We start from the raw sequence: 143,626 nt of genomic DNA, 5'->3' as shown, positions 1-143,626 counted from the left end.
TCAGCACTCGGGAGGCAGAGGCAGGTGGATCTCTGTGAGTTTGAGGCCAGCCCAGTCTATAGAGTGAGATCCAGGACAGCTAAGGGTACACAGAGAAACCCTGTCTTGAAACCAGCCCCTCCTCTGAGGAAAAAAAAAAGAAATTAAGGGGACTAGAGAGAGATGGATCAGCAGTACTTGCTGCTCTTACACAGGACCTGAGTTTGATTGCCAGCACCTACATGATGGCTAACAATATCTATGACTCCAGTTTCAGAGAATCTAATGTCCTCTTTGGTCCATAGGGGCATCAAGCCTGCACATAGTGCACAGACTTATCATGCAGACAAAATACCCACACACATAATTTTTTTTAAAGAGCCTGGTGTAATGGTACACACCTTTAATCCCAGTACTCAGGAAGTAGAGGCTGGTGGATCTCTGTGAGTTCCAAGCCAGCCTGGTCTATATAGTGAGTTTCAGGCCAGAGAAGACTACATAATGAGACCCTGTTACAAAAACAAAACAAAACCAATAAATAAATACATACATAAATAAATACATAAATACATAAAGAAAGAAAGAAAGAAAGAAAGGAAGGAGAAAAAGAAAAGAAAGAAACTAAGACAAAAACAGGGTCTGGCAAGATAGCACAGTGGGTAAGGCTGCCTTCAAGCCTGGTGACCTGAGTTTGATCCCAGGCATTCACATGGTAGGAGGAGAGAAATGACCCCTGTATATTATCCTCTGACCTATAAATGCACACCATGGCTCATGTGCCTCCCCCACAAAATAAATATGAAGTAAATTAGGAAGAAAAAAGTAGACTTAAGAGATAGTTCAGCAATTAAGAGCTCAGACTGCTCTTGCGGAGAGCTCAAGTTGGTCCAGAACATGTCAGGTACCTCACATCTGCAGGTCCAGCTCCAGGCCATCTGACACTCTCTTCTGGCCTTTGCATTGATGTGCATAAGACCCCACACAGATAGATACTCATACAAGGTAGTTAAAAAGTAGAATAAATCTAGGAAGGAAGGAAACAAGCAAGCAAGCAATTTCTAGAGAGAATGTACTGTAATGTCCTTCCTCAGAGACCACAGTTTTTATGTTGACTGGGGGTCGCTCAGCCTTGAGTCTAGTTACGGGTCTATAGGCAAAAATGGGTGGACATTGAGGGACACCAGCTTTGTCTTGCTTTCATCTCCTTCACGGAAGGTGGCTGCCAGTTCTAGCCAATGCAGAATTAATTCCCTCAGGCAAGGACAGAAACAGCAACACTGAAGGGTGGGGTTGGGATGCAACCTCTGTAAGGATGAAGAGACCATTTCCTCAGGAAAAATAAAGCCACCAGAATCTGAGAGTTTAGTGTCCTCAGCTTCCTTGGGGTCCTCCCACACATCTCCACTCTTTTCTAACCAATGCCCTTACTTTAACCGATCCTGGTTGGGGCTTAAATTTGTGCTGTCAATCAGCCAACCTTTCAGTCAGGGCTTGGGTATAGTTTTCTGCAACTTGAGTGCTGTGGCTGCTGTAGAGAAGTTTCTCTGCCCAGGCACACTTAGAAACTTTTAGATTGTTTACGCACACCTGGAGCTGGGTAAATTCATCACTCAGTTCATTCTTTTCCTTTCTTACTCTATCCAGAGATGCTGGATAAAGTAGCAGCCAGCATCCTTCTATTCTTTGCTGTCCTGTATATGTTCAAAAGATGTATATATACAGTCACCAAACTCCTTGCTTCTCACAAGAAGTGAATCAGAAGTATCGAGCGCTTTTATGCATCCTTCTTTAAGTAACTCACAGCTTGGATTTCCAGTGCTTTCTATGGTGTCTTCAGTAACTGTAGGTTTTGTCAATTTAGAGAGCTAGCTCAAGAAGCCGTCGACCCCATTAGAGAAATTCATCCTCACAATTTTATTTCTCTACAACCATTTTCTGGTACTGTGAAGTATATTCTTTAGAGGAACATAGCCAATAGAAGGAATATATATTAGAGTATTTGGGGGGAGTTTTTTGTTTTGTTTGTATGTTTCCCCCCTTGAGACAGGGTTTCTCTGTGTAGCCCTGGCTATCATGGAACATGTAGACCAGGCTGGCCTTGAACTCAGAGATCCATCTGCCTCTGCTTCCTGAGGGCTGGGATTAAGGGTGTGTGCCACCATGGCATGACAGGAGAGGATCTGTTAGATTGGCCTACAGGACACAGACTGGGTGGCCCAACAATGGCTGTCTTCACCATGGAGAGGCTAAGAATCTGGCAACTGCTTCGTCAAAAAGGTTGAAGTGCCTTAGCAGTCCCAGTATGGCGCTAAAAGCCTGTGTGATTCCTCGAGAGCCAATGGTCTTCAGTCTACGTTGAAAGCCTGAAGAAACTGGATTCTGATTCAAAGAGTATACTGCGCTGGTTCGGTCGGCGGAAGAGTCACGAGTGGAAGAGTCACGAGCTCTGGTTACCAGAGTTAGAATAGGCTTTATTAGAGAGAAGAGGGGATAGGACAGGAGAAGCCAGGCCTGGCAGAGAGGAAACAGAAAGAGAGGGGCGTAGAGAGGCCGAGAGAGGCGCAGCAGAGATAGAGAGAGTGCGTGGGGGTGCACGTCGGGCTTTTAGGCTGGGATGCAGTCGCCTGCTGACGATGTAATAAGGCGACAGATGAGACCCCAGCTGCGAATATACAGAATCCTTACACTGATACCAGCAAAGGAATGCAACAGCACTAGCAGAATCAACAGGGCAGATGAACTTGCCAGAGAGAGAGCTGGGACAAGCAGGTGTAGCTTGAGTTTTTCGCTTGCCACAGTCAGGACAATCTTGTCACCTGCCAGTCCCACAGCCGCTCAGACCAACAAGTAAACACAGAGACTTATATTGCTTTCAACTTATGGCTGTGGCAGGCTTTGCTAACTTTCTTATAGCTTAATTAATCATTTCATACATCTATACTTGCCATGTGGCTGTGCTTACAGCGTCTTCACATGCTGCTGGTCATGTGCGGCTGCAGCGTCTCTGTCATGCGGCGGCTGCAGTGTCTCTGTCATTGCGGCGGCTGCAGCGTTCTTCTGCTTTCTGTTTTTATTTCTCTCTCTGTAGTCCGCTATCTTCCTGCTACCACAGCCGATCAGGTTTTATTTATTACAATCAGAACAACTTGACATACAGACCATCCCCAGCACAGCCAAGTGCAGACCATCTCAAACACTGCACTCAGCCATGGTCCTAATCATCCTCTATGCGACTGCTGGTAACACAAAAACCAAGAAGCTCCACAGAATACAGAAATCCACAGCAAGCAGGCAAAATGAAAAGCGCATTTTTCTAGACTTCCTTTTATCTGGACACACCAAAGGCACTGCCTGCATTTAGAGTAGGTCTTCCCACTTCATATAGCCTGATTAAGAAAACTCCTCACGTGGGTGGTGATGTCGGCACAGCCTTGATCCCCAGCACTGGAGAGGCAGAGGCAGGTGGATCCCTGTGAGTTCAAGGACAGCCAGGGCTGGCTACACAGAGAAACCCTGTCTCAGAAAAAAAAAAAAAAAAAGTAAAAGAAGAACAAAAACCCTTCACTGGTGTCCCCAAGTGTTGTATTTTAGAAACAGTGCAGTGGCAGGTTTGAGCCAAGGCTGCCCCATGGCGGGTGAGGGAGATGTGCCATGCAGAGAGAGAAAGCAGAGGCACATGCAGCCTCATGACGGGAGAGAGAAAAGGAAAGAAAAAGGAGGAGGAAAGAGAAGGGGGAGGAGCTTTATCTTAAGGAGGGCTTGAGGTAAGATGAGTCAGGATGCTGGGTGGTCCCCAAAGGGCAGGCCAGAATGGTAACACCAGGGGCCTGCCTTTTAGTTGATTCTAGACCCAGTCGTGTTTACAACCAAGATTTGCCCTCACAGACATAAATCAGATGAATTATGTCAATTGAAATAGCAAATATAGGGTGACTGAATTCTATTAATACAAGACAATGACTTGCTGACTAAAGCAGAAAGCTATAATCAGAAACTGTTATGTATACAGTGAAGTGGTCAGTCAGGTCCACTTTTGTTATATCAATGCATTAAAATATTTGAAGAAAATCATTTGAAATCCCAAGAGAAATCATAATAATTTTAAATATTTAATTTGTAGATCAACCTGCCAAGGAAGATAAGAAATAATACTAGATAGGACCCAAATAATGTAATTAATAAAATAAGTTATTAGAGACAAATTAAAATGTGTCCTGGGGCTGGAGAGATGGCCCAGTAGTTAAGAGCACTGGCTGTTCTTCCAGAGGACCCGGGTTCAATTCCCAGCACCCACATGGCAGCTCACAACTGTCTGTGATTCCAGTTCCAGGAGATCTGATACCTTCACCCCAATGCACATAAAATAAAGTTAAAACAAAAGAAAAAAACTTAAAATGTGTCCTACAGCCACAAAATTAATCAATGCTTTCAATATCAAAGAAACAAGCACTAGGAATATGTTATTTATCATACTAGCCCCACATACACACAAAAAAGTACAAACTCTTAGTGTATTTGAAAAGGCACAGCATATCCAGGACATAGTCTTGGACCATTATGTAATAAAGATATAGATTTAAAAATAAAAAATTAATTAAAAAAATTTGCTGGGGACATAGCCTAGTTGGTTGAGTAACTTGCCTACCATGCTTACAAACCTGGGTCCAGTTCCCAGTACTAAATGAAACCATATGTAACAGTGCATGCTTATAGTGCCCAGAATTTGGGAGTTGGAAGAAAGAAGATCAAGTTCAAGGTCATCTTTGGCTGTATGGCGAGTTGGAATCCAGCCTTGGCTTTGTAAGGCCCCGTCTTAAAAACAGGAGGGGAAAAAAAGAATTAAATGTAAGATGACTTTGAAACCATTTATCTAAATAACGTTTAAGACAAAGCAGAAAAGTCAAAGCCACAGCTATTTAGAAAACAAAAATGGTGAGCCAGGCATGGCTGCAGCCACTCAGAAACTCATGAGAGTAAGGCAGGAGGGTCTACACAGCGGGTCTACACAGCGGGCCTACACAGAGGGTCTACACAGCGGGTCATCTACACAGTGGGTCTACACAGTGGGTCTACACAGTGGATCTACACAGAGGGTCTACACAGTGGGTCTACACAGTGGGCGGCATAGTGAAGTCAAGGCCACCTTTCCATGTGCAGCAAGACCTGATTGTGAAGAAAAGGAGAAAGGAAGACTGAAAAAGAGGAAGAGAAGAAAATAGCAAAATTTTATCTAAAAATTTATGCAGAAGGCTAACCTTAATTTAGGACAATTCATAACTCAAGTACCCAATTAAAAGACACAGACTAGAAAGATTGGCAGGTTGGATAAGAAAATATAATCCCTCCTATTTGTATTTTTTTGTTTTGTTTTGTTTTGTTGTCATGGATGCTTCCCATCCATGACATTAACGGACTAAATCTCTGAACTATAAGCCAACCCTAATTAAATGTTTTTCTTTTGTTTTGAGACGGGGTCTCACTATGTAGCCTTGACTAGCCTGGAGTTTGCTACATAGATCAAGCTGGCCTCAAACTCAGAGATATGCCTGCCTCTATCCTTCCTGGAATGGGATTAAAAGTGTGTGTGACCAAGTCCAGCAAGATCCCTCTTTCTGCTGCCTCTAAGAACACAAAGATAGAAACTACCATAGCATGAAAATATTCCAAGCAAGAAGAGCCAGGGAACAAGGCATCGCCTTTCTAATATGACAGAATAGTTTTCAAACTATAGCTAATCAGAAGAGATAAAGAAGTTATGGTGGTTTGAATAAAAATGGGCCCATAGGGAGTGGCACTATTAGGAGATATGGCCTTCTTGGAGTAGGCGTGTCGCTAGGGGGTGGGCTTTGAGGTCTCAAAATCTCAAGTCAATTTTCTTCCTGCTGCCTGCCCATCTAGATGTAGAACTCTCAGTTCCTTCTCCAGCACCATGTCTGCCTGCATGCTGCCTTGCTTCCCATCCATGACAATAATGGACTAAATCTCAGAACTATAAGCCAGCCCTAATTAAATGTTTTCCTTTTTAAGAGTTGTTTGTGGTCATGGTGTTTCTTCACAGCAATAGAAACCCTAACTAAGACAGAAGATCACTTCATACTGATTAAGAGAACAATTCAACGAGAGTCTATTACAATTCTATCATACATATCAAACACGACATTACCTAGTTTTGTGGTATAAATACTATGTTGTATAAAGACTAACCCAAGCCGGGCGGTCGGTGGCGCATGCCTTTAATCCCAGCACTCGGGAGGCAGAGCCAGGTGGATCTCTGTGAGTTCGAGGCCAGCCTGGACTACCAAGTGAGTCCCAGGAAAGGCACAAAGCTACACAGAGAAACCCTGTCTCGAAAAACCAAAAAAAAAAAAAAAAAAAAAAAGACTAACCCAATACAGCAATAGTGAATAACTTCAATATGCCACTGTGGTTGTTTAGAAGAGAATGACCTCCTCCCCTATAAACTCACATGTTTGAATGCTTGGTCCCCAGTTGGTGGAGCTGTTTGGGAAGGATTAGGAGGCGTGGCCTTGTTGGAGGAGGTGTGTCCCTGAGGGTGGGCTTTGAAGTTTAAAGCCCACCAGGCCCAGTCTTCCCTGCCTCTCTTTCTGCCTGCTGCTTGTAGATCAGGAAATAAAGCTCTCAGTTACTGCTCCAGTGTCGTGCCTATCTGCTTTCCACCATGATGATCATGGGCCAACAAACAGAGACGAGGTGGTGGTATGGGCCATAGGGTAAAGGTACTTGCTACCGAGCCTGACCACCTGAACTTAATCCCAGAATCACACAGTGGAAGAAGAGAACTGACTCCTACAAATTGCACTATGGCATGTGTGCCCATGTGCGCACATGCGCACACACATACACACACACACTCACTCTAAATAAATAATAAAAATAAAATAATAAACGCTGAAGTTAAATAATTAAATGACATTGTGTATCAAATGGGTTTAACAGTCATAAATAAAACATTCCACCCAAATATAACAGGATACACATTCTTCTCAGTAATCCATGGGACTTATTTTAAAATAAATTACATATTAGGGCAAAAGCAAGTCTCAACAAATATAGGAAAAATTTTAATAGCTTACTATAGTCTATGTAACCACAAGAAAATAAGACTAGAAATCAATAGCAAGAGAAACTTCAGAAAATAAACTCAAGAAGACTAAACAACACACTATTGAATGATAAATGGGCCATTGAAGAAGTCAAAAAAGAAACCAAAAAGTCCTCGGAATTTAATAAAAATTTAAACATGTCATACCAAAATCTGTGGGAAACAGAGCAGGCAGTCCTAAGGGGAAAGTTCATGATTCTATGTTTACAATATAAAATTAGAGTGATCTTAAGTAAACAATGATGAACCTTAAGACCTTGGGAAAGTAAACAAGTGCAAATCAAACCCAGAAGTAGTAGATAGGAAGAAATAATTAAGATCAAGGGAGAAAAAAAAAGAATCAAGGTTTTTTCTTTTCAGATAAACAAGATTGAGAAACCCTTAACCAAATTAACTAAGAGAGAGATGAATAAGACCAAAATTTAAATAAAAAGGGAGACATTATAACAGATACCTGTGAAATTGAGAAAAATATAAGGATGTGTATGTGTGTATGTATATATATATATATTTCATGAAATTAAAAATTTAAAAGAAATGGATGAATTTCTAGATGCATATGATCTACCAAAGTTAAACTAAGATGAGACAAGCTACTTAATTGGAACTATAACAAGCAATAAGATTGAAAAAGAGAAAAAGTCCCAACTAAAATAATAGTGTGCCCAGATGGAGACACTGTAGAATTCTACCAAGCCTTTAAAGAAACACTAAAATCAATGTTTCCCAAATCATTCCATAAAACAGAAAGGAAGGAATGATTCTAATTTATTTTTATAAATTCAACATTATATTGATAGCACACACGCATACACCAATTATATACCAACATATCTGATGAACATTAACATAAAAATTCTCAGTAAAATGCTTGCACACCGAATTTAAGAGCATATCAGAAAGATCATATCACCAAGATCAAGTTGGCTTCACACCAGAAAGGCAGGGATACTTCAACATAGTTATATCAATAAATGTAATTCACCATATAAATATACTCAAGGATAGAAATGACATGATCATCTCAATAACAATAGGTGCAGAAAAGCATTTTGACAAGATTTAGCATCTTTCATGATAAACACATGGAGAGACTAGCATATTAAGAGTTATATACCATAGACTGTCTAGCCAACATCATGTTAACAGGAAAAACTTAAAGCATTCTCACTAAAATAATGCAGTACTTGAAGTCTTAGCTAGAGCAATAATATAAGAGAAGGAAATAAAAGGGATACAAATACGAAAAGAAGTCAAAGTATCCTTATATACAAATAATATGATTCTATACATAAGAGACCACAAGAAAAAAACCCAGAGTCAATGCACACTTTAAGCATAACTCACAAAGGTCAGTAATCTTTCCATATGTCAATGACAAACGTACTGAGAAAAAACAAAAAACAGGAACAATCCCATTCATAATAGTCTCAATAAAATACATTGGGGGAAAGAAATACCTCGGAAAAAGCCTAACCAAGGAAGTGAAAGACTTCTACAATAAAAAACATTAAAACCCTGAAGGAAGAAATTGAAAAAATGCTAAAAGATGAAAAGAACTGCCATGCTCATGGATCAGAAGAAGGGATATTGTGAAAGTTGCCGTCCTACCAATGGTAATCTATAGATTCAATGTATTCCCAACCAAAATTCCAGCCCATTCTTTTTTTTTTTTTTTTTTTTTTTTTTTGATTTTTCGAGACAGGGTTTCTCTGTGTAGCTTTGCGCCTTTCCTGGGACTCACTTGGTAGCCCAGGCTGGCCTCGAACTCACAGAGATCCGCCTGGCTCTGCCTCCCGAGTGCTAGGATTAAAGGCGTGCGCCACCACCGCCCGGCAAAGATAGAGTCTTTCTTTTTTTTTTTTTTTTTTTTTTTCCAGCCCATTCTTAGATACAGAAAAAAAAAATTATAAACAGAGGCAGTTTTTCTGTCCCAGTACCTGGCGGTTATTTCCCAAATTACCACACAGAGGCTTATATTAATTATAAATGTTTGGCTGATGGCTCAGGCTTATTATTAACTAACTCTTTCATTTAAATTAACCCATTCCCATTAATCTATTTATTGCCACATTGTCTGTGGCTTACTGGTCCTCCAGCATTCTGCTTCTTGGGCAGCTTGCTGCATCTGTATTGACCCTGCCCCTCTAACTCTGAGTCCTGGTTTGATTCTTCCACCTAAACCTTATCCTGTCTTGCCATAGACCAAAACAACTTTATTATCAACCAATGAGAGAAATACATATTCACAGCATACAGAAGTACCATCCCATAGCAAACAATCTTAAAAGTTATCTGGATGTGAAAAAGACCCCAGGCATCCAAACCATTCCTGAGTAAAAAGAACAATGCTGGAGGTATTACCAAACCTGATCTCAAGTTATACTAGAGAGCCATAACTACAAAAACAACATGGTAGTAGCACACACACACACACACAAAAGACACGTGGATCAATGGAATAGAGGATAAGTCCACACCATGGTAGCTGCTTGATTTTTAGCAAAAATACCAAAAAGTGATATTAATGACATAAGATAAAAGACAGCTGCTTCAATAAATGGTATTGGGGAAACTGGGTATCACCATGTAGAGAATACAACCAAATCAATCATCTCTAAAAGGAGCTCAACATAAAACTTGGAACTCTGAAAGTGCCAGAGAACAAATTAGAGTACTCTGCAAGAAATAGGCATAGGTAAGGACTTTGTAACTAGGACTCTGGTTGCTCAGGAAATAAAGTCAGTAATTGACAAGTGAGACCTCAGGAAACTAAATATGTTCTGTACTTTTTTTTTTTTTTTAAACTCTTTTTGCTCTTTACTCTTTGGCTCTTTGTTCTTTGCTCCTTGGGGCCCCGCCACACAGCTCCCAAATAAATCACACACATGGAGGCTTATTCTTTCTTTTGAATGTCTTGCCTTAGCTTGGCTTGTTTCTTGCCAGCTTTTCTTAACTTAATTATTCCATCCACCTTTTGCCTCTGGGCTTTTACCTTTCTCTTATTTCTGTGTATCTTACTTTCACTCTTACTCCATGGCTGGCTGTGTGGCTTGGTGGCTGGTGTAGACGAACAGTCTTATTAAATAAGAAACACAGAGCCAATTGCAGAGTTAAAAGCCCAAGAGGTCAAAGCAGTAGCTGAGAGCTGAGCTTACCCTTCGCTGCCGCTGCTGTGCTTCCTCTCAGCAAGAGAGCTACTTCCTGTGTATCTGTTTTTTTTTATAGACTTTCTGTTCTGCCTTCTCATTGGTTGTAAACCAACCACATGACCTCCTCGTCACTGCCCATCTATACAGACCTCCAGGTCTTCTATTGTTGGTATTGAGATTAAAGGGGTGTGTCTCCATGCTGGTGGTATCCTTGAACACACAGAGATCTGCCTGTCATGTGATCGGGATTAAGGGCATGTGCTACCACTGCCAGACTTCTGCTATGGCTTGCTATCAGCTCTGACCCCCAGGCAACTTTATTTATTAACATACAAATAAAATCACATTTCAGTACAAATAAAATATCACCATAGGCTGGTCCTGGGGTCCTCCTCTCCTTGTTCTCTTCTGCTCGTTTCCTCCTTCCATTTATTCTCTCTACCTGCCAGCCCCTCCTATCTCTCTCTCCTGCCCAGCTATTAGCCGTTCAGCTCTTCACTAGACCAATCAGATGTTTTAGATAGGCAAAGTACCACAGCTTCACAGAGTTAAACAAATGTAACATAAAGGAATTAACACATCTTTGCATCATTAAACAAATGTTCCACAGCATAAACAAATGTAACACATCTTAAAATAGTATTCCACAACAGAGTAGAGCAAAGGCAACTGTCAATCAAGTGAAGAGGCAAGCTAAAGAATATAAGAAAATATTTGCCAGCTGCACATCTGACAAAGAATTAATATATAGAATATACAATAAAATAAAAGAACAAAACAAAACATTCAGAAACATCCAACTTCAAAAGAATGGAAGGTGTGCTATGGCTGGGAGAGGTGGCATTTGTCTTTAATCCCAGAGCTCGGGATGCAGAGGCAGGCGGATCTCTGGGAATCTGAGCCCAGCATGGCCCATACAGCAAGTTCCAGTTGGCCAGGGCTACACAGTGAGATCTTATTTGTTGTTGTTGTTTTAAAAAAAGCTAGGTTTTTGAATCTGAACAGAGAGCCCACAAAACAAGAATTGCAAATGATGAATAGACTTTTTTAAAGTGTTCCACATTGTTAGCCAACAGGGAAATTCAAATTAAAACTCTTCTGAGATTCCATCTCATCCTGTCAGAAGGGATGCCAAGAAAACAAATGGGAACAGGCATGGTATAATCCCAGCACCTGGGAGGCAGAGGCTAGCCTAGTCTCCATAGAGTTTCAGGACATTGAGGGCTGCATAAAGAGACCCTTGTGTGGTGGTAATCTAATTGTACTGAATTATTATTTTGATTGTATGTTAATAAATAAAGTTGTCCGGGGGTCAGAGCTATTAGAGCCATAGCAAGAGTGTGGCGGTGGTGGCACACGCCTTTAATCCCATAAGATCTCTGTGTGTTCAGGGATATAGTCAGCATTGGAGACATATGCCTTTAAGACCTAGGGGGCTGTACATTCAGACAGTGACGAGGCAGTCATGTGTTTGGGTTTACAACCAATGAGAAGGCAGAACAACATACTATAAAAAAAAATGAACCTACTGGTCTCTTTTCGCGAAGCTGGGACAGCAGGAGGAAGGGTGAGATTTTAGCTCTGAGCTCTGACCTCTCGGCTTTCTCTTTTACATTGTTTCTGTGTTTCTTATTTAATAAGACGGTTGGATACATCAATACCCTTGTCTAAATAAATAAATTAACCCCGAACGCTGATATGGGTGTGACCCAAGGAAGAACCCTATTCACTGCTGACCTACCCCTGGACATATGCATAAAGGTTAGTTTTTGTTAACTGGACACAAACCTAGATATACCTGGGAAGACGGAGTCTCAGTTGAGAAATTGTCTCCCTCAGATTGGCCTGTGGGCATATCTGTGGAGCATTTTCTTGATTGTAACTTATGTGGGCCCAGGCTGCTGTGGGTGCAGTCATCCTTAGGCTGGTGAGGTGAGTAAGAAAGTTAGTGGAGGAAGCCCGAGCGAAGCAAGTCAGTGTGCAGCAATCCTTCGTGGTCTTTGCCTCAGTTCCTGCCTCGAGCTCTGCCCTGGCATCTCTCAATGATGAACTGCAACCCGTAAGCTGAAGTAAACTCCTTTCTATCCAGATTGTTTTAGTGAGTGTTTGATCACAGCAACAGAGAACCAAACTAGAGGAGACTCTGTAACCCATGACAGAGATACTTTCACATCATGTTTATTGCTGTTCCAATCACAACAGCTAGGAAATGGGATAAGCCTAGATTCCCATTGATTGGATAATGAAGTTTCATGGGCCATTTCCCTATGAGTTGTTGGTCAGAGGGGTGCCTGAGGCTCTTGAAACAATACAAGCTACTGCCGATGCTCATGGTTTCCCACCAGAGCTAGATGATAAGGCCTATTTGCTGAAAATGCCACTTGCTTTAGTTGCAAGACATAGAGAAATGAAGTTGGAACTGAGCTGGAAGCTTCTTCCTCATGGGCTAGTATCCTTAATGCCAAAAGGTGCTGGGAGATAGAAGACATCAGTGTGGTCTTACTCAATGGTAGATACTGCATGCTATGATATTGACCTGGTAAGCAAGATACACCCCCTAGTGCAATAATGATATGACTATTTAGGGGTTAGAGTTTTGTTTGTTTGTTTGTTTGTTTGTATGAATGCTTTACCTGCATGTATGTACCTGCACCACATGCCTGCTTGTTAAGGCAAGAAGAGGGTGTTGAATCACCTGAAAGTAGAGTTATGGATAGTTGGGAGCTGCCATGTAGGTGCTGGAAATCAAACCGGGTCCTCTGCAAGAGCAACAAGCACTCTTAACCACAAGCCGTCTCTCCAACCCTGGTGGTTGGTATTTATTATCAACCTCATACAACCTAAAGGTTGAGAAGAGGTAGTTTCAAAAGGGAATTATATAAGTCAGGTTGGTTTGTAGGTGTGTCTGGGAGTTGTTTTTTGTTTGTTGGTTTTTTGTTTTGTTTTTGTTGTTGTTGTTAATTAAGATGGGAAACCCCATCCTCGGTGGATGGCACGATTTCATGAGCTGGGTTCTGAACTGTGTAAGAGTGAAGAATACTGAGAAGGAACATAAGAAAGCAAGCAGTATAGGCGGGTTCATTTGCTGTGACCAGCTGCTTGAGTTTTACCTTGACCTCTCCTCAGCGATGGACTGTAACCTGGAATTGTAAGCAAATTGTAAACCTCTTCCTCCCTTCAGTTGTCAGAATATTTTATGATTGCAACAGAAATGAAGCTACAAGAGAGGGTAACCGGACACTCTCTGACTGGACTGAAAGCCAGCTTGAGGGGAGGGTATCTTGTTTGTAAACCGGGTCAAAAGCCTATGGCTAATGAGGTCATAGGCCCTAAAGGAAATCTGCTACTGCTGTTTGCTGGATGTTCATAGAGTAAAACTGCATTCTAAGTAGTTATCTTCAGAGCTGGAGAGATGGCTCAGTGGGAAAAGATGGAAGGAAAGAATTGACTCCACAGAGTCGTCCTTTGACCTCCACAGGCACACTGTGGCTTAGGCACACTGTGGCTTAGGCACACTGTGGCTTGGGCACTGTTAGGAAAGAGTTGGGGATTGCAAAGGTTCCAGCTGAAGTGTCTGGACAGGCAACCTTTACTCTTGATCAACAGGGTGGGCCTGGCTGCAAACCTAACTTACATATTTTTAAGAATTCTCACTTCACTGGGCAGTGGTGGTGCACGCCTTTAATCCCAGCACTCAGGAAGCAGATGCAGGTAAATCTCTGAGTTTGAGGCTAGCCTGGTCTACAGAGCAAGTTCCAGGATAGCCAGGGCTACACAGAGAGACCCTGTCTTGTAAAAACCTTCGTTCCCACCACTCACTCAGACACCACCGACACTCCAGCTTTTGGACCATGGCCAACCTTGAAGACACCTTCATTGCCATCAAGCCAGATGGCATACATCAATGCCTGCTGGATGAATTCCTGGTGGCCACGAAGTTCCTTCGAGCTTCTGGAGGATGCCTGAAGCAGCACTGCCTTGACCTGAAAGACCATCCTTTCTTTCTGGGACTGGTGAAATACATGAACTCAGGGCCTATGGTGGCCATGGTCTGGGAGGGGCTCAACGTGGTGCAGTCAGGCCTAGTGATGCTGGAAGAGACCAATCCAGCTGATTCTAAGCTGGGCACCATTTGAGGGGATCTCTGTAGCATTCAAGTTAACAGGAACATCATGGCAGTGATTCAGTAACATGCTCAATTAAGCCCAAAGACTGATTGACTACAAGTCTTGGGCCTCTGACTAGGTCTACTGAGAACAAGTGGATAAACCATGGTCCTTTTCAGCATTGTTGATGGATCCCAGGACCTAACTCTTCATTCCACCGAGTGGACGGATCATCTTTTCTAAAACAATAAAGATTTTGGAACTGGGAGGGGGGAGAGAAAAGGATTTTCAATCAGTTGAAAACAATTAACAAAAAAGAGGAAGAAAATGTATTGGATAGAGAATCAATTAATAATTGGTAGAATTTATTTCATCTATTTTCAAGAAAATATTTACCTCAGAGAGTTAAATAACACGTAGGTAATGAGACCTGGTAGAGGGAAGTCAGGCCATTAGGACTCCTCATTTAAAAAGATATTGAGACCCTGGCCTTTTCCTTTCTCTCTTTTGTGTTCCCAAGCCACCACAAATGAGCAGCTCTGGCTTGCCAAGGGCCCAAAGGCCACAGCATCAACAAGGCCTGAAACCTCAAAAATCATAAGCCAAAGTCAACTGCTCTAAAATAGTAAATTAAGGCACACAAAGAACTATCAAATTCTTCTAAAATAGCATTTTTTTGGACACAGGGTCTCACTATGTAACTCTGGCTGTTCTGGAACTCACTATGAAGACCTGGCTGGCCTTGAACTCACAGAGATCCACTTGCCTCTTGTCTCCTGAGTGCTGGGATTTAAAGGTGTGCCACCACATTCATTCAAGCAGCACTTCTCAGTGAGGGTGCCCAGGTCCTCTGCTGATCTTGTTGGTTTGGGACCAGCGGTGGGACCTGGGGTTCTGCATTCCCAACAAACCGGAGAGGTGGGAGATTGCAGCTTCAGGGCCCTATCCCTAGAAGCAGTGTTCTAGAAAAACGCTGCCCAGCTCTCCTAAAGTGGAAGTGTGTCCTGCTCACAGTGCTTGAGACACAGATAGGAAGTTACATATGCCACCAGTGCCTGTGGCTTTCCTGCCTATTTTAGGACTTGTTAGAAGCTTGACCTAGCCTAAAAACCTTCTTTCATCTCTCGCCGCTGCCGAGAGTAGATTTTAAGAGCCTCCTTTTTTTTTTTAAACATCCCCCTGACTCTTTTTTTATCACGTAGGCTTAGTTTCAGTTTTCATCTTTTCAGCCTTTGTGAAGTTCACTCTTTTGCCTCCCTTGTTCTCCTTAAAACTCTTAACCTGATTTGGAGAATTTTAAGCTCTAGTCTTATCCTGCTTTTTCTCCTCTTCTTGCCACTTATGCCTTCTATGGAAATGATCACTGTTTGATCTAGCTTGTCCTCTTAATTTCACTGACTTGCCACTCTTTCCCACACATTCCTGCCCCTCATCTGTTTTTGTGTTATTTTCTTCCCGAATCTTCGTAGCCCTGGCTGCCCTGGAACTTGGTATGTAGGCTGGGCTGGTCAGCCTCCACATGCCTCTGCCTCCCCAGTGCTGGGGTTAAAGAGGTGCACCACCCAGCAAGGCCCATCCCCAACTCTTCTGATTAGTTTAATTGCACTCATTCGGTGACTTGTGAAGGCAGTTTGGCCTCTGAGAAGAATGTCCTGTCCTAAAAACCTTTAGGAATGGGCAATACACACACAAAAAGATGCTAATGCTATTAATCATATAGGAGTACAAGTCAAAACCACCAACTGCCCTCCATGTCCCTTAGGATGACAGAAAGGGGAAAGAAAAGAAATACATGTGCTGGTGAGGATGGGGATGATGATGTCTGATGACTGACTGGTGGTGGGAACACAGTATGGTGCAGTCGGAGTGGGAAATGTGGTGGCCCCTCAAATACTTCAAAGCCGAGTCTCCTGTATTAGCGACTGAGCAAGGCTGGTATCTTCATTTAAAGCTTATAGTGCAAGCTGAACACACCCAGAGGCATTTCTATCACTTGTATCTTTTACATATGTACTTTATGACGTTGAGCTAAGAGTACCCAAAAGCGTGTCTACTGTCTTTTTTAAATTGTGACCTTAGGGGTAGAGAGATGGCTTAAAACAGTTAAGAGCACTGGCTGCTCTTCCAGAGCACCTGGGTTCAATTCCCAGCATCCACATGGCAGCTCACACCTGTCTGTAACTCCAATTCCAAGGCTTCTGACACCCTCACACGGACATACATGCTGGCGAAACACCAATGAACATAAAATTAAAAATAAAAATTATGTATTGGGCCAGGCCTGGTGGCGCATGCCTTTAATCCCAGCACTTGAGAGTCAGAGGCAGGTGGATTTCTGTGAGTTCAAGGCCAGCCTGCTGGTCTACAGAGGGAGTTCCAAGACAGCCAGGGTTTGTAGGGGGACCCTGTCTAAAAATTTTTTAAAAAGTGACCTTAAAGTGGCCGTACTCTTGAATAGAATAATTAACTAAGCATGCTCAGGAATGGACTCACCGCCTTTGAATATGAACCAATCTCCTGAATAAAATCTGCATTTCCTTTGACCCAGTGGTCTCCTTGCCACTGCAGGCCGCACATCTTTCTCCGTTCTTTATGTCGTGTCTGAGTTGATTTGGGCTTTGTACTCAGCCAGTTGTGAGTTCAGTCATACCCATGATCAAACAAACCCACTTCTGAGTATATATCCACTTCCCTACCCGTATCTGGAGCAGCTGCGTTCACAGCCAACACACGCCCATCAACCGAGGAATGGATGAGCAGCTTGTGAGACACAGGACAGTGGGAGCATAGCCTCGGAAAGACCGCAGCGTGGGCAAGCAGTGAGGACATTGCCGTGTGTGGGATGAACACACCTGTTTGAGGTATTCAGGACAACATGCCCGCTAATTTTATGTCAACTTGACCCAAGGTATGGTCATCAAAGAGGAGGGAGCCACAACTGACAAAATGCCTCCATAAAATGGAGCTCTACAAAAGCCTGTCCGTAGGCATTTTCCTAGTCCATCAGGAGTGGGGGCCGCCTATGGCTGGTGATCCTGGGTTCCATAAGCCACAGGGATCAAGCCAGGAAGCAGCTCCCTCCATGGCCTCTGCATCAGCTCCTGCCTCCAGGTTCCTGCCTTGCCTGAGTTCCTGTCCTGACTTCCCTCAGTGATGGCCTATGATGTAGATGTGTAAGCCAAATAAATCCTTCCCTCCCCAACTTGCTTTTTGGTCATGGTGTTTCAATGTAGCCACGGTAACCCTGATGAAGGCAGACAGCTCCCTTCACAGAGACAGTGAATGAGGTTCCCAGGAGCCAGGGGAGCCGCAGATGGGGAGCATCAGGCAGCAGGGGCAGGTTCAGCTTTTGCAAGCGCACAGGGTTTGAGAGACAGCAGCGTGGTACCACAGCAGGGCTTAACAGCAACACACTACACTTTAGAACAGGTAAAGGGGTCAATTTATGTAGTGTGGACTTTGCTATGTTTAAACATTTTACAATTCTGGAAATCTGTCCTAAAGAGAGTATTTAACTTACTTGATGTTGATTTTTTTCTTTCTTTTCTTTTCTTTCTTTCTTTTTTTTTTTTTTTTTTTTTGAGACAGGGTTTCATTACCTAGCCCTGGCTGGTTGGGGACTCCCTATGTAAGCCAGGCTGGCCTAGAACTCACAGATCTGCCTGCCTCTGCTAGGCTTATACACCTGGCTTCAAAGTTGATTTTTGATTCATTATTTCAATGTCTTCTTCCCCCAATTACTAATCAGCTATTCTAGTATGGGTTATTAATTGTTTCTCTCTTCTGTATTAATTGAAACTTTAATTTTTTTTTATTTGAGAGTACCTTTATAGTAAGTCCTTCAAAACTTTAGTACATAAACTTTGGATTTCATGTGCACTCATTCTTTTTCAAGAGATTTTATTTATTTTTATGTACATGGGTTTTGTTTTGGTTTTGGTTTTTTGAAACAAGGTTTCTCTATATAGCTCTGGCTGTCCTGGAACTCACTTTGTAGACCAGGCTAGTCTCAAATTCACAGAGATCCACCTGCCTCTGCCTCCTGAGTGCTGTTGTTAAAAATGCATGCACCACCACCTCAAGCCCCTTTGAACTTTTATTTTAAATAACTCAGTCTTTGCTCTTCCTGGAGCCTATTGGTGCATTTTCACTTTCTGGAAAAATCACCCCAGTCATATTTATGAGTCTGCCCTTCCCTTACACACGTCTTCCTTCCCTTACGCCTCTGCCCAGAGATCATGAGTCTGTTTGAGGGAGGCAGAGCATCGCAATGTAACGTGTGCATAAAATGTGAGTTACTCAGAGGTTGAGGCAGGGGATTCTTTGAAAGCCAAAATAAGGAACATATGTTTGTTTCTCAGTCATGCTAGGCAAGCACTCTACTACTCGCTACATTCCCAGTCCTGGGATTTTTGAGACAGAGTCTCCCTCTAGCTCTACTGTCTTGAACTCACTAGGAGGAAGGAAGTTAGGTCATCGGGAACAAGCTCTTGAAAGGGATATTGGGATCCTGGCCAATTTCTATTACGTTCTTCTGACTTCCATGTAATGAGCAGCTTTGCCCCAGCATTGTACTGCCGTCCCCACCCACACCCTGTGACATCCTGCCTTGTCGTAGGTCCAGAAACAGCAGGACCAAGTGACGGTGGACTGAAACCTCAGAAACGGTGAACCATAAGGCATTCCTTCCTTATAAACTGGTGACCTCAGTTAGTCTGCTACAGTGACATGAAGTTAACAGGCAGAGGTACATGAGAGCTCAACTCTGTCACAACCTCCTGGGTTTATTTTGTCTTTATGTTTTTGTTAGGGTCTAACACAAGTGATTCCATTTTCTCGTTCTGACACTATGGCCGGCAGCCTGATGATCCTAGTATCTATGTCCTTGAGTCATCCCTTTCTGTTGATTATAAGCTGGACAGGAGCCCACTCGAATAGAACATAGCAGTAGTGAGTGAGGGGTCATTTTCTGAGTTCAGTTATTAGGAGACTGCCCTTCTCAGTTTTTTGTTTGTTTTGTTTTTCAAGAGGAGACGGGATTTCTCTATGTAACATCCTTGGCTACCCTGGAACTCCTTTGTAGACCAAGCTGGCCCCGAACTCACTGAGATCTGCCTGCCTCTGCCTCCCAAACTCTGGGGTTAAAGGTGTGTGTCACCACCCCAGCTCTCTTCACTTTTTTAGTGTTGGTGATGAAACCTACAGAGCCTCACACATGCCAGGCCGGTTTTCTACCACTGAGGCACACCTTAGTTCCCTCTGTTCACTTCTTAGCTGTCTCTCCAAGGGACCCTACTGTCCCAATGCCACACACAATGTGTAGAATCCATGCACGTAGGTCCGTGTGAAAAATGAAAGCCAGTCCAAAGTCATAAGAGCAGGATCGAAAGTGGGTCCTCTTGCCCATCACATGATGGGAAAACTTCTCAACAACTTGCCATCAGTCTCCTGAGAGCCCAGGCAGGCCTGATACCCCCTATTCCTCACTCTCAGAAAGTGGATTAAATGTTTGTTTGCAGTTGCTAAATTTGGGATTACTTCTTACACAGCGTTAGCTAACTGATATACCTAGCAATTCTGATTTTTCCATGGCAAGCATAATGCCTACAAATAATGACAGGCTTGTTTGGCCCTTCTTCCCCAGGCCTCACTCTTCGCTTTCACTAAGTCCTCTTTGTCATCCTGGAATAAACACTCCTGGGTGAGTCTTCTTTTGTACATCACTCTTGAAGGGGGTCTGCAAAAACAGGTCCCTACTATCACAAAGTATGCACTCAAGTTTCCCACAGTGGAGGAGATCACAGGATCAGCACATCTGGAGTGCAATGGCTCCTGGTACCCGGATCATGGTGTTTATCCCGCACCCCCAAAAGCGTAGCTAATGCTTTATCATAATTGTCAAGGCTGTTATGAGTGAAGCAGCGCCGACACTTTCCTTTCACTGCCCTTTCTGGCTTGGTGACAGATCTGCTGGAAGTAACTAGGTTTTGTTTCTTAGTTGTGGCAAGGCAAAAGGTTTCTCTTCCTCTATGCTTATGAAAATTGCTCATGGACACAGGGTTTGGTGAAATGTTTAGTGGCTGGAATTTTTAATTTAGATTCAATGTTAGCATTAAACATGAATCTTTTTTTTTTTTGTTTTCTCGTGAATGACTTTTAGTAGTTGATATTTTTTTAGTATTTATTTGAACTAAGTTTTCAATTGGTTGGTCTGACATACATAGTTCAGAAAGGGAACAAAGAAGAGTGATGAGCCACAGCCTCAAAACAGACATGGCAAAGATGCCACCTGTTTCTCAAATACCCCTGGTTCCGTCCCTCAAACATTTAGTATAACCCCAAGAATCTAATTCAAGGCTGAGAGGCTCAGTGGTACAACACTTTCCCAACACATGTGAGGCCCTGAGTTGGATCCTGAGCACCACTCGGGGAGGTGGGAACAACCTTCCCAAATAACAAGCACATTCTGAGTGAGCAAGAGTGCAGAGAAGCCAGGAAAAACCATGCTGGTTCCAGTGGAAGGTGGGCCCAGCTCTGAGAAGACAGTGACTTCCTGGGTCAGGCATGGAGATGAGGCAGGAGGCTTACCCAACAATGATGGAGACCTTGAGACTCAAAGTCAAGGAAGTACAACTGTATCCCAGAGTCACCTGGTCCTCAGCTAAATGCTTCCTCTTCAGGAATTGCACTGGAAAGAGTTGGAAAGCTGGGGTTGGGGATTTAGCTCAGTGGTAGAGTGCTTGCTTAGCAAGTACAAGGCTCTGGGTTCGGTCCTCAGCTCTGAAGAAAAAAAAAGAAGTTACATTAGGCGGTGGTGGTGCATGCCTTTAATCCCATCACTTGGGAGACAGAGACAGATGGATCTCTGTGAGTTCAAGGCCAGCCTGGGCTACAGAGCAAGTTCCAGGACAGCCACAGCAACACAGAGAAAGCCTGTCTCAAAAAAAAACAAACAATTTTTTTTTTAGAATTATATTTACCTATCGTCGTGTGTGTGTGTGTGTGTGTGTGTGTGTGTGTGTGTGTGTGTGTGTGTGTGTGAGTGTTGGGGATATGCTTGTACAACAGCATGTATGGATGTCAGAGGACAGTTTTCAGGAGCTGGTTCTTTTCTGACAGTCTGAGCTACTGTGAGCATGTGGATATCAGAGGACAACTTGTGGGAATGTGTTTCTTCTTCTAATATATTTTTCCTGGGGATCACAATCAAGTTATCAGGCTTGGCAGAAAGTGTCTTTACTGAGCCATCTCCCCTGCCCAAGCTTGCTGTTTTTACACACTCTATAAGCCACTTTAAAAGACAGTTTAAAAGAGCGCTCATTTCAGCAGCACACATACTAAACCACAAACAGTCCAAAGAAAGCTAGTGTGGCCCCCACACAACCAATGGGACATGGCTCAGTCGGTACAGTGTTTATCATGTAAGCACAAGAACCAGAGTCCAATCCCCAGCACCCCGGGAAAAAGCTGGATGTGCTGACCTTCACCTGGGGTCCCAGCCCTGGGGAGGCAGAGAAAGGAGAGTCTTTGAGGCTCACTTGGTTAGCTAGCCTAATCAGAAACGCCCAAGTCCTAGGCACACCCACACCCACCCACCCGCCTACCCACCCATACACACACACACACACACACACACACACACCACAGCTTGGAGTCAGGAGATGTTAGGCTGATGTGATGCTAGGGCTGGGTGAGGGGAGGAAAAACTGTGAATGTGTCCTTGCATTAAAAATGGAGAGGGTAGCTGGGCGGGGGTGGCGCATGCCTTTAATATCAGCACTCGGGAGGCAAAGCCAGGCAGATCTCTGTGAGTTCGAGGTCAACCTGGTCTACAGAGTGAGTTCCAGGATAGGCTCCAAAGATACACAGAAACCCTGTCTCAAAAAAAACAAAATAAATAAATAAATAAATAAGTAATGGAGAGGGTCATATGTGGTGGTGTTATGGCTTTAATCTTAACATTTGGGGAGCAGAAACAGATGGATCACTGTGACTTCAAGACTAACCTGGTCTCCTGGTCTACATAGCAAACTCCAGGCCAGGCAAGTCTGCATAGTGAGAAACTGTCTTTAAAAGGGAAAAAAAAATCACAGAAGTTTGGGAAATCTAGGGGTTCTCACCAGTGTAACCTTGAAAACGTGACTCCCAGACTCTTTAGACTGTGGGAAAGAAGCTCTGATTCTTAGCTGAGTAATTTTGAATTCCTGTGGGTTGACCTCAGGGATGTGGCCATCAGTGGGGACGGGAATGTCAATGTTTTATTCTCAAGGATTCCTCCTCATTGGGTTAGCATTTGTATTGTATCTGATCTGTGCACTGTGCACAGGGATGGGAGTCATGATGCTCTGTGGGAAGCCAGAAATAATGGAATCCTGCTGAACACAGAGTGCCGAGTGCCTGGTGGTCCCAGGACTCAGGGTGCCTGGGAAGGAAGACTGAAAGTCCTAGGCCGCTCTGGGCTACATCCATCTCAGAGTGAAACAGAACAAAGCAAAAACAAGAAACAGGGAAAAGTAGCTGCCATGGGTACTTCAGCAACAGTTGTGCTGTTTTAGACAACGGAACACTGTGTTGTGCGTCGTGGACTGAGGAGCAGGGAGACGGACCCTCAATCCCAGGCCGTGCTCCCTGGCCACCAACGTCACTGTCACCTGGAAGCTTGGAGGAAGGCAGCATCCCAAACTGAATCAGAATCTGTATTCTAACTGTATATGACTTAGAAACTTCAAACCTATGTCCGAGGACCCAAACCAAAGCTTTCAAATCTGGTCCATGGGCCGAGCCAAAGAAGTACAGAAATGAGCAAGGAGACCTATGTATGGAGCCTTGGGGAATGGCAGAAGGAAGTCCGCCAACCCTCGGGCACAGGGCACTTCATCTCAGGCAGAGGCAATGTCAGGACTTTGGATTTGTTTCAAAAGGAGCAGGAAATCCAGATTTCAATGTGGAATCTTCAGACGTTTAAATCCTGGCAGCCAATGTTAAAGCTTACGTACGTTTCATTTTGGGAATTATAGACAGAGAAACACAATGTTCTAACCTGGGTTGGCTTGGGGACAGGGGAGAGGAGGACAGAAAAAGAAAGAAAGCATGAGCTCTGTCATCTGTGTTAGGACACTTACCTGTGCACAGAATACGTGTGTGTGTGTGTGTGTGTGTGTGTGTGTGTGTGTGTGTGTGTGTGTGGTTTGTTTGTTTGGTTTTCCCCCAGGAAGAAAAGCTGAGAATGACTGTTGCTAGGGAGGACATCCGGGAGGGAGGGTGTACAGTCCTCTTAAAATACAAAACTATTTTATTATTTTATGTGTATGGGTGTTTTGTCTACAATATATGTCTGTGTACCACACGTGTGCCTGGTGAACATGACTGCGTGGGTTCTCTCTGCCTCAGGGACACTGCCCTAAATGAAACAAGCCAGTCACAAGAGGGCAAGCTCTGTACAGTTGCACTTACACAAAGTACATGGTAAAGCACAGGAAGAGAATGTTCCAAGGGCTGGGCTGGACAGAACGGTTTAGTGGGTAGTTTCCATTTTGCAAAAAGAAGGTTTTAGCCATCTGCTACATAACAGTGTGAACACAGGTCATATTATTGTACACTCGAAAATTATACCACAAAAGAAGGGAGGAGAGGGAAAAGGGGAGGAAGAGAGAAGGATGTAGGGAGGGGACCTCAGAATCAGAATGGCTTTCCAAATCACACTATGGGCCAGCCCATTCAAGTCTAGTTGCCTCTGCCGCATTAGGATGTGGGGTGGGCTGGGAGACGGGGGACGGACCTGCCTTGGCAGCTGGAATCAGGTCCTGTGCTTGCTTCTGCTAAGCAGGTGGCCTTCCTTCTGGGCCTTTCTCTACCCACCACAAAGTACTTCAGCTTTCAATCACATGAGTGCTGTGGTTCAGCTTTCTGCAGTAGAAGAGGATGTGTTGGAAAGCCAGTTCAGCATGGACCATGAGTTTTCCCTCCATGCTCTCTCTCCCCACACATATCCTAAGTTCACCTTTTCGGACATTCCCAAAGAAAGAGTAAATTCTGATTGTCTGAGCAACATCCTATGATGCCGCTTTGCTCCACCTCCCTCTGCCTGCTATGATGAACTAGAACCTTGGGAACTGTGAGCAGAAATAAATCTTCATTAAGTAGCATGATAGTGTATGCCTTCAATCCCAGTTTGGGCAGCTGTGAAAGGAGGACCCTTTGGAACCCATGAATTTGAGACTAGCCAAAGCAACGAAGTCTCTGGTAAATGACTAGATGGAAAGAAAAAGAGTTAAAATCTATGCAAGTTTTGAGGGTCTAAGAAAATGTTCTGAGGTGTATAAAGACCTGAGGATGTGAGAGTCTATGTAATTTCTGAAGGTCTAAGAAAGTGATTTAAGATGTAAATGAAAGTCATAAAGGCATAAGTAAATTATTTAAAGTATGTGAACATGGAAAGTATTTCAGATTTATTTCTCCTTTCGATGCTATTGTTACACTAAGATTTCAAAAGTTCAGAATTTTAGCATTGATCAGTGGAGTTCTGATAATCTGGTAGAACACTGACTACTTACTGTTCAGTCACAAGCTCAAGATTTTAGATTTCATTTGGTTGTCTTCTAAGTATAGACTTAAAGGTACTTCTCAATGGGCAAAAGACATTTCTGTCCAATCTATATCTGGCTCTCTGGACAGAGAAAAATGTTTATGCTTTTTAACCCAAATCTATAGCTTTTGCTAGGACTCAAAGGTGTGAGTCTACTCCAGCTGTTTTACAGACACCAATTCCATGCTTTTTCTACAATGTGGATTTCAGTATAGGTTGGTAATGATAATATATCTAAAACTTTTATGTCTTTTTTTAAACTTAAAAAATTCATATATGCGGGCTGGGAGATGGCTCAGTGGTTAAGAGCACCGACTGCTCTTCTGGAGGACCCTGGTTCAATTCCCAGCACCCACATGGCAGCTAACAACTGTCTGTAACTCCAAGATCTGACACCCTCACACAGACATACATGCAGGCAAAACAAATAAATAAAAATAAGTAAATTATTAAAAAAAAAAGAAACAGTAAAACCAAAAAATAAGTGAATGAACATAAAATGAGAAAATTATTTATAGTCGGGCGGTAGTGTTGCACGCCTTTAATCCCAGCGCTTGGGAGGCAGAGGCAGGTGGATCTCTGAGTTCAAGGCCAGCCTGGTCTACTGAGGAAGTTCCAGGACAGCCAGGGATACCCAGAGAAACCCTGCCTTGAAAAACCAATAAATAATAGATAATAAATATATAATAAATAAAGTCTGTTCAGTTAAGTCACTGTGTCTGTGGTTATAAACATATAACCAGGATTATAGGATGCAGTGTTGGAGAGCATCTACCAAACCAGAGCCTATTTATAACCACAGCCAGCAATTCTACCTCAAGGGAGATCCCAGTGGAAAGAAGAATGTATTCACAAACAGAACAAATACACAAATATGCTCAAGAATGTCCACAGCAGGAAGCTAGGAGATGGCTCAAAGGTTAAGAGCACTGACTGCTCTTCCAGAGGTGCTGAGTTCAATTCCCAGCAACCACATGGTGGCTGACAACCATCTATAGTGGGTCCAATAACCTCTTCAGGCATGCATGTGTACATGCAAATGGAGCACTCAAAAAAAAAAATCATGTATGCTTCAGAGAATCAAGGGAGTCATAAGACTTTGATCCATCTTAAAAGGACTGTGGATAAGTAAAGGCTGTTTCCTCACCTGTCTATTCCTGAGGATTCTCTCTCTCTCTCTCTCTCTCTCTCTCTCTCTCTCTCTCTCTCTCTCTCTGTAGCACCCACACTACTACCGTTCACCATGTCCGAGTGAGGGGCTGAGGATTAAAACAGAGACAAGACAGCAGGTCATTAGTCTCAGTAGAATGCCCTTTATTGAAGGAGGGAAGAGGCCTCAAATACAGGCTTACAGCACAGTGGGAGAACTCCGGAGGGCAGAGGTTTGCTACAGGTGTCTTACATTCTTGCATCCTAGCTGTTTTACACCAATATGCAGGATACACAAACAAGGAACCTCCGGTAAGCTATTTAGGAGGAAGGAAACTGGCAGGGAATTAGCATACGGAGGACATCTGATCAAGATCAGCAAGCAAGGCAACAGCTACCCAAGGAACAGGGTCAGGGCCCAACATCTCTTTCTCTCTCTTCTGGTCTTGGGACTCCTCCCTTTCCCCAATTACTAGAACTATGGGCCTGAAAGTTCCAAATGCAGTATTTTCCTTTAAGTTCCTAAGTTTTAACTTCTGTCCCTAGTCAGATGTCCACTTGTCTGATAGATACACCAGCATCAGCTGCTGACTAAATCCTGCTCCAAATGACTGTGAGCCCTGGACTGGCTGAAAGCTGATGTGGACCAGTCCAGCTGATGTGAGTGCTTCCTGTCTCTTCAGCTGGGTCAGCAATTCAGATGCTTCTTATGAATGCCCCATTGCCTGAATTCCCTCCTTGCCTTTGACTAACATTCCAGCCTTCCTGGGCCCTAACAACAATGTCCTAGTTTCAGCAGGAAGTAGTTACAGAAGACAGAATGTCACTACTTGTCCCATCAGGCTGGAATGTTAGATGAAAAAGAAATTCCCTGGTACTGGAGGCAAAATAGCTATTTATAGTGCCTATTGGCATACCAGGAAAGGTACCTGTTAAAACCAAGTAGACTCTGCTGTGGAATAATCCTTTTGTACACTGTAAAGATTTGTCACTTGCGGGCTGGAGAGATGACTCAGAGGTTAAGAGCACTGGCTGTTCTTTCAGAGGTTCTGAGTTCAATTCCCAGCAACCATGTGGTAGCTCACAACCATCTGTAGTGAGATCTGGTGCCCACTTCTGGCATGCAGGAATACATGCAGCCAGAACACAGTACATAAATAATAAGTAAATCTTAAAAAAAAAAAAAGATTTGTCACTTGAATTGGTTTAATAAAAGCTCATGGGCCAGTAGCCAGGCAGGAAGTATAGGTGGGACAGCCAAAGCAGGGGTGCTGGGATGAAGAAGGGCGGAGTCAGAGGAGTCTCCAGCTAGATACAGGGGAAGCAGGATGTGTACAAAATGAGGTAATAAGCCATGAGCCACATGGTAGAACTTAGATAAGAAATATGGGTTAATTTAAGTTGTAAGAGCTAGTTAGTAGTAAGCCTGAGCTATCGACTGAGCATTTATAATTAATATTGAGTCTCTATGTTGACTATTTGGGAACTGGCACTGGGAAAGAAAAGTCTGCCTCCAAGACCCAGATCTATCAACAGAAAGATTCATTAGCTGATATAGATCTATAGTATGATAGGGCACTCAACCTGCTCTATTTAAAACAGAGGTTAGCCAGGCGGTGGTGGTGCACACCTTTAATCCCAGCACTTGGGAGACAGAGCCAGGCAGATCTCTGTGAGTTTGAGGCCAGCCTGGTCTACAAAGCAAGATCCAGGACAGGCACCAAAACTACACAGAGAAACCCTGTCTCCAAAAACAAAAAAAACAAAAAAAAAAACAAAAAAACAAAACAAAACAAAACAAAAAAAACCCAAAAAAACAACAACAACAAACCAAAAACCAAAAAACAGAGGTTATTGTACAGCTTTAAGAGAAAATAGGTCTTTTTATATAAAGCACTCAAGAATCATTAGAAATGATCTGGCTATACTCTGGAAAAAAAATTGTAAAAATGGGGGGCCTGAGATGAGGTAAATAACTGGTCCCCATTCTCATTTCCAAGTTCCTTCTCGAAAGTAACTCTTGTTGGCCATCACAGGACCTTTGGCCCTTCTGATTCTGCTAATTGCTGTTGACTCTCGCATCATTGATGCCTTAACTAAATGGTAATTTCTGTCCGGGTACCATTAAGCTGATAGTTATTAGATACCAATATAAACAGGTACCCATCACAGAGTCAAGGAGTTGACTCAGAATACAACTCAAGGGGGAATGTGAGAGCCAAAGTTACATTTTAAGTTTTAATTACAATACCTTAGAGAAACAAAAAATGTCTCTAATCTGCAAGCCCCTTGCCCAAGCACAGATAGTTCTCAAAGTGCTGGAGGCTATTGTTTATGGGAGATAAGAAGTCACATGTTTTCACCCCCGCCCCAACCAAGTACGTCTGACCCATCTGCACCAGATGTGCTTGCTCACATGTGGGCGGGAGGTTCACAGGCAGGAAATACGTCAGGATATATGCTTGTCCCTGATTGTTTATAGGCTGGAGGTATGTCAGGATGTATGCTTGCCCTGATTGGACCTGATGGGAAATGCAATGAATTATGGGTTTTCCTTCTTAAGCCCTTGCCATACTTGATTCTGGGCCACTTCCAGGAACATGGGTATAGATCTGGCCAGACCCATCCACCTGGCCATTTTCTAAATAAAGCTTGCTTCAAATTTGGCTTTAAACCATGGTAGTGGTCTTAGTCACAATCAGTGGAATTAACACTGTATTTTTTGATCAGCCTTTGTCATGACAAAAACTAAGAATTAACAAAAAAAATTGGTTCTTAATGATCTATGTAATTTAAAAATCTGTATTTAAATGTTTCTAATGTGGATTCATGTGTTGTATTGTTAAATAAGCTGCTAGGCTGAGTTCTTACTTACATTTTTCTGCTTTGATAAATAAAGTAGACCCTGATATGATGGCACATGTCTTTAATCCCAGCACTTGGGAGGCAGAGGCAGGTGGCCTTCTGTGAATTTGAGGCCAGCCTGGTCTAGGTACCAAGTTCTAGAACATCCTGGGCCACATAGTGAGGACTTGTCTCAAAATAAGTAAAAAATGAATAGAGAGCTCAGAGTGTGACTTGGTGATAGAGCACTTGCCTTATTCTCACGGGACCCTGGGCTCAGTCCCCCGTTCAGGAGAGGTGAGCAGAATGGGGAACAAATGAGGCAATTAGCAGCTTGGGGGCGATGTTTGGAAATGTCAGACAGTCTTTGCTGTCTGAGACTCCACAGGCAAACGTAGGCAGACTTTCCTGTCCTGTCAGCCACTCCCCAAAGTAACCACACAGAGACTTAACATTAATTATAAATGCTTGGGCGATAGCATAAGCTCATTTTTAGCTAGCTCTTGCATCTTAAATTAACCCATTTCCATTAATCTAGGTGCTGTCCCGAGGCTCCTTTACCTCATGTATGTTCTTCCAGTCCTGTTCACTCTGCATCTCATGGCATCTGCTCGAGACTCCTGAGATTCCACTCTTCTTCTTCCAGCATCCTCCTAGTCTGCCAGTCCCACCTAGCCTCTCCCTGTCCAGCTATTGGCCAGTCAGCTTCTTTATTAACTCAATCACAGTGACATATATTCACACAGTGTAAAGGAATACTCCACAAGCGAATGCTGGAAAGTCATCAGTGAGGTGGAATCCATAACATTTGGAAGAGGAATCAATCCATCTGGACAGCAGGCTCTCCAGCCGCTCTCAGCATTGTCAAACATGGAGTTCCATCCTCCATATGCTGAATTTGGATTCTGGAATAAACCCATTGTTAAAAAAAAAAAAAAAAAAAAAAAAAAAAAAAAACAGACTTCAGGCAAATGAAGACATTTACAGAGCCCACCTGGATGAACAGTCCAGGCTAAATCCTAGGCAAACTTTTCCACCCAAGACTGTACGTGTGGAGGAGCCACATCTTGCATAGTCAAGATTATTTTATTGAATTCTTACAGTGGCTTGGCATGGTGGTACATGTCTGTAATTCTAGTACTTAGGAGGCAGAGATAGGAGGACCAGCATGATTTACATGACCACGTGGGGGTTCCAGACCAATTAGGGTTACAGAGTCTCAAAGGAAACAACTTTCCTCAAATAAAACAAAAACAAAAGCCTATCATAGGGCCAGCTGTGTTGGCTCATGGCTGAAATTTCAGCACCAGAAGACTGAGGCAAGGGGATCAAGAATTCAAGGCTGAGCCAGGTATGGTGGCACATGCCTTTAATCCCAGCCTCCGGGAGCCAGAGACAGGCCTATCTCTGTGAGTTCAAGGCCAGCCAGCTCTATATAGTAAGTTCCAGGACTTCCAAGGCTACATAGAGACATCCTGTCTCAAAACCCATAAATAAATAAATAAATAAATAAATAAATAAATAAATAAATAAATAAGTAAACAAACAAACAAACACGAATTCAAGGCTGATCTTAGCCCCTTCTTAAACACAATTTTAAAATTTATTTTTTGTTTATATGAATGTATGTTCTTGTGGAAGCCTCCTGGAGTCCAGAAGAGGGTGTTGAATCTTCTGGAAGTGGAGTTATAGATGGTGATGAGCAACTGGACTTTGGTGCTGAGAACTGCACTCTGGCCTTCTGAAAGAGCAGCAAGTGCTCTTAACTGCTGAGCAGTCTCTCCATCCCCCAGCAACCTTCAATATGCTCCTAATGACTGGAAAACAAAAACTAGGACAGGTACCTTTTCTGTTTGTTTTTGAGACATGGTTTAGCCATGTAGTGCAGGCCAGCCTTGAACTTGCAATCCTAAATCTGTCAGATACTGCCCGCCATACTTCTTTGTCCCCCCCCCTTTTTTTTTGGTTTTCCAAGACAAAAACCAGTATAGCTCTGGCTGACCTGGAACTCAAGAGATCCTCCTGTCTCTGCCTACCAAATGCTGGGGTCAAAGGTGTATGTCAACACTGCCTGGCCATTTTTTTCCCCAATAAACTCAATAAAATGAGTTGTGAGCCATGTGTCTTGGTGCAGACCTGTAGTTTCAACACTTGGAAGACTGAGACAGGAGTATCTCAAGTACACGGCTACCCTGGACTACAAAGTGAGTTTCTGAGACAGACTACAGAACAAGACCCTGTCTCACAAAAAGGAATTATGACTGAAGGAACAATGTTCTATGCAATTGTTCACTGTACTTCACCCTCACTGGAGAGATTCTTTAAGGCAGTGGTTCTCAACCTTCCTAATGCTGCGACCCATTAAACCAGTTCCTCGTGTTGTGGTGACCCCCGGAAAAAAAAAAGAATTCAAGGCTAGCTAGACATGGTGGTGTATGCATTTGACCCCAGCACTCAGGAGGCAGAGTTCAATGAAGTCAGCATGGTCTACCTACCAAGTTCAAGGCAATTCTGGGTTTCAGAGCAAGACCCTATCTTTATATATATAATATATTATATTATATAAAAAAACAAAACCATGCTGAACTGTAATCAGACATTTCCTGTTCCACCTGCCAGTTCCCAAGTAACCACTCAGAGGCTGAATATTACTTATAAATGCTCAGCCAATAGCTCAGGCTTATTACTAACTAGCTCTTACATTTTAAGTTAACCCATATTCCTTATTTACACTCTGCCACATGGTGGTACATTTATTAGCATGGCATGTTCATCTCCTGCTCCTTCTGTGACAGGCTGGCAACTCCTGACTCTGCCCTTCTCCTTCCCATTATTCCTAGTTTGGTCACCCCACCTATACTTTCTGCCTGGCTACCATTTAATCAGTGTTTTATTAAACCAGTTTGAGTGACAAATCTTTACAGTGTATGTTGGAGACCAGCCCTGACCTGTCGAAGGGTTCTTGAATGGAGAAGTGAGGAATTGAGAAATAATAGAAAGAGCCAGGCCATGGTGGTGCACACCTTTAATCCCAGCACTCAAGAGGCAGAGGAAAGAAATATAGATGTAGATGAAGAAAAAAACAGAGACAGAGGACAGCTTCAGGAGGGCCCTGGGTCAATACCCAGTCGCCCTGAGTTTATTCATGATGAGTTTTTTATACATCAGCAAGGGGAGGGGCCAAAGACCTCCCCCTTTGAAGGTTGAGGTATAAAGTACCAACAAGTATAGACCCTTCAAAACATCTGGTAACCATCCTAATCATCCTATTTTTCAGCCTTGCTGAGCAAAGCAAGCTCAGACTTTCTAACCTTGAGTAAGGCCTTACTAGGGAGCCTCTATGGGTCCCCACAAGTGTATAAGAGGATTATTCCACAGCACTGAACAAATACAAAACTTCACAGGACTGAGGATGTAGCTCAGCAGTAGAGTACTTGCCTTGTGCAAACAAAAACAGAGGAAAGGCAACAGCAACAAACCCATCCTGTACAAGAACACACGGTTGTCAGATTTAGCAAATGAAAATATGGGAAACTCAGTTCAGTTTTAATTTGGCATAAGGCATATGTATAACTATAATCCAAACAGACATAGCAACCCTAGCTAGGGATGTGTGTTCTATCTTCTTGCTTTCTAATAATATTTGTTTGGCTGTTCTTTGGGCCACATGAAAACAAGACACAATCCTTTTACAGAAGACTTGTATCAGAAAATCTGTGGCATGTACTACTCCTGAGCTAGGAGCAACTGAATATCCATTGACAGCAGATGGGTAAATAAATGGTGGTCTTTGTGTAATGGAACTTTGTACAGCTGTGCTATGCAAAACAAAGAACAGAGACCCCTTGTAACACTGAGGATAAACTCAGGCAGAATGGTAGTAGAAGCAGCCAAACACAGAAGAGCATGGCCACTTGATTCTGCTTAGACCAAGTATAATAAATGGACAAATCCAGTTAGCAGTGACAGACTAGTGACTCCCGGGGAGAAGTGGGTAATGACTGGGAGAGTATTCAGGGTGAATTTTGAGGACTCTGAGTCTTGTATAACTTGATGTGGGTGGTATTTCAGAGATATGTACATGTGTAAAACTCACTTTACGAATGTTATACCTAGGTTTAAAAAAAAATTTAAGATTAAAAAAAAAAACCCTTTTATTTATGTGTATGTGTGTATTCTGACTGTATGCCAAATGAGTTCAGGTTCTCATAGAGGCCAGAAGAGGGTATCATCGAATCCCCTGGACTTATAGGTGGTTGTGCAGTGCCCTATGTGGATGCTGGGAACTGACCTGGGGTCTTCTAGAAGAGCCATCTCTTCAGCTCCTGTGCCTAAGTTTTAAAAGGAGAATTATTTAACTTATTTCAGACCATATTCTGGTGCCAGGTAACAAATCCATTTTTGCATTTTATTACTCTTTACTACCTCTGGGCTGAGTACTAACTTCCATAGTGTGTGATTGTGACCGTGTTCCTGTCGATCATGGTAACAATGATCTGCGGTATTCCTTGTGTTACAGTCTCTGGTGCTGGTGGACTCCCCTAGTGCTCATTTGGGGCCTTTCCTATTTTCTCTCTACACCCTTTTCTCTTCACCTACTGAGTCTTGGGTGAAATCATGCCTCACTGATGACTTCTGTGTGCATGACCCCAGCCCATCCTCCTCGCCATGTCCACACAAATAAGTCTGGAGGTAGAAATCCAGCTGCTTACCTGATGGTTTCTTTGGACAGATGGAGGTCTCCTAGGTTGTCCCCCATCCTCCACTTTCCTATACCTTTTATCTGTCCATGTAAGTCCCAAAGCTACTCTTGCTTCCTTCTTTCTCTCCAGTATTCTAGGAGCTTCAGAGTATTTTCTATCTGCCCTCCCTCTCCCCCCATCACTGCTCTAGGTCCAGGCCCATCTTCCATAGCAAACAAGTGATTTTAACATGTAATATGACCTTCCTTCCTTTCTTTTTTAATTCTATTTATTTATTTATTTATTTATTTATTTAGTTAGTTAGTTAGTTAGTTAGTTAGTTAGTTTTTCAAGTCAGGGTTTCTCTGTGTAGTCCTAGCTATCCTTGAACTCACTTTGTAAATCAGGCTGACCTCAAACTCACAGAGATCTGCCTGCCTCTGCCTCCCAAGTGCTGGGATTAAAGACGTGGGCCACCACGGACTGGATTTTTTTTTTATTTTTTAGATTTATTTTGATTTTATGTGTATGACTGTTTTGCCTACATGTATATATGTACACCACATGTATGCCTGGTACATATGTAGGTAGACCACATGTGCTCTCAGAGGCCAGAAGATGGTATCAGATACCCTGGAGCTGGAGTTACTGGAACCCTGTTCCTTTGGTAGAGTAGGCAGTGCTCTTAACCTAACTGCTGAGCCATCTCTCCAGCCTCCATGTTTAGTTCTCATAGTCTATTTCTTATAACCAGGAGCCAGCCAAACTTGACACCCAGGGCTTTCTCTTTTCGCATACTTAGCAGAAGGAGGGCTCAGTGGTGAACAGAAAGTGCCACGAGCCCAGTGCCTGCCAGGCAGCATAGAACCCAGGAAGAATGGGATCTCGCTCAACGGTGGAGTGCTTAAAGTAGAGACAGTCTCAGGTCCCAGGACTACAAAAGTAAGGAGATCTCTACGTCCTACACACAAGCTTCTCCTGCCTAAGGCACACGTTTTCATAGCTTCACCTGTTCGGGTCCAACCCTCTGTCCCAGGCTCATCCTCAGATGCGACTATGCTACCTTACACAGACGTAGATCTGCTAAGTGGAGTTTCTTCCGAGTTTAGCTGTCACGCTTAGACATTTGTAGTCTCCATGCAGAAGAACGCATGCAATTCCGTGGCGTTAGGAAATCTCTGAGTGTTCAGCCGTCAGATCAACACAGGCCAAGCCCCTCAGATGATCCCTGCTTCTGCTTTATCACTGTCAACCACAGAGTGACACCCACAATTCCATCAGCTTAGTTCTGCTTCTTTCCCAGTTAGTCTAAGGGACTGATAGAATTTCCTTCTATCCTTCCCACAGTGTGTTAAAGGGGCTCTAGGCTGTCCTGAAACTAGCTTTGTAGACCAGGCTGGCCTTGAACTCACAGAGATCCACCTGCCTCTGCCTACTGAGTGCTGAGATTTAAAGGCGTGTGCCACCACTGCCTGGCCTTTGATTTTTTAAAATAATTCATTATGTATATTCAATATACATTAAACTCTATTGCTTACGGATATTACTGTATATTATACACATTCCTCCGATATCTTCTGCCCTCTTCTTTGTCCTTCTTCCCCCTCCCACAAGTCCCCCTTGACACTTTTACAAAGTTTTTGTTTACGCCAGCATCGGAGACATTCCATGTTTGACCTCTAGCCTGTTTCCTTCTGGGCTTCTGTGTGGTTAATTTTACATATCAACTTGACTGGGACAAGAGATGGCCAGATAGAATTAAAGGCCCACCTCTGGGTATGGCCAAGTCTGTGAAGCTGTTTGCAGAAGAGATTAGCATTTGAATCAGTAGACTCAGCAAAGAAACCTGACCTCCATCGAGTGGGCGGGCATCACCAAATCTGTGGAACATACAGGTAGAATGAAAAGTCAGAGGACCAGCAAAGCCAAACTCTGCTCTGCCTTCCGGAGCTGAGATGCTCTCAGACTTCAGACTTCTCAGATCCTCAGTCCCGGACTGAGTTACACCACCAGCTTTTCTGAATCATCACCTTTCATGCCAGTACATCATGAGACATTCTGGTGTCATAATTGAGTGAGGGAATTCGCGTAACAAATTCTCTCTTAGATGTCTGTATCTCTGTCTCTGTCTCTGTCTGTCTGTCTGTCTCTCTCTCTCTCTGAGACAGGGTTTTTCTGTAGCCTTGGCTGTCCTGGAACTTGCTCTGTAGACCAGGATGACCTTGAACTCACAGAGATCCGCCTGCCTCTCTGCTTCCCAAGTGCTGGGATTAAAGGTGTGCACCACCACCGCCCAGCTTCTTTTTAAAAATGTATTCTTCTCTCATACAATGCATTCCAACCCCTCCCTCCCTTTCTTCCATCCCTGCCTCCTCTCCCCCAATCTCTGTGTGTCTTAACGATTCTCTTTCTTTGGAGAACTTGTCCAACTAGGTTTCCAGCTTTCCAGAAGCCATGGAGGCTGACCCCCGGTCCTCCTTTCCCTTCACAGCTCACCTCCAACCTCCAACGCTTTATTCAGTTAACAGCTCAGGTCCTTGTACGCAGGAGTGCCGACTGTGTGGCGGGCTCTGTTTGAAGAATGGGCATACAGAAGTGCATGAATCAAGATACCTGCCCTGGAGACAGACAGGGACTGTGAGGGCAGCGTGGAAAGCCAGGCATCAGTCAGTATGATTTCATTCTAACTGCTGAGAAGTGTAGAGAGAGTCCCCTTACGTCAGCCTGGGGGACTTGGAAAGTTTCCAAGAGAGGTGAAGGGAATGAAAGAGAATGCTCCAGAGAAGTGGAGCCATCAAGATGGCTCAGGGCAGAAGTGTCCTCTGACCTGCACAAGTAACCCTGGGAATGTGTGCCTCCCCATGCAATAACTCTTTTTTTTTTCTTTTTTAAGCAATAATTCGTAAAAATTAAGAAGCAGGGGCTTCAAGTGGACCAGGCAGCTAAAACAAAAAAACAAAAAACCAATTTTACTTCTATTTTATTTTTGTGAAACAAGATATCTCTATGTAGCCCTGTTTGACCCAGAACTCACAATGTGGACTAGGCTGGCCTTGAACCCATAGAGATCCATCCACCTGTCTCTGCCTCCTGAATGCTGGGATTAAAGGTGTGTGCCACCACCTTACTGCTTGACTAGAAAAGGTTTTGAAGACGGGACGGAGATGCACCTCCTTTGTTACCAACACTAGTGTTAGGCAAGGGCCAGAGGAGTCAGGGACCGGGGAAGAAACCTGTCAAACCCAGAGAAGTAGGCGCAGCAGCAGGAAACGCAGCTGCAAAGGCAAATGAGGACGAGCTTCCTGACAGGACGCAGCCTCGGCCCTGCCAAGTGCCTCCAGAAAGTTCCAGTAAAGATCCCCAGATTGTGTAATTTGGAGAACGTGGCTAATTTGCTTGGGCAGTATTAGAGGAGAAGCAGGGACAGAAGCCAGATTGCCAGTGGGTATGAGAGGAAGTGTGCACAAGGTGGCACTTTCTTGAGGCTGGGCCGGGTAAGGAGCTGATTGCAAGCGTGAGAGAGAGCACTGGTTCCATTAGGAAAGGCTGTCAGTGCTGCACTGCAGAGGGTGCCAGAAGGACAGTGGTCTTTGAGAGCTCTCCCTGCTCGGCTGGGTAAAGGGAACTTCAGGAGAAAGTGGGTTGGAGGGCAAGAGTGTGTGCATGGGGGGGGGGGGGGACGCATGTCTCTTATGACCTGCCACCAGAAAGCAAGAAACAACAAAACTCCTTGCCAGGAGTAGGAGTAGGGGAATGCCTAGGTAGAGAACTGGAGGCCCTCTGCAGATAAAAAGGGTCTTTTGTGGAGAACAAATAAAGGAACAAGGACTGCCCAATCTGGGAAGCCATGAACCATGCTTTTCGTGTTCATGTCTTTGTGGCTGACTCTGAACCGCTGTGGGCATCATCACCCAGAAGGAGTGAAGGTTTGAAAAACTAAAGGGCGGTGGACTATGCTTTGAGCTCTCTGACACAGAAGTCCTGTGCCCATTAGTGTGTACTAGTGTGTGGAGAGATTCTTAGAACTAATGTTCTGAGTTAGACTTTGATAGACATTGCCAAGTCATAGTCTAATGACTGAGTCCATTTCCCGTTTCCTCCACCAGTAATGATGCAATTAATCTCTGTCCATCTGCTAGGTGAAAAATTATATTAATGACTAAATTTTTGTTCCTTCTTGGGGGAAGAGAACCACCAGTCCTCAAAGATCAGGGATCCATCATTGTCCCTCCAGGTCAGCTCTTCTCTGCTTGCCCCCAGGCTGGGTTCTTATCTGGATAGATAATTTCCCACCCATCAGATCATCCCTCCCTCCATCTAAGTTCTTATCTTCTTCCCACACATAGCTGGCTTTTTCATGCCGATTTCTCATTCACACTCCTGGTTACTATAGGTACCCTGAGGACACTGTCTTTTGTCTTCTGGCACACACAACTGTGTCCTCCTGGTGGGTAACCACGTGGTGAGATGTGATTTATTTCATGGTGCAGCAATGCAATGTAATATTTTCCGGCCTTAAAACAGAATGAAGGAAAAAGGTTGTGTTTGCACATGCTTGTCATCCCAGCATTTAGTAGACCGAGGCAGGAGGATTGCTGCAAGTTCAAGGTCAGCCTGGGCTCCAGAGTAAGACCTTGTCTCTAAAAGACAAAACCAAAGCAAAAACCCAAACCCCAGACTCTCAACTTTTAAATAAAATTCTGACCTATGCTAAAACAGAGATGATCCTTGAAAATATTGTATTAGGTGAAAAATGTCAGAAAAGGAAAGTCTAGAATTGTCTGATTCCACTTATGGGGTACCTAGAGCGGGCAAATTCATGCAGAAAGAAGAACTGTGATTTACAGGACCCGGGGAGTGAGGGAGAGAGGCACTTGGTGTTGAAAGTGTATAGAATTTCAATTTGCAGCTGAAAATTCTGGAGCTGGGTAGGGTGATGGCTACACAGCATGGGTATACTTGAAGATAGTGAGTATCGTTAAGAATGGCTAAAGGACAGGCGTTCTAATTAGATCAAGCCTACAGTAGCAGAAATGGGTGGATCTCAGAGTTTAAGGCCAGTCTATATAGCAAGTTCCAGGCCAGCCAGGGCTACACAGTGAGACCCTGTTTCAAACAAACAATATCACCTGCCCCCCCCAAAAAAAACCAAAATAAATCATATATGATGAGTCTATTCTATATCCATTATAGATAAAATCTTAAAAGAGAGTGTAGGTCACGTAGCTATCTGGAGCTGAAGGAAGTGGAAGGGAATGAGGCCACAGACCTGCTCTAAAATGAAGCAGTAGTAATGGCTGTATCACTGATTTGTATTTTTAGATGGAGAATATTATGGTGTGTGAATTATACATCAACTTAAAAAAAGAAAGAAAGCATGGGGACAGGCAGGAAGAGGGCTCCAGGTCATACAGAATGCTTACATCACAGTTCCATGGACTACTCTTCAATCCATGACATATAGTTTGTTATGTAGCCTAGGCTGCCTCTAACTCTTCATCCTGCCCCAGGCTTCTGAAATTTGAGATTATAGTTTGTTTTCAGCATTTCACTTTTGTTTGTTTACTGATTGAAATATTGCTGCAATGAATGATGCTGAATTTGGAAACAAACAATAACGACAACAAAATAAAGAAACGAAAAAAAGGAAGGAAGAAAGAAAGAAAGAAAAAAGTCACTCCGTGTGGTGGTCCTCTGCATTTAGAAGGCAGAGGCTGTTAGGTCTTTGTGAATTGGAGGCCATCCTGGTCTACACAGCTAGTTTCAAACCAGTCAAAAAGTCTTATGTAGTAAGACTTTGTCTGAAAAAATAGATAAAAAATAATGAAGAAGACATTTTAGGCAGTTCTCTGAGTTCTGCTGACAGAAAGCCAAGGTCAATGTGTGAGCTCTTGTCTCTTTCAAGCACTTGCTCAGCATCAGGTGAAGGGACCTTTTTCCTATCACTCAAAATTAGAAATATATTGCCTAAATTACCCTGAAGAGACAACTCAAAAGTGAGTTATGGCCTAGACAGAGGCTCAGCAAATGGTGGATCAGCTGTTTGCTTTTGTATGATCCAGGAATGTTTTTTTATAGGTGAACCCCAAACCAAGTAAAAATCTTACCAAAATACTGTACTCTGGGGTTCGGGCTGGATTTCATTGGTACGGCACTTATCCATCATGTACATGGACCTGGGTTCCACACCTTGCCTCCCCAAAGGAAAAGTATATACTTACTCTACTTAATTATTTTTATTGTATTTTGAGTTTCATTAAGTTCCAGGGAAGGCGCAAAGCTGCACAGAGAAACCCTGTCTCGAAAAAACAAAAAACAAAACAAAACAAAGAAGTATGAGAATTGTTTTTTCCCCTTGATGTACAAAATACAAAACATTTTACATTTTGACCCTTTTCAGAAAAAGTTTGTTTTATATAAATCCAGAGAAACTTTAGAAATAATATTGCAAAGTATGTATAAAGATATAAAGATGAACTAGCCACAAGCTACAGCTACTTCTTAAAAATAGTATAATCTCTGTATGAGGGAAATTTCAATCAAAATAATCAGGTCATAAAACATTCTTGATGGATTATGTATATTTGAGTTTAGAGAAGTTAATGAGAAGGTTAGGCACAGTATCTTGTTGGTAATTTCTGTAATAAGGAAAATAAAAGAAACGGAAGTGAAAGGAAACGCTCATGCCATTTTTGAATTAATAATGATGATAAAATGCTTATATGTAACAATGACGTCAAACACCTGCATGTTGCTGGGCTGAGTAAATATTTAGTATGCGTGACCGAATTCAGTCCTCATTAGAGCCATGAAAGGTTAACGCCAGGGTGGCCCTCGACATCAACTCCAGTCAGCCAGCCAGCAGTAAAATGTAGTACTTTTTCCAGGAAAAAAGTATGCGATTAGAAAGTCAAGGGAGACTAGATTCTGTTTCTTTTGCTGGGTCACTATAGACTAAGGGGCCCCAAAGGATTCTCAGAAGGGAGATCAAATGGTCAGCTGTGTTTTGAGATAATAACAGATGGTTTTAGGAGGTTACTTTTTTTTTTTTGTTTTTCAAGGCAAAGTTTCTTTCCGTAGCCCTGGCTGTCCTGTCCTCTCTGTAGACCAGGCTGGCCTTGACCTCAGAGATCTGCCTGCCTCTGCTTCTGCTTCCTGAGTGCTGGGATTAAAGTCGTGGGCCACCACCACCTGGGAGGAGGCAACTCTGAAGTCCAGAGGTTGAGAGTTAAGAATAAGTGAGAGTCTGTACCTTTGCTGTTACAAAGAACTTCCCTGGTTCAAATCGACTGCAGGTTCTGGGTGGTCAGAGTCAAATACAACTTCAGATAGAAAACACATTTGTGAAAGTCTACTAGTAGAGACGGCTCACCGGCATCCCTCTGAGTACAGGGGACTGACTGGTCCAGGACCCCTCTCCCAGGGTACAAAGGCCTCAGACACTCCAACTTTTTATATACAATGTCACACTGTTTTCGTGTAACCTACAGAAACCTCTGAAGACTATTTGTAGTTCCGAATATATGCAAATGCCATGTAAATAACTGTGTACCATGTAGAGGATGATGAAGGGAAAAGTCTACACTTTATTATCCAGATGCGATCAGATCAGGAATCACTCCAATGCTTGGGAAGTTTTGGTCCACAATTGTTCGATTCTGTAGATGTAGACCCTGTGGGTCCAAATCTTTACAGTTTCTGGAGAACATCTGGGAAGTTGTCTGGTGACAGGGCAGAAATGTGTGTCTGGAAGTTCAGAAATGACTGGAAAGTGAGGTAATGGAAGAAGAGGACTGTGAGGAGGAGAGAGCAGGGGGAAAGATTGGGGAGAAAAGGGGGATCTCTGCAGCCCCAAGCCTGAGCAATCCTCCCATTGATACTTGGATAGAAAGACGAGTGAGTGGCTTTATCAGGTAAAAGCGATTCCTGGAGGGGCCAGTCAATGGAATGTTACTGAGCCAGGGAAGAAGAAAAGGACTGTAAACAGGCAAAAGGATTTGGCACTTAGAAGGTCACAGATGACGTCTGAGAAAGCAGGAGAGTGATGGTGCTTAAAAAGCTCGCTGAGTGTTGAGGGTGGGGGAGGAAGAGAGGCTGGAGGACTGGGAGGCTGGAGACACTGGAAGTGAAATGGTGTTTTAGGATAGAGGGAAACAGTGAAATATGAAAAGCAATGAAAATGAAAAAAAGTTAGAGAAAGAAAGCCTAGTAGAAAAGCCTAGATCAGGGGCTCTCGATTCAGAAGGTTGATTCCAGCCCTTCTGTTTTTCAGAAGGTGCCACATTGTTTGCTGAGCAGAACACACAATATTATTATTTTTTAAAAGGTGGATGGAAACTGGCATAGAAGGAGTTGTAAAACAGTACCTTCGGGTTTCTCTGGTACCTGTCACAGAACCATCTCTTAGTTTCTCCATCTCCAGTGAAGATGGAACACTCACTTGGTCTTCCAGGGTTTACTGGATTTTACAATTCAACTTTTGTTTTTTAGTTTTTTTTTTTTTTTGAGTCAGGGGTCTCACTAAGTAGCCCAGGCTGATTTCAAATTCATATTCTTCCTACTTCTACCTGCAAAATGCTGGGATTACAGGTGTGCACCACCAAGCCTCACTGGTTTTATTTTAGAGTGAGAAGATTCAGAGAATTACATATTGATTCTGAAAGATTCGGCTTGTGTGCAGTAGCCTGCTTTATAAAATATGCCAGTCCTTGATGGTTATGGTGTGCCCCTCAAGACTGCCAAACACGAACAATTCAGTAATATATATAGTCTGCTTTTTGTCAGGGGAGGTCAGCCGCGGTCCACCATTCCTTACGGCTCTCAGGAGTTGCTTGGGGATGTAAGGAAATTACTCGGTTAGTAAAACAACCAAGACAGTGTTTCAAGATGGAAGACAGAAGAAAGGGCTAATTATTAGGGGTTTGTTTGTTTTGGTGGAGATAAGGACGTGGTTTCTTCAGTGCCTCACAAGATAGTATCTTAGACCACCGCCCCGCAGCATCACCTGGAAACTTACTGGAGATGCAAATTCTGAAGCCACACTTCAAATCCCCGGTTTCATCACCTCTGGGGGTGGTACCCAGCTAGTGAGTCTTAATGGCCCTCTGCCCGGCCTCGGCGTTATGTGTTTATTGACACATGGCCTCTCGACTCAACAGCCTGAGCGCCCATCCCGGCAGGCATCCCCCGAGGGCGCTTGAGCAACCCAGACTCGCAGGCTGCCCTCAACCCCGGCTCTATCAGAACTGCACGCCCCGGAGAAATCAAGCCTGGTGTGTCTTCTCCTCCCGCGTCAGCACGAGCCAGGAGGCTCTCTTTTTCCCCCGGTGAGTTCCGAAGCCTGACGGCCCAATTGGATACGCCGGGGAATTGCTTTTAAAGCACGTTTACCCACTGGGCCGGGTGCACTGCCACCCGCTCCCTGTCACCCCGCAGCGCCCGCAGGGCTCGGGGGTTCCTGCAGGATTGAAGGGAGGCGCTGGACAAGGGGCCGGGCGAGCGTCGGAGCCTCCCAGGCCAGCCACGGAGCAGGTGTGCGGGGAAGGGTCTGCGGCGGAGCGCCCCCCGGGACGCGCGGGCGGAGCCGGGGGTCGGGCGGGGAGGGGCCGGCGCGCGGGGCGGGCGGCTGCGCCGCTCCCGCCCCCGGCCCGCCCCTCCGCGGCGCCATTTTGCAGGCGGCTGCCGCGGGGACCCGAGGCGGCGGCGGCGGCGGCGGCGGCAAGGCACTGCGGCGCGAGCGGCGCGGATCGGCGAGACGCGAGCCCAGCGAGCCGCAGGCAGGTGAGAGCCGGGCCGCCGCGCTCCACGCCCCGCGCCGGGTCCGCGGCCGCACCTGCCGGCGGGCCCCCCGGCTGCCCGCCCGCCGCGCCCACGAGGCCGGCCCGCGCGGCCCCCCGCGCGCTGTCACCCACCCGCGGCGCGGCCTGCGCCCCCCACGCCGGCTCGCGCGGCCCGGTGGCCCCGGCTGCCGCGTCAGGCCGTGCGTCCCGGGCGCTCACGGCTGCCCCCGCCGGGTGCCCCCTTCCCCCGGGGACGGCCGCCGTGGACTCGGGGTGCTGCGTGGCTTTGCTGTGCGCCCCTCCCCAGGTGGTGCGCCCCGCATCCCCGTGCCCGGGGATTCAGGGTCAGTCCGAAGGGGCGGGCTGGGGGATGGTGGTGCGGTCTCCAGTCTGGCTTCCTTCCCTCTTTGCGGAGGCGACACCGAGTAATTTTAGATGCCGCTGCTCCGACCTTGCGACCTTTCCCGCTGGCCTCCACCCCCCGGCCTCCCGCCCCCGAGGGTCCCCGGCCACCCTGTTGCCGCCACTCTTGACAGAGAAATTGACATTGGAGTGTGATAACTTGAAGGTGAAGAATTGTCGCCATCGTTTGGCTGGAGATGTCCCATTAGATGGGGAGCCTATAGGAGGAACTCGGCCTTCTTTCAGGATGAGGGTCTGGTGGGAAACTCCTGATTGTCAGCGCACAGGGTAGGCGAGGGCCAAGTGCAGGGGGAGGAAAGTTACCTTTGGGGCTTCCTGGGGATGGCGCATTTGCAGCAGCTGTTGTTAGTCTGATTTTTGCAGCGCTAGGAAATGGGACGTGGAAGATGCTATCCTTTCTGACGTTTGGGTCCCCTGACCGAAGGCGGCCAGGGATGTGTGAGGATCTGGGATCTGAGTCCAGAGACAGCCTGGCTTGAGCTGTCATTAACTGGCCATGTGACTTCCCTCAGGCAGTTTCCTCCTTAGTCTAGTAGGCTAGGACCTAGGTGGCTGAAACCTTTCTAGGTTTTGTATTTGAGTGCTCTTGGGCTCAGGCCTCACCTGTTCCGTTTCTCTGCATCTGCCTTTCATCTTAGTACATGACTTTGCTGGCCTGGACCTTTAAGGCGTTTGACTCAGGTGCAGTTTATGAGAGGCCTTTTCCTCTTAAGTTCAGGATTCTGCACTGGGTTATAGTTGACCTTATCAGGGTCATTTTGGAATGTCGAACTCCTCTTTATGCTTAACTCATCCAGAAGTTAATAGCTTTGGGCACTTGAGGCTGTGCACTGTGTTAGTGCGCTCATGATACATCTGGTAGTTAAAAGGAGACACTGAGTATTTCCAGCCAGACATCGAGGCATGAGGGATTTGCTTTCTAGACAGTGTCCTTTGCATAACTGTTACCTGGCTCTTTCCTTTTATACCAGGGCATTGCCACCCCACCTACCCTGCCCAGTTTTCTTACTGTGGGAAGTAATTTTTGTAAGAAAGTAGGTGTTTCCCAGGGCAGTGGCAGAATGCCACCCAGCACTCCGAAGGCAGAGGCAGGTGTATTTCTTAGTTCAAGGCCAGCCTGGTCTACAGAGCAAGTTAAGGACAACCAGGGCTACACAGAGAAACTCTGCCTCAAAAAAAAAAAAAAAAAAAAAAAAAAAGGTAAAAAATAAAAAACCCAAATAAATAAATAAACAAATAAGCAAGCAAACAAAGAGATCAGGTGTTTGAGGAATTTTTCGTAGTGGCAGGTTTTTTTTTTTTTTTTTTTTTTTTTTTTTTTTTTTTTTTTTTTTTTTTATCTTTCTGTCCTGGTTGACCTGAAACTTGCTCCAGGCTGGTGGCAAACTCCCCGAGAGCTTCTAAGTCCTGGATTAAAGTTGTGCCCTTTCTCCTTCATTCCAGACAGTTGCCTGGTATTTAGTTTTCTGAGTGTGGCACATTACACTGAGATTAAACCTCTACTAAAAAAACAATTAAGCTGGGTGTGGTGGTGTAAATGTATAATCTTAGCCACTCAGTCCAGCTGGTGGAGGTGGGAAGCTGACAAGTTCCAAACCAGCTGGGATGAAGGGCAAGACCCTTTGTGTTGTAAAACAGCACAAAGCATTTCATTCATTCATTCATTCATTCATTCATTCATTTATTCATTCATTTTGAGTCAAGGTCTTGCTATGTAGCCTTGGCTGGCCTCGAAGTCATAGAGATCCATCACATTCAGTGCTGGGACTAAAGGTGTATACCACCGTGTCCAGCAGAAAGTTAAAACAAAACAAAAACCCAAAAAGCAAAAGCTTATGAAGTACTTGACTACAGGGCTGGGGAGATGACTCAGGAGTTGAGAACACTGGCTGCTTTTTTAACAGGATCTGGGTCTAATTCCCAGCACCCACATAGTGTCTCACAATCATCTATTAACTTCAGTCCCTGGGGGATGTAATACCCTCTTTGGACCTCTGTGGTGTGAACCCTGCACACACATGGATAGACATATACTCTGGGAAACCACACACACACACACACACACACACACACACACCACATTTAAAAAGAGTCCATGAACCGGTATGGCTGTCCAAGTGTGAACTGAACAAGCATGACGCCAACATGGATGGGGAAAGCCCGGGAGGCCTCGACCCTACACCAAGAACTATAGGCAACTGAGGAAAGCTGGGAACGGGAGAGGTCGCCTTCCCCAGGAATGAGCACACCAACTGGCTACCCAGTGCCAAATGGTCAGTCCTGAAAACACACAAGGAACTGAATGGGTTCTGTGTAGGACTGTATACATGTATGCATGCAATAGCAGTGAGTGAGAAAGGAGGCCATGGGTCTGACAGAGTAGGGTAAGGGTGTGGGAGGGTGTGGAGGGAGGAAAGGGAAGGGAAAGGAGAAATGTAATGATCTCAGAACTAAAAGAAACAAGATTTGATTGGGGCATTGTGGGTGGTTTCGGTGGGTTTGCCATACTGCCCACCTCACTTGTGTAGCAGTGTGGTAGACTTAACATTTTAGAAGTAAGCTTCTGGTCCCAAGGGTAAGCTAGTGTAGCCTGCCCCATCCATTCACCCATTCTTCCATTAATTAGGTGCCGGCTGCGACTGAACAAACCATTCTTGAATTAAACCAAGATGTTTGCACCCAAGAGGTCTAAGGTTTAGTCTGTTGGTTATGGGCGTACTCTGCCGGCTGTTGTCATAGTCTTCTTCCGGCTCCATCTGGGACTCTGGATTTGATCCCACAGGCAATTTAAAGACTTTTCTCATTTTGGTTCAGAACATTGAGTCATCACCAGTAATTTGTCTTTATATGGCACTTTGAACCTGTAAATGTAAGCTTTGAAAACCTTGTTCCATTTACTTACTTAAGGCTTCCCTCCACCTGTTCAAAGCCTTAGAGTCTTTGGTGCCTCGTTCCTTCTTTTCCCCTGCTGCTTCTCCTGTTCTCTGCTCAGCAGGTGTGTTGGGGCCAATGGTGTCTTATTTAATTCTGTCACTCTTGCTCCTGTTAAGGCTCCTTTACTGCCTCTGGGTTTAAAGGAGCCCTTTCTTTGTGCGCTCTCTGGTATTATCATTCTCAGCTGTTTCTCTCTTGTCACGGGTTCAAGGTTGTTGGCTGTTTCATGTTAAGGTCTGCTTTCAGCTTGTACCTTTCGTTATTTATATTGACTCTGAATCTTTTTTTTTTTTTAAATTTTATTATGTATACTGTGTTCTGCTTGCATGTATGTCTGCATGCTGGAAGAGGGCACCAGATTTCATTACAGATGGTTGTGAGCCACCATGTGGTTGCTGGGAATTGAACTCAGGACCTCTTAACTGCCGGCACTCTTAACCTCTGAGCCATCTCTTCAACCGTTGGGTGTGAATCTTGCTGTGTTGCCCAGACTGGCCTCAAAGCCCTGGGCTGACAGGACTCCTGCCCACCAGGCATTTACACTTAGTGCATCTTTTGAGTGTCTGCTCTTTTCAGGGCAATATTCTTGTAGTCAGCTGCTGTGGGAGAGTTTCGTGGCACTTGGTTTTCTGAGTGTGGCACTGTCTAGTGCAGGAGGTGGAAAGTAGGTTTCCAAAGGATCTCAGAAGGCCTGGGGAGTCTGGCAGCGTGGGGATGGGAGCGGAAAGGACAGGTCTGCTCACACCCGTCATTGCTTTCTCACAGTTCTGGAGACCAGGGAGTTCAAAGTCAAGGATCTGGCTTACAGTTCTGACGAGAGTGTTCTGTTTGGCTCATAGGCAGTCACTTTCCCATTGAGTACTCACTCACATGTACCACTGAGTGATGGGCCAGCCTTTTTCTTCTTACGTATCTTATTAGATAAGACCTCATGAAACCTTAATTATCTCCTAAAAGCTTTCTCTCTGAATTTAAGCACATTGTAGGGGTTAGGACCTCAGTGTATGGATTTGGTTGGGAGAGTGAAACATTTTACTCCATAACAGAGTACGGATAGGTTTATCATTTTAATTTTCATGCTGGGGATTGAACCCATGGCTTTGGTATGTTAAGCAGGAGTTTAACTACAGAGCCCCACCTCTCGTCCCGGTTCCACTTGTAGCGAGGACACTCAGTCTAGCCATTGCTGTTTGAGAATGGGTTCGGATAGAACAGGCCTCAGGTTGTGGGTAGGTCAAACCAGGGTGACTTACTGTGGGGAGACAGTGAGAATCAAGAGCGATGGATTCTGAGGTAGGGTTAGAGACAGGAGAAAGAAAGGAGAAAGGAGAGGAGGAAGAGTGCCAGAGAGGAAGATGACAGAGAGGCTTCAGGCCTGACGCTTGGACAGAAAGTGGTTATCAGCTGAGATGCCCGAGGGGCAAGTTCAGGGTCTGTGAAGTTGTGGTGCCAGCCTGTCAGCGCAAGTCAGGAAATGAGGCGGATGGGATTTCCTCCTGTCTGGAAATGTAAATCTTCTTGGTATCTTCTAAGCATCCTTAGCTTAATTCTCTTTTTGTCTAGGCAGTCTGTAGCCCTCCTGGGACCTTAACTCCATGAAGGAGAGGTGCTTTTTCCAGGGCCTGGTTAGGAAAGCTTCCCTGACGCATAGGTTCTTCTAAAACATCTGGTGTCTAGACTTCTGTCTAGTTCTCCAGGGCATCTCATTAAGATGACACCCTTTACCAGGTAGGTGACCATTTCCTTTGTGTGTTTTGTTGTTTTTGTTTGTGTGTGTGTTTGCCCCCGCACAAATGTCTGTCTGTCTATACACATGTATGGACTAGAGGACAACCTTGAGTGTTGTGTCTCAGGTACTGCCCACATTTATTATTATTTTTTTTTTGAGGTCGTATTTATTTTTATTTTGTGTGGATAGGTGTTTTGCCTACACGTATATCTGTGCATGCAGTGTTCTTGGAGGCCAGAAGAGGGCAGCAGGTCTCCTGGAACTGGAGTTGCAGGTGATTTTTTTGAGAGCTGCCATGTGGGTGCATGGGTCCTCTGGAAGAGCAGCCGGTTGTCTTAACCACTGAGCCATCTTCCCAGAAAGTGTGTTTTGACTGCTGAAGGTGGGACACAAGTGTGGTAACCTGGTGTGTTTATTTCCTGGGGCTCGGGGTGGTGGGCACTGTGTCTAGCCAGTGCTGCTGACCACTTCTGCTCACAGAGACATCTCTGCCCTTGGGGCTAGTTTTTCGGAGCCGTGTGCGTGCCAGAAACTGAACTGTAGTCTTCTGGAAGAGTAGCCCATGTTCTTAACTACTTTGCCATTCTCCAGCCACCATTTATGCATGCATGCATGCATGCATGTTTGTATGTATATATGTATGCATGTATTTCGAGACAAAGTTTCTCTGTGTAAGAGTCCTATCTGTCCTGAAACTCAGGCTGTAGAACAGACTGGCTTCAGACTCACCAAGATCCACCTGTCCCTGCCTCCCGAGTGCTGGGATTAAAGGCATACACCACCACTGCCTGGCTCCACTATTTATTTTTATCGAGACAGGGTCTCTCAGTGGGACTGGAACTGGCCTGCTAGGCTAGGTTGATTGGCCACCTGGCCCCAGGAATTCTCCTTAGCAACTGCTATCTCTCTAGCCTAGCCTTTTTTTTTTTTTTAAATATGTGTGTGACTCTTAGAGAGTTGAGTCTTCCCATTTTTGCAGTTGAAAGTGAACATAGCTAAATAAGATTCACTTCTCTGTAGGAACCTGTCTAAGCAATAACAGGGACCCTAGAGGGTGAGGCAGCTAGCCCATGAAGTGGCCATGGAATGATGTTCGTGCTGATAGGTATAGGTGATATGCTGGGCACTTGGGGTCACTATTGCTAGGGTTACAACCAGCAGGGTGATTCTGGTCTGTTTGATCCATATCTCCAGGGTAACTACTGAGTTTGAATTCTCAGAGGGCCCTGGAAATTCTGGGCACTAAGAGATGGAACTCTATTTCCAGATCTTGTTCCTGGTGCTATGAAGAGGGCAGAGAAGCCGGTAGCTGCTTGTGTGCTGGATGCTGTGCCCAGTATTGTGTCGCTACTGTATTATTAAACCACAGCCCTGTGGGCTTCACTGTGCCCATTTACTGTGGGGAATGCTGAGGTTTGGAGCTTTCAGCTGCTTGTTCATGGTCATGGTGCTCCTGAGGAGCAGAGTCCCTTGAGTCTGTTGCCAAACTCATATTAGACTCTAGCCCTGCTGTGCCTTTTGGTCTAGGATGCTCACCAGGAATTTGAGATTGAAGGTAGAGTTTGTCTGGAAGGGTGGGAGCAGCACTTACGGAGGGATCGTGGTGAGCAGAGGGGAAAGCGAAGAGGACCGTAGGAGGAAGGAGGCACACGCTAGTACAGTGGAGAGCAGCTCAAAGCAGGATGGATGAAATCGAAAGAGCCTTTCACACCATTGTGGTGGAAAGCCACCAGAAGATGATTAGAATGGGTGACTTATTTAGATGTACATTCTAAGCTGGGGGGTGGTGCTGCATGCCTTTAATGCACACCTTCACACCTTTAATCCTAGCACTCAGGGGGCAGAGGTGAATGGATCTCTGTGAGTTCAAGGCCAGTCTGGCCTTCAGAGTTTCAGGACAGCCAGTACACAGAGAAACCCTGTCTTGAACCCCTCCCCCCCCCAAAAAAAAATAGATGTACATTCTAGAAAACTCCAGGATGAATGGACTGGGAGGAGGCTTAGTAGGCCTTCTCTTGCCTCTTTAAGTCTGGAGTTCTGCTGTTGCCTGTTACAGACCCCAGGTTATGGACTCTTTGTTAGTGTAGGAATTATCCATGGCACTTCACCCCTGCCTCATCACTCTCTTCTTTTTTTTTTTTAAAGATGGCTTCTCTTTGTTCAAGTAAATAAACACATGATTTGTTGACTTAATTCAAATTGATGGAGCATTTTCTTTCTTTTTTTTTAAAGATTTATTTATTTATTTATTATGTATACCATATTCTGACTGCATGTATGTCTGCACACCAGAAGAGGGCGCCAGATCTCATTATGGATGGTTGTGAGCCACCATGTGGTTGCTGGGAATTGAACTCAGGACCTCTGGAATCGCAGCCAGTGCCCTTAACTGCTGAACTATCTCTCCAGCTCTTATCTGAGCATTTTCAATCTGGACAACATCTCATTTGTGTATGGTTCTAGGACAGCTCTCTTTCTACCTTGCTTTGGACTTGAAAGCACAGCTTGCTTCTTGCATTTGATGGTAAATGCAATGTTTCAGACATTCTGCAAGAGTTGGATTTCCACCTCATTTGGCTGTTTCCTGCAGTGCTGGCCAAAGTCCCTTGCTGTTTCCAAAAGTATATCACCTGGCTGGGGTTGGCCACCACCTTTTCCTGGTCTAACGTGGTAGATCCAGTACTTTGGTATCTTATTCAGAAGGTCAGAGTGGGACCTAGGAATGCATTTTTAGCAAATTCCTAGGCGATTGGGATGCTGGTTCTCAAGTTTTGTTGCAACATGGACATGCTTACTCTAGACCAGGGGTTCTCAACCTGTGAGTCAAGACCCCTCAGGGTTTGCATATCAGATACCCTGCATGTCAGATATTTACATTACAATTCATAACAGTAGCAAACTTACAGTTATGAGTAGGAATGACCATAATTGTGAGGTTGTGGTCACCACAACATGAGGAGCTGTGTTAAAGGGTCGCAGCGTAAGGAAGGTGGAGAGCCGCTGCTGTAGACCATGTAACAAATATTTCCTTGTCGGGCCTGTGTACGGGAAGGTTTGCCGCCCTGCTTCATGGAAGGAGTCTGAGTTCGTACGTCTCCTTTATCAAGAGCTCTTTAGCTTTTATGACGCTGCTTCACGGTGTATTCCACAACTGTGTGATGGGGGGGTGGGAGTGTGCCCAAGTCTCTAGGACGTTTGTGTATTCCACAACTGTGTGATGGGGGTGGGAGTGTGCCCAAGTCTCTAGGATGTTTGTGTATTCCACAACTGTGTGATGGGGGGTGGGAGTGTGCCCAAGTCTCTAGGACGTTTGTGTATTCCACAACTGTGTGTTGGGGGGGGGGGAGTGTGCCCAAGTCTCTAGGACATTTGTGTATTCCACAACTGTGTGATGGGGGGGGTGTGTGCCCAAGTCTCTAGGACTTTTACCTAAGAACCACTGAACTGTTTTCTGTTCCCTCACTACTCTCTCACTAGTGTCACACTCACTAGTGTCACACTCGTCCTCCTCTCTCACTAGTGTCCACATCACTAGTGTCACACTCGTCCTCTCTCTCTTCACTAGTGTCACACTCGGTCCTCCTCTCTCACTAGTGTCACACTCACACTTTCTCTTGGTTTTTAACGTGTGTTATTAATCAGATACTTGTATGGGGTGCAGTGTGAAGTAAGGATGACCCCCCCAGTTTCTTTTCCCGACACTGTTCACTGAACTCACCCGCCGTGTTAAGTCCGTGGACCTGCCATGGTGCATGCACTGCTTTCCCTCTTTCTGTTCTTTACGAAACCGCCTCTGTGCCCGGTCTGCCTTGCTTTCCTCCCCTAAAGTCATTAAACGTTTGGTTTAATTGTTTGTCATTGTGTGTGTACACACTTGTCACAGTTGTGCGTGTGGCCGTCAGAGGACAACTTGATGGAATTGGTTCTCCACCATTGGGTGCTGGGGTCAAATTCAGGTTGTCCGGCGTGGTGGCGAGTGCCTTCACCGGCTAAACCACTTACCTAAGCTCTTCTCTTGAGAAAGGGTCTCATGTAGCCCTGGTTAGCCCAGATTGCTGAGGATGGCCTCTGACATCGGAGTCTCCGCCTCTTCAGAGTGCGAGGACTGCGGCACGGGCCGCCACACACAGGTTTTTATGAGGACTGCATGCACGGGAGGTAAACATTACCGACTGAGCTACATCCCTGGCCTGAAGTGTCTGTCTGTCTCTTTCTTTTGAGACAGGGTCTCTTGTAGCTCAGGCTGTTCTGGAATTCACTCTGTAGACCAGGTTGGCCTCATACTCACAGAGATCCACCTACTTCTGCCTCCTGAGTGCTGGGATTAAAGGTACCCACCACCATGCCTGGCCTCAAGTGTTTTTCTTTTCTCTCTCTTCCTCTCTACTTCCTCCCTCCCTCTCTCCCTCCCTCCCTCTCTCCCTCCCTCCCTCCCTATCAAGTGTTTTTCAGTTTAAGATTTCAGAACAGTTTAAATGTAAACACAAGTTAGTTTTTGGAGAGTCTTGTCAACCTGTGTGTGTGTGTGTGTGTGTGTGTGTGTGTGTGTGTGTGTGTGTGTTTATAGGTATTGAATCCAGGACTGTGTGCATACATACCAGGTAGGTGTTCTAGCACTGAGCATCTTTATAATGTTGACTTGTTCTTTCCATGAAGAGAACAAACATAGTTTCTTTACTTTTTTTAATAATGAGGTCAATAAATTACTGTTTATTGTCTTAAAATTGTTTTTAAATTTAATTTTATGCATATGGGTATTTTTCCGTATGCATGTCTGTGTATCCCTTGCATGTAGTACCTGTGGAGGTCAGGAGAGGGTGTCAGATCCTCTCTAGTGCTCATAACCACTGAGCCATCTCTCTAGCTCTATATTTAAAAAAATGCTTTTGCTGGGAAGGATGTCCACGCCTGTAATCGCCGCAGTGCTTGGGAGGCTGTGGCTTAGGCCGGTCTGGAATAGAAGGTTCAAAGCCAGCTGGAATCACACAGACTTTACCTCAGAACAACCAGAACAAGTGCTTCAGAGGCTCTGCTGTTGAGCTGTACCCCGACCCCTGCAGCCCTAGGCAGAGTGGAGGGTTTCTAAAATCTGCTACAAGAACAAGTTGTGGCGAGTCAGTTCTTACTGCCATGTGGGTCCTGGGACTTGAACATTTGGATTAATGGAATATAACAGAGAACCCAGAAATAAATCTTAACACAATTCAACGGGGTAGAAACTAGTCTTTCCATCGAGTGGTCTGCAGACAACCTGAGCAAGTGCGGCTCACGTGACTTAACCTGCTGAGCCGTCTTCCCAGCCCTGGTAAGCTCTGTCCTGGTCACTGTTCTCTAGTGAGTTCACCCTCCCTGCTAAATTGAAGATGACTCTACACTCTTGCCAGGAGGAATTAGATGAGTCCTGTTTCTCTTCAGGTCCATCCCAAGGATGGTTTTTAGCCCATGCCATTATATTGTGTAGCAGCTTGCACTGTTGTGTCAGTCTTTGAAAATGTTCTCGGCCTCAGAGAAGTCTTGTGGGGCTTTGTCTCTTCTCCATGTGCAGATAGACTGAGTATGTACGCAGCCCCAGGTTCCTGCTCTTCTCCCCCTCTTCTCGCTGGTCCACCCACCTTGCTGCTGAGGCTCTCTGTGTCATCTCTGAAGCCCCTTGAGAGTTCCTCCTGCTTTCCGGTCACTGGTGTGCACGGGCTCCCTCCCTTCCCCACGACCTCCATCCAGGGGCCTCTGTAGACGCCATTGCAGAGCTGCGAGTTGAGTCGGAGTGGAAAGCTCTTCGAAGCCCTCGGCTCTGCCTGGGAGGTGGACTGCGCAGGGAAGCGGTCTGTGTTACTCTGTTACTCATGGTCATCAACTCCAGGATGAGTTTACTTGCTCAGTACTGATGGAGGTTGATGTACCAAATGCCTTAAACTCTCTTTAAAATTTCTTTTCACATTTGAAATCTCACACTTACTTCTTTCCGTGTCCATCATCTCCTAAAATACATTTTCCAGATTTCATTTTGACTGACCCACTTTCCATCGAGATATCTGTATCACTGTGCATCTCTCATGAAAGTCTTATATGAGCTCAGGTTGTCTGCGGACCACTCGATGGAAAGACTAGTTTCTACCCCGTTGAATTGTGTTAAGATTTATTTCTGGGTTCTCTGTTATATTCCATTAATCCAAATGTATGTCCTTCTGCCAGCGTTGTGTGTCCTTATACCACCCTGTCTGAATTACCATAACTTTCTGTTCAGTTTCGAAGCTGGGAAAAAAGCAGGCTTCTGGTTTTGTTCTTTTGCTATTCTTGGACCTGTGTGTTTTTATGTGAATTTCAGGATTAGTCTGTCATCCTTTTGCCAGAAAGGCAGATGGGATTTTGATAGTGATTGCATGGAACTGGTAGATCAGATTTGGTTGTAGTACCAAGAATTACTTAAAAAAGAAAATTAAAGTTAAAAAATTGCTGACCCTCGGTCATTGCTTTATCCTTCCCCCTCCCCCATCCCCTCATGGGTCGTTCATTATCTATTTGAAAAAAGATGCTTGAAATCAGTGGTCCTCAACTGAAAAGTGAACTGAAATCACCTGGGGAATTTGGAGAAACTGTGGATGCTTGGTCTCACCCCAGAATCTGAGATGCAGTTTCAGCATTCAGTAGAGCAGTGGAGTTTTAAAGAGTATTCAGGAGTTGCATTCTGTGTGCAGCCAGAGGTGAACCAGTGCTCTGAAGGAACTAAAGCTCAGACCGAGCCCCGGCAGAGTTGATTGGTCACCGGAGTGGAGGGAAGGAAGCACAGTCTCTGCTGTGGAGCCTCTGTCTCTCTGGGGCGGGGACTAGATCTCTGCTTTGTTTGTTTGACCGCTCTTCTTCTGGTTTTGTTGTTGTTGTTTTTTGAGACAGGGTCTCTCTGTGCAGTCCTGGCTGTCCTGGATCTCACTCTGTAGACCAGGCTGTCCCCGAACTCAGAGATCCCCCTGCTTCTGCCTCCCGAGTGCTGGGATTAAAGGCGTGCACCATCGTGCCCAGCTGTTTGCCATCTCTTAATTTAGTGTGGCATCAACGTTGCTGACTTTGTTCTCCCAATAAATTAAATGGTTTTGCAAATTGAGTTCTCATGGGTATGTAGAGTTGTCTGTCCTTGATCTGTGTAGAAAGCAGAGATAGAGCAGTCCCTAGAGGGTGTCCTTTCTCAGAAATCTGACTCTTTTTTTTTCTGTAATCAGAAATGGATTGAAAAATACACTGGAGACGTGAAGCTATATTTAGGACTTGTCCTGTAGAGAACATCGGAGCTGTTGGTCAGAATGACTGGGGGGCTCTCTGGAAGTGAGACAGGCGTCCTTCTGCTCTGCAGTGATGACCTGGGAGGCGTGGGGTGCAGTAGCTCTGTTGCTTTTACTCACTGAATACTCAGGCTTGCGCGTCATACGTGAAAGTAAAGTTTCTGTGGATGTGTATAAGTGCACCCATCGTGTGTAACTTCCAACTCAGGGTCAGAGAGCGGCTTAGAGAAAAACACAAAAACACTTCCTTAGACCAGCGAGATGGCACGGCGGGAAAGGTGCGTGCTGCCAAGCTGGTGGCCTGGGTTCCCTCTCCATGGCCCCCACGGTGGAGGAGAGAACCGGCTTTGACAAGTTGCCCCCTTTACCTCCACGTGCGTGCTTGTAGTAAAAACCAAAGCCATTAGCACTCGGCCTTGGGAATGTGACTAAATACTTCTTTAAAACTTGATTTTTAACAGCTTATTTGTTGGAATGCATCACAATTTACATGACAAATCCTTCTGTGGAGTCTTTAGCCTCTGAGCCGCCCCCCCCTTCTTGCTGTGGCGAACAGTATACAGTGGGGATTAGCCTTTTATGTAAATCTATGTGCGTTTTTCTGGTTATTTAAATTTTTGAAAGGGGCATCATTTGCAATTTGAAGGATTCTTATTATCATTTGCACGTGTGTAGTGTGTGTATGAGTGTGCACATGCATGTGTGTGAGTGTCTGTGACTGAATGTCTTCCTCAGTTGCTCTCTACTTTATTTACTGAGGCAGATCTCTTGCCAGAACTTGCAGGATCCAGAAATCTTGCTACCCGCCCTCCACGGGGATCCTGTGGTGGGGTTGCACAGGACTGTGTGCCTGCCAGGCTTTTACTGAACCCAGGTCCTCTGCCGGAGCACAAAGATGCTCTGAACCAGGGAGCCATCTCGTTTCTCCAGCCACTTGATGCCCTTTTCATGATTTTGCTTTGCATTTGTATTTTATTTAGCTTATTCGTTTCCGGTTTCTTAGTTTGTTTTTCCTGGTGGCTTATAATAGTTCTTTTTATATATATCAAGGATATTAGTATTTTAATAAAACATTCTAGTTTCTAGAGCTTCGCTTATAATCTGATTTTATGATGCATTTGAGAAATAAGTTTTATTTGAAGATCATTTTTCTTGGGTTTAGTTTTCAAATTAGAAATGTGGTGTCCCATCCAACCCCCAACAGGGGGTGTAGTCCTGGCTGTCCATAGGCCAGGCTGGCTGCAGAACTCAAGAGATCCGCCTGCCTCTGCCTCCTGAGTGCTGGGATTAAAGGTGTGTGCCACCACTGCCCGACAGAAAAATGTTGTTTTGGTAGCACTGGGGAGGCAGGAGGCAGGTGGATCTGTGACATTGAAGCCAGCCAGGGCTACATAGTGAGACCCTGTTTCAAAACAAACAGCTCTCCCCTCAAAATTGTTTTTTTTTATTATTTGTTTTTATTTTTTATTTTTTAAAGAATGAAGAAAAATCTTTCAGACCATGATTTTATTTGAAGTATACTTTAGATTTCAAATTCAGTTGTTTACTAAAATATGCATGGAAAACCCAGCTGCCACCTTGAACTTAGAAATTTAAATACATTTATTTTAGATTTAGTTTATTTTATGTGAATGACGTTTTGCCTGTTTCTATTTATGTATATACACCACAGGCATGCCTCGTGCCTAGTGAGGTCAGAAGAGGGCATCAGATCCTCTGGAACTGCTGGAGTATGGCTGTGGGTACTAGGAACCAAACCCGGATCCTCTGGAAGAGCAGCCAGTACTGTTCTTAACTGCGGAGCCATGATTCCGACCCACCCCCAGTCTTTTTCAGTGCGGTTTTTTGGAATGAAAGTAAGGTAGACTAGAGGCTGTGTTGTTACCCCAGAACAAGAGAGGGATGCCAGGTGTGATATCCAGACTTAACATTCCAGTTCTAAGTTTGGGTTCCTTAGGTCCTAAGGCTTAGGGGGCGTATGTAGATGTAACCAATCGTCTTTTTAAAATAAAAAACACAGAGCCAATGTAAAAGAGAAAGCCGAAAGGTCAGAGCTCAGAGATAAAAATCTTACCTCCTGCAGTGCTCCTAACTTCCCCGCGAGAGAGAGCTACTTCCTGTTTGTCTGTGTTTAAATAGTCTTTCTGTTCTGCCTTCTCATTGGTTCTAAACCCAACCACATGACTGCCTCATCACTGCCTGTAAGTACCGCCCTCCAGGTCTTAAAGGCGTATGTCTCCAATACTGGCTGTATCCCTGAACACACAGAAATCTACCTAGCTCTTCTACCCACCACGCTCTTGCTATGGCTCTAATAGCTCTGACCCCAGGGCAACTTTATTAACATAAAACTAAAATTACATTTCAGTACAAATAAAATATCACCATATTTCCCCTTTTCTATTTTAATAAAAAGAAAAAAGGCAAAAGGTTATAACTAACAAAAGAAAAACTATATACAAAAGTACAATAACTATATACAGTATATACAAGTAACAAATACCTAAACGATGTCTAGTCCATTTGTATTTGACAAATCAGAGAAAATAATTCCCTTATCTATCCTATTTTAGTAAGTCCAAAATGTATCTAACTCACTTTCTATCCTAATTAATCTTCAACTATAACTAACTAATCTTCAACTCCCTCAGAGACCCAAGAAGGAAATAATATTAGCTAACAAAAATAAAAACAGGAAGTGCACAAAAGCAACTTCCAAAAATTTTGTGAGTTCACAGAAACAACCAGCTGCCTGGACAGTCACCTGAGGTTTCTCCGCAGTGTTGGGGCATCATCTTCAGCCTATAGGCTTATCGTATCTGACAGACTCATTTGTGAAGTAGGTTGTACACAAGGCCAACAGTTCAACCTCACATTGGGTGAGAGCAGTCCATGTACCAGAAACACCTGAATTCCACTAGTGTCATGTCATGATTCAGGATTTTAAATTCTGGAAATCGTTGATGGTTTTTGAATTCAGCTGTCCATTCTTCTTGGCTGTGTATATATGGCTTCATCTCAGCATCCCTTTCTTCACCACATCCCTCTATTAAATGCCAGTCTACTGTTGAGAGGCGTGAGCTTTCAGTTGCTGTTCCATTGCACAACAGAAGCCATCGGCCCACTGCCTGTTCAGCTGCCTTCTAAGAAAAGGACACTGTACCTTTTCCAGATTGTGAAGGCCACTTCAGGGATGGTGCCATATTGTCCTGGCCTCAGAAGATGCCTTCTGCTAAAGCCATAACCACACTTGTTTTGGCAGGAATCAGTAATCCTTTGTTTCGTGTTCTGTCTGTCCATTTTGTCCTGTTGATTTGAGGATACTTTGTTGTCCAGTGGCTAATTTTTGCCACAATGAAAATTAGCTCCATATGCAGTTTCTTCAATGCCCATATTTTCTCTGAAGTAGATTGGTACTGCCAGGAGCCGACATGTCTCAAAAAAGAAAAATTTCTAAGTTATTAAAACATTTTAAATGCCATATTCAGTAGATCTCTGAAGGGTTTGAAGATGACCTGTCTAAAACATCTCTGCTCAATTTTTAAAACATATCTAATATGACTACAATTTCTATTGTAATGTCTAACTACTAACTTTCATTTCTTTATATCCTAATAGTTGGTAATAATGTAAAGTATTTAAAACTAGTAATTATCTTTTTCTTTTCTTTTCTTTCTTTCTTTCTTTCTTTTTTTTAAAACAAGAACCTTAAATCTAATCTCCTTTGCTTAGCCTTTTTCCTAACCCTTAACAACAACTTGTAACCTACCCCCCTAAATAATGAAAATTATCCCAGACCCAAAACCCATTAAAAGAACAAAAAAACCACCCGCCCCACACCACCTCTTTGGGAATGTGGGCGTCATTCTTAAAATTGCTTCCTGCTGGGTTTGGGCGAAGTTATCTTTATCCTGAAAGAAAAATTTAGGTTAATTGTCAAATTCTAGGAAAGGTAACTATATCCTTCATTATTATCCAGTCTGTGTATAATGTATAATACATTTCAGTACAAATAAAATATCACCATAGGCGTATATATTTGTCTGGGGTTGATATTAGAGTGCTCTTTTTGATCCTTTTTGCTCCAATAGAATGACAAAACAAAATTCAAAACTGTCCTCATTATGCTAGCTCCAGAAGACTCAGGCTTTGTTTGTACTGAGCCTCCATTAACATTTACATTCTGGAACCATGTCTTTAATAGGATTAAGGTTTATTGGTCCTTTAGACTGTGAGGTCCTGTTTGTGGCTTTCAGGTATCAGCAGGACACTGCATCCTGTTGAGGCCCCGAGAGTGCACCTTGGCACTTCAGACAACTGAGAAAGGAGACAGACAGGTCTAGTTCTGTTCCCTGAGCAGCCGGGGAGCTGCTGCCAGCAGACTGGAGTCCAGCTCCTCTGTGTCCTCCCTGCCCCGTGGAGGGTGGGACTGCAGCCTTTCTAAGGCTCTGTGCTTGCCCTTCATTTGCCCTGCTCGGGGCAGAACCATCTCCGGGTGTTTGGTCTGGGGCAGTGACCCCAGTCACTGTAAAGTGCATATCACCTGATTTAGATCACGCCAAGACATTCTGGGAAGGCTTTAGAAAGTTTTGGGTGGTGCACATACAGTGGCCTTTGCAGTGTGATTGAAGGGTGACTGTTCAGTGGAGGGTGCAGTTTATTAAGGGACAGCAGGATCACTGTGCTACCGAGTCTGACTTTGATGATTGCCATTGGACTTTTAAACTCTGTGATTTTGCCAAGAATATAAATTGTATTTTTATTACTTAGATCTTCATAATTAGGATGATTAAACCCTAATTTTCTCTACCTCCATTTTTCTAGAGATGAGACTATATTATCTCATTTGTAATAGTAGATTAAACATGCTGTCCTGGCTAGTTTTATGTCAGCTTGAAACAAACTAGAGTCATCTGAAAAGAGGGAACCTCAATTGAGAAAATGCTGCTGTAATATCCAACTCTAAGGCATTTTCTTAAGTAGTGATTGATGAGGCCCAGCCGATGGTGTGGTGGGGCCATCCCTGGTCAGGTGGTCCTGGATTCTAGAAGAAAGCAGGCTGAGCAAAGCATGGAAGCAAGCCAATAAGCAGCATCCTCCATGGCCTCCGAATCAGCTCCTGCCTCCAGGTTCCAGCCTTGCTTTAGTTCCTGTCCTGACTTCCTTTGATGATGAACAGCAGTGTGGAAGTGTAAGCCAAATAAACTCTTTCCTCCCCAACTTGCTTTTGGTCAAGGTGTTTTATCATGGGAATAGTAATCCTAACTAAGACACATGCTAAGTGAAGAAAAGTGTCTTCAGAATCTCTGAAGATATTTACAATTTAGTCATTGGGTACAGTTATACTTAATAAATTGATTTGCATATTTATTTATTTATGAAATCTAGCCCACAGATACAGCAAGCACATCTGTGTGCGTGTGCTGCAGTGATGATGACTCAGTGGTTAAGAGCACTGGCTGCTCTCAGGGGACCCAAGTTTGGGTCTCAGCACCTACATGGCAGCTCCTGACAGTCTATAACTCCGGCTCCAGGGCCTACAATGCCCTCTTCCCTTCCATGGGCACCAGGCCGTATATGCACAGATCTCTGTGCAGGCAGACACTCAAACACATTAAAAAAGAAATCTTAACCAAAAAAATAAAGATCAAGCTAGTAAAAATTTCAGCCTGGGGTTGTGGGTGGGGCTCCTGAGACCCAGCCTCTAGTTGAAGAGTTCTTGACGATTGATGGCTGCTAAAAGGGACAATCTCATTTGGGAATGTGAAGTTGGTGGGGGTTAGGGGGTGGGGGTATAGGGTGTGGGAGGTGTTGGTGGGTCTGTGAAGGAGCTGGAGGTAGATAGTGGGTACGTGTATGGATAAGATCAAAATACAGTGTATAAAGTATGCAGCTTTCAAAGAGCAAATTTTTAAAAACAGATTCTTATCTGCAATCTGACACCCTTGAGAGTCTCATAGCTTATACTTAGGAAAATGGCCTGCTCTGGTTGTGAGGGAGATGGGGTGGGGAGAGGGGAGATTGGAGATTGCTTGCTTGTGAGTATGTGCCCATGAGTGTAGGTAAGGGGAGAGAGGAGAGAGATTGCTTGCTAGTGGGTGTGTGCCCATGAGTGCAAGTGCCTGTGCTGGCCAGAAGCGCTGGGTCCCTTTGGAGCTGGAGTTACAGGCAGTTGTGAGCCACCTGACCTGAATGCTTGAAGTCAAACCCAGATCCTCTGAAAAGCAGTGCCTGCTCTTAACCCCCAGCCCGTAGATTGTTATTTTTTATTTAAAACATTTATATGCTGAGAATGGAGGTGTGCCTCTTTAATCCCAGCACTTGGAGGCAGAGGCAGATGGATCTCTGTGAGTTCCAGGCCAGCCTGGTCTACAGAGTGAGTTCTGGGATTAAAACACCATGACTGGCTGTTTTTTTTTTTGTTTTTTGTTTTTTTTTTTTTTTTTTTTTTTTTTTTTTTTTAAGATAGCTATCAAACATTTAAATTTGATTTTTGACCAGAAGTATTGAACTGAAAATAATGACTAGTTTTCTGGTTTTTCAGACTGGAGGGACTCCCACCTCCCCACCCCACCCTCCGGAGCTGAGGACCGAACCCAGGGCCTTGCAAGCACCCAGGGCCTTGCAAGCGCTCTACCACTGAGCTAAATCCCCAATCCCTGGGGAGACTTTCTAAGCCTGAAGGTTTAGCTAGAAGGATTTTAAAAAGATACTAGATTTGACTTCAGAAATATTTTTAAATGACCTTTATCTCCTGTTAGAAATAGCAATACAACAAAAGCTTACTGTCCTTAAGTTATGAGGAGCTCTTACAAATGAGTGAGAAGAACTGTAACACTTACTGCGAAGGTGGGCAAAGCACCCACAATTCTTAGGAGAACTAGAGAAGATCAAAGGAGTCAAGACTGGGTCCAGATACTCTCAAGGCTTGTGCAGCGGAGGTAGTAAACTCAGTTGTCTTTGCTCTCTCAGTCTTGGTGGGGAGGTTGGGAAACAGCAGCCTGTTGAGCAGGTACTCACTTGGGGGCAGTTATATTTTCTCTGTTCACTTAGTTACTTGTTCAAGTCTTCAAAGCAAACAAACAACTAGAAAAAAATTTTCCTGTTCTATTCAGATTTCCAGTTGTAAGGTGTGTTTTTCCTCAAAGTCCTTAAAGGCACGAAGCGTTAAGAGTGCACTGCCTTCAGAGGCAGAGTTCTAATCCGAATTAAGTGTGTTTGGTTCTTGTTATTTGGATCATGCCGTGGTATTTTTTTGTCAGCCGATTACTGTTTCATCTGCTAGACTGACACCACCACCTGGTGGCTGAGGGATGCTGACTTGTGGGTGCCGATCCTCTTGACATCTACTCCTCTGGCCTCTGAATAATAGTGATGGTGAGAGTCAGTGATGGTGAGAGTCAGTGATTGATGGATGGGAAGTCTGGTAAAATGGCAAGGGGGTCATTTTGTATTATTTCTACTCCATGTTTTTTGGTGATATTATTTATTTTCTGTGTGAAATAAAAAAATTGGCAACTGCTATATGTATAAGTTGAATATCTCTTATCTAGAATGGTTAGGACCAGAAGTATTTTTCTTTTTTCAAAGTTGAGTTTATATAATGAGAGATTTTAGGGATAAGACCTAGCTCTAAACATGAAATTCATTTTATGTTTTCTATACTCAGTATACATATAGCCTGAAGGTAACTCTATACAATACTTTAAAATAGTTTCATGGTTTAAACAAAGTTTCATGGTGTGGAATTGTGCACTTTTGCTATCAGATTTGGGATTTTTGATTAGAGATGCTTAACCAACCCTACCATGAACAACAGAGATAGATAGATGCACAAGCCTTTGTGTGGGAGAGAGTTGGACAAGCCCATGCCCACAGATGTCCTTCTGGTCTGCTCCACCCTGTGGCTGGAGGGTGTGGGGTGGGGAGGGACTGTAAGTTGAAGGATGCTCGCTAGTGTCCAGGCCTGGGTGGTTTGTGGTGCTGTTCCTTCTGTTAACTCTTTCTAGAGAGTCCTGTCTCGAAGTGCAGTTGTGCCGTGTTAGAACTTGTGACCCAGCTCTGTGGTTGCTCTCAGATCCTTGCTTAGTGGAGGAGGAAGCCAGTCCTTCCACTCATCTTCCCAGTCAGCATTAAACACTTCCCCATATAACGTCTGCAAAGTGTCTAGGACTTTGATTTGTACTTCCTGGATTTTTCAGTAATTTATAGGCTAAAGTGACATTTTATTAATTGTGATTTTTGAATTTTGCCCTTGTGGAACCCTTATTTTATTTTTAAAACAAATACTTTTAGCTTTTCTTTTTTTGAGACAGGATCTCATCTAGCCTTGACTGACCTTGAACTCCTGATTCTCCAGCTTCCACCTCCTGAGTATGGGGATTATAGCTCTATATCAGAAGAAGCATATGCATGTTAGAAAATAATTCAGTCTTCAGAATTGTGTAAATTGGGAAAGTCACTTTTTTTTTTTTCTTTTTGGTTTTTCAAGACAGGGTTTCTCTGTGTAACAGTCCTGGCTGTCCTGGATCTCACTTTGTAGCCCAGGCTGGTCTCGAACTCACAGAGATCCACCTGTCACTGCCTCCAGAGTGCTGGGATTAAAGGCGTGCGCCACCACTGCCCAGCTTGGTCTCACAATCTCTTATGCTTCTCCTCCACTGGAAAGCAACCTGAGGTATGTCCTCATCAGTGTATACAAATACACGTGTGCAATTGATATCTCTCAAAGGTAGTAAGTGCCACACTATATTGCACAGCCTGCATTTTTCAAGGACGGGTACACTTATTTTAAGTATAAGTAAGCCATTTTTAAAGGACTTCACAGTTTCATGTTCTATCCATATACTTTTTAGTTTTACTTTAAACATTATTCTCTATGTATGTCTGTGTGTCTGTGTGAGTTAGGCCATGTGTGTGCTGGTGCTTGTGGGGGCAAGAAGAGGGCTGTAATTACAAACACCTGGCAGCTGCTTCACCGGCTCTGGCAGCAAGCACTCAGGACCTCGGAGGCGCAGTCCCCTCCACCCTATTATACCTCTTGAACAATCTTTAGTGGTGGCTGCTTCGTTGTGCCTCTTTTCTGACGGTTACGAAGGTTTATTTTGGTAAATTATATTTTTTTGACCTTGCATACATTGTTTTTAAAAAGGAAACATACATTTCTTCATTCATATTTTAATCACTTAAAATTTTTTTATCCATCACCCATACTTCCATCTATCCATCCAAAGACTAGTGTTTCTGAAATTGGGGGGATGGGGAAAGGCAGGCTCATGATGGCTTATTGAAGGTCAGACTCTGGTATTTCTCTGCCTGTTTACCTCTAGCCTACTGGTAAATGCTGATGCTAAACTAACTTGCCCAGTAACAACTGGTAAGGGTGGGAACTTCTCAGCATAAGGGTTTTCCAATCGGTCTGCCTCAAGCATCTTTCTTCACTCCTCTGGGCCAGGCTCGAGGCTAGGGCTGAGCTGGCTGTGCCTGTGATGGCCGCTGAGTCTGGCTCTGGGTTTTTATTGTAAATATATGTCAGGTGCTTTTTACTTCTCTGTTGCTGTGATATATTACCATGACCAAAGCAACTTCTAGAAGGAAGAGGGGTGTCCTCATTCAAGCCACATGTCCCATTTAATGCCTACAGAAGGAGTCTGTGCAGCTGCCCATACGCTAGCTTTAGAAGCAGAGGGAAACTGTTTTGAGAAGCACCCACCTCAGGGTGTTATTAAAGCTTGATCGTGGTAGTATTTGGGCAACATGGAAATACAGGGGCTTTGCTGTCCTGATGGGCTCTGACCTCTACTTTTGTCACTCTGTGCTCTAAGACCTGACAGGAAAGAAAGCTCTTTACCTCTAGAATGTGGACCAACTTGGTCCTGAGGGTTGTGAATGAGCATATAGAATTAATTCACAGAGTACTGAGCTCTGTGTGAACTGTGTTCTTTCTTCTGTACAGACACTTAGGACGAAGTTCAGTGTTTAAACGGGCAGAGCAGGTAACAGCAGTAACTAAGAACCAAGGACAACTGCACAGTGCACTCTGATAAATTGCCAGCACCGCTTGAACACGCTCGGGTTTCCAGTCAAAGCCCCGTGCTGAGGGCATGAGGTTTAAATCCACGAAGAAATTCCAACTTGATTTTATAGGTATTTTTCTAAAATACTATCTTTGAAAATTTTGTGCTCTAGCTGGTGGTGGCAGAGGCAGGCACATCTCTTGAGTTCCCAGGGTTATACTGAGAAACCTGGTAGGTGAGTCGGGGGATATTTTGTTCAACAGAGAATTTTTGTTTTGATGGTACTGGGGTTTGAATATGCTAGGTAAATATTCCAACCACTGAACTACATTCCTAGCTCTTAATTTTCATTTATTTATTTATTTATTTATTTATTTATTTATTTATTTATTTGAGACAAGGTATTAAGTTGCTGAGACTAGCCTTGAACTTATTATGTATCCCAGGCTGGCCTCAGATCTACTCTGTAGCCTAGGCAGTCCTTGAACTTGTGAGCCTCCTGCTTCAGATTTCTAAGAAGTTGTGATTATAGATAGGCCTGAGGCAACCCAGTAGGAGGAAAAGGGTCCCATAAGTAGGCAAAAGAGTCAGTGACTGCCCCTGCTCCCACTGTTAGGAGTCCCACAAGAACACCAAGCTACTCAGCCATAACATATATTCAGAGGGCTTAGGACAGACCCCTACAGGGTCCCTGATCTCTATGAGCCCCCATGATCCCTGGTTAGTTGATTCTGTGGGCTGTGTTCTCTTGGTGACCCTGACCCCTCTGGTTCCTCCAATCCTTCCTCCTCTTCCTTCACAGAACTCCGTGAGTTCTGCCTAATACTTGGGTGGGACTCTGCATCTGCTCCCATCGTTGCTGGATGAAGTCTCTCTGGCTTCTTTGAGGATTCTTCTAGGTTCTGGTCCCAGAACATTCTGCAGGCAGGACAAGCTGTGGGTCAAAGGTTTTGTGACTGGGTTGGTGTCCCAATCCCTCCACTTGAGGCTTTGCCTGGTTTCAGAAGATGGCCGGGTCAGGCTCCGTGTCCCCCATCACTAGGAGTTTTTGCTAGGGTTTCTCTCATAGATTCCATGGAGTTTTGCTTGTATTGGGTTTCCACCTTGCTCCCAATTCCAGTTGTTTCTCCCAGTATTTGCTCCCCGTCACTTCATCCGTCCTGTTCCCAACCCCACCTGCCCTCAGTCCACCCACAAAATCTATTTCCCCTTCCCAGGGAAATCCTTGTCCCGTGCCGCCCCTCACCCTCTCCTCCTCTAAGCCTTCCTTGTTACCTAGCATCTCTGGGGCTGTGGATTATAGCCTGGTTATTCTTCACTTTACAGCTAATATATTTGTCTTTCTGGGTCTGGGTTACCTCAATCAGGATAATTCAAGTTCCATCCATTTGCCTGCAAATTTCATGATGTCATTGTTTTTAACAGCTGAGTAGTACTCCATTGTGTAAAATGTACCATATTTTCTTTATCCATTCTTCAGTTGAGGGACATTTAGGTTGTTTCTAGTTTCTGGTTATTATGAATAGAGCTGCTATGAACATAGATGAGTAAGTGTCCTTATGATAGGATGGAGCATCCTCTGGGTACATGCTACGGGTCTTGAGAGGTAGATGGATTCCTTGTTTTCTGTGAAATAGCCATATTGATATCCAAAGTGACTGTACAAGTTTGTACTCCCACCAACAGTGGAGGAGTGTTCTCTTTGCTCCACATCCTTGCCAGCATGAGCTGTCACTTGTGTCAAAAGAGGCTTTTGATTGCTGGACTTCAATACTTTGATAGCTGGACCTTGGTAGTCAGCCTCAGGAGGAAGTGGCCGAATAAGGAGTAGACCTTGGTGGCTCACTTTAGGAATGTCATCTAATGGTTTAGCAAGGAAAGAGGGAATGGAGGAAGGGCAAGACCTGCCAGAGTTGCCATGCTTGGGCCTGCTTAGAGCCCTTCAGTAAGTAGATTAGAAAATAAACGTGTACGGTCTTGACACGTATTAATTACAAGGTAGGAGGTAAATGTTTGTTTTGCTTTTTTGCTTTTGGCTATCCTTCTTAGCAGAGCTTTGTTGAGTGTGCTGCTGTTGACTGCCCTGGGGTCACCATGGCAGTGCGGGTTCTCAGCCCTTCCTAGCACTGGCAGTTTAATTAATGGCGTTAAAGCACTTACATATCACTAAGAAATAATACTCCTCCCACCTTTTTTACTTTTCCCAAAAGCTCGATGGACAATATAATGTTTGTTTGTTTGTTTCAGTCCAGGAGGTTGAACCCATGGACTTTTACATGCTTTACCACCGGGCCATGCCCACAGCACCCACTCCCATTTTTTTTTTTAAAGAAAAAAAATGAGGCAAGGTCTCTCTCACTAAGGTGTTTCAGCCTGGCCTTAAATTCTGTGGCCCAGGCAGTCCTGTCTCGTTCTCCCAAGCATCTGGACTTACAAATCTGTACCATCAGGCTAGCCTTAGTTTTGGTTTTGATGTTACAAATGATACTACAACAGCGTTTCTTTCTCTCTTCCTTTCTTTTTTTTATTTAAAATTTTTTCTTTCCTTTTACATACCAACCCCAGTTCCCCTCCCTCCCTTTCTCCCACTCTCCCCCCCCCACTCCCCCCATCCCCATCACTCCTCATAGGGAGTAAGGCCTCCCTTGGGGAGTCTACACAGGCTGGCAGACCAAGTTGGGGCAGGACCAAGCCCCTCCCCTATGCATCCAGGCTGAGCAAGGTCTCCCACATAGGAAACGGGCTCTAAAAATCCAGTTCATGTACCCCGGGTAAGTCCTGGTCCCGCTGCCAGGGGCCCCACAAACAGATCAAGCTGCACAACTGTCACTCACATTCAGAGGGCATAGTTTGGTCCCATGCGGGTCCCCCAGCTGTCAGTCCAGAGTCTGTGAGCTCCCATGAACTCTGGTCAGCTGCAACAGCATTTCTTATGGGAAAGAATGATCTATCGGTAAGATTGTTGGACATAGCACATAAAACTTTTAAGTTTTTTTTTTTTTTTTCTTCCAAGTGCTGGGATTAAAGGCATGCACCACTGCTGCCTGGCAACTTTTAAGTTTTTAAAGTTTGGTAGATACTGGCAAATTGTCCTGTAGAAAAGTTACAAGAAAGGGCGTTCCTATTGATACATTCTCTGATACTTTGTCTTGTCTTGACAAAACTAAATGTATTGAGTATGGTATGAAATACTGAGTTATGTTTATTTTTATTTAATATTAATTTACATATGGTGAAATCTTCTAAGTATGTAGTTATAAGACCTGTTATAAATGCATAGGGGTGTGGCAACCTTTAATCCCAGGCACAGGCAGGTGGATTCCTGTGAGTTTGAGACTAACCTGGTCTACATAGTGATTTCTAGGGTAGCCAGAGTTACATGGTAAGACCCTGTCTTTAAAAAAAAAAAAACCTCACTCAATCAGTACAGAGTAAATGCTCTTCTTTTTATAGTTATTTACTCTGTATATGCCTGAGTCATCTCTCTTTTACCACGAGGGTCCCAAGGATGAAACTCGTGTAGTGAGTCTCATCCTGTTAGCTTAGTCCTCTGCTTATAAAAACAGTTGCTTTATTTTCACTTATACTAGAAGACGTCTGTGCTTACTATTAAGATAAGCTTTGGGCTGGAGGGATGGCTTATTGGCTAAGGGCACTGGCCGTTCTTCCCGAGGACCCAGCACCTCCCGGAAGCTCACAATTGACTCTAACTCCAGTCCCAGCAGATACAGCCTCCTCCTTTGCCCTCTGCAGGCACAAGGGTTGCACATAGTGCACGAATACAGGCAGAACAACCACATTTATAGAACAACATAATAAAGTGAAAGGAACCCCAGTTTGCACACTCCGAACTAGAAGACATACCCTTGAGCCCGTCACCAGGGGCACTTTCGTGCTTCTCTCCAGCTTGTGCATCCTCTGTGCACTGGCTTTCCCTACTTACGCCATTGCCATTAAAGCGCATATTCCAGAAAGACAACACACACAGATTGATGCTGGAGGCAAAAGGTAGAGGTCCATCTGCGGACACTTGCAAAATAAACGTGCTCCAACTCTTGAGTCCAAGTGACCACCTACCCTCATTTTGTCTTATGCATTGTCTCTGCTCTTGTTTCATTGAATTTCTCATTTGGTTGTCTTTAATGGCATTTGTCAAATGTATCACCAGGTTCAGCTTGTCTGTATCATCCCTGGGATTTGCTGCATTAAATAACATTTCCTTATTTCTTTTTCTGTAAATGGAGGTTTTTCTGCCCTTCCCAGTCCTGCAGCCGCTTTTAAAATAATCACTCAGAGGCTTAATATTCATTACAATGCTTGGCCAATGGCTCAGGCTTATTACTAACTAGCTCTTAAAACTTAAATTAACCATTTCTATTAATCTATGTTTTGCCACGTGTCTCCTGGCTTTCCCTGTGTTCTAATACATTTTGCTCCTCTGGCAGCTGCCTGGCTGTCATCTCCCGCTGACTCCACCCTTCTTCTCCCTGTATCTCTGCTTAGATTTCCCACCTAGCTCTATCCTGTCTTGCTATAGGCCAAAGCAACTTCTTTATTAACCAATGCTAATAAAGCATATTCACAGAATACAGAGGGGTTATCCCACAGCATTTTCCCTTTTAAAGATTTATTGACTTTTATTCTATGTGTATGAGGGTTTTGCCTCTATGTATGTCCATGTCTTATGTATGTGTCTTGGTGCCAGTGGAGGCCAGAAAGGAACCGGAGTCACAGCCACTTATGTCCTCTGGGAATGAACTTGCATCTCTGGAAGAGCAGCAAGTGCTCTTAACCACTAAACCATTTCTTTGGCCCTTCCTTCCTTCCTTCCTTCCTTCCTTCCTTCCTTCCTTCCTTTTCCTTCCTTCCTTCCTTCCTTCCTTCCTTCCTTCCTCCCTCCCTCCCTCCCTCCCTCCCTCCCTCCCTTCCTCTTTCCTCTTTCCTCCTCTTTCCTCCTCTTTCCTCCTCTTTCCTCCTCTCTCCCCTCCCCTCCCCTCCCCTCCCTCCCCTCCCCTCCCCTCCCCTCCCCTCCCCTCCCCTCCCTCTGCTTGCTTGCTTGCTTGCTTTTTGAGACAGGGTCTCACTATGTATGTAGCTCTGGCTGGCCTGGAACTCAACAGAGATCACTTGCTTCTGTCTCCCAAATAGAGTACTGGGATTAAAGATATGTACTACCACACACACTTCCTTACTTATTTCCATTCCTAATTTTTTTTTAACCTAATGTTTTTGTCTAGCCACCCCCACCTCCCACCCCCAAATTGTCAAGAGTCTTACATAATTTGTTCAATATTTGTGGCTTTTACAAATTCAACCAGTGCCGGGTGGTGGTGGCACACATTTTTAATCCCAGTACTCAGGAGGTAGAGGCAGGCAGATCTCTGTGAGTTCGAGGCCAGCCTAGTCTACAGAGTAAGTTCCAGGACAGGCTCCAAAGCTACACAAAGAAACCTTGTCTGGAAAAACAAACAAACAAAAAACCAAAAGAAAAGAAAAGAAAAAACAAATTCAACCAGTAAGGGATCAAAAATACTTGGAACAGGGATGGAGAGATGGCTCAGCAGTTAAGAGTACAAACTGCTCTTACAAATTTTCCAGGTTCAGTTCCTGACACACACATGATGGCTCACAACTGCTTGTAACTCCAACCCTAGGACATCCAATCAATCTCTCTTCTGACTTGCAGGCTCTGGCAGGCATGTGGTGTACAGACATACACTAAGCACAAACACATACATCTAAAATTAAATACTTAAAAAATATTGGGAAGAAAAAAATGTGCTTGTGTTGAAAATATATGCAGGCTTCTGTTTCTTGCTTTTACCCCTAAACCAAAACGCTCTACAGCTGTTCCATGGCCTTCTTGTGTTAGGGATTCTGAGACGGCATCGAGTGTCCACAGCTGTGCATGGTGATGCCGGTACAGCATTGTTCATAGAAGGACTTACTGTGGCTTGTGTTTTGGTTTGGAGAGTTTTCTAGAAGCAGTTCACATTGGAAACCATGCTTAGATTAGTTTGTTTGGTTTTTGTTGTGTTGTTTTGTTTTCCTTTTTTTGGAGACAGGGTCTCACACATTAATCTGGAACTCACTATGTAGACCAGACTAGCTTTGAACTCGTAGAGATCTACCTCCCAAATACTGGGATTAAAGGCATGAACTACCACACCTGGCCTTGTAGCCTCTCCATCTTCCTTCTTGAGATGATTGCAGTGAACTCTGAATTCAGGATTCCCAAAGCTGTGTTCCATTTGAAGACGGTTCTCAAGGCTTCTGACCCTGTGAGGGGTTGTCTTCCTCCATTTTGCTCTGTGTGCTGTGGCTAGGCTTGTGATTGCCCTGCTTGGAGACTTCATACCCCTGCCTAGACTTTCATGAGAACTTCCTTCTTTAGGATTCTAGTCAGCCTATACGACTGGTGGAGCTTGTATGTGTGTGCTTCTCTTATTCACTCTAGACTGTCTAGTTAGATGAGAAACTACTTCAGGTTTGGTCCGTTGCCACCTGCGTGCACAGACCACCATCACAGTCAGGAAACGGAATGACTCATCTCATTCATTCCATCTGCTTTAAGACTGTCAATGTCGAACCCGAGATGCCCAAACTCTTCCCAAACAGCCTTGACTGAGAGCAGGCAGATGACACCACAGTCCTTGGCTTCACAGCTGAGGACATCTGCTGTGTCTGGGGGCCAGGAGCATGATTGAGGAGCGTTGTAGAAGGACCTAGGACGACAGATGCAGAGGGATGTGCGTATCGGCTCCAACAACAGTTTGTTCTGTCAGTGTCTGGGGTTTTGTTGGGGGTTTACAGTCTGTGTGCTATTGACGTCACTCTCTTACTTTCTCACTATCAAGCACGTTATATAAAAATGTTGTACTGTTTATGGTTTGATTCTTAGCAACAAGATAATTAAATATTTACCAAAGAAATTGGGTAGTTTGAAGAACACATGTAAACACTGATGGTGACTTGTAGAGGAAGGAGAGAAGAAAGATGGCTGGTTGTGTAATGGTTGCCATGAAGGAGATTACAGGAAGGTCAGGACTTTCAAACTGCAGATAAAATGTTTTTAAACCAGCAAGTTGATGCTGGAGTGAGACAAACTGTTTATATGAATGGTCTGAGTTTTTCCCTGCCTTTCTCCATGGTGTGGACAACGCCTCCAGTGTGTTCAGTCTTTTTCAATGATTGTCCCCTTTCAGATATAGGTATTGTTTTAGGTTTGCTGGATAACCTGAAGTTGAGCAGCTTCTTTTCTGGAATTGAATAGTAGCTTCCCTGTGGCCTAGAGTTCTGGTAGATTCCCTGTGCAGACTCAAGCGTCTGGCAGAGCTCCTGCCTGACTTCTTTGACGGAAGCTGGCTGTGTGCCCCTCACCCTGCTTCCAGTTCTGTGTGAAAGCTTAGGCTAATGCATCTGCTGCCTCCATACAGACTGAGTGTAGACGGCAGTTAGAACAGCGCCTCTCAGCCTGTGGGTCTCGACTTCTTGGGGAGGGGGCGGTCACCTAACAGATATCCTGCATATCAGTTTTTACACTGTGATTCATAACAGTGGCAAAATTACAGTTATGAAGTAATGAAAATAATTGTATGGTTGGGGGTCACCACAACATGAGGAACTGTACTAAAGGGTCTCAGCATTAGGAAAGTTGAGAATCATTGAGTTAGAGGCTTTGGTGGTATTTGAACTAAGATATGGACTCTGCCTTTGCGTGCATGTGTGTATATGTGTATGTGTAAATTAGGTTATCAGAAAATTATATACTGTGGTGGCTTGAATGAGAACGGCCTCCATAGGCTCATATGTTTGTGAGATATGTCTAAGGATTTTTTAAATTTTTTTTTTTTGGTTTTTGAGACAGGGTTTCTCTGTGTAGTTTTGGTGCCTGTCCTGGAGCTCGCTCTATAGACCAGGCTGGGCTCGAACTCACAGAGATCCGCCTGGCTCTGCCTCCCGAGTGCTGGGATTAAAGGCACCACCACCGCCCGGCTTTTTATAGATTTTTTTTTAAAAAAAGATTTATTTATTTATTTATTATGTATACAGTGTTCTGCCTGCATGTACACTTGCATGTCTGGTTGCTGGAAACTTAGGACCTCTGGAAGAGCAGACAGTGCTCTTAACCTCTAAGTCATCTCTCCAGCCCTGGCTCAGATGTTTGAATACTTGGTCCCCATTGGTAGAAGTTTGGAAGGATCGGAGGGGTGGTCGTGTTGGAGGAGGTGTGTCACAGAGGCAGGCTTAGAGATTTCAGAAGACTCATTCTCAGCTCTTTCTCTGCTTCTTAGTCGCAGTTTAAAACGTGAGCACTTAGCTGTTCCTACTGATGCTCGGCCACCATGGACTCTAACCCTCTGAATCCATAAGCCCAATAAAATGCCTTCTTTTCTGAGTTGCCTTGGTCTGGTGTTTTGTCAAGGCAAAAGAAAAGTAATTGAGACATATACTCATATAGTCTTTTTTTTAAAAAGATTTATTTATTCATATATTTTATATATATACACCAGAATAAGGAATCTGATCCCATTACAGATGGTTGTGAGCCACCATGTGGTTACTGGGAATTGAACTCAGGACCTCTGGAAGAGCAATCAATGCTCTTAACCTCTGAGCCATCTCTCCAGCTCCTCATATAGTCTTTTTTAGACTTATTTTTATTTTATGTCATATGCATGAATATGTCTGTCTGTTTTTCACATGTATGTATCTGCAACACATGCATGCCTAGTGCCTGCAGTGGTCAGAAGAGAGCATCAGATCCCCTGGAACTGGAGTTACAGATGGTTGTAGAATGTCATGTGGCTACTAGGAACTGAATTCAGATCCTCCACAAGAGCAACAAATGCTTATAACTGCTGAGTCATCTCCCTGGCTCCCTGTTCTTTCTTTCTTTTCTTTTTCTTTTTGTTTTTTGTTTTTTTTTTTCAAGACAGGATTTCTCTGTGTAGCCTTGACTATCCTAAAACTAGCTCTGTAAACCAGGCTGGCCTGGATCCCACAAAGAGCTACCTGCCTCTGCCTCCCTAGTGCTGGGATCAAAGGCATGCCTGTGCCAACCACACATCCCAACTCTTTCTCTAAAAAGTTTTATTTTAATTATGTGTGTGTTGTAGGAGAGGGTATGTGCACATGAGTCTAGGGACCGTGGAGGCCAGAGGTTATGGATCCCTTGATAGTTAGAAGTAGTTGTGACTCACTCTTGGAGGGTGCTGGGACTGAACTTTGGTCCTTTTGATCAGTGCACACTCTTAACCACTGAGCAATCTCTCCAGCCCCAGAGACTGGACTCTTTAACATGTAGTATAATTATGATCACATTGATGTGTGCTTTGAAATAGCATTTTCTTTTCTCATTTCCAGTATGTCCTTTCTTGAAATAAATTATACAAGTTTAATAGAAGTCACATAGTTTTCTGGTAGCTACGTTAAATAAAATAAAAAATAAAATTAGTTATAGTTAGTAATCTACACTGAACAGTCTACCATTGGATATTACATTTTTAGCTACTAAACTTTGGAATTTAGGTGCTTGGATAAGGGCAGCCACTCAGGAGAGAGGGGACATCTATACAGCTTCCTTCTTTGTTCTCCTGTACAACAACACAGTGTCTTCTTAATGCAGGGAAGCGCTTCTTCTGAGCTCAGCAGCTAAGTTGGCTCCTGCCCCCAGCTGGTGTGAGGAACAGGGAAAAGTCTTATTGAAATGTTATGTGTATGAGTGTTTGGCCTGGATGTTATGGAAGTGTGTGTGCCTGGTGCTCACCATGGTCAGAATAGGAGGTTGGACCCCTGGAGCTGGGGTTGGGATGGTTGTGAGCTGCCCTCTGGGAACTAATACTGGGTCTTCCGTAAGAGCAGCAAATGCCCTTAACCTCGGAGCCAATCTCTTCAGCGCCCTTAACCTATTAAAAATATGTATACATTGCATGTTTCCACAATTTGGCAGGCATTTCTCTATTTTTAGACATTAATGTTTTCCTATTTGCCTTTAGAATAGTAGGCAGTAATTTAGTGAAGAGTCTCAATGAAAAATTGGAGTGTATTCTATTTTAAACTAGAATAAATGTGTTTTTAGTACTTTTAATGATGTCAGATGGACTTCTAGAAACACTGTATCAGTCAGTCTAGTCTACTCTAACTAGCAGTGTTGTACATGTGCTTTCCTGCTAAAATTATTTTGTAATTTAATTATTTGTTGGTTGAATTATAAGTGATATACCTACTTTTTAGATACTTTACATTTTTGTAAGAATGCGATACATAACTACAGTCCTATCAGTAATGTATTGAATCCTCAGCACAAAGAGAGAGATAAGGGAAGTCTAGAGGCTAATAAGCCTTCATCCTCAGCACACAGAGAGAGGTGAGGGAAGTCTAGAGGCTAATAAGCCTTCATCCTCAGCACACAGAGAGAGGTGAGGGAGTCTAGAGGCCACTGGGCCTTCAATTAGGCTGATGAGTCTTAAAGACACCAGGAAAGGAAAGGGACAAGAACACAGGTAAAGCAAAAGGCAAAGAGGGTCCTCAAGGGCCAGCCTCCAGCCTCCGTCCATCACAGTGCAGCAGGGCTCAGCTGCTATTCTACTGGGGAAATGCTGCAGCCCCCCTGGACAATTCTTGATCATACTCTGGATCTCTTATTTATTGTGCATGGGTATAGGTGTGCACACACATCTGGCTTTGTGTGCATATGCTTGTATTTGCATATACATCAGGTGCTTAGGTTTTTCAGGCATGCTGGACAGGCCCTTTACCACCAAATTATATCCTCAGCTCTCTTTCTCTTTTCCCTTCTTATTTTGAGATGATGTCTCAACTAAGTTGCTACCTTGCCTTGAACTTGCAGTGTTCTTCAGTGCACCTGACCTGCACTCATGACAGCTCTCCGGTGACATTCTAGGGATCTTGATCTTACAGAGCCTTCTATCCTGGTCACTCTCATGCTTCTGACGGGTCCTGTGGTATGGGCTTTTCCTTGGCTGGTCTCTGGTTCTCTTTTTTTCCTGTGGGCTCCAGGGTGGTCACATATCTGTTTTCTGACCAGAAATACTTGCAGAGATGTTTACAGATATCTTTACTTACAGGCTCCTTCAGTGGGTCAGTCCATTTACTTACTTACTTATTTATTTATTTATTTATTTATTTATTTATTTATTTATTTATTTAATTGAAGTGCATGTGTATGTGGCTTATGTGCAAGTGCCCATGGAGGCAGACTAGGGCATTAGGTGCTTATGGAACTGGAGTTACAAGTGGGTGCAGGGAACTGAACTCTGGTACCCTGCAAAGAACAGCAGGTACTCTGGATGGCCAAGCAATCTCTCCAGCTCTAATTTATTTATTTTTGTGAGTTTTTTTGTCTGTTGAATACAACTGGAGATAAACTAGGTAATAAGGTGACATTCTTGAATCACTCATTTACAGGTTCTGTGTTTAATTAGACCTCAGTTTGTATTTTTATGTAGTTTCCCTTCTCCTAAGCTCCTTGTATACCATTCTGTTCGTCTGCCGCCTTACTCAACCCTAACCTCTACTTCTTAGTTCATGAGGTCATGACATACACACCCCCTGACTTCCTGCTCTCCCACCTGCTGAGTAGATTAATGGTAGATATCTGCAAACATCTGCAAGTGTGAGGATGTGAGGCAGTTCCTCATTTCAATATCAACATACACCAACGTATGAGACCCCCTCCTCCCTACAGGTTTTGAATATGGTTTAATTTGATGAAGCCTGTTTCATTACTAAAAAAGAAGTGATATGCCTACAGGTAGAGGGTGGCACTCACAGAGCAAGCTGGGTTTTGCTTTGTGGTTGGCCCCCACTGCAGTTACCTGCTGCACAGGCTCAGCGGAGAAGGACTCAGGGCCCTTGTGAACTCTGGTTCCCACTCTCCCTCCTGCCGGATGCCACCCCGGGACACCGAGATGAGTCTGGAGCGAAGGAGGCCGTTCCTGTGGCTGAGCTGTATTTCCACCTTGCGGCTTGAATTCTTCAGGTGCTGGCAGGCACACATTCACAGTCTTCGGGCCAGCCTTGTGTGCCGAGGAAGACAGTAAGTCTGGCCAAGACGAAAGTGAACCCGTTCTTCTCCTCTAGACACCGGCTCTTCGCTGTGAACCTTCCATCTGCCCCACAGAAGGAAAACCCCAGCTTCCCCCCATCACACCCCCAGGTTTGATAGAGTTTTATCAGTTCTCTGCCCAGGTTTCATTTCTACATTTATTTTAAATGTGAGATTTTTTTGTTTTTGAAATATGATCATCATGGTTTACTTAAACAGTAAATGTTTCTTGGACTGGGGGTGTAGCTCAGTAGTGCTTCCATGGTGTGCGTGAGTCCTAGCGCTGTGGGGATGAGGGGCTATGAAATTTCTTCCTCCTTTTATTTCCACTGTGCTGGGATTGAACCTGAGGCCTCAGGCAGACTAGGTAGTCATTTTATACTCCCAGCCCTCAGATTGCTTTTGTATAAAATGTCTCTGCACGTGTGTGGGTGGGGAATAGTTTGGGTTTTAATATGCCCAAATAATGAAATAGAAACTTCTTCTCACAGTCTGCACACACACACACCCCCAACAGGGTTTTTCTCTGTAGCCTGTCCTGGAACTCACTCTGTAAACCAGGTTGGCCTCGAACTCACAGAGATCCACCCGCCTCTGCCTTCTGAGTGCTGGGATTAAAGGTGTGCGCCACCACTGCCTGCCCCACGCTCTTTTTAAACACACTCTGCTCCAGTCCTGGATGATCCATCCCTGCAGGCAGCAGGAAGAGAACCATGAAAAGCGGAGGCGCTCTCTGCCCGAGCCAGTCCCTGGGCCGGAACTGGGTGTGTCTAGATTCATGGTGTGCTGGAAGAGGCTGGCTGTGTGGGTGTGTGTTCAGCTTCAGAGCTTGATACTAGTTGACTTTTTAACTGAATAAGAGGTAAGGATTTCCTGTTAATCTGACAGAAGTTGCTATCTGAGTCAGAAACTAGTAGTCAAAAGTAAGTTCGATACAAAATAAATGTGTTTTAATTCTGTTGTTCTGTATGTTAGAAATTTCTAAAATAAATTTTCTTTAACTTTTTTTTTTTTTTTAGTGCTGGAGTTCAGTCCCAGGCTTTGCACACAGGCCAGCACCCTACCTAAACTAAACTGTGGCTCCTGCTCTGGCAAATTCTGTATTTTTTTTTTAACCGTTTCCAGTGCCAGTTAATTATTATAGCACTAGAGGGTGCTGTTAGGTAGTGATTAGGTCAGGTTTGCTTTGCTTTTGGTGCTTACGGCTTCTCCCTCCCTTCATCAAGGAGCTAGCCTAGTTTTGTTCATCTGATAATCCTAAATCTCTCATGTTGTCAGGTTAGCAGGAGCAGAGCAGGAAATGTCAGGATTATAACATTTGTTTGGAAAGTTACAATCAAACCAAACAGACTGTAGTATTTTTTTATTTAAATTTTTAATTAACATACGAAATAACCATTTCCCATGACAGTTTCATTCATCCGTAGTTTTAGTTGGGTCATCCCACCCAAATGCTCCTCTGTTGTCTCCCAGTCCTCATCCCTCTTGGTGCCCTTCCGGCCCAGTGGTCACTCAGCCTTCAAGTCACAGGTGGTCTTTTACCTCTCCATCCCTCTTCCTTACCACCCCACCCCATAGGTCTCCTTCTGGTTTCCTGGCCTGAGCACACACTTACAAAAATACTTATGTTTAAAATTAGAAGTATGTAACTTGTTTGTCTTACATCACTTGGTATGTTTTCTAGTTTAGTTTCTAAAAAGAAAACAAAAAAGACTTCACATTAATAAAATGAGAGTTTCAATTATGTAGTTATTTCTTTTTTAAAATGCATCTGAGTATGTATGCATACATGTGTGAACACATGCATGTAGAGGTCAGAGGACAACCTTGGGTGCTGTCCCCAAGATTACTATTTCCTTGGAGATAGAGGTCTCTCTCAGTGGCCACCAGTTAGGCTAAACTAGCAAACCGTAGGGATCTTCCTCTCTCCACCTCTCCGGGGCCGGGGTCACAACCACTCACCACCACGCCTGACCTTTGACCTTTAAATGGCTTCTGAGGATCCAGTTCGGGCTTCAGGTTCGCAGAGCTAGCCCTTTACCAACAAAGTCATTTCTCTAGCTCCTCAAATTCTAGTTACACCCCCCCTCACCCCACCTTATTTTTGGACACGGTTTCTCTGTGTGGCCCTGTCTGTCCTGGAACTATCTCTGTAGATTCACCTGCCCTTTCCAGAGTACTGCACAAAAAGGCACATGCCACCATGCCCAGCTAAATGCTGGTGATTTCTGACACATCCTTTTGTATTTGTCCAAGTTTAGTCTTTAATGACTTTCCCTCATTTCTATCTTGAGTTTAACCTTCCATAGTTGCTGAGAACGGAGCTTCTCACTTGCCTCTTAAGGAGAGAGACTGGAATGGAGTTTGAAGAGCAGACTTGGGTAGAGCAGAAGCCCCGCTGTGGAGGTCAGCAGGAGCAATGCCGGATGCCCAGCTTCCCTCAGCACAGGTGCAGTGTGGGTCCAGCTTCCAGTCAGGGAGGTCCTAGAGTTCATTCTGTGAGTCCACGTGAGGATTTTGATTCATTTGACATCTTTCAGCTTTTCTAGTGTTTTTGTTTTGTTTCTTAATTTGTGCTTTTAAATAGCTATTTAAAAAAAAATTACGTGTGTTGGGGGATTATTTAATTTAAGTTCAGATGCCCACAGAGATCAAAAGGGCATCAGATACCCTGAAACTGGACTTGGAGGTGGCTGTGAACCATCTCTCCTGGGTTCACAGTCCCGTTTGTTTGTTAAATACATATTTTTGTCTTGTGTAAGTATATGACATGTGAATGGAGGTTCCTGTGGAGGCTAGAAGGTGGCGAGAGATCCCCTAGACATGAGTTACAGGTGGTCGTGAGCCTCCATGTGGGTGTTGGGAGCCAGATCCAGGTGCTTTGTAAGCAGTAAGCATTTTCAACTGCTGGGGTTTCATATTTTTAAGTTGTTATCCGGTTTTATAGTTATTTTGTCTCTTTTTGGTATTGTCTTGGTCTTTTCTTGCTGTGATAGAACACCATGACAAAAGGCTGCTTGGGGGAGAAAGGGATTGTTTGAGAACAGTCCATCACTGAGGGGAGCTGGGACAGGAGCCTGGAGGCAGGAGCTGATGCAGAGGCCATGGAGGCGGGTGCTGCTTATTGGGTTGCCTATCATGAATTGCTCAGTTTCCTTTCGTACAGCATCCAGGACTATTAGCCCAGGGGTGGCCTTACCTACAGTGGGTGCAGCCCTTCCATATCAATCACTAATCAAGAACATGCAAAGACAGATTTGTGTATAGGCCAGTCCTATGGAGGCATTTTCTCAATTAAGATTTACTCTCCCTAGATGTATCTAGGTTTGTTGACAAGACCAACCAGCGCAGGCATTATAGTTAGATAATGAGAGACACAGAAGCTGCCTCTGAGGGCATCCATAAATGTTCACTGTGACATGCTCACGGTCATTTCCCACCAATGTTCCCTTATCACTAGAGATGAAGCTCTGTTGTTTTTTAAATGTGTGTACAGTTCCCTTCTGTTAATGTTAACTTCATTCCCCACTGGCAGATCCCTACATGCTGCAAGGCAAGGAAACCTCCTTGCTTATATATTGTCTCTCCACCCTCTTTGTTTGTTTGTTTTTTGGTTTTTCGAAACAGGGTTTCTCTGTGTAGATTTGGTGCCTGTCCTGGATCTCGCTCTGTAGACCAGGCTGGTCTCAAACTCACAGAGATCCACCTGGCTCTGCCTCCCAAGTGCTAGGATTAAAGGCATGAGCCGCCGCCGCCGCCGCCGCCGCCGCCGCCGCCGCCGCCATCACCACCACCACCGGCTTATGTTCATGTTTTATTGTGTTGTGGCATTTCATATTTTCATGAAATCTTGGGGCAATGCTAGTAAATATAGTCATGTTAACTTAATAAAGGAGACAACTTCTGAGGTGCATCCCTCGGAAACATGGTTGTATGCATATCGTAGAGGATACCACCCTGGCATCACTTACGAGACACTCTGGCTGTATGACACAGGTACCATGCACATGAGGTCTTTCTCTGACCCAAAGTTGGTATATGGGAGAAAGCGCCATTGAGAGCAGACGTTTTGTCCCTGCGTGTCTCCTTCATCTCTGGCTGTGTAGACGCAGGCTTCTCCTGACGTCACACGAGCCTCTGTACCCTTGTGGTGCTACGCTGCCTTTACTCATTTACTGTTATGTCTTCGGCTTATCATAATGTCAACAGTATGTCTTAGCTTTATCTGCTTGTCCCATTTTCATTGTTCAAAGATTTTTTTAAGTTTTATGCTTAGGAGTGTTTTGCCTGCTGCATGCATGCATGTGCATCACATGTGCAATGATCACAGAGGCCAGAAGAGGGCGTTGGACTTCTTAGAACTAGAGTTACAGATGGTTGTGAGCCACCATATGGGTGCTGGGAACTGAACTCTGGTCCTTTGTAAGAACAGTTAGTGCTTTTTAACCGTGGAGCCATCTGTCTCTACAGCCTTTTCTCCTTCTGCTTCCTGGGATCCTCTAGATCCCTGAAGTAGTCCTCTCTGGGGTCCTCAGAGCATTCTGACAGGTGATTGGCTACCTGAGTGTACTGACCCTCAGGTGGTGGCCGTGTGGGGATGGTATTCTGGGCCTTTTGGGCAGTGCACTTCCATCCTGAGCCTTTACAGTTCTTCTCCATCCTTATCCCCAGTGTCCAGATGTCTTCTCCTCTGGTCCCATGGCCTCTTTCCCCTCCCCCACCACTGACTTCCTCAAGGCTGTGAAGGAGTGGCACTTTTAGCTCTTTTCCTCCTGGTTCTCTGCTCAGGGCCCCTTTCTCAGGTGTACAGTGTTGCTGGCAGAGCCTTTCCTGACCCCTCCCCCCCCCAGTCTGGCCCCCCCCCCAGTCTGGTGTTCTCTGCTTTGGGGGAATGCAGTCATTTATAAGAGAGATGGAGACGGATGCTGAGCATCCCAGAGTGGACCTGCTTCTGCCCACCCTGTGCCGTGACTGGGATGGAGTCAGGACTAGGAAGGACAATCTGGCTGCCTGTGCAGCCTTTTCCTCTTCAGGGACTATGCACTTAGAGCCTGTCTGCCAGACACCAGGGACTCGGGTTGTGTGGTTTGTTCTTCGTGTTCAGTTTTGTTGACTTTGCTCATTATTTAATGATGGGGTCCTACCTTGACATCACTGAAGTTCTTTGAGTTTTGCAATCTCGTGTCTTTGGGCTCCTGATTGGGGAAAAGAACTGTCAGTGAATAAAATTAATCCTCCTTTTCACTGAGCTGGCAGCAGCATGGGCAGACTTGCTAATGTGAACTGTTTGAAAAGATAGATTTTAATTTCTCTTCTTTGTTTGGGTTTGAGAAATACAATCCCAGCAGCAGCTGGGGTTTTATAATAGAACATCCAGATTGCTCTGAAGAAGCCTGCTACAAGACTGATTTCAAGACCATAATAGAGGCTTGCAGTAACTGTTTGTAACCAGGCGGGGGCTGTTGTGTAATACAAATAGCACTTCTGATGAGGTGCGGTTAGTTATACAATTGTGGCCAGCTTGTGTGGGTTATAAGAGCCGAAATTATTTCAGCACCTGAAAGTGCTCTTGCTGCATCCCAGGACAGTCACAGCACTGCACAAGCGTGGTGGATCCCACAGATTCCAGGACAATTTTGTAAACAGATCGAGGCTCCATTGAAGGTATGACCAAAAGCTCTGCTTTGGGGCATGAGTTCTGAGGCTTCCTGGACTGTGTCTGAACATGTCTGTGTGTGCATTTGTGACCATGTATGTACCTGTCTGTGTGTGAGTATGTCTGCCATGTGCCTAGTTTTCTGTGAGTGTTTTATGCACACACATACATGCATGCACACACACACACACACACACACACACACACACGTGCGCCTCTGTGTGTGTGTGTGTGTGTGTGTGTGTGTGTGTGTGAGTGAGAGAGAGAGAGAGAGAGAGAGAGAGAGAGAGAGAGAGAGTGTGAGTCAGAGTCAGAGTCAGTCTATAGGTGGGTGGGTGAGTAGTTTATAGTTCAAGTTCATCCAGCTGTGTTACTGGAAATGTCCCATCTTTCTCAGTGTTGCCAGGCGTTATTTACACACTGGTAAGCGGGCATTAGCATTCCTGCAGCTCTTAGAAGGCCCTGCCCTGTTCCACGTGTGAGAGAGAAAGGGCAGGACCGTCAGGCTGTCTGCAGCGGTGAAGAGGCATCGCCGACTCCAGACGCTTTGCCTCCGCTTTTCCTTCCTCCACGTTCAGCTCGGGACTGACAGAGCTCTGTGTGTTCTTGTCTGTTTTCTATTTTAGAACCTTTTAGGGCTTTGGAGAAAAGCAAGTATATAAACAAAAAGGAATGTAAATAACACATTTCATAAGAGCTGGGGCCTCTTTATAATGGAGTACATCTATTTTTTTTTTAATCCTTATAGGTTTTTCTAGGTCTTAAGAATATTTGGTTGAGTACAGAAAAAAAAATCATAATCTCTGTGGTGTCTGACTCTAAGTGATTACAGTTTCTGTGTTAGGTGGATTTTGTTTTGTTACTATTATTATTGACATAGGATCTTGTAATGTTGCCATGACTGGACCTGTATTTGCAGTCCTCTTGCCCTAGGTTCTTGAAAGCTTGGGTTTAGAATTGTGTGCCACTGGAAAAAAATCCCACTTTAAAGTTCTTTTTTAGGAGGTACATTATCCCGTGCAAGGGGGAAATGGGCAACATAGTTATAGGCTGCCTTTATGGAGGATTAGAGAGAGCCTTGCTTTTTCTGTCACTTTGTTATTGCTTTTAACCTGGGGGAGGGTTGTGGTCCCTGCCTAGGTAATTGCAGTACAGTTCAGGCACACCCTTGTCATCGGCCCCTTTCCTTATCAAGGAGAGTCTGCAGATGAGGGGGGCTCCTGGGGAATTGCAGTCCAGGTAGGAGGGGAAGGGGAAGAAGGGCTGTGACAAAGATTTGCAAGAGGGGAGGCAGCTGATCAAGAGAACTAAGCCGGCAAAACCCCTGCCGAAGTGGGCAGATAGGTGAACAGGGTGTAAGTAAGTGGAAGGGATCTCTGGGATTAGGAGGAGATTTGTCTTTGATGTTTGAGGCACAAGGAAAAGATGGGAATGTTCCAAAGTGGATTGGTGTGATCCAAAGAGTAACTCAGAGTTCAAAGAAAGAGATGGGCAGTGTCAGGAATGCTTCTTCTAACACACACATGGCTCCTCTCGGTGGGGGAGAAGTGGAAGGTGATCCCGGAGTTCACTGATGACCTCCTCTTTAGAGAGGGCAGTGGTGCTGCAAAGAGAGGATGGAGCAGGGAGCCAGCTCAACAGAGCAGGATAGCAGGGCAGCTCTCCCGGAACTACTGTAGCTTCCAACGCCTCTTTCCCGTGTTAGAAAGAGGGAAGAAGGCATTGGAGACCTGGAAAAAGAGAAACTGTCTGTCTGTACTTCTTGACAATAAAGGAGGGACTTAGCCTTTCTTGGCTTGTTCCAAAATGGTCACCAGGCTTCAGAGCTTTGTTCTTTCTCATTTTTCATTTAAAAAATGATTTTTTTAAAAAAAATTGTGTGTACATGCATGCAGTGCCTCTGGAGACTAGAAGAGGGCATCCTGGAGTTGGAGTTACCCCACATGGGTGCTGGAAATCCAACTCAGGTCCTCTGCTAGCTAATTTTATGTCAACTTGACACAAGCTAGAGTCACTGGAGAGAAATTGAGAAATTGCCTCCACAAGACTGGGCTGTAGGCAAGGCTGTAGGACATTTTCTTAGTTAGTAATTGGTGGGGAGAGCCTGACCCATTGTGGGTGGGGCCATCCCTGGGCAGTGGTCCTAGGTTCTAAGAGGAAGGCTGAGCAAGCCAGAAGGCAGCACCCTCCATGGTTTCTGCATCAGCTCCTGCCTCCAGGTTCCTGCCCTGTTTGAGTTCCTGTCCTGACTTCCTTCAGTGGTGAACAGTGCTGTGGAAGTGTAAACCAAATAAACCCTTTCCTCCCCAACTTACTTTTGGTCATAGTGTCTCATCATAGCAATAATAACCCTGCCTAGGACAGGTCCTCTAGAGGGGAAGGAAGTGCAGAGCCTTGTTCTGTAGGAACAGAGCCTGCATGGGAGCACAGTGCCTGCCTGCTGTGATCTGAGTCCTTGCCTAGCCACTTTTGCTCTTGGCAAGGACACGTGTACCAACCTCTTTGCCTCAGTTTATGTACTTTGGAATGGAGACAACAACCCCTACCAGGATTTTTTTTTTTTTTTTGTTTTGTTTTTTGTTTTGTTTTTCGAGACAGGGTTTCTCTGTGTAGCTTTGCGCCTTTCCTGGAGCTCACTTGGTAGCCCAGGCTGGCCTCGAACTCACAGAGATCCGCCTGGCTCTGCCTCCCGAGTGCTGGGATTAAAGGCGTGTGCCACCACCGCCCGGCCCTACCAGGATTTTTAAGGGAGTTAAAATCATATTTGCATCTGGAATGAATGCATCTATTACGCACTTATTTTTATCTATTGTTAAAATTTAATGTAAAATGTGTCATTCAGGAGAATTGAGAGATGGCTCAGTCTGCAGACTGCTTGCCATACAAGCATGAGGCCCCAAGTCTGATACCCATGTGAAAAACTAACTATGTCGGTGCATATTTCTAGTACTGCTGCTGGTGGGGTGGAGGCAGGTGGGACCGGGGGCTCACTGGCAAGTCTAGTCTGTCCCCTCAGGAGCTCCAGGGCAGTGAGAGATCCTGTTTCAAAAAACTAAGCGGGCATTTCCTGAGGAGTGACACCAATATTGACCTCTGACTTTCACACTCACTGGTGTGCACACATCTCCATCCATGAACACACTCCATGCACACCCATACACAATTAGCTTTCCATGGGCTTCTGTGATGATTGATGATGAACATTGCTTTTGTTTGCATGTTTTCAGGTGCTAGGGAGGAAGCTCAGGGCTTGCACACGCAAAGAAAGTACTGTACCCTAAGCTACATTTATATTTTAATTCTGGTCCCACCTCTCCTCCCCTTGCAGGTTCCAGCCACAAGATTTCCCTGGATAAACCTGGAGAACAGCAGTTAAATGTTGTTTTTCTTCATGTGACTAGAATGCCCTTTAAAAAAGTTGTTTCCTTAAAAACTGTGACTGCCTTTTATGTACTTGCCACTGTATCTCTGCCCTGCCCGCTGGGGAAACTGGATTGGTGCCAAGTGCCATGGAAATGTAGAAAAGGAAGGGACAATTCAGGAATGCTTCTGAGGAGGTGGCCCTCTGAGTTCAAACCTGGGAACTAGATATACATGGTCAGCGTAGATGGCAGCTGGAGGGGCGGGGGGGGGGATAGCCAAGATGGAGAGGCGAGAGACGCTTTTATCAGCTTAACTAAACAGCGTTTGGGGAAGCAGTTTCTGCTGGAGGATTTCAGCAGACTTGGCAGTAAAGCATCTGATATGTATAGGTGAGAAATACAGATTGTTGGGCTTGGGGAGGCTCAGTTCATAGAGTGCGTGACTTGCAAGCATTAGGATCTGAGTTTGATCTCCTGGAGCTCAGGTAAAGAGCTGTGTACAGTAGTCCTATGTGATCCCAGCATCCCTGGGGCTCAGTGGGAAGCCAGTGTAGCTTGAGTGACAGTCCCTGTCTCAAAAGAATCAGGTGGGGTGCAATTGAGAAGACACTCACTGTGAGCCTCTGGCTTCCAATGTGCACACATGCAGAGTACAAAAAAAGAGATTGCTGATGGACTTTGTGTGTAAAGGATTTTGTACAAGCATATTAAGCACTGTGCTGACATTTTGCTGTAAACAGGCTCTACTTCTTCCCCTAGCTGAGCATAAGTGAATATCTTGACCTCTGAAGGTTGATCATCTCTTCCCGTGGCACCTCTAGGCCATGGGTGGATAGCTTCTTGAGCGATTGTTCCTCCTGCAGCCCTGCAGACAGAACATGGTTTCAGAGGTGGAACTTGTCATGAAACCTGGATCCCCATCAGAAACCAGGCTTCATCTGCTTCTCTTGAAATGCTCTTCTTTCTCTTAAAATTTTTGAGGCTAGAGAGATAGCTTGACAGTTATGTGTCCTGGCTGCTTTTCTAGAGGACCCAGGTTTAATTCACAGCATCCAGTGGTAACTCCAGTTCTAGAGGTTCTAACGCCCTCTTCTGGCCTCCCTGGGTACCAGACACAGGTGATGTACATTCAAGATAAAACATCTATACACATACAAAATAACTAAAAAAGCAAAATGATCCTTTTCTACAGAGACCCAGTCCATCAGCTCAGACAGTGACAAGGACGTAGCAGTGTTTGGGGTACACAGGCGGCCCTTCCTGTGGCTGTCGCTGGAGCGTGTATATAGGATCCTTGCAGGTTTAGTTTGTGGGGAAGCCTGCTCTGCTGTTAGTGGGCACGTCCATGTTGTGGAGGCCCTTCTGTAACTCCCGTCATCCTCTTGCTGTGCACTCACTTTGTCACATTGTTTCTCTGAGTGTGTCCTGCCTTTGTGTCACTGCAGGGCTTTATTTACATCAGCGACTTTCAGACTTGATTTGCTGACCCGCAGTGTAAAGAAAGCATTTTACTTTGAAGCTTGCTATGATAAGATACCTGAAGCTGAGTGATTTGTGAAGAAAGAGGGATTTATCTCTTAATTTGGGAAACCAGAAGTCTAAACAGCATGGTGCTTACCTTGTGGAAGACCAGATTCAGGGCTCCAGCAAGGCTAGGGGCTTGCCTGACTGTAATCACCTCAGGCTAGATGACGACATGACCAGGGTCGGAAGAGGGATCACGTGATAAGACTGGAAGTCAGAGTGTGATGCAGGATTTGACTTCCTCTTTCATGGCAGCTCTTGCAGGAACTAACTGGTTTCCAGGAGAACTGCACTCTTCAAAGGCAGAGTCCTCTGTGCCTTCCCGTTGGCTCCTGTGACATCACCACACTGACCACCAAGTCCCCAACACAGTCAGGACATCTAAGCCATAGCACTAGGTTGCCCTTACCTAGTGAGATGTGCTCTGATATTGCTGCTGCTTCTGTTTTTGTAGCCCTGGCTAGCCTGGAACTTTCTGTGTAGACCAGGTTGGCCTTGAGTGCTGGATTTCAAGGCTTTGCCCCCATGCCTGGCCTGGACTGAAAGTGCACCTGTGGAGTAACCACTCTTCCTCCCCTGCCAAGCTCCTGGTAACCGTCATCCTATTGTTTGTTTCTGAGTTTGACTGTCTTAGACAGCTGATTTAATTCTTTTTCTTCATTTTTCTTACGTGTACGAGTGTCTTGTTTGAAGTTATGTCTATGTACCATGTGCTTTGCTGGTGCCAGAGGAAACCAAAAGAGAGCATTAGATCCCCTGGAACTGGAGTTAAGGAAGTTGTAAGCTGCCATCTGGGTGCTGGAATGGAAGGAACGTGGTCCCTTTGTAAGAGCTGCAAGAGCTCTTAGCTGCCGAGCTCTCTCTCCAGCCCTATGCAGTCTTTTTAAATAGCTCTATGGCATTGTGTTTATAAACGGATCATAATTTTACTGTACCACTAAGTCTTAGAATATACTGCTGGAAGTAGCATATCCTCAAGACAAATGTTAGATAGCATATATATAAGGCCCTACGTTCAGTCCCAAGACTCCAATATGAGCCTGAATGTTCATGATTCTTATGGTACGCAAAACCAAATCACCTTCTCATCAACTCATTTTTCACTGGGAATGTATGAGTATGTTTCTTCATCATCCTTTCATTGAGAGTATTAGAGCAGAGAGTATTGGCAGAGGTGGCTCTTCATCTCATTTGGCTTTAACAGGACCCAGACATTTAGTGTGCTGTTTGTGTTTAGGGGACTGGGGACTAGAGGTCCACCATCCTGCTCATTTGTATGTGGAGAGTCAGGGTTTCTTTTCATGTGTAAGATTGATTTAGAAAGGAAAAATGTTTATATGCTGTCTTATGTCTATTGCATTGTGCTCCCTAACTTTATTCTGTCTGTCTGTCTATCTAGTTAGACTTTGGAGACGATTTCTTTGTGTAGCCTTGACTATCCTACCTAGAGCTAGCTATATAGACCAGACTGGCCTCAAATTCACAGAGATCTGTCTGCCTCTGTCTCCCAAGTGCTTGGATTAAAAAAGGCATGTACCACCACTGCCTGGCTTTGCCCCCTAATTTTATTTGATTTTTCTCTATACAGAAATCTAAAGAACTTTACATTATAAAATCTATCAAACCCTCCTCCCTTTTAAATCTTCTTTTGAGCCAGGTTCTGTGTAACAGCCCTGGCTGACCTGGAACTTGCTCTGTAGACCAGGCTGGCCAAGAAAAGAGTTCCCGGTCCTAATATGTAATCATGTAGTGACTTTTTAAAATCTGAACTCTTCCCTTGATTTTTGTGAGTAGTGAATTGAATCCATACCTGCCCCGTACCTTGAAGTACCACTCTATCATATATTCATAGTCTCCATTTTCTGGTATCTGTATATTTAGTCAGGCTGTTTTCATACCTTTTTTTTTTTTTTTTAAATTGCAGCCCTGTATTAGGGTTCCAAGCTGAGAGAAAGCATTCTTTTTATAATTTTTCAAATATTTGAGGCTTTTTTTTTTTTTTAAATAGACTCTTCCTGTGTAGCCTGGGCTGGCCTGAAACTGAAGATCCTCGTGCTTAGGCCTTCTGTGTGCTGGAGTTAGAGGCTTGTACCACATGTCCAGCGCTGTTTATAGCCATTCTTGCTCATTCTTTCAGGAATTTTCAGGGGTATTAAATTTTTATCAGTTTTGCTGATTGGAAAATGAATATCCTTGCAGTAGCTCCAGGAACACTCTGTTTCAGCAGTTACTCAAATCCCTTTTCATGGAAAATCAAATAAGATTATGATTATAGGCCAGAAATAATTGCTACTTATATAATAAGAGATGCATGATGTGCCTGGCATACGTGGCCACTTAACAGAAAATGGCTATTACTGCTGTCGCTATCGTCATCATCCCTCAGCCACTCCTCCTCCGTCAAGTGGTTGAGGGACGGACAGCAAGTAGCCTGGCTCATTCTCTGTCCTTCCGCAAGGAGCAGGAAGAGGAGCCTTGGGGCCCCATTGACTAATAACCTTACCTTAGTACCAGAGTTTCTGGGAGATTTCCCCTTTTCTGCTCTCTCTCTCTCTCTCTCTCTCTCTCTCTCTCTCTCTCTCTCTCTCTCTCATTGTTAGTGTGTGTATATGTGTGAGCCTGTGAGAGTGTATATGTACCATTTGTGTGTAAAAGCCCTTGGAGGGTAGAAGACAGTGTTGGATTCCCTAGAATTAGGTATAGACAGTTTTGAACCAACATGTGGATGCTGGAAAACTGAACCCAGGTCCTTGGCAAGAGCAGCAAGTGCTCTTAACTGCTGAGCTATTTTTTTTTTTTTATAGCACCCATGATTTTTAAAATACAGTTTTCCAAAACTTTTTATTTAATAATAATAATTATTATTATTATTATTATTACTTTTGTAATAGCGTCTGTTTACATAACCCTGGCTGTCCTGGAACTCACTATATAGACTAGGCTGGTCTTGAACTCACAGAGATCTGCATGCCTCTGCCTCCTAGTGCTGGGGTTAAAGGTGTACCCCACCACATCTGGCCTTTTTATTTTTAATTATGTGTATTTGAGTGTGAGTTTGTGTACCTGAGTGCAGTGCTTGCTTAGGTCTGAGGAGGGCATTGGATTCTCTTTGAGTGGAGTCACAGGTAATTGGGAGCTGGGAACAAAACTTAGTAGGTGCCCTTCACCTGACTACCAAGTCACCTCTCCAGCCCCGTGTTATCTATCACAAGTCCCTAAACTCCCCTCTGCCCTTGTCCCTCTCCTTCACCTTTTGCGTTTTGCTTCTAGACCTTGGCATTTCCCACACAGAAGTGCATCCCGTGTGGGTGACGTCACTGATCTCATGTTGATACAGGGTTTCCGACCTTGCGGCTGGCTGTCTCTGCTAGCCTTGCATACTTGGATATGGAAGGCTCCTTCTTCTGGGACTTCATCGTCTGCCCCTCTTGTCCACATCTATTTGTTTTCTGGTCTGTGGCTACAGGGTGTTGGTCAGCACTGCTGCCCTCCTCCTCCTCCTGACCAGCTCTCCCACTTGTGGCCAAATACAAATATTGCCATTGGAATACAAAATCAGTCCTGCTGAGAACTACTGTTTTAAGTAGATGTGGGTGCGATAAGGATGTAAATGAGTAGCTACTTCAGAAAGATTTGATGGGTGTCTTGGGTTCTCTCTGTTCAAGAATGCAGCATGGAGACTGGGAGATGGCTCAGTGGTGAAGAGCACTGGCTTTTCTCCCAGCATCCACATCATAAACATCTGTAACTCTGGTCCCCGGGGATCTAATGCCCTCTGCTGGTCTCTAGGCACCAGGCATGCACACGGTGCACAGTCATACACTAAGGCAGTATACCCATACATATAAAATTTAAAACCTAAGTGGTGTGTTTTGTTTTTCCTCTCTGTTCTCATGACTGCTGAATGCTCAAGTTTCACATGTCTTTTCTTACTTACCCCCCTGCCCCCAACCCAATCCAAACGGAGAAACGCTGAAAAGGAAGTTTCCGGTTGGTGTTCGTTTGGTTGGATTGCCCTCCTTGTGGAGGGCAGATCTGGCGTCTAACAGCCGTCCTCCACTCCTCCTGCTTGCGTCACACTTTCCTTTATAAAAAGCCAGGCGTGCCTGGGCATGTTTTATTGTAAATGTGCCATCCTGGGTGCTTTCTCATTTTTGAAGACAGGTTTTACAAATGTTTGTTAATCCAGGGTGGATTAGTTGTATTGTCCAGGTTGTGTTTGGTGGTTTGAAATTATTTTAATTTTTTTTTTCTCTTTTGAAACTTGTCTGCATAAAATTGTTGCAGGATCTTCCTGATTTTGAATTTTTCTTAGTTTTATTTTAGTTTGGAAAGTTTTATTTTAGTTTGGAATGTTGAGTGCTTCTCTGTTGAACAATGCCATCTCTTAGACTCTCCAGACTTGTCATAGCATCTTGGATTTGGTAGTGGTGATCTCTCCCTTCCCATCTCTTGTGTTACCTCCTCTTTTGGGAGAAAGAGGGGGGCTCTGGGCTTCTTTTTCAGGCTCATGTTATATCTGGTGGAGCCTGCATGCTTTGATTCCCTTTTTTGTGGTATTTTAATCAACTGAAAACTCAAGCTGCTGCCTTGCTTGACTTCCGCATAGTCACTTAATAACCCGAGGATGTTTGTCTGTAGTTGGGTGTTGAAGGCCTTCCGCCTTCCATAGGACATGAGTAGGGAATTTAGAATTACTTAAGTCACCATCCAGTCGTGACAAATTGGCTATATTTGCATTGTCTTAAATTTTAATTAAAATTCACTTCTGCATTGGCATAAGCCACTTTTTAAGTGCCAGGTGACTAGTGATATCTGCTAGACAGGGCAGGTATAGAAGATTTTCATTACTGGAGAGTGTTCTATCTAGCAGGTAGCTTGGGGTTAATGCACGTCAGAGGACTGACTACCTTAGCTGTTTTCTTCTTCTTCGTATTCTAATATTTTTGACACCATTTCCATGTTCCCTTTTCACCAGGCGGTTGACTGTAGGTGAAGAGAGTGAGTTCTTGGGAAGCGTTGGTGGGGTCTCATCAGCTGTTTGGGTGCACTCGGACTGTTTCTGTGCAGGGGGCCTGATGACGCTGGGTCATTGTCTTCTCTGACTTTCCTGCGCTGTCTTGCAGGTGATAAGGGATGACGCTAATCTCCGTCTGAGAATCCCGCGTTCCAGGTGCTGAAGAGAGCTACCTCTGCGCTCCTGGCTTGAACAAGCCTTCACTGCAGCCACGCCAGGGCAACACTTGTGTAGGTTGCTCAACTTCCTTAATGATGGGTATCGGCAAGAACACGACCTCCAAATCAGTGGAGGCTGGTGGTTCCACGGAAGGCAAATATGAAGAGGAAGCGAAGCACCCCAATTTCTTCACTCTCCCGGTAAGAGCATCTCTTCCTTCTCGTTCCTCTCTGGAGTAGATGTAGGACAGACTTTAACAGTTGTGTTTTCAGTGAACATTGTGGCACTGAAAATCAACTGCCTCTTAAGCTGTCTTTGAGACAACCCAATATTGGCTGTACTCTCAGCCAGCCTCAGGGCACCTGCTTGGGTTAACCCAGGAAGGAACTACACATTCCTATTAATGTTTTAAAACCATTCCAATACCTACTGTATTCTGTAGAGAGTCTTCATTTTCTCTCCAAAACTGTACTGTTAGGAATAACATGTAATCCAACTTCTCAATTTGCAGGTGGGAGGGATGAATGACATATTATTGGAATCATATATTACAACATTTCAAAAGATGTAGTTCAGACCTAACACACCATTAGCTACCTTGAAGCTGGCTGATGCAGCAAAGCCTCTTTTCTTTTTTTCCCTTTCCTTTCCTTCCTTTTTTCTTTCTCTTTCTTTCTCTCCTTCCTTCCTTCCTTCCTTCCTTCCTTCCTTTCTTCTCTCTCTCTCCTTCTTTCTTTCTCTTTCAGAATTTCATACAATGTAATTTGAACACATTCATCCCTTTTCCCCCATGTCTCCCATCCTCTCTTACCCTACTCTTGAGATTTCTTCTCTTTTGTTTTCTTTTCCCACCAAGTCCAGCGTGTGTTGAGAGTTGAGACTGCCCTCCTGTGTGGTTGACCTACCATGGCCATGTCATTAAAGAAAACAGACTCTTCTGCCCCTGCAGTTTTGGAATGCCAATAGCTCCTCAGCTAGCATTGGGATTTCTTGCCTATCTTGCCCATTGTATGCTAAAAATTTGTCTTAAAGCCTCTGCTCTTACAGTCCTGTACAGTCCTCTGTGACACTCGGTGGCCACATTCAGGCAAAACCATGTGGAGTGGCCAATACTGCAGCCGGAAGCTCCCAGGCCCTGGGAATCGTGGCCTCTGGTACTCCTCAGCCCTGGACTCCTCCAGGCGCTCCTGTCGCTGGTTGAGTTGTGGCTCACTTGTCCTTTAGCATTAATGACCCAGCTGTCCCTGGCCCCATAGTAAAACTGTGCAACTCGTGTCCCAGCCCTCACATAGAGGGATGGAGGGCAGGGGGTAACTAATGCCTGTCTGGCACCTTCCAAACCCTTGAGCCCCACATTGTCACATCTTCTCTCTAAAGTGAGGCTCACAGGCGTCGACTTAGAGCTTCCTGCTGTGGTTCAGTGGGGTCTTTTTCCTCCAAATCTCATTCTGGAATTCAGTCCCTGTTAGGAAATATGAAGAGATGGCATGAGGTGAGACTTTGAAGAAGAGACAAGAGCTCTGCCCTTTGGATGGATAATCTATTGGTGCATGTGATTGATAGATTAATGAGAGGGTGGGCTGAGAGCCAGCTTAGCTAGCAAGGTCTCTGGGACATTCCCTATCTTTCATCATGGGCTGTTTTCACGGCTCCCAGACTCTGTAGGCAGAACAGCCATCGCCAGAGTCAGCCCTTGAGTCAGGACCACAGCCAGCTGTTTCTCTGTTTCTTCTTTTCAGCCTCTATTTTACGTGTATGGGTGCTTTGCCTGCTTGTGTGTCTATGTACCATATGATGCAGTGCCTGCAGAGGCCAGAGAGGTACTGGATCCCCTTGGACAGGAGTGACAGTGGGTTTTGAGCCAGCATGTGGGTTCTGGGAATTGTCCTTCTTTGTGTTTCTCATCTCAATGATGTGAGACCAATATGCCGGGATTCCCAACCCTGCCCCTGCAAGTCATTCCTAAGATGGCTGCACCTCACTGCCCACATCTAGCTCAGCTTCAGCTCTGCTCAGAGCCATATTAATAGTGCAGATCAAAACCTAATCTTACAGATTTTAAAAACTATTCTAAGACTGTGCGGTTTCCTTGGTAAAATAATGTTTGAAAGGTCACAAAGTGAAAATATTATCAATGTATTTTATCTTTGTTCCTTACACACACACACACACACACACACACACACACACACACACACACACTCCCTCAGTACTTCTGAAGAACTGGTTTTAACATTGGATTTTCTCCCTTCTCCTCTTTTGGGTGTGAGTTGTCTAACCAAGAGCCGTGTATATGCCAAGACGTCCTCTGCCCCAGCACCTGGCCCGGAGCTGGGCGCTGCCTGTTGTACCCATCACAAAGCCCCCGTTTACCTCAGAGCGTCAGTCTATATATACCTTGACACTTCAATGGCACTATCCTGTCCAGACCTCTAGGTGCTGAAGGGTCTGCCTACCTCAGCTCCCGCTGCTGCCTATTGACTTTGGCCCACCTGCCCACCCTCTGCTGTAGCTGGAGTGGCTGAGAATTCCCTCGCCTGGCGCCTGGCGCCCACTCTGGATGGACCTCCTGTAGAGCGTGTGGGTTGAGTCTTGTTTGTCTAGGACACAGCTAGGATCTGTTAAATAAATATCTGAGCTTTCATTGAGTTCAAGGAGTATCTGTCATATATATATATAAGGATAGAATCAGGAGAGCAGTTGTAATTATGAACTCTTGCCAAAATCTGTTGGTTTTGGTCCTGTGTCAGATTTTTAAAATTTATTGAGGTTGACTGTAGTGGTGCTACTTTCCTGTAATCCCAGCACTCAGGGGGCCAAAGCTAGAGAGGGTCAGGAGGCTAGCCTGGGCTACATTTTGAGACCCTGTCTCAAAATTTTTTCTTGAGGTACAGTTTGTATAACATAAAATTTGAAATAAAGTTGTTAGAGACATATGATATACTCACAGTGTTGTGTAACTATCACGTCCAACCAGTTCTAAAACACCCTTGTTCCCCAAGAGGTACAGTTACCCAAGGAGCAGGGCGGCCTTATTTCAGCTTACTCTGCTCTAGACTCAGGTTTCTCTGATGGAGTCCCTTTGTGTTAAGTCAGGAAGGTTGGTATTGCTTGTGTGTTCTCCTGGGCTTCTCAGGGGTTGAGTGCTGCTGAGCTGCAGGTGGAATGCTGTGGCTTCAAGTGCAGACTTGAGTCTGGCTGGGAACATGGATCTTGCTGCAGCCAGTGCAGGCCGACCAATGTCACAAACCCAGTTGTTCCTAGAAGAAGCTGTAGTGTGGCTTAGAGTGTTGTCTGTTTTTGTTGTCATTTGTTTCATTTTTTGGGGTGGAGTCTTGCTCTGGTCCAGTCTGGCTCCAGATCCACAATCCTCCTGCCTGGCCTTCTGAGAGCTAGGATTATAGGATAGAAATACTTTTAAAAGCAGACCTTTGCTTAAGTAATAAAAGAAAATTCAGCTCCATTAGAGTGTGCTGAGATCTCTGCATACTTTAAAACTCGGACTTGGGTCTGCATGCTTTCGAATGAGAAATTTAATTTTTTGCTGGCTCATTTTCCTTAGCTACAAAAGTAAGTGTATTGGAAATCTCTCTGGAATTCCTCAGTTCAAGGAACTTTATACTCACTCTGCTGCTTAGCTCCTTAGTCTTTTTAGTAACTCCTTCCTGGAGAAAAAACTGTGTTCACTATAGGAAACTACCAAAATGTGTAAAAGGAAAAGGAAGGTAAAATAGCCACTGTTAACATTTGGGAATATGTCGTTATTGTCTTCTGTTTTAAATTTTGGCTTGTGTGCTGATGCTATTACAGTTTTTTTTATTTTTTTTTCCATTGTCAGTATGTTAACTTCAAAGTTTCTGTCCTCTCCTCCCACCTTCTTCCCCTCCCCCTCATCCTCTTTTTCCTTTAGACAGAGTCCTGTGTAGGCCAGACAAGTATACAATGTATCTTGATCATAGTCAACTTCCTGACCACCTCCAAGTTCTCCCAGAATCTCCCTATTCTCCCTCTTCTTTTTTTTTTTTTTTTTTTTTTTTTTTTTGTTTTTCGAGACAGGGTTTCTCTGTGTAGCTTTGCGCCTTTCCTGGAGCTCACTTGGTAGCCCAGGCTGGCCTCAAACTCACAGAGATCCGCCTGGCTCTGCCTCCCGAGTGCTGGGATTAAAGGCGTGCGCCACCAACGCCCGGCTCTCCCTCTTCTTTATATTGCACAATCTAGTTAATGCTGCTCTATGTGCATGGGTCTAAAGAAATGGTTCTCAAACTTTGTAACGCTGTGACCCTTTAATACAGTTCCTCGTGTTCTGGTGACTCTCAACCATAATACTATTTTGTTGCTACTTCATAACTGTAATTTTGCTGCCGTTATGACTGTAATGTAAATATCTGATATGCAGATATCTGACACGCAACCCCTGTGGAAAGGTTGTTTGATCCACAGGTTGAGAACCACTGTTGTAGAGCCATCCACCAGAGCTTAGGCAACCTGCAAGAGGCCATACCCTACAGAAAACTGACTCAGCTGCCTGTTTTTCTCACCTGGGGTAGGGCCTTGTGAGCCCCCACTTCATTTATGCTTGATCTTACACAGGTTTCTTTCTTGGGGTTAAAGCTTCTTTTGTTTTCAGTATTGCATCTTGAGAGATCCCTGGAATGGAACCATTTGGTTAAGGAATGCAAATACTTTTAGTTTTCTTGTTTCTAATCAGATAAATCATACTGTTTCTCACCAAAGAGGAAAGCATGGGACCAGACCTCTTTTGAATCCATCCCAAGATGGGCTGGTCTCCCAGTATCCCAAACAGCTACACATAGCAGGCTGCTTAGTTATAGTCCTCTGACTGCAACACTTCCTGTCTGCCCCCACCACCCACCACCCACTTTTATCCATATATCTTTACTTGCAAGTGTTCACTGCAAAGTCTTTGGTCTGGTTTGAGGCCTCTGTTTCTGCTACACCATCAATGCTAGGCCCTCACTGGAACTTCTCTTGGTTACCCTGTTGTTGCCCTGTGTCGTGGAGATCCTGCAGCTTTGGATCTGCAGGATTGGTCCCTTCACGTGCTCCAGCAGACCACAGATGGTGTGGATGTTGGGGAGGTCCAACTCATAACCCTGGTTCTGGGCCTGCATGGTTTCAGGATTGGTCAGTCCGCCAGCTCTCCCTTGTCCTCACCACCAAGGTGAGCTCTCCTGCATGGCCCTTGCTGGTTCACCCCTTGCAGCGATGAGCAAGGAGCTAGGCCAGTTTTCCTGTACCCACACCTTTGGGGCCAGCTCTCGTGTGTTGCCCAGGTATGGCATAGGGGCCACTCTTCCGAGTGCTGCAGTTGATGAGAGCAAGGCCAGCTCTCTCACTCTTAGGACCTCAGGGCCAGCTCTCTTGCCCGCCTCAGGCATTGATGGAGTGGGGGAGGATCTCTCTCCTGCCCATGCCCCCGCATGACAGATGAGCAGTGGGGACAGCTCTCCTATGCTCACAACTTCGGGGTTGGCTCGCCCACATTTCCGCCAACAGGATTGACTCTATTGTGCTGCTCAGGCAAGGTGCAGGGCCTGCTCTTCCGAGGCAGCACTTCCCCTTTCTCGAGCAGACTGGCAGTTGCTTTGGTGGTTCCGAAGAAGTGATCTTAACTAAAGTAGCTTAGACACCACCACTCAGCAGCAACCTGGTCACCCGAATTGCAACACTGGCTTATCAGTCACCTCCCTTGTCCTGGAGGGTGTTGGGGAGCCTATGGCTAGAGGTTTCTTTGGAATGTTTCATTTGGGTCTTCCCTGGTGGGCTCTGGCTCACCCAGCTCCACCCTATGGGTCATAGCACATTTCCCCATTTAAGATGGCATATACACATCAGTTTCATTTAAGAAAATGAACTTTGCTGCTGTGATATGTAAAATGCATTTTAGGGCTCTTATAAGAATTATGGGAGGCCTTTTGGAAAACCACATTTCCCACAGCAGAGTGGCAAGTGTGGGAGCAGCCTCTCAGTACAGCCTTCTCCCCAGGTGGTGATCAACGGAGGGGCCACGTCCAGCGGCGAGCAGGACAACGAAGACACTGAGCTCATGGCCATCTACACAACGGAAAATGGCGTCGCAGAGAAGGTACCGTGCTCACCCGATACTGCCACACACACACACACACACACACACACACACACACACACACACACACCCGTGTTTCTGCGGGGCCAGGATGTCTGGTTTGGGACTGTGTGTGTGTGTGTGTGTGTGTGTGTGTGTGTGTCTGTTAGGGGGTGGTCTGCATGTTTGTTTTGTAATGGAAGAGTGATAATTACTAGGTTTTAATTGTCTTAGTTGCAGTTAAGGTTAAAAGCCCTTAAGAGTCATTATCTAGGTATTTTTAAAAGCCTTGCCAGAATGCCTGAGAATAGTGGTTAAGAGCTTGAGGACTGAAAGTCAAGTCTGACTACAGAGGTGACTCAGACTCTTAAGGAAATTGCCATGACTCTCTGGGCATCAGCTTTCCCTTCAAAAAATAGGAATAAAAATACAAGGTAGGTGTACCTAAGATAGGTATCTGAAATCCAAAACTTTCAACTACCAATGTGGCTTTCAAAAGCATTTTGTTTGTAGTGTATGTATGTGTGTATGTATGTGTATGTGTGTATGTATGTGTATGTGTGTATAGGTGTATACTTGTATTTGCATATATACACATACACACATGTATGTTTCTCTGTGTAGCTTTGGAGCCAGTCCCGGAACTCACTCTGTAGACCAGGCTGGCCTCAGTCTGCCTCTGCCTCCCAAGTGCTGGGATTAAAGGCGTGTGCCACCACCACCTGGCAAGGATGTTGCCACTCTTGAGGAAGCCTTCAATACATGGACCTTCAGGGGTCACTGGGCAAACTGTAGCATATATCAGTTTTTGTAAGATATGTGACAGAGTTGGCCTTGGATGGTAAGCCCAGGATGTCCATAGTCCTGTCAGTGTAGACAAGTGTTTCAGGAATGGCCATTGGGTCCAATCGTGTCTTCATGATTCATAGATTCCATTCAGTTCTCATCCTCACAGTTGTTTATGGAGAGAAGCTGCGGATAAAATTCCTGATTTTTCCAGTCACCTTTCCCCCAGTGCAGGCAGGCAGGCAGTGTTGTAATTCTCCTGCAGCAATGGATGGCACTTGCGAAACGCTGCCAACTAGAGAAGCTCATCGGAACTTTGGCATGGAAAGTTTTATCAGGAACCCAACCTCTTAGGTATGGCTGGCCACCTGTGTGGCTGAGTTTAGATTCTTGCTTCTCAGACTACAAGCTGGTAACAGTGACCCAAGGACCTTGCTCTAGACCACATTGTTAGCGTAAGTGTTACCTTACCCAAGGCTTTGGGGGGGGGGAGAAGTAATAATTATGATTTTTAAAACCCAAGGACAAAAGCCAAGCACCTGGGCTAGTATCAGGAAGGCCAGACCTACTCTGCAAGGCGAGGTGTGAGTGGTTCAGGCCTTCCGAGCCGATCTTTTCCTAGTCTTTTACATATACGTTGCACTTTGTCATGTCTACTCCTACAGCTTTGGAAAGACACAATACCATTTTAACACATTCAGCAGTACAAGCCCGCCAGCACCCGCTGCTGGACCAGAGGCAAATGCTCGTTCTGTAACGTTTGAGTCAAATGTCAGCTTCATTAAGCTGTACCTTTAAACTGTAGAAGATGAAGCAAAACTCTAGCATGTTTATGGAAAGGGATTCAACCCCAAGACAGAGCTCCCCCTTTCGAGGAGATGTGGGTGACAGTGCATGGAGCCAGCAGCACGTGGGCTGGATCTGTCAGACACGTGCTCCAGGGTCACGATATCCTCCCTCCCTCTCTCTCTCTCTCTCTCTCTCTCTTTCTTTTTTTGTGGAATATTTTCATTTTGGTTCCTATTACTTTGTTTGCTAGGTTACAAAATATTTTTTAATAAGATACTGTGTTCTTTAATTTTTAATTACTGTGATAAAATACCACAACCAAGGCTTATTTGGGGCTTGTGGCTCCATGACCACTACTGCAGGGAGCTTGGCAGAGTCAGGCAACTGAGAGCTTAAATCTGGAGCCACAGACAGGAAGCAGACAAGCCTAGCCCCAGAGACACACTTCCTCCAGCAAAGCCACACCTCCTGGTCCTCCCCAAACAGCCCCTAACCAGGGACCAAGTATTCAAATGACCAAGACTAGGGGCATTTAATACTTGGTCTCTAGGCATCTCATTCCAACCACCAGAGATACTCATGGCAGAGTCTAAGAAATATAATTAATTCTTTGCAGTCTTAGAAACCAGAGCAATTTTAAGATTGTGTAGAAAGACAGACAGGGTTTCCTTCTGTTCAGCTGATGTCCTGGCTGACTACACAGCTAGGTTGAGTTAGTCTTGGTGATCTTGGCCTTCAAAAGCATGTAGTACTTAACATTTTAAATTCTTTATTAAACTGTCACATAAAATGTTGGAAATATTTTTGGTCTTTTTTTCTAATTAAGAAAAATTTTTTATTCATTTTTACATACCAATTACAGATCCCCTTCTTCCCTCCTCCAGAATTCTCTTCCAACCCACTCCCCATTTTTTTTTTTTTTTTAAGCCAAAACCAAAATCTGAGTCCTTAAGCTTGGGCAGAAGGTCTGCTCAGGTTTGGAGCTCTTGGGGGTGAGTTGATGTCAAGGGAGACAGAGCTCTCGTTCTGAGAACTCGCTCTCTGAGCAAGTGTGCTTGAACCCTGCACCAGTGCTCAAAAGATGGAATGTAGTCGGGGCAGTAGAGGGCTGTGCTAAGCTGGAAGAGCTAACGTTCTGGGCAGTGACTAAGCCCCTCTTCTCGTCTCGACTCTTGCAGAGTTCTCTTGCAGAGACCCTAGACAGCACCGGGAGTCTGGATCCCCAGAGGTCAGATATGATCTACACTATAGAGGATGTTCCTCCCTGGTACTTGTGCATATTCCTGGGGTTGCAGGTAAGATGGTTCTTCCAGGGTGTGTGACCTCTGGGCTAATGCCTGTACTGTCTACCAGCTAGATTTTCAAGAGATTCCTTTTTTCTCTTTTTCTTTTTGTGGCAAGGTCTCTTTGTGTAGCCTTGAGTGTCCTAGAACTCACTCTGTAGACCAGGTTGGCTTTGAACTCCGATGCCTCTGAATCCCGAGTACTGGGATTAGAGGTGTGTGCCCCCCCTCCCCATTTGTTTTTATGCTGTGTATTATGTGTGGGTATGAGTGCAACTGCAGGTGCTGTGGAGGCCATAGGTGTTGGATTCCCACTGCCTGACGAGGGTTCTGGGAACTGAACTCCCTTTTTCTGAGAGAACAATAGATGCTTTTTATTGCTGAGCCATCTCTCTAGTCCCTAAGTTTTATCTTTAATTAAGATTTATTATGGATTATTTTCCAAGAATGGTGCATACAAATTTTCAGCATTAATTTCATAAACAGCAGGAAGAAGAAAAGAACCGGGAAGGAAACATTCAGGGAACAAAAAAGTGATGCAATGGGGAGGAAAAAGGAGGCAGCTGTGGGAAGGCAGAGAGAAGAAGGAGGGAAGCAGAGCACAGAGGAAGCAGTCGTTAGCTCTGACCTCCCATCCCTGACCTTGGCAGTCCATGACCATGGCAAGTGCCTGTTGGCCAGGACCTGAGAGAAGGTCTTAGCTTTTAAAGGAAGGGAATTGCTGCCTCCAGCCTTACTTATCTGCTGTAGCTCCCAGCAGGAGGGAAGGCTGACAGTAGCCAGGTCTACTGTGGTTTGCTGCTTGTCCTCAGGACTCTTGTCCTGCCTACAGATTGAAAGTGTTGGCTTTTTAAGAAAAGGGATGGGTGGGGACTCTCTCCTCACTGGCCTCTCTGCCTGGCTTCTGACTGCTCTGGGTTTGAACACTGTTTTGAGGTGTGTGTTTCTGTATTTCCTTGCTCAGGTTTGTGTGATCTCTAAGGTTTCCCAGGTGCTGGGGAAGTCAGTCTTGTTGCCCAGACCCCTGTGTTTACTTGGCCCTCACTGGTGCCTGATTGTGTTTTCCTCCCCACCCTGCAGCTGCAGGGCTGAGTGGGCTCGGTGAAAGACCACACTCAGGCCAGGTGTCCTGGACCTGATATAAGCGGCCCACCTTTCAGATCTTTCTATTATAGATGTTTCCAGAATAGTCAAATGGAGTAACAACTCTTGCCTCCTGCTCTTAACAGTACACAGTACATTGTGCACTGCTGTGAGACGTTTTCGACAGAACACACATACCTGCACATTTGAGTTGCAGTCAATATGTATGTTTCTCTCACTTGGGCAGAAATGGGAAGCTGTGGGGACAAAAAAGAGGAAGTTCACAGAACAGAAATAAAGAAATAGAAAATTAGGGGGAAAGGGGAAGTGAATTGTGAATGCTGGGGCTCTCTTCAAGAGCCACAGGAGTAAGGATGGGGTCCTAAAAGGAAGAGTAGTAGGGGGTTCTTTCTGAAGGATTCCTGTAGCCTGTACCCTGAACCTTGCCTAAGTGGAATAGGTGAATATTTGTCTAGTGGTACCAGACCACAGAACAAGGTAGAAAATGCCTTCTGCTGTGAACTCACTGTGTGGTATAATCCCCAGACCTGAGAGGGCTAAAAAGAAGTGAAAGAACTCCATAGACTAATATCTTAGGAATGCAGATATAAAATATGAGTGTATCAACTGGGTTCAGTGCATTCCTGTTATCTCTGTTTATCAGAAGGCTGAAGCTGGAAGGTTAGGAGTTGAAGATCAACTTGGGCCATATAGTGAATTTCAGTACACCCTGAATTCCAAAATGAGATCCTGTCTCTATAAAACATGAACAAAACAAGATCTTATCAAGTCCTAGAGTATGCCTAACTAGGGTCTCTTTCAATACTGCAAGAATGGTTCAGCACAATGCAGTTAGCAGGTTAGAGAAGTGTTTGGGAGGACAAAAAGTAGGTATCTCTAGTGAGAACTATCTAAGCTTCTGTTGAGAGCTTCCTTTGTGCCAAAGTGAATTCATGTCAGCGATGTCCTAATACGGCTGGGTGATAGGGAAGGGCAAGTGACAATTGTGAATGGACATGATCAGATGTATAACTTGTACACCTGGAGATCCTTCCCGTGGCTGTATGTCTTAAAGACAGCAGGGGGCAACACTAGGGCGAATCAAGCAATGGCAAGGGCAGGTTCACTTTCCCCCTTGTCTCTCCTCGAGCAGCACTACCTGACGTGTTTCAGCGGCACAATCGCCGTGCCCTTTCTGCTGGCTGACGCCATGTGTGTGGGGGATGACCAGTGGGCCACCAGCCAGCTCATCGGGACCATTTTCTTCTGCGTGGGAATCACTACATTGCTGCAGACAACATTTGGATGCAGGTGAGATGGGGTGCTGCGGGACGTTCACATCCCAGCAAGGCACTGAGCTGGGCCCTTTGCCCAGCACTATTGGCTAGGTCAGTTGGTGTTACAGCGTATTCCAGTGGCCATTGGTTTCCACCTTTACAAGGTGTCCCTGGCCCCATGTTTCTTCTCTTCATGAAGGAAACTACCCCATTGTGCAAGCTGGAAACAAAGCCTTTTTATTGCCAGTGTTGGCTGGCAAGGCTCTGCCAGTCTTGAGCGTGCCTTCTAGTCCTCTCCTGTAATTCAGACCCAGTCTCTTTGACTGAGTTCCCATGTGGTCTCTTGCACCGTGACTCTGTCCACTCCCAGCCCATGCCATCTTTCTACTGCTCCCCTCCTTGGGCTGCCCAGGCTACATTCTTCCTGGTGCATAGCTTGTCCCTGATTCTCTGCCTTTCCCAGGTTTCCAGGTGAGCCTCTGAGCCCCACCCTCCTGCATGTCCCCGTGGCCCACCCATGGAGCACACCTCCACATCCTCCATCCCATCATCCCCACTCCCGAGACTCCTGAAGTCCTCTGTTCTCCCTGAATTTCTACCCCTGTGTTTTATGGTCTTTGGATTCATCTTCTAGTGCGGCTGCTTTTCTGCTGTCTGCCCACTCTCTCACACTGCCCTTCTTGGCGCTAGCACTTTGACTTATTTACCTTTGCATCATAGCCCCGGTACCTGGGTATGGAGCTGAGCCAGGAAATACAGGAGGCAATGCTCCTAGCTTCTCCTCTCTTTTCCATACTGAACCCTATTCACAGCATAGCCTCCTACTTGCCAAGGCTCTGCTGCTTGTCCTCAGAGTCAAGTCTGTGGCTCTGTCTCTTTATCCATTGGGAGACAGGGCAAATAGGGCTTGCTTTTCCCTGCTGGGACGCGGCAGCAAGAGGGACAGTGAGTAGCAGGCAGCCGGGACCTGTGTTCTAACGTGCCAGAATCGACCCTCAGCACTCTCAAGGGCTGCCCTACCCAGGGGACAGTTGGCAGCTGGGGTGTCTGGTTGCAGTATGGGTGGAGTGGAGAGGCAAATGGCAGTCCCCTTGCAGGTCTGCTGTCGGAGAGAAGCTGTTTGCACCTGGCCATGCGGCTGGCAAGCTGTGGGTTCTTAGATCCCCTTAGACAATCTGCAGCGCCTATACTGAGCAGAAGGGTTGGAGGTGTTCTCTCCAGGGGCCCAGAAGAGAGGAGCAGGGGTGTCAGTGATGTGCTGGGGAAGGAGATGAACCCAGGCCTTTCACAAAGCATTCAAGCCAGGGAGTTAAATGTGGCAGTAGTGACACTGGTGTTTTGTGTTATACTTAAGACTCTGGCCACAGGTTTGGATTGGGTGGAGCAGCTTTTGTTGGCTGTACCTTGTATACACAGGGCATGGCAGGCACTCTGGGGAAATACTTTTCCTAAACCGCTGGCTTGACCTATAGTTGTTAGAGTTGCTGACATGGAGAGGTGATGGAAGCTCTCTTTTGTGGCTGTATCTGCCTGTGTAAGCTGCATCCTCATATGCCAGAGGCCAGGCCAGGTGAACCTGAGGGCAGTGGACCTCAGGGAAGTGCTTTTGGTCTTGAGGGCACCCTTAGTGCCCATTGTTCGGGCATCAGCCCACGGAGAGCAGTGTTGGTCAGTGCAGTTCATCTCTCTTCTCCCCTGAAATAGCAGTCAGCCAAGAAAGAACTAGAGAGGGACTGGAAATAAGGAGCGGCGCTTAGGCATGGAGTTCAGTGTGCTCATGAGACTTTATGTGCCCTTTTCACCATGTGTGGTGTGGCCACATGCTTGTTGTTTATCAGGAGGCCAGTATCCCATCTAAGAACCAGGCAATGATGCACACCATCCAGGAGAGTGACCGCTGTGGTATCATGCTGGGCCTGGGATGTGGGATTCTGTGGCTCTTGAGGTCTGGGTGGTATCCACTCTTGACCTTTGAAAAGAAGAAAAGTACTGACAACCTCACAGATATCTAGTGACTCATCTGTGTAGAAGGCACAAGTGACTCAAGGTAGCAAGCAGATAGGACCATGCACATATGATGATGTCCATACCCCAGAACATTGTGTAGGGCCGTAAGACGGGAGGTGATGTCTTGCCTGTGACTTGAGGAGCTGGTAATGGTAGAGATAAGTCCCAGAGACTTGGGTTTTGGGCCCTGGAGGATGAGAGAGTATGTCGACAGAGGTGGAAGCAAAAGCAGTCATTTACGACCCAGCACAGGATTCCTCTCACTAGGCACAAGCCAGGGTTTGGCTGAGCACTAGGACCTTGCACGGGTGGGGCTGTACCGAAGGCCTTAGCTTGCAGCATGTGACCAAAGAGAAGTAGTAGGACATACCTTCTCGGCCTCAGGACCTTAGGCAGCTGCCTCCTTTGGGCAGGTGAGAGGAAGCTGCCTCCAGTGCCCCTGGATGACAGTGGTTGCCTTTGTCTTAACCATCTAGTATATTTTTACAGATTATTTTGGGCAGTTGTAGAGTGTAACTGAGATGGGCATCCTTTTGGTTCTGTTAGATAGCAATGTGGAACATTACCAATGCTGAGAATTATCATCTCAGGAGGCATTTTAAAAGTCCTGTTTAAAATAAGATCAAGTAAAGCAGTTCACACAAAGGAGCTGCAAGGGTGGACGTTGGAGGATGGAGCCAAGAGCTAGGCTGTTCCCATCACCGTGTCTAGAGATTGCAGGCGGTCTGTGCTTTGGTTGACTAGTCATTGTTTGGACTTCCCGTAGCAGAAGTTTTTCATGTTAAACTTTTGTGGTTTCTTGGCAGATTCTCAGAATTTCCCAACTCTGGTGGTTATCTGTGTTGGTCATAGGTTCTGTATGTATGTGTGTTTTCCTGCCATTCGTTGGCACCCGGGCTTCCATCCCTGGGCAGCTAAGGTATATGGGCCCTGCCTCTGAAGGGTGGGCCTCCTATTCTGTGGAAGGAGAGCAGTGAAGAGTGGTCGTCGGGGTTGGGTCCTTCCCCCTTCCCTTCTGCTGCCCTGAAAACCTAGCTTTATCTTGTTCATAAAATAGAATTCAGGAAAGGTGATGCACGCTGTTAATCCTAGCTCTCAGGAGGCAGAGGCAGGTGGATCACTTTGAGCTTGAGGCCAACCTGGTCTATATATAGACTTCTAGGGCAGCCGGTACTGCATAGCGAGGTCCTGTGTCCAAAAATGAAAGAAGCTAAAATTGATCTTTGAGACACAAAGATGATGAAACAGATGGGTCCCTTCTCAGACCTGAAGCTAAGCGCAGGGTAGCAGCCTCCTAGGGGTGCCTGCTGTCCCCGCCGCGGTGACGGTGACGCGCTCTCCGGGCTGTAGGGAATGTGGTACAGTGCTGCCGTAGGTCTTCCCTACTTTGCTGCCTAGGAATGTCTTCTGTGCCTTTGGGGACCACCATCTTTTCCCCTGGGGGTTGTGAGGCCCACCCTCACCTGTGGGACTCCAGTGGCTGTTTTGCCCCCTAGAACGTCTGTCTGTTGGGTGAGGTGATTTGCAGAATGCCTCTCCCTCTCCCTCTCCCTGCTTGCCTGGCTTCTCCCGAGGACTCTGCTGTCATGGTCTTCATTGCTTCGCTCCGTGATGGAGACTGAAGAGTTCTCGCTCTGGTTCATTGGTTTGTCAGTTTCAGTTGTCCCTGAGCTTGTTCTAAGAGCTGCTGCCGACCCTTTTAAATCTCCCTGTCACGGGCATAGGGTCACTCAGAGTCTTCCTAACCCACAGCCGGCCAGCCTGCAGTTGTCTGGAGGCCCCCACCTCTGCACAGACACCCTGAGTTCGTGTGGAGAGAGCTGCTCTGAAGCCTGTGCTTCCCTGCCTTACTGATTCTTCTCATGGCTGTGGCTGGGGGAGAGAGAACCCCACTGCTTTAGAGGACTCCTCAAGCCTGCCCACTCCGTCATCCCCCAGTAGTGTAAGAGGGTAGGGACCACCAAAGGGGCCCCTTGTGGTCGGGCACAAACCTGCTCAGGCACACAGAGATTCCTTTGCTGAGAGCCACTGGATCAGTTAAGTTCTGGTTTAGCCACTGTCCGTAGGAGAAACTCTCCTGTCTTCTGTTTTATTAGCTTCTTGTGGCCAGGGTGTGTGTGTGTGTGTGTGTGTGTGTGTGTGTGTGTGTGTGTGTGTGTATGAGACTCACTAAGGGCAGTACACTTCTAGGTCTTGCATCTGGGGACCTTGAACATACATATTGTTGGAGTGCGTAGTGGTTATTTATCTAGGGAGGTTGAAAGTTTTCCCGAGTTTCTTCACCCCTGAGGGGTCTTATGTTTGTTTTAGTTTTTGTGAACCAGTTGAAAATAAGATTGCAGATAGCATGATGGCCCACCCTAAACTATCATAGGGATGATAGTCTCTGAGTGACCATAACACCATTTCTCAACGAGAAAATAATTGTTCTGTCATATCATCTAATCTGTAGTCCACATTTAATTTCCCCAGTTGTCCCTAAAATATGTGTTATAACTGTTCCCCAAGTCTCTCTAAGCCATGGTCCAATTAAGCTCATATTGCTTTACTTGCTACGTGTCTGGTCTCTTACCTCCCTATATCATCTTTTTAGAGTCCAGACCAGGTGTCTCATCGACTTGTGATCCCAGGTTGTCTGGTTGTGTTCTCACGATGCTGTTTAATCTGCTGCACAGTCTCTTATTTGTTGTGAACTGGGAGATGGGGCCAGAGGCAGGGATGATTCAGGGTGAATGTGTCACCACAACTACTTTGTCGGTGATATTAGGCCCTTTGTACTCTGCCATGCCAAGCAGCACGTAATAGCTGCTTGTAGAGTTTTCCCCACAAGTAAAGTTTACTGCCTACTCCACTAAGGAAGCATTTTAAATAGTACATTGAGATGAGAGGCCAGTGCAAACCTGGAGGGAAATGACCTACCTTGAAAGACATCATTTCTAGTCAGCCTCACTGGGGCTATAGACTCAGTGGCCTGGGTCTCTTTGGCCCACTTACAGCCATGGGACTTTGGCCAGGCTGCTTAGCTTCTCAAAGACCATTCCCTCTGATGTAAAATAATAATAAGCATGTTATTGAGTGTTATGCAAGGTGGTGCCTGCCCCTGCCAGTTCCACGAGCTGTCATTATTACCTGAGCTCTGGAAAGGAGACAGACGCCTGGTGGAGTGGCATGTCCCTGACGAATGTTACAGGAGTGGGTGTGCACCCTGGCCACGCAGGCATGTCCTGACTTGGGTGGGACAGAGGTCATTTGACCCAGCTCCTCCTGAGGCCTGAGCTTCTCCTGCCTCAGTTGCATGTTTTTGGTGGCTGGGATGTTGGCCATGCTACCTGAGATTGCTCTTTTTTGTTGTTGTTGTTGTTGTTTTCAAAGATTTATTTATTTATTACGTACACAGCATGGATGATTCCAGGCCAGAAGAGGGCACCAGGTCTCATTACAGATGGTTGTGAGCCACCATGTGGGTGCTGGGAATTGAACTCAGGACCTCTGGAAGAACAGTCAGTGCTCTTAACCTCTGAGCCATCTCTCCAGCCCTTTTTTGTTGTTTTTTAAATCTTCAAGGTGTCAGGAATAAGCTGTGTGTGGCTTTAAAAATTTTGTTCTCTTCTCGGTATATTTTTGTTTGTTTGTTTGTTTGTTTTCAAGACAGGGTTTCTCTGTGTAGCCCCGGATGTCCTGGAACCTTCTCTGTAGACCAGGCTGGCCTCTGCCTTCTGAGTGCTGGGGTTGAAGGAGCAAGCCACCACCACCCAGCTCTCTACCCCCCCCCCTTTTTTTAAATAATTTGTTTAACTTTATTTTATGTACATTGGTGTGAAAGTGTCAGATCCCCTGGAACTGGAGTTACAGACGGTTGTGAGCTGCCTTGTGGGTGCTGGGAATCGAACCCTGGTCCTCTGGAAGAACGGCCAGTGATACTCTTAACTGCTGAGCCGTCTCTCCAGCCCCCTCTACACCCTTTTTATTTGACTGTCTGATGCCGTGAGCCTGGCACATTCCCCGTGCCACAGATTGCCCATTCTCTTCCTCATCCTCCATAGTTCTCACCTCTCTGCTGGTGATTGACAAGAGTAGGAGGAAACAGTTCTCACTCAATGTTAGGAAGGAAAGTAGCTCCTTCCACTTCTTACGACTTCAGGACCACTATACAGCAGCTGTACTTTACAGTACTTAAGCAATGTTATCTTCCCATGTATTCCCCCAAAGAATTGGTAGACATGTTTTGTTTTCTTTTAAGATTTATTTATTCATGTGTTTTATGTATATGAATGCTCTGTCTTGCACATCAAAAGAGGGTATCAGATCCCATTACAGATGGTTGATGAGCCACCATGTGGTTGCTGGTATTTGAACCTAGGACCTCTGGAAGAGTAGTCAAGTACTCTTAACTGCTGAGCCATCCCTCCTGAGAGACATGCTTTTTAAAAAAGTTCTCTTTGCTAGGTGTCCTTTAAGGTAGATATAACTCTCTGTGAGTTTGAAGCCAGCCTAGTCTACATGGTGAGTTCCAGGCCAGCCAAGGCTACACAGTGAGACCTCTTCTCAAAAATAGATAAAATAAAACAAATGAATAGATAGTCATTATCTAATGAGTAGTCGTATTAACATACAATAAAACGTTCCTTTTCTAAGATGTGTAACCAGGTGAGTTTTCCAGTGTGTACAATCTCATAGTCACCATTGCAGTCACCAGAGAACCATGCCATATCCTGCCATATCCTGCCGCCTTGTGTTTGGCTTCATTTTATGCTAACAGACTGGAATAGTTGGAAGGGAGACTATCCAAAGGAAAAGGAGTGATCTGATATGTGAAAAGTTCCAGAGATGCTGGTTAGGCTGGGAGTGTTCCCTTCCTTGACTCTCTCTCTCCTGCTTACCTAACCTCACTTCTGGTTACTGGACACAGGGCCCAGGAACAGCAGCACTCAGCAGTAGTCAGCCCAGTAGTGTCCAGGTCTAGTTTCCTCACGCCATCCTTTAGTGTAGTGGACTCGTGTTCTCTAGCAGGTGGCTTAGAGTGGGGACTGAGAGGACATGTTGAACCTGGAACGTCTCACACCAGAAAGCTAAGATGTGCTCAAAAAAATGATAGATTGTGGGGAGGGCTCTCGAAAAGAAAAAGGAACCACCTTAAACAGGCCACTTTAGGCAGGTTTGGGCAATTTAATTATTAAGAACATTCATAGTAACAAGTTATAAAACTTTGAATGAAAAGAATTCATGTGCCTGCAGTGGTGTTCAGGAGAGAGAAAGGGGCAATGAAGATGCATTGGACAACTAGGGAGACACTGGTTACAAAGGATGCCAATTATAAACGTAGATGGGAAGTCAGTATAAACATAGATAGCAAGATCCTGATTAAAAATCTTAAATTATTGATTGATTAATGACCAGAGAACCATAATATCTAAACCTCATGCTAGAATGTAAAGTTAGTGGCAATATCACACAGTCTAAGAATCACCTGGCAGATTGTTATTAGAGAGAAAACATTCTCACATGATGGAATAGAGAATCACCACCTTAAATAAGTACCTTCACCCAGAGGGCCATCCTGACTGATGGGTTCCGGTGTGACTCAGTAACTAGCAGTTACTGAGCGGTCTCCTTGCCAGGATGCTTAGCATGTGGCAAACAGGCTTGGATTGTACTGGGTGTGGGAAGAACTGCAAATGCTTTAGAAACTAGAGGAATATAATTATGCCTGAATATTAGATTACATTTTTGTTTTCATTTTTTTCCCTTGGGAGATATAGAAGGTTCTAACTGATGCCTGATCAAGTGTTTGAGTAAAATATTTTAGGTATGTAATCAGTTTCCCAGCAGCTGATTGGTTGATGAGTAAATAACAGCAAAGTGTTACTAATTTACAAAAAGTTTTCTTTGGTACATCACTTGCTTTTCTTCAAAGACATCTAGTCCATACTCTTGGTGGTTGGTTGATCAATGGTAAAACTTGGTTCCTTAGAGCCAAGCCTATTTGATTCTCTTAAGGATTATTATATTTCAATTGTTCTGCAGTCCAGATGATTGAGATCAAGGCTCGTCTGGTATGGAAGGTTTTGCATCAGGTTTGGTGGTTGTGTGTGTTGAGAAAGAGCGGACCTCACTGCAGTGATGGATTCTGTCAGGGCAGATACAGTTGGCCCCTTCTTGGTGCTTTTGCAAAACACGGACCTTCTGAACTATTGAAGGCCATTCTCTAATGGTGTCCTGGGGTGATTCATTCTCCTTCTGGAGTGATTGTAGTGTTTCCTCTGCTCTGTTCTCAACCTAAACCAATGTTGGGAAAGCCTAACTTCTTCATTCTCCTCTAACAAAACCCCTTTCCAAGCATGTTTGTAAGTAGCTCCTTAAATTCTTTACTATTGGTCCTGCGAATAAGTTTGTGAATGAAAAGGCTGCGTCTTCCCTTCAGGGAGTTACAGCTTCAGGACAGGATGGGCAGGCCAGTATGGAAGGGAGCCATTAGAGGCTAAATGGCTAGCAGGCGCTGGCCATAACCAGCTAGTCACCTGAGTCAACACCAAAGGACTTGGAAGTCAGTTAGGCAAGAATCACACCTAGAGCTATGCCATGGCCTGTTGGATGGAACTCTATGGCTTGCTTCAACTTTCATGTCTGAGAATAGCTTCTAGGTGGCAGCTGCATGTCCCATTTTCCTCACAGTGATCCTTCAGAGCTTAGTCCCCTCAGTGTGTGTGTGTGTTGTTTGTTTGTTTGTTTGTTTTGCCTACAGGTACCATGGGTCCCCTTTCACCTTCACTGTCCCTCTTTGAGCCTTCCCCTGAGGTTTAGGGTCTGTGTTCTTTGGGTGTCCCGTGTCCATTCTGTGGCCCCCATTTTACACCTCTTTTTTCTTTGTCTTGGTTCCTTATAGCCCCTCAGCACGTGACTCAGTGCCTCTCAATCTTTAAGACAAGCATAAGTGACAGGTGGCAGAGCCCCACAGCATCTCATCCTAGTCACACTGCTAATCTTCCTAGGTGACCACAATTATTGTTTCCTTCACAGCAGAAGCTCCTCAGGAACCCCAGGAAGCTTTTTCATCATATCTGCTTTTAGCTGTGCCTGTGTCGGGCAGATGCTGGACACTTGACATCTGTCCTAACAGGCAACACATTAAGAAGTTGACGTGAATTGTCCACATATTAAAAACAATCTTACATTCCCCAAATGTGAAAAATTTATTAATAAAAACGTAGTATTCAAAAACTTCAGTATTTAACTTTAGCACAGCATTAACAGAGCTAGTCAGAAGATTGCAAATCTAAAATCAGTAAGTCACTGTGTTCAAGTGAAAAATCATTAATTCCTTCATCTAGCACAGTGGTTCTCAACCTTCCCAATGTTTTCAACCCTTTATAGTTCCTCATATTGTGGTGACCCCCAGCCATAATATTATTTTTGTTGCTATTTCATAACTATGTTTTTTGCTACCATTATGAATTGTAATATAAATAAATAGCTGATATGCAGGATGGTCTTAGGTGACCCTGTGAAAGGGTTGTGACCCCTTCCCCAAGGGTGTCTGGACCCACAGATTGAAAACCACAGATCTAGCTCAAGGGACTCAGGGGTTAAGGAGGTTTGACAGGCTCCGCTGCACCTTGAAGTGATGATTCACAAATGCAGATGTGGTGCTGAAAAGATGGCTGAACACTTAAGAGTTCAACCTTTAAGACTTCATGCTCCTCTTACAGAGGGCCCAGGTTCAGCTCTCAGCCACCACGTTAGGTGACTCACAACCGCCTGTAACTCCAGCTCCAGGGGATCCCATGCCCTTTTCTGGCATACATATACAAAGACACATAAATAAAAATAAAATACCCTCTAAAGATTCTGAATTGTGCCCCCACTCCCCACCCCGCCACCCTGGGAATCAGAAGCTGTGCTGTGGACACAGACGAACAGAGCATTGACTGATTTCATGATGTTCTCGTGCCAGGTCCAGTCTTTTCCTTGGGAAATACCCACCTACCCACCCAGGACTACTACTACCAATTGTTTGTGTGCTTTTGTAGCATTTCCTGAGAATTTAGTGCTGTCTCTGATTTGTGGCCACAGTTTAGAGCCCACAGTAAATCACATGTTATTACCAGCCTATGCAGACAGGTATCTGGCTGAAAATGGTGAGCCCACGAGGCCAGCATAAGCAGCTCGTATAGCCCGTCTTAGCAGACTTTATTCTAGTATCACCTGCTCAGGATCCCAGAGTCCCAGTCAGTGGATGAGGTTCTCTCCAGCCTCACTCTTAGGACCCTTTTTGTCTTAGCTAAAATGCTCACCGTAGTGCTGAGATCAGGTTCAGAGTGAGGTTTGACGTAGGAGTGGAACTCAGCCTTGACTTCTGTCACTTCCCAGGAATAGCCAATGAGTGTGATGGTCAAGATTTCTAAGTGCAGTTCAGCTGGACCTGTTGCACACCCTTAACCCCAGCACTCAGGAGATAGAGGCAGACAGATCTTGGAGTTTGGGGCCAGCCTGCTCTACATAGTGCGTTCTAGGCCAGCCAGGGCTACATCATGAGAACCCCACCACCACCAAGAATGTGAATGTGAATGTGTATGTATGTATATTATATTCAACTCAATATACATGTTATGTTGCCCCAGGATGCCTTGCTTGAAGTCTGAAACTGTGGTAAAATAGGTGTTATTCGGACTGTTCAAGATGACATCCACTCCTAATGGTGTACTGACATCCCTTTAACCTGCAATAAAGTCCTAAAATTGTGTGTGAGGACTTTCCATAAGCCAGTGGCTGTTTTCCCTTTGATGTACATTTCCACTAGAGGTGACCTTCACATTTACTGGCACTGTGCTCCAGACCCCTTTAGTCCAGTAATTATAGCCACTCGGTCAGTGGAGGGTGCCCTGTGAGTGGCTGGCAGGAAGGCCTCTGGCTGTGTATACTGTGAGGCCCATCTCCACCTTGCAGCCCACACCCTACCTGCTCTTAACTAAAGGCACCGTGGTTAAAATGGCCAGGAGAGCATTTTTGACAATGGAGTGTCAGAAAGGAACACACTGGGTTCTGGGATGACCCAGCAGCCAGATGTTCTTTGGCCAGGGCTACTTGTCTTTCTGTGTGGTTTTCATCTCTGGTACAGAACTTATCAGGAGGCTGCTGGGTCCCTACCTCATGAGCCAGGCCACTGGCATGGCTGCCTAGATCATCTAAGGTTGTATAACTGGCCTCACAGTCCTGCAGACAGCAGGAGCAGAACTTATACTTTACCCTCAAATACTGTGAAAAATAGTGATTAAGTTCTTATGCTGTTAACTTAGCTGACACACTCTACATTTCTAATAAAAATAGCAAAATCTCTGTGATCTAATTAGTTGCATTCAATTTGAGAATGTGGGCAGGAGATTTAATGGGAAGTTCACCAGGTTTCTGAACCCTTTAAAATGTGTTAGAATACATTTTTTGTATGATTAAACAGAACACTTATTATCTGTACTTTCTTATTCTAATTTACAACTTTCCTTCTGGATACATAGAGACTATTACTACGATTTTAATTAATCTGTGACTAGCGCAGATTTTAACTCACAGGATGGAGCAGTGGAATAATGAATAAGAATTTGAAAGGGAGGAGGAGGGTCGTGCACTGATGTTTATTAGGGAGCCTAGAGCTCAGCAGGAAGAGGGAAGCCCAAATCCCCAGTGACCACCCCAGGGGGAGAGGAAACACCTTGGACTGGTGTTGGGGTGTTAGCACTGACCACAGGGGTCCCCTGGAACTACCTGAGGCCAGAGCAGCAGGGGAGGGGGGTGATTGGAGAAGCTAGTGGCCCCAACTCTGTGCTGTAGATCTTTACGGAGATTCTTTACAGGTGTGCCTGTGTTTACTCATGTGCTGCTTGTCTATGGAAAAGACTGTTAAGCTGTCAAATAGTGAACTACCTCGGTAGTTCCCGATGCCGTGATCATGGTTTTGGTCTCGTTTCTTTTAGGTTACCCCTGTTTCAGGCCAGTGCTTTTGCATTTTTGGCCCCTGCTCGAGCCATCCTGTCTTTAGATAAATGGAAATGTAACACCACAGGTAATTGCAGTTATTTCCACATATGTCATTGGGGTCCTTTAAAGCAGGTGGAAAGGGGGCCTGGACATCCTGCCAATAACAGTGTTCCTTCCTGTATTGAGCATAGAATGTACTGGCCCTTAGCAGCTTAGAACGCTCCAGTCTGTGGACCGTGCCTGTTTCTGTCTCTACATCCGCTCTTCATCCCTAACCCTAGGGCAAGCAAGGGCCAGAAATGACTTCATTTCTGTTTGCCAATGACACTGATAACTATGGGGATAGGATGGAAAAACATTTGTGCTGTTTTCCTGCCTCTCTTTCAGTGGATTTGACGACTTACATAATCACTCTGTCGCTGCATCAGCATCCCTTCTCTGAACCATCTTTGCTTTTTAAGGATCTGGCTACTGTGGTTTTCTGCAAACGACTTTCATTCCCCTTCCTTACTGATTGCAAAGATCCTTATGGAACCTGATAAGCTCGAGGAATTTGAGGAAGTCAGACCTGTTGTATTCTCAGAGTAGTTATATTTTGAGATGGTAGGAGCCAGGCTTTCCTGATTCCCTTGCCTTCCCTGCTCCATTGATTTTGATTTAGGAACCGGAAAAGGCCCTGCTTTATCTAGGTTTTTAAAACCTCAGCCTGCAGCCTTGCTGTTGGGCATGTCAGGTAGCTGCTTGCAAAGAGTGGGTTCTGTGAAGCTGGCACTGGCTGGTAGCACCACTTCAGTCAGCCTTTGACACACTGAGAAGCTCTTTCAATGAGTACATTTGGTTACTTAGTGTTGGGAGTCCAGCTCCAAGGATAAGCCCTACTGTTGCAGGTTGAGTTTTAGGAATTGATACTTAAAACAATGAAGAAATCATTGCTATAATAAATATGTACTATGAAACATTAGTGTCACTCCAGAAAAACTTTCTTTTTTCTTTTGTTTTCAAGAGATTACAGTTGCCAATGGAACGGCAGAGTTGCTGGAGCACATCTGGCATCCCCGGATCCAGGAGGTAAAGGATGGCACTGGCCGCCTGTGGCTCCCTTGTGTGCTTCTCACCTTTGCTGCTGACTGTGCCCAAAACTGCAGTTGCTTTGATTAAGTTCCTTTTGTTTTCAACTACTAGAATGTTCATTTCCACTGTTGAGCTTCATGTCGTCAGTCCCCAGGCCTGCCTGCTCCTGTCCTCCAGTGTGATGACTGTGAGCGAGTGAGTGAGTGAGTGAGCGAGGCTTGTGCCCACGTCCTCCCGTGTGATGACTGTGAGCGAGGCTTGCTGGCTGTCAACAGAAGAGGTCTGGTTGCTATGTGTCTGTCTGTTGTTAGCTGCCCTGTTGCTGTGTTGGGATGTTGAAAACAGCTTGAACAGAGAAAGCTCAGTATGAGGGGCTTTGTCCATCTTGGTGGAGAGGTCATGGAACAGCTGTTCAGCCCATGGCAGCTAGGAAGAGAGCAAGGATGCAGAGAGCCAGGGCAGACAGAATTCCCAAGGACACATTTCAGTGTCCTCTTCCTTCAGCTAAGGCCCCGTCTCTCAATCATGTCCTCATATGAGCCATCCATCGACTATCTAATTGTCTCTGGAAGCTCCACGATGGGCAGGCACATCCAGGGTGGCTTGACTAACATGGACCTCTCAGCACAGGCAAGTTGGTAGTCATACCTATTTGTGAAAGAAAGGTCATTTTGGGGAGGTCATAGTACATTTGAGCAGAGTTAATTGGAGCTGTCCTCAGGTACAGAAAACCAGCTGACGAGTGTGTATATATTCATATTGTCACCATAAAATTTTTAGACAGTACAAATGTCACTTTATGTGACAAAGACATTCTTTTAGAATTTCTGTCAGCAACTCTGTCCTTTGAATGTCTTTCTGGGGCTTGGTCTTCTAAAGCTGACAGTGCTGAAATAGCCTTCAGGGCCGGATTGCAAGTGTGCTTGTCTGAGAACAGACAGATTTGTCCATCTCACCCTGCAGGGAAAAGGCAGACAGATTTGTCCCCAGGACCCATTTCTGCAGGTAGCTTCACAGCGGTGATGTCATATTGGTTTACTAGGCCTCAGAGACCTTTTCTGTAGGCCCCGGGGACTGTCCCGGCTGTCATGCTGCTATAGGATATAGTGACTTGTTGCCTTGCAGAGATGTTAGTTGTGGTTGCAGGTGACGTTCTGAGTGTTAGACATAACTCTCAAATTCTGCCCTTTTTTCTTTCAGATCCAGGGAGCTATCATCATGTCCTCATTGATAGAAGTGGTCATCGGCCTCCTTGGCCTGCCGGGGGCTCTGCTGAGGTATATTGGACCCCTGACCATCACACCCACCGTGGCCCTCATTGGCCTCTCTGGTTTCCAGGCAGCAGGAGAGAGAGCGGGGAAGCACTGGGGCATTGCCATGCTGTAAGTGTTCTGAGAGAACTTGGGTGGGGACAGTTCTTACCACTGTGCGGGACAGCCTTGTGGGATACTTGGAACAGTCACACTAACTTGAGAAGAGAGAAGAATGTTCAGACACTTTAAGTTTTGTTCAGTTCATGTGAGAGCTAATTAAGTGATTATTCTAGATCAGAGTTTGAGACTTGAGAACAGCCCCAGCATTCCAAAGGCAGGCAGCAGTGATGTGTGGAGAAGGGAGAACTGTCAGATTTGGTCAGATGGCGATTGTCCTTGCTCCTGCCTTTTGAAGTTATGCCAAGGCTCATGCAAGCGAGCTGTGCGGGGAAGCTACGTTGTTTAGATGAGACTGGCGGCAGAGAGCGTTCCCAGAGGACCTCTGGGTGCTCACCGATCTCAGAGCTGTGCGCTCCAGTGGCAAGGCCACAGTTTCTCATGGCACTGTCTTCTTTCTGTGTAGAACACCAAATGCATTGACATGTCAGTCACTATTGTATATTAATGAAGACACATAGGACTTTAATCGTCTATAAGACTGAGACTTCACATTCTTTCTGTAACGTATAGAGTAGGTGTAAGGATTATGTCATAGGTTAATGCTTCCAAGAAGCTGTAATTTTACCAACCAGTAAAAATTTGAAAACTAAGAAGATTTCTAAGTTTTTGTTTTGGGAAATATTCCATATTTAATAACGTTCAGCACTTATTTTTTTTAACCATGCCCCTGTGCTTTGTATAATATTTACATAGAAGGTCAAGACTGTGTTCTCCATGTTTAACAACCGAAGAAATAGAAACACAGCAAGGCAGTGTACCTTGCCATAGCCACACAGCTGGTCAGTCAGCGGCCAGGGTTATTTTTCAGTCTGTGTGGTGGAACTGGAACTCGTTCACACTCACTCCTGTCTCTTATTTCGTACTTCACCAAAGGTCAGTCAAAACATTCTTTATACAAGCAAGATGCCATTAAGGGATTCTAACTCAGGGCAGTGTAGTAAGTACCAGAGAGGTGGCAATGTGTTTATAAACATTAAAATGTAAGACCCATAACAAGAAGATTAGGGGGAAAATACACAGGAGCTAAAACAAAACAAAACAAAACAAAACTAAAATCTTATGTACATAACTCCTAGTCAGCAAAGAAATTGGAGCAATTGCTAATAATTTAGCAGGTAACAGTAGCAGCATTAATAACCGTGGAGTGATTAGAGTTGTCCTGGAGAGAATTCATGAGCTTGAAGAGAAATAAAGTACGTGTAACCTCTTTTCTCCAGTAGCCAGCAAACCATGTGTCCACAGTGGGGAAGTTAATAAAGTAATACCCAAAGCCAGCTGTCTGAGTGAGACCTCACAGGCCTGCTTCCGGTAAGGCTGAGTGGAGCAGAGTGTGCACACGCAGAGGGTTCACTCTAGACCAGAGAGAGAGAACGAAAACGATGCATTTCTTCCAGAGTAATATAAATGGCAAAAATGAACTCTGTGTGCCTCATACGTCCTCTAGACAATCCTTTTAGGAGCCCATGACATCCACAGGCGTGCTCTATGCAAGAGACATCCACGCAAGCTTAGAGCCATCCCATAAACTCTAGCTAATTCTCCCATGTCCCTCTTCACTTGGTGTCTGGTTTTGAATGGGACACACTGACCTCCAGGCCATTTCCTCTGCTGCCTTTCCCGTTGTAGTGGTGGCACAGCCACACCCCCACCTTGTTGTGCTCACCCCTCCCCATCTGCCACATGGAGCCACAACAAGTTCTGCATCTGTGTCCCTCGCTGGGGCGTTGCTCCTCTTTGGCCCCCAGCTTCCTGTGCCTCAGCCCTTTCTGCGCGTTCTGATCTGTGTAGGGCCTATTAGTGTCTTCCAGGACCTTGCCTCTGTGTCCCCTCTTTTGAAATTCCAGTTTAGACACAAACTACACTTTCCTTAACCCCTCTGCTCCTTAGTGAGTCTCTTGAATGCATTTGAAAAGAGAACAGTGCAGGTAGTGTTGCTTGAAACAGAGATGACAGGTAGGGCTGGGACGTACTGGGATGTCATAGAGACTGTCCATCTTGAATAAATGGGCAGGTTTAATACTCCGTGATACCATGCTGGGGTTTTGTTGTGGTGGTGGTTTTTGTTTTTTGTCTTTTTGTAAATTCTGTCCCAGAGGAACTGAAGTGACTTGGGCCTCATAAATGGTTTCATTCTTGACCTAAGCTGTCAGACTTGGATGGGTTACCAGTTCACCCAAACACCCCATCAGACAGCCTGTGCTCAGCCAGGCATTAGGAGTGTGGCCAGGAAGTGGGTTTTCTTAGCTAGTGATGCTGTCTCAGCAGTTGGAATACTTAATCTTAGCTTTGAGGACACACTCTTCTTGTCAACCTTACCTTAGGTGGCAGTGAAAAGCCACTGGAGATAGAGGACTAGACCCTGTTAGGTGGTTGGGCGCATCCTGGGTCTCTGTATTGCTTTCTTCATACAGTCCACTTGGGAGGAGGAGAAATGGCCTCTGACTTGGCAGCCACTTGGGCCTCAGGCTGAGGACGTGTCAGGGTCCTGGAATTAGGAAGTTCTGTAGTCAACCCAGGCATTCCTGCTCCTAGGACAGGTGTAGAAGGAGTTAAAGCCCAGGCTACAGATTTAGACCTTATCGCCAAGCAGATCTACCACTGTGGCCCTGAACGACTGACTTAGTGTCTGTGGAAGAGCACGGCACAGACGCTGCCCACAAAGCTGTGACTTGTACTGGGGAAAAGTGATAGTCACCATCACTTCAGAGTGTAAGACTGACCCCAGGTGACGTTCGAATCGTGTCCTTCCCTCCTGTTGGTGTGTGTGTGTGTGTGTGTGTGTGTGTGTGTGTTGTGTGTGGGCGTGTGTGCACACTTCCCTCCTGTTGGTGCTCACAACAGTTTCCTGGTTGCTTGGAGCTGATCTCTAGTTGTAAGCACACTCTCTAGTGTTGTTTTATCCGGCACGGTTTCCCTCCAATGGAGTGGGCTTTTCCATTCTTTGGGTTTTCTCACTCTAGTCAGTATCAAGAAATGGTAGGCCAGCTGTTTGTGACCTCTTTCTCCAGAGGATAACATTTCCACATTGCAGTGAGGAGGACTAGCACAAGTTCTGGTGAATGAACTGAGCATGTATAATCAATTAAAACTGAGTTATTTCAGTGCATAGCTATAACAACCTTTCACTTTATGAATTTTTTTTCTCTTCCTAGGACAATTTTCCTAGTGTTACTATTCTCGCAGTATGCCAGAAATGTTAAATTTCCTCTCCCAATTTACAAATCCAAGAAAGGATGGACTGCATACAAATTACAACTTTTCAAAATGTTTCCTGTGAGTAGCTGTTCACCTCCCCCCACCCCCAGCACAGTGTGCCTGTGTTTACATGTAAGATGCTGAGTGAAGGAGGGCTGCAGGGAGCCCCTCCATCTCTGTGACGGTGACACTGGGGGACTTACAGTCTAGATGCCGTATAAGGTTCCAGTTCCAAGATCACATGATGCCACAGAAGGACTGTGGTCAGTGGCTCTGAGATGGGACCACATGGGCTCTGCAGGCATGCTGCCCATTCTTTTACTAGCAGACTTGGGGAAGATGAAGTGAGTTGACCGTGTAAACCTCTCGGTGCATTCCACTGAAAGGGCTGCTCTACGTAGTATTGACGAGGGCGGGCTCGGGGCGGTGGCGACACAGTAGGAAAGGATGTGTTACCCAACCACGCTTCTGCCCTTGACCACTCCAGATAATCCTGGCCATCCTCGTGTCCTGGCTGCTCTGCTTCATCTTCACGGTGACCGATGTCTTCCCTTCCAACAGCACCAACTACGGCTACTACGCACGCACAGACGCCAGGAAGGGCGTGCTTCTGGTAGCCCCGTGGTTTAAGGTTCCATACCCATGTAAGTATCATGAAGGCGCAACTGGGAGGGGTCGGAAGTAGGCAAGAGGTTCCACATCATGAAAAGCTTTGTTTTGATCGAAGAATGTCTCTTTACCAAACATTCTTTCTAATCATTTATGTGTATGTGTATGCACACACATGTGTATGCCTGTGTGGGTGCAGGGATGGAGGTCAGAGGACCACCTCAGATGGGGCTCTCAGCTCATCTTCCCCTTCTGGAAATAGGCTCTCTTTGTTGTTTGCCACTGCATCCACCAGGCTAGCTCTGCTGGGAACTACCCGGGTTCTCCTTGTCCACCCCCCATCTCTCTGGAGAAGCACTGGTGTTGTCGATATGCACTTCTGTGTGGGTTTGGGGGGTCTCAACTCAGTCCTCATGCTTCAAATGGCACACACTTTACCCACCGCCTTCTCCCAAACCCCGAAGCCTGAACATCTTAATGGCTGCTTGGTCATTAGAGAGTTGGCAGTGAGAAGGGGAGTCCCCAGAGGTCAGTCACTCACACACAGTTAGGCTCTGAAATCCTGGGCAGGTGCTCTGGCCAAATGTGAGCTGTGATGGCAGAGATTTGAGGGCCACTGATAAAGACAAGCACGAAGCTACTTGGTACCAGAGCTGCCCCAACGAAAAGACCCGGGGATTAGCAAGCTGCCCCTGCCTGGCAGAGCTGATGGGATCGTTTTACTTTGGTCACAGCTCTGGAGGTAAACTGACACCCACAAGCAGCCGGAAGACGGAGCTTAGGCTTCAGTGTTGGGTAACATGGGGCAGAGCATGGATCCCACCCAGAGGATCACCTGGAGTCACGTGCAGCATTCTGCAGATCCCAGCTCTGAACCTCCTCCCGGGAACCAGTGGTTAGAGAGCTGTTCCCAGCATTTGGGGTTTTCTTAGAGTTGAAGCATGAACTTGGCCAGGCTGAGCCAGTTACCGCCTGAGCTGCCTTTATTTCTTACTTTACAATGAGAAACCCGAAAAGCAAGAGAAGCCAAGAATATTAAGGTTGGGTCAAAGATGACTCCGCCAAGCATGCTGAGTGGTGATAATGTGGCAGCTCTCCCCTTTGTTCGTGATACTTTATGAAAGCTTTAACAGGCTTAGCCTTCTAAAATAACATTCTCCTCACATGGCGTTTCAGAGTGTATTTATATATACCTATCCTGTTTCCAGAAAAATGTGCTCAGTTCATAAACACACATATAAGCCAAGATAAAGTGAGACTAAAGGTCACTTGGTGAAGCATCATGGGAGAACGGAGCAGAGAAAGAGCCTCAGCACATCCACTTGGCCTGCACATGCATGTGACTTCCCAGCTGACAGCCAGTGGGAATACAGACCACCAGCTGTTCCTGAGAAGGACTCTGTAGGGGTGTCATCCATGAGGTGGTGTCACTTAGTAGACAGGATGCATGACATCACCATGGGAGTGATTGAGCGCACTTTGCAGCAATTTGAGTCAATCTAGAGAGGAAGTTTTTACATATCACAAGCCGTGTCCTCAGCCTTCAGTATAGGAGGGTTACTTAGATTAATGCTAATATACAGACTTCTGGTCCAAGATGTCAGCAGTGCCGAGGCTGAAAACCTGTTGTTGCTGGGAATTGAACTCGGGACCTCTGGAAGAGCAGTCAGTGCTCTTAACCTCTGAGCCATCTCTCCAGCCCCTGAAAACCTGCTGTAACACACAAAAAAGTACGTAAGCCAGACACAGCATGTCCTTATAGATAATACCAGCATTCAGGAGGCCGAGGCAAAAGGATTCTGACATGCGTGGACTCAACAAAGTTCTAGTTAGAAGGAGAGATAAAGTAACAGCTTTAAGGCAGAAGTCAAAAAGCTGTGTGTGTGTGTGTGTGTGCATGCGCATGGGAATGTGTGCACAGAATGAAAAGACACAAAAATGGATTAAAAGTTTAAGAAGAGGCTGGAAAGAGGGCTCAGTGGTTAAGAGCTCTTCCGAAGGACCTGGCTTCTGTTCCCAGCACCCATATGGTGGATCACAAATCATCTGTACCTTTAGTTTCCGGGGATCTGATGCCCTCTTATGGGGTGCTTGTGTATACCACATACACATGGAGCACAGTCAATACGTGTAGGTAAAACACTTGTATACATAGTATACCTAAAAATAAGTCTTTAAAAACTTAAAAAATATTTCAGACTTAACTGTTGATATAAGAGGTTTTTAGAAATCAGACTTAAAAAGACTTCTGGTAAAAGGCAAAAAAAAAAAAAACAAAAACAGAGACTGAGAACAATTTTAGATGGTCTTCATGAAAACGGTGCAGGTTGAGTATTCTCCTTTTCCACGATGATCGGGGCCTGGTATTTTAGATTTCAGATAGTTTTGGACTGGGAATCTGTGCATTCTGTATCCCTGGTACAGTGAGGGTGGTCTGAGCATGAAGGTCATCTGCATTTCACCACCTGACACAGCCTGAAGGTAATTTGTAGTCCTCTTAGAATAGTGTAGTTCTCTTCTTTTTAATGTGTGTGTGGGTGCTTTGCCTGTGCCTGCTTGCCTGCCTGGTGCCCATGGAGGCCAGAGGAGGGTGTTGGATCCTCTGGACCTGGAGTCGCAGATGGTTTCAACCTGTCACCTGGGTGCTCGGAATTGAACCTAGGTCTTCTTAAAGCGCAGCCCGTGCTCTTACCCCCGAGCCAGCTCTCCAGCCCTCCCCCCCACCCCCATACCTACATTTTGACTGTAATCTATCTAACACAGGGTTAGGCTTGGAATTTTCCACTTGTGATGTCATGCTAATTCTAAAAAAACTCCAGATTTTGGGATATTTCATATTTTTAAATTAGCGATGTTCAACTGAAAATGGTAGAATATATAGGAATCTTCCCTCAAAATCAGGGACAGGAAGATTGCTTAAAGGGAAACTCAGGCTATAGTCTAAACAGTGGAACAGAAGAAAGCTGCTTCTAAAACTTCAAATGGAACTTGACAAAGAAGGTCCTTGAACCAACCCCGAGAGAAAATGTGGGCTGCCAACGCGGCTGCCAAGGCGTGCCTGTGGCACCCCCACAGGGAGCACCCCCTTGCGCCTCTGACTCCAGCTGTGTCTGCCTCCTCTGATTGCTCCCAGAGTAGGACAGCCCCAGGCAGGAGCACGGTGCTCACATTCCAGCCCTGTTCAGACATCTTACTGTGAATGTCATCTTTCTCTTCCTGACCCTGTCTTCATTTGAACTTGAACTATCACACTGTTACTGGTCATCTCAGAGTGCTCAGAGCTCCAGGGCTGGCTCCTGCCCCAGAACCGTGTTTCAGATTTTCCCACGGTGTGGCATCTGGGTTATTATTCCCAATGGTTCAAGGAAGAAGGGCAAGTGACTTTATCAAGGAAAGAAAAATGTGTAATAAGAAGAAGCAAATGCAGATACTCAATGAAATTACAGTGGGGTTTCATTTGCTTTCTAAAATAGAAGTTAAACAATCTAGGATTATCTATACTTTGTGGTGTACTTTGTGTTGGACTAGAATAGCTGTGACTTTTCACTTGATGCTCCTGCTTTTTCCCTATTTTCTACAGCTGTGCTGTGAACCCCTGTACAAATTCCAGTTCCAAGCCAGGAATGGAATCCCAGCCCTATAATCCCTAAACTCTGGAAATTGATGCAGGAGGCTTGCCATGAGATTGAGGCCTGTCTGGGCTATATAGTAAATACCAGGCCATCCAGGGACACCCAAAAAACCAAAGCAAAACAAAATTTCTGTCCCACCATAGCAGGCAGTGTTAAATTACACTTTAGTGGACACTAGGAACATGACTTTGAGGAAGAGAATCCCCCATCTCTTCCAGGCCAGTGACTGCTTTCTTAAATAAAGATGAGGAGGTCAGCCCTCACGGAGGCCCCTACTCAGTAACTTTCCCAGACATCTGGTGTGATTTAAGATTTAAAAGCGAACAGTTTCCAAGAGCTTCAGAATCCTGCAGTGTTCCCTGAGTCCTTGTGACCTTTGCCAGTCCCCGAGGTGAGTGAGTACACCTCATGGTTGTTTCTCCTCCTCCTCAGTTCAGTGGGGGATGCCCACCGTCTCTGCGGCCGGCGTCATCGGCATGCTCAGTGCTGTGGTCGCCAGCATCATCGAGTCCATCGGTGACTACTATGCCTGTGCCAGGCTCTCCTGCGCCCCGCCACCTCCTGTCCATGCAATAAACAGGTACGTCCCAAGAAGACATGTCATCTAGAAGAAGCTGAGAGCTTTGGGTGACAGCAGCCGAACCATGATCTGCTGCTGTCTCCGGCTAAGTCGGTGCCCTCGGTGCCCCGGTTGTCTCATCCATGGCACAGCAGCAGTCTGCCTTCCCTCCTCCCAGTCTCCAGCTTGTGGAGGGGTGGAGACGTCTCTCCTCAGTGTGAATCTGGCAGAGCAGACGCCATGTGTTGCCGTTGTTCTTTGCTGGGTTTGGATGTGTCTATTTTAGTTTTCTGTTGTCTTGTTTTCCCAAGTACCCCCAGCCCCCAAGAACTCAGGGTTATTTCTGAGTTGAAGAAAATTCAGTTTTTCTCTCAGTCCTGACTGCCATAGTCAGACAGATGGCAGGCATTTTTCTTGCATCAGACAGTAGCTGCCGTAGATCTGTCAGTGGGTGTATTTCAGTTGTCTTTCCGGGTAACCTGCTCACAGTCATGGATCACAGAACCAAACAAGAACAGGGAGAGGTGAAAACTTTAAGATCCAGAGACTTAAATGAGCCCCCTATGAGCAGGGGGTTTGTACCTCTTTAGCTTATGGAAGTCATTAAGAAATTGTTCCTAAGAAAGACAGAGAAAGGAGCGCAGACCATCCCTCCATTGTTGGCCCTCCAACATGAGTCAGCATGACTTGCATGAACTCTTTGGGGGCTTCCTTAAGCCTTTTCACAGTTCTCTAGCAGAACTGTGACACATGATGAGACTACTCATTTCTGATTTTTTAAAAAAGACCCAAAGCCAGGCGGTGGCGGCGCATGCCTTTAATCCCAGCACTTAAGAGGCAGAGGCAGGTAGTCTAGTCTACAAGGTTATCCTGATCTACAAAGAGAGTTCCGGGACAGCCAGAGCTGTTACACAGAGAAACTATGTTCCCCCCCCCAAAAAAAAATTCAATGGTTACAAACTTACAAAGCAATTCTTCCTAAGGAAACTATCCTATGTCTTAATAGCAAAGAATCAAACTGATGTGTTTTACTTCTAAGCATAGCTCATGTTTCTCTTAGATTCAATAGTTCTTTGATTTCATTTGAAATTATTTTAAAGTATTTGTGTCTAATGGGCAGCGTGGAGATAGCCTTCTTAGAGTTGCTGGGCATATGGGGGTTGTCCTCAGCTGATCAGAGAAGGGACCTCAGATTCTTGTAGGTTTCAAATGTTAAGAGCTGGTTTCAATGTTTCCCATGAGTGACTGTTTCTCTTTCTCTTTACTTTTAGGGGTATTTTTGTGGAGGGTCTTTCCTGTGTTCTCGATGGCATATTTGGTACTGGGAACGGTTCTACCTCCTCCAGTCCCAATATTGGAGTTTTGGGAATTACAAAGGTACAAATGTTTTCCTAGTTCAATGGCCGTCTGTCTATTTCACTGACTGGGTCTGACTGGGACCCTTCCAATGTGACTTTCCTGTCCCATCTCCTTTTCCCCTGGGATGAGTGCCTGTTAGGAGACCTCCCCTCACTTGGCCACCCTGGGTAGGAGGCATCTGGGTGTAGTTGTGGCTTCCCACAGTCTGCAGACATCGATAGGCATCTGCCTGTGCCAGACCTCTGCTTAAGCACTTGGTAGTGCCTGATGAGAAAGAACTTGGAGTTTACATCCTAATGAGGGAAGACCCTCAGAATTCAGCAGAGCATGTTGGATGGGAAATGCCTGTCACTAAAGAAAACATCCATCACATTAAATAATAGTCTCAGACCTCTGGGACAGAATCCCTTTGTAGTGAAATCTGTGGAGTCACAGTGAAGCAGAGCTTGGATCTGAGTCCTACCCACTCAACCCTACCAAGCACTCTCCCTGACCCTAGGTAGTGACATGTACAGCTGTCCCACCCCAGAACCCAGCTTCTGTAGGAAACTCTGCTGCAGGCCTGTCTGCTTTATTACGGGCAATTAACTTCGTGTCCCAGTTGCCGTAGGCAAACAGTACTGCGTGCTAGGGTGTTGAGTGCTGGTTGGCCCAGCATCCGTTCCTTTTTCTTTATAGCCTGCATGAGTCACAAGGCTCCTTACCTGAGAACCTGATCGGAAGTCTTCTAGACCTGTTTGACCCCTAGCTCCATGCAAGATTCTATAATCAGATAAAAAGAATCCAGTATCAAGTTTAATTCATCTTGATTACAAATCCGGGTGAGAGGGAGCAGTGTTGAGACACAGGGAGCACACCTGACTGCTGGTCTCCCTTAGGAGGCAGGGCTGGCCTAAGCTCAGCTTCAGGTGTGCCAATGGCACCATCTGCTGCTGCCCATTGCTCCAGCACATGGCATGGAGGGAGAGAGGCTTTGTGGGTACTTCCTGCAGTGCCGTTGCTGGAGTCCAAGGGCTGCCTCCCATCGGCAGCAGATGTGGAGCCCAAGGAGCTGAAGGAAGGGTTGGATGGGCACAGAGTGTATATTAACCAGCCACCCCTGAGCCTCTGTTCTCCCATGAGCCCATGGGCAAATAACTAGTTCCAAATAGGGTGGTTATAAAATTGCTGAGAGGACCTTGTGTTTATCAAGCGCCCTTTCTGTACCCTTACAGATACCATAGAACAGCTAAGGTCACTGAAAGGAAGCAAGTACTCTTTACAACATGACCATGGTGCCTCAGGCAATGAGTGGTCTTTGTCTGGTACCAGCCTTTTCTGAACTGGCATCCCAGCAGCACTTCTATTTTAGTTGTGGAGGGGGAAAATGTACACCCAAGTGCAGTTCCCACAAGGTCAGAAGATAGCATCAGACCCCCTTGGTGCTGAGCTGTGGGCAGTTGTGAGCCCCTAAATATGGGTGCTGGAAGGACAGTGTGAGCTGTTAACCACTGGGCTATCTCTTCAGCCCAACAACACTAATGAATGAGATGATTTATGTTGCTCTGAATCCATTTCTTTGTTCCCAGCCTTGAGCCATTTCTCCAGACAAAAGCTGTATCCATCCAAGACACTGTCAAGTCCCTCATCTACATCTGCCTTAGAGCAGGGAGGTGGGACTTGGAGCAGAAATGTCTATGTGACCCTAGCCCTGTGGCCAACTAAGAAGACTCCCTGCTTAGGGCAAGGAGGCATGAGTTCTGCACTGTGTTAGACCCCTCATCTTGCTGAATGACTTGGGAGAAGCTGCTTTTCTGAGTAGAGCACAGCCCCTAAGGTCTAGATCCACACTGTCTGACATGGCAGTCAGTAACCACGTGTAGCTGTGTGCCCTTAAATAGGTTAGTGTTAAGATTTTACTTACCTACGCAGTCACATTGACCATATTTCAAGATTCAGTCACTGCTCCGTGGCTGGCAGAGGGTAGCACATTCGGAAGACACAGCCACTGTAGCAGCCTCCTGAGCCATTGAACCAGGCTTGGTATGAGAGGGGGTGGTTTGTCCCCACCCATCTGTCTGCATTTTCCGGCAGCTGTGCTCGTTACAGCTTCTATCCAGTTACGGCATTCCTTGGACTTGGAATTACTAACCTTCTCATCAGAGTTGAGTTACCTACTCCACCTCTGCTGAGTGTGTCCACCTGTCCCACCCAGAAGGCAACAGGACAGACACCAGGGGTGAGCTGCCCTGGCCCCATCACCTTTTTTCAACATGGCCGGCAGGTTACCCCTTTGGTCTCTGTGCCCTGGTCTATAAAGGTAGCTTGTAAGATGTTAGAATTTATCACTTGATACCAGTTTAGCATGGCTTTCTGGCCTGTTCCAAGTACCAGTTATGTTACAGATATGGTCACTTAAACTGTTTGCCACTGGTTTATTTCTAGGAACAAAGTGACATGGTCTTCCTGAATATAGTCTGTGTCTCTCACTGCCCACCCCACCCCCTAGATTAAAGCATTTTTTTCACGTGTCAGTGTTTTGTTTGCATATGTGTATGTATGTGCCTGGTTCTGACCCCAGAGGTCAGAAGAAGGCATTGAATCCCCAAAACTGAATTAAAGATGCTTGTGTGCCACCATGTGGGTGCTGGGAACTGAACATGGATTCTCTGTTAAGAGCACATGTTGTTCTTAACTGCTGAGCATTTCTCTAGCCCCAATTCAGTATCTTTTAGAGATGGAATCTGGGGAAGACCATTTCCCCTGTGCATTTCATGCTATTGAAAACTTGGTTTTTGATGGTCATGAAGGAAGAACTGTTAAAGTTTAGCAAGGATGCATGGAAGAGGTGCCAGGGAAGGGTAGAAGGTGCCAGAAAGGTCCAGTGTAACCAGCAGGTAACAGGGGGGCAGGATCTGAAGGCGTGTCTCTGGGGGGCAGTTGGCAGGGGGGTAAACTGGCCATGGAGATACATGTTTATGAGCCAAGTATTCAAGAAGCAGAGGCAAGAAGACCAGGAGCCTGGGCTGTGGAGTATGTTCCAGGCCAGCCTGGTGTGGGTGTGCATCACCACCATAGACCAGCCAGGCATGGTGGCTATAATCACACCTATAATCCCAACACTCCGAGGCAGAGTCAGGTAGATCCCTGAGTTATAGGACAGCCAGGGTTACACAGAGAAACCCTGAACACACACACACACACACACACACACACACACACACACACACACACACACAGAATCTGTAGGTACTCAGGTAATATTCATGAACAGAAGAATGGCTTAGTTGCTGCTGGGTTATAAGCCCTATTGTCGAGGGCATCCCTGGGCCATTGTGGTCTTTCCCATCTGACAGGGCTGCCCATTCCTGCTGGGAACCTTCACGCTGAAGGGAGTCCTTTGCCTGTCAACTCTTCCTTCATGGAAATCTTACTCAGCTTCCTAGAACATCAACACCTCTCCACAACTCATATTTTTTTTTCTTCCCTCCTGGACTCCCACATAGCAGAACAGTGCAGTTTTATCATGTGGCCATGACTTAAAACTCATCTTCATATCCATCCATGCCCAGTCTCCTGAGTGATCACACATTAGATCCCCAGAGATGTTTACTGCAGGTGCGTCCTTCTCATGGATCAATATTGTCAGTCCCTCTTGATTGATCCTTGTATGATCTTTCCCTGAAGGAAGAGTTGACAGGCAGAGGGAGCATTACATGTGGAGGTTCCCAGCAGGAATGGGCAGCCCTGTCAGATGGGAAAGGCCACAGTGGCCCAGGGATGCCCGAGACAATTCCCTGTCTACCTGTCCTCTGGTCCTCGCAGAGGCTGGACTGGGGCAGTGGAGGTCACATGTCACCTGTGACCTCCTTTTCCCACTCCACCCATCCTGTGTCACTCACTAGCCTCTCCACTGCCTCCAGAGTAGATTGTTTACTAGTCAACAGGAGTTTAACAAGGGACCAGCAGTGTCTGGAAAGTTTATTCAATGGCAGAGAGCAAAGGGAAGAAGGTCCAGAGGCAGCAAACCCAGGAGGAGGGACTGTCCTATCGTATCTGTGCCGGCCAGACACAGTCCCTTACTCCAGCTGCGCCGTGTCCTCTGATCCTTAAATCCAAACCACACAGTTCCTCCATGGTGGAGTGAGGAGCCTGAGCGCCAGAGGGGCTGCCTTCTTCCGTCACTTAGTTAGAGGTACAGTGGGCACGCAGACCAGCAGCCAGGCTCCAGAACTCTGCACTCTTAGGCCCTTCTCTATACCACCTTCTGCGGCAGGACACCACGAGGGAGGTGCTTCCACAGATGGTAGATGTTCGTCTGACTTCGGGAAGATGGCTGGAGCCACAGGGACTTCTGCTCGGTTGTCTTGGTGAAAAGTCATAGGAAAAAAGTGGGAGAGAAGCAGGGACACTATGTGTAGCTGTTACATCCATGACTCTAGCCAAAGCCCATACTCAACAAAAATAACTACATCCAGGGCACAGATGAACAGTCTGACCTCTAACTCCTGATCCCTGGGGTCACCTGTCCGCAGCTGAAACAGAGTCAACTGAGGTGCTGGAGAGAAGAATGGAGCAAGGACAGGTGGGGGTCTTGGGTTGTCTCTATAGTAGTTAGGTATGGAGGACTAGTTAGTCCCTGTTAGCTGAAAGTTTAAAGTGCTGTAGGTTCTGCCCGGGACACCGTCACATTTGCCCTGGACTCTGGCAGTCTGGTTGGAGAATGGCAGGTAAGCTTATGTCTGCAACTGTTGTGTCCACAGGTTGGCAGCCGCCGAGTGATCCAGTATGGCGCAGCACTCATGCTGGGCTTGGGCATGATTGGCAAGTTCAGTGCCCTGTTTGCATCCCTCCCAGACCCTGTGCTCGGAGCCCTCTTCTGCACGCTCTTTGGTAAGGGTCCGCTTCCCTGGTAGCAGCAGGCTTCCATCACCGACCAGTCTTCTTCATGTTGTTGGCCGATTCTTTTGAAAATTGAACTGTTTATTGTAACTGTTTGCACATAGGCTTTTACATACAGGCTTCAATCTTCAGAATTCCCTGGATTCAGTAGAAGTTTTATACAATAGGAACTCAGCACTCAAAATTTGGGTCTAAAAATACATGCAAAACATTCTTTTCTGGAAAACACTTAACTTTGAACAAAACACAAATGCAGATTGAAAACAGTATTTCTACTTCACCAAAAGTAGTCATCATAAAAAGTGTAAAAATCACCCAATACACATGACCTAATTCTATTTTTTTATTTAATTTTTTTTTATTTTATTTTTTTCCTTTTATTTTATTTTACAATACCATTCAGTTCTACATATCAGCCACGGATTCCCCTGTTCTCCCCGCTCCTGTCCCCCTCCCCTTCCCCCCAGCCCACCCCCCATTCCCACCTCCTCCAGGGCAAAGCCTCCCCGAGGACTGAGATCAACCTGGTAGACTCAGTCCAGGCAGATGACCTAATTCTTAATGGGGATGTTTTAGCAAATAAGATCTAACAATAAATCTAACAATTTCATTTTAAACTGCAAAAGGAGATACCTTAAAAGCTTAAAGATTTGCATCAGTGTCCAAGCTAAATGTATGTTAAAGATAGAAGTAATTATATTATGAAAATTAAGACAAAAATCTAGTCTCTTTAATTAGACTTTCTAATTGATTTAACTCAGGTATATTCATTCCCCATAAATGAACCCTTTAAACCTGATTGCTTTCACAATGGTCCTTTGGATTTGATATGTACCATTCAGATTACAGTCATTATGGACATGCTCAAGATTTCTAGTGTGGATTTAATCAAAATGCTTAAATGGAGAGAATGAGGGATGGCTCAGCTATTAGAGCACTAGCTGCTCTCCAAGAGGTCCTAGGTTCAATTCCCAGCCCCCATATGGTGACTCACAATTCCAGTTCCAGGGCATCTGACATTGACTTACGGTCTCCATGGGCACTGGGCACACACTTGGTGCAGTCATAAAGATGCAAGCAGAAGACTTACATAAAGTTAAAGAAAAGTCAGCCAAGCGGTTGCCTGTCTACTTGATTTCAAGAAACTGTGGTGTGATGCTGTTGTTCGGGTCAGATGGGTATCATTCTAGCCCTGAACATTATCTTTCTGCCACTGCACTGGTCTCCAAGTTGATTTCTGATAGACAGAGAAAGGACATCTGGGAACCTGTCCTCAGCCTCCAGGAGAGCCTATCAGCATGCCACAGGTGAACTCAGTGGAACTCTTCTGATGCTTTTCTCTCCAGGAATGATCACAGCTGTTGGCCTCTCTAACCTGCAGTTCATTGACTTGAACTCTTCCCGGAACCTGTTTGTGCTTGGATTTTCCATCTTCTTCGGGCTTGTTCTTCCAAGTTACCTCAAACAAAACCCTCTGGTCACAGGTAGGAGAAAGAGCTCTTGGGTAGGGTAGCTGGAATTTCTACCATAGATTCATGAATAGCTCTTGTAGTTGGAAGGGACATTGGAAACTTCATGTGTATGATGCTGAACCTTTTGTCTCTGCCTTCCTTCTGAATCTTACTCTGAATATTTCTCTGGAAGCCACCCAGGCCTCTCACAGACATTAGCATACTGGCCTTTGGAGTGTTTTCAAATTGACAGCCCCCACGTGGACACTTGATACAGGTGCCAAGGTCTCTCTGTCTCTCTCTTCTCTCTCTCTCTCTCTCTCTCTCTCTCTCTGTCTCTGTCTCTATCTCTATCTCTATCTCTTCTCTCTCTTTTTTTTTTTCTGTGTAACAGCCCTGACTACCCTGGAACTTGCTTTGTAGACTGGGCTGTCCTTGAACTCACAGAGATCTGCCTGTCTCTGCCTCCCAAGTGCTGGGATTAAAGGCGTACAGTACCACCGCCTGACTAAGGTCTCACTTTTTTGCTTTATCTTGGGTGTACGAATGTTTTTCCTGAATGTGTATACATTAGGAGCATGTGGGGCCAGAAGAGGGCATCAGATCTCCTGGAACTGGAGAAGTAGGAGCTCTCAAGGCACCACGTAGGTGCTGGAACCTAACCTGCTACAAGAGTGATAGGTGACTTACCCAGTGAATGGCCGTCTCGCCAGCCCTCGGGGTCTCATTTTTCACTGGTCGCCGCTCCTTTGGCGCTGAAACTTTTGATTTCTCAGACTCATGCTGTATTAAGTTGTGTGATTCCTTAAAACTCAACTTCACAGGCTTGGATGTGTCTTTCTATTTTCAATTCAAGAATACTTATTTAGGGCCTGGAAATGTGGCTCAGTGGTTATGAGCTCTTTTTTAAATTTCCTTTTATATTTTACTGTTTTATGTGTATGAGTTTTTTTACCCGTGTATGTGTATGTATAAGAGGACCAGGTGAGGGCTTTGGGTCCCCAGGAACTGGAGTTAAAGACAGTTGTGATCCACATGTGAGTTCTGGGAATGGAGCCTGGGTTTTCTATGGGAGCAGCACGTGTTCCTGAGCCAGCTCTCCTCAGCCCTAGTTGAGCGCTCTTACTGCTCCTGTAGAGGACCTGGGGCCAGTTCGCAGCATCTGTATGGAAACTCACAGTTGTCTGAATCCCAGCTCCCGGAAATCTGAAAGCTCTCTTATCTCTGTCAATATTGCATACAGATGGTACACAGACATACATGCAGGCAAACACACAAACGTAAAATTAGTAAATCTTTAAAGAATACTTATTTAGCTCCTACGTTTTTATTTTAATAAAGTCCTGCTGTTATGCAGAATGTACAAAAGAGGAATCTTCTTAAGAAATATCTGTTGCTACTGATATATTATTCTTTACAATTGAATAATTCAGGATCATTTGTTCAAGTTTTTTTTTTTTTTCCTTACGTGGGTTTTCATGTGTAGTCCCGGTTGACACTGAACTCATTTAGGCAAGGCTGACCTTGAACCTTTAATCCTTTCTCCACCTCCCAAGTGTTGGGATGACAGGCATGTACCTGCCTCAAATTAACTAGGCAGGCAGCCTGAATTTCAGGCCAGCCTGTTCTACTTAGCAAGTTTCAGGATAGCCAGGGCTACATAGAAAGACCCTGTCTCAAAAAATAAACAACAGAAGTAAAAAAAGAAAACCATTTTTAAAGTGGCATAAACAACTAGGCTTGGTCATTCTTTTGTAATCCCAGCACTCAGGGGGCTGACACACGAAGATTGTCATGAGTTTGATACCAGCCCTAGCAACATAGTGAGTTCCTGGCCAGCCTGAGCTATGGGGTGAGACTCCTCCCACCCCCACCATAGTATTTTTTATAGCATTACACCTGCCATTTATTAAAAAGATTTAATTTGATGTGTATGGGTGTCTCACCTATGTGTTTGCTGCATTGTATGTGTGTAGTGCCCGTGGAGGTCAGGAGAAGGCATTGGATCCTTAGGAAGTGGAGTTCCAGATGGTTACGAGCTACCATGTAGGAACTGAACCGAGGTCCTCTGGAAGAGCAACCAGTGCCCTTAACTGTGGAGCAATCTCCCAAGCCCCACGCCAGCCATTTTTAATTCTGAATCTTATAAAAGTCTGTAGACCCTACCTCAGTACTTCCACAGTTTGTTATAGTGTTGATGTCACTTATTCAGTTCATCTGCTATCCACATTGGGTTGGGGGGTTGTTGTTGTTTTGTTGGTTGGTTGGTTGGTTGGTTGGTTTTTTGAAATAGGGTTTCTCTGTGAAACAGTCCTGGCTGTCCTGGAACTCACTCTGTAGATCAAGCTGGCCTCACAGAGTGCGGCCTGACTCTGCCTCCCGAGTGGGACTAAAGGCGTATGCCACCACCACTCAGCTACTATCCACATTGTTAAAACCATGGAATTGAGGAGGTTTGCACAGTAGATTTAAATATTACTATCAAGAATATATGCACGTGACAACTGAGAATTTTATATGTTCAAGTCCTGTGTTGACTTCCAGAGGTGTCCACTTCACTGCCTCTTTCTGAGTCAAGGACAGACCTGCCCAGGCTACAGTGATGACCCTTAATGGTGGTTCTGTTCTTATCCAGGTATAACAGGAATTGATCAAGTACTGAATGTCCTTCTCACAACTGCGATGTTCGTAGGAGGCTGTGTGGCTTTTATTTTGGACAACACCATCCCAGGTATGTGCTAGATGTCAGGGTTGTTAGAGGCCCCGGCAGCTCTGAAGGAAGAGCAAGGCTTAGTGTAGCCCAGGTCCCAAGCTCTCCTCCTCACTCTGCCATGCAGAGATCAGAACCACAAATAGCACTGTTAGTACCAGCTACTCACGAGTCTACGGCAGGAGGATCCCCTGAGCCCAGGAGGCCAAGCTGAGTAGCATAGTGAGACCCTGTTTGGGGAGAGAGTGTAGGAATAATTGGTTCAAAGCTGCCACTGGTAAGAGCTGTCTTCTAAAGTGGTTGAGATGCTACTCCATCTAAATGACTGTTAATAGACAGCACATCGTCCTGAGAAGGCAGAGGGGTGCTCAGGCACACCCTGGACCCTGGTCCCCCCACCTGAGCACCAGTGCCAGGCTACTGGTGAACCTCTTAGAGGTGATCGCTGTGCTGCTGTCAAGCGCTGCCTGCAAGGACAGATGGCACAGTCCATCTGTCTCGTGTGTCTGCCATGGGCTCCCCAGAAATCTTTTGAAAGAGACATTTGAGTGGTGGATTGTTCTAAGGAGAAATCTTAAGAACTTCAAGCCCAAGAACAAGACCAGTTCACCTCCTGTCTCCACATCAAACTGGAGCAAAACTAAAAGCTTCGGGGAGGGCATGGCTCGTTGATGAAGCTTCGCATGTTTTTCATTGGCGTTTTTTAGAGAGGTGGTTTTGCACTACGTTTCCTAATAGATTTTGAAGAGGGTGCAGTGAGGTGACTAGACAGCCAGTTAGGAGACTGGATCAGTATGAAACCCAGGACATCAGTCTCGTGCCTAGCTCTCAGCAGTGAGAGCTGTGAGGACAGGGAGGACACGGAGTACGAAGTCACTTGACTCTGGAACACGAGAGACAAAGAGAGAGAGCGACCCCACGCTTTACTTGGCCACGTTCTCCAACTTCTCATGTTTTCTGTTGCTGTCATTGCGCAGGTTTGATTTCTAGAATGGGTGTGTGTGTGTGTGTGTCTGTCTGTCTGTCTGTTTGTCGTTAACAGTCCTCGACGTCGTTTCTAAAATAATTAAGTATTCTTTTGTGTTTGTGCGTGTGTGGTGCAGGTACCCCAGAGGAACGAGGAATCAAGAAATGGAAGAAGGGTGTGAGCAAAGGGAACAAGTCTCTTGATGGCATGGAGTCCTACAATTTGCCATTCGGCATGAGCATTATTAAAAAGTACAGATGCTTCAACTACCTGCCTATAAGCCCAACGTTTGCAGGCTACACATGGAAAGGCTTTGGGAAGAGTGAGTCCAGCCGGAGTTCAGACAAAGACTCCCAGGCCACAGTATAGCCTTTGCTGTGCCCTGTGGCCTGGCCACAGTGAGGCGTGTATCTGTAGTCCCTTGCTGAGTAACAAGAAGATATATGTTTGTATATCTACATTGGCATCCTGCACCTCAGAGCTAAGACAGGTTGCACATCACTCTTCTGTTGTGGGTGGTGATTGTGTCCAATATGGTGTCTCGCTTGTCTCCTTATTGGTCCCTTACCCTTTTCATGTCTGTTGCTGGCCTTGGTCACTGAACTTGAAACCACAGTCCTGCCATTGGAGTGGGCATTGGAATCTGTAGTGGTCCTGCTTTCAGCTCCCTGCTGCGCAGACTCTTTCCTGCAAGCCACTTCAAGGTACAGGGATTTCTGCTTCTTAAACACTATGGCCCGCTCTTTTCGCCTGACCTCAACCTGAGCCCTGTGGAGACCTCCTCTGGCCAAGGGGCCACCAGTGTCTTTACTTTGTCACATCTGCCTGGTCAGAGTGATTCTGTTGTCCCCAATACCCAGGAGCCTATTGACATGACTGACTGGTGACATGGCCGTCCTGTGCCCAGATGTGAGCATGCGTAAGGTCTGCATAGCTGTGACCAGGAGGAACTCTGTTTAGGAGATTGACAGGGATGAAAAGGTCCTGAGGCAGTGGGATTCTCAACTACCCTCCTCCTTGCCACCCTGCCCCATCCAGGTCAGCACAGTTCCTACTAGTCCGTTTTCCTGGCTGAGACAACCTGTTTGGCATTCTCACTGCTGGCTGGTGTGACGGGTATAGAGTGCGCACAGATATGGGCACCCTGGCTCTGCTGTCCTGTACTGTTTCATGTGTTTTGTTCCTATTTAATGTTATGACTATAGCGGACTTTTGAAATCAGTGTTTTTCCATGTGAAGTTCTAATCTTGCATTCTATTCCTTGTCCTCTACCCTTTACCCCTTTAAGAAAAGAACCAGCATCTGTAAACTGGGTACCATCAGGGAAGCTTCTTGGAATGGCTATCCAAGGCCAGTGACCATTGTTGTGGGTGTGTTTTGTACTGCTCGATACCATGAAAGTGTAAATACTGTAATGTCTAATCTATTTATCACAACTGACTACTGGACCAGAACCCAGAAACATGGGCCGAGTTACATGTGAATTTGTTTGGTGAAGAAGGGAACCTGGGACAGTAATCCAGCATCACCACATGGAATGTGCCATTTCCTTCTGTTGCAAGTCATTGCTGGTAGATCTGGCCTAATAAGACTTTGTGTGGGTTGTCAGGTCACATGTCCACTTAGCCAAATAGCTTGTGTAATTGGTTGCAGAAGATAGTAAAAAAAGCAGCTACCGGCGCCCTCTGTGAAGTATTCTGATCACACACTCTTGCTGACAAATGACTTGTATTGAATTTGGTTTTCAAGCCAAGGGAAAAGCCTGAGACATAGAGTAATGACCTTGCTTCGTGCGATGGTACCTCTTAAGTCACTGTGGACCTGGCTGAACTGTGTGGCAGTGAGCATTCCTGCCTCGCTTAGCAAGGCGTGACTCTCGGTAGCCTTCTCCACAGTATGTGTCTCTGGGCCCCGGCCCCCAGGCTGGCTCGGTGTCACCACATTGCTAGGCCTTTGTCTTCATCTTTGCAGCACTCATGAGAGTTTGGGGTTTCCATAACACCTCACCTCAGAGCCACTGCATTGTTTTGCCAAACTCTTACTCCAGATTAAGTAAAGAACTTGGTTTCTACTTGCATTTAGCTCTATGTGTTTTCTGAAGTGTATTCAGAGTAATCAGTGCTTTGGAAGCGTGTTGGTGGGTAGGTGCCCTTTGTCCCTCCTTCCGTAGCAAGCCTGTGAGGCTGAGAGCTCACCTGCTCTGCGTTCACTCTGTTGCCTCAGTCAGCGTGTTGCTTGGTAATCCAGCTTCTCTGGAAGCTTCTGGGATTTCCAGTATTGCGGTGCAGGAGTCCACACAGCAGCATGAGAACGGCCAGTGATCCGAGCCCGGTGTCCTGCCTGCTGCACAGCCTGCTGAGTGCTGCCCCAAGGCTTCCCGCTCAGTTGGTCACATTTTGCTCTGGTCACTATTAGTTTGGGGCATGGGCTCAGCAAGAATCTACATATGATCAAGGAAGTGCTGTGCCATCATCTCCAGGGAAGCAGGCTTCCCTGCTTCTCCAGAACTGACTGTTGATGTTCTTGGAAGGAAGAGGCAGGTGGGAAGAGAGAGAGCGGCCCGGCCAGGTGCCTCCCCGGAGTTGTGTACTTTCTGTACAGCCTTGAGTGATTGGCACCTCGTAACAACTGGGAAGGTTTGTCCATGCAGCATGTCGTCCCCCAGAACATTAGGGAATGTGCGTTTATGTGCCTGGAGGGGGTTTTTAGGGCGTGGGGGCATGGTGCCATGTGTGGTCAGTCTGGTAGACCTTGTGTCTGGCTTGTGGAGCTGCACTCTAGGACTCGCTGTGTTTTGTCTGCCATTGGGCAGTTCAGAAGTATTTCAGACATGAACATCCTTACAGGGCATTCCATCTCTTCTTCTCACAGTGAACACTTGCCTCCTGCCTTTACCCGAGAGCCAGCATCTGTATCCGCAGAGAAAACAGAAGGTGGGAACAAGGACAGGAAAGGGTTCCCTGTGCAGGAGACCCAGGTTGGAGGTCATGGGAAATGGCACCAGTCTTTTTAAGTGATTTTCTTCCTCATTTATGGGTTAGAGCTTGATTCATTGGGACGTTTACGCTCAGAGTCTTTCTGAAGAGGGTTTCCGGTTATTGGGATTAATCCGGCAAGAGAAGTGGCTTTACCAGGCCAGCTGGAGTGAAACATTGTGGGTCCTGCTGGTACCCATTTCCACGGTAACAAATTCACATGCAGGATTTACTTTATACTGTAGAATACTGACTTTCATGATGACAACTTGATTTATGCATGAATATCACAGTATTTCCATATAGTAAAATAACATTTCTGCCCAGGATAATAGTCACAGTTTTCCAGGGAGGGAATGATATAATTTTCATGACAATGTCATGTGCTGATAGAATTTCTCCATTGATGAACCTCTAGTATGTGTGTATACTTTATTTTACCCATGTGTATATTTTATGATCATGATCTAAACTGTTAGTTCTTTCATTCATGTCCCTGCTGAGACACTGATATTAGCAACTTAGAGTTGGCAAGTTTAATCATCAGTCAGACCAGTGCTGCAGAGGTGAAGCCTCAGTGTGGAACCATCTGGCTAGAAAAGAGGCAGCATCCTGCAGGTGGCTCTGCTGGGGATGGACATTTGGCTGCTGGTACCAGGCTTGGCATGGCTTAGAGTGAGGGGCCTAATTACCCAGTTGTTGCTGGACGCCAGCTGTGCATACCCAAGCATGTCCACTGCATCCTGGGTTAGTGCACAGCTGGACCCGAGCTTTCACAGAGCTCTGGTCTCCAGGAAACTGTCTCTTGGATCAGGGTTTCACATACTGTACTTAGTTCTCAGTCCCCTCAAGATTTGGACACAGAATAGGACATCTTCCACTTTCTATGCTTCCTACAGTCAGAACTCCAGTAGTGCAAGAAGGTCCCCTATGTGCCAGCATCAGCTCTCACCCATGGAACCTGAAGCACAGTAGTGCTGGGGTCCCTTTTCAGCAGCCTCAAGACCCCATCCTTCCAGGATGTTGACTGCCTTGTCACCTCTCAGACACCCAGCATTCTCAGGTTGCTGTATGTTTCCTGGTGTTTAGAACACTCATACCAACCATTGCTATCCGACGCCATCTGACAGCTCAGTGAACATCCTTTTCTGTCCGTTCCTAACAACTTATTTGACACATTAATAAGTTCCTGACTGTCCTTAAAACAGTAGAGATGCCTCTATTTTATTTGAGTTTTGTGACTGACTTTACCTATATATCTTTCTGGGATTTTGTTTGTTTTTAATTTTTATTTTGCATACTGAGGGTATTTGGGGTGGGGGTTGTTTTTTGAGATGTGTAATTCTTTTATGGAGTTTTTAAAAAGAATTTTCATATTGTTTTTCTAACATGGCTTCATTAAACGTTTAAGTATTTTAAAAATATGTAATATTTGGACCAGATGTTGTGAATAATAGTAGAGATAAAGCTATTTTATTCTGTATTTTTAAAACTGTTCCGTACGAATAAAAGCTCTCCTGGATGTAGTTCTGCTGTTGTGTGCCTCTTTCTTCAGCTGGAATTCAATTAAGAGCCACATGTTTTAAGATTCTTAAGGAACAGAAACAATTGGATGGAAAAAAAAAACTGTGAATTTATTATATATAATAGTTCATATATATGAAATATATATGTGTGAATTTATTAAGTCAGCTTACGTTAAAATAATAACAGCTGAATCACACCTGAGAGTCTGAGAACCAGACTCAGCTGCTCTGGGCTGGAGGCCGGGGCCTCCGTAGTTAGAGTGCTGCTGTGGCTGCCTCTCACTGGCCAACAACCCAGCTGTTGCTCAGTCCGCAAGGGGGAGCCTCAGCAGTCCCAGTCTGGTACCATAGACCGGAAGGATGTTGGTGCTTAGTCCGGGATGGAAGCCTGGAAACAGTGGTTTTGATATCAGTGG

General features: G+C 45.3%; 2 protein-coding genes across 4 annotated transcripts; both read left to right on the top strand.

The window, feature by feature from the left end:
- Window positions 1–14,105: 14,105 nt before the first annotated feature.
- LOC114699478 (nucleoside diphosphate kinase B-like) lies at window positions 14,106–14,390 on the top strand. The gene has a single exon (XM_037204451.1). It carries the CDS (start codon window positions 14,106–14,108, stop codon window positions 14,388–14,390), a length of 285 nt encoding a protein of 94 aa, XP_037060346.1.
- A 28,269-nt stretch (window positions 14,391–42,659) lies between these two features.
- Slc23a2 (solute carrier family 23 member 2) lies at window positions 42,660–143,210 on the top strand. 3 transcript variants are annotated; one of them, XM_028878618.2, is made up of 16 exons: window positions 42,660–42,946; window positions 93,514–93,763; window positions 99,571–99,669; window positions 102,402–102,518; window positions 104,743–104,900; window positions 116,839–116,927; window positions 117,846–117,910; window positions 119,114–119,295; window positions 122,499–122,619; window positions 123,029–123,185; window positions 127,215–127,362; window positions 128,613–128,718; window positions 133,443–133,572; window positions 134,928–135,065; window positions 137,668–137,763; window positions 138,846–139,078. In XM_028878618.2, the coding sequence occupies exons 2-16, from the start codon at window positions 93,656–93,658 to the stop codon at window positions 139,076–139,078; spliced, it is 1,947 nt and encodes a 648-aa protein (XP_028734451.1). In that variant the 5' UTR covers window positions 42,660–42,946; window positions 93,514–93,655. The 3 variants fall into 3 exon arrangements, with proteins under 3 accessions (XP_028734451.1, XP_028734449.1, XP_028734450.1); XM_028878616.2 differs by lacking the exon at window positions 42,660–42,946 and adding an exon at window positions 43,313–43,400 and having other exon boundaries at window positions 138,846–143,210; XM_028878617.2 differs by lacking the exon at window positions 42,660–42,946 and adding an exon at window positions 83,161–83,509.
- The last annotated feature ends 416 nt before the right edge of the window (window positions 143,211–143,626 follow it).

This window comes from Peromyscus leucopus, chromosome 4, assembly GCF_004664715.2.
Source record: "Peromyscus leucopus breed LL Stock chromosome 4, UCI_PerLeu_2.1, whole genome shotgun sequence".
NCBI lineage: Eukaryota > Metazoa > Chordata > Mammalia > Rodentia > Cricetidae > Peromyscus > Peromyscus leucopus.
This window is presented reverse-complemented; position numbering and strand designations above follow the sequence as displayed.

Excerpts from the sequence above, each read along its gene's own strand:
- LOC114699478 (XM_037204451.1), top strand. The coding sequence starts at position 14,106 with ATGGCCAACCTTGAAGACACCTTCATTGCCATCAAGCCAGATGGCATA.
- Slc23a2 (XM_028878616.2), top strand. The coding sequence starts at position 93,656 with ATGATGGGTATCGGCAAGAACACGACCTCCAAATCAGTGGAGGCTGGT. Across the intron at positions 122,620-123,028 it reads AACTTTTCAAAATGTTTCCT|ATAATCCTGGCCATCCTCGT; the intron begins GTGAGTAGCTGT and ends TGACCACTCCAG. Across the intron at positions 137,764-138,845 it reads TTTGGACAACACCATCCCAG|GTACCCCAGAGGAACGAGGA; the intron begins GTATGTGCTAGA and ends TGTGTGGTGCAG.